At 40.5% G+C, this 102896-nt stretch overlaps 1 protein-coding gene across 1 annotated transcript; it reads right to left on the bottom strand.

Annotated features, from left to right (window-relative positions):
* Positions 1-13718: 13718 nt before the first annotated feature.
* On the bottom strand, positions 13719-69927 carry CNKSR3 (CNKSR family member 3). Its single transcript, XM_058801624.1, has 13 exons — positions 69799-69927; positions 41213-41376; positions 34489-34691; positions 33160-33247; positions 30602-30643; positions 28632-28751; positions 26958-27017; positions 24183-24251; positions 23333-23479; positions 21660-21784; positions 19100-19308; positions 18550-18639; positions 13719-17069 (listed from the first exon to the last, which is right to left on the bottom strand). Exons 1-13 carry the CDS (start codon positions 69848-69850, stop codon positions 16771-16773), a joined length of 1668 nt encoding a protein of 555 aa, XP_058657607.1. The 5' UTR covers positions 69851-69927; the 3' UTR covers positions 13719-16770.
* Positions 69928-102896: the final 32969 nt, after the last annotated feature.

The raw sequence follows: 102896 nt of genomic DNA, 5'->3' as shown, positions 1-102896 counted from the left end.
AGAGAACCTGGGCAGAGCTCCAAGAAGAGTGCAGTAGGAAGAGCAGTGATTCTTGCTACCTTCTCACCAGTTGTGCTACAGACCTCCCAGATCTGAGCGGGAGATGAGGTGGGCACCAGACTTTCTCTACCATGTGGGCATGCTCCACATCAGTCAATTACACTTCTGCTCAGTGACTCTCTTCAGAGAGACAGAAAGAAAAGACAACTCCAAACAAACACAAATGCTGACTTTGCTTTCTTTCTTCAGATCTACTGGCACCCCCTTTTCTCACTCTTCAGTTCCCAGAATTGTGTTTTACCTGCTGAGCTTCCTTCAGTTCCAGGAACATCTGGTGCTGAGAAGTGACCAATCATGCAGAGCAGATACTTTTCCCAAGCTACTTTTCCATCAGCCCAGCTGCAGCAGAATCAAAGTTGCAAGTGTGACAACCGAGTGGGGAGAGAAGCTCTGGGAGTTTGTTCTGGCACAGGCTGGGAGGACTGGAAGAGCACTGACGTAACGAGACCTGTATAAGGCTTTGTGACAACTAGCAGTTGTCTCAGTGGTTTGACAAGTATCAGTTGTGTTTACTCTAGCTGAGGTGTTGCTGTCTGCAATAGAAATTCAGCTTTCCTATGGCTGCTTCTCAATTCAGCGTTCAGGAAACAGCCAACACCCTTGGTCAGGATCAAGACCTCATCATGGTAGATACTAGGTAGATAAAGAAGATGACATCATCCCATCCCACAGACTAAAGAGGGAGATAAAGAGGGAGTGAGATGATGACAAAGAACCTGGAAAGTGAAAAAACAAATCCAACCATGCCCCCTCTTGGCCTCTATCAAAGTAACGATTATGTGTAAAGCCCTGACTGTATGCATATACATAAATAAAAATCAAACTCATACTCAGCACCAGGAAGTTGTTTAGCTCAAGTCTGCAAGCTCCTGCCTGTAATAATCTTCCAACTTTCTGACTGGAGCCAAGAAAAGGGTTTAGCATTTTTCCTCTTCTCTAACCTAATACTATTGGTAAATGTGTTTTTCCTCTCTCCTATCTTTCCAGTTGGTTTTATTTATGTAGACGTGCCAGTGTGGTAAATTTCAGGCCTATAATTTGTGGCTTCCTGACTTAGGGATGGTTCTGAAATAATTCTTATGTGGCTATTCCTCCAGCTGGATGTTTACACACATATACACTGTGCATAGCTTCTACTTATGTTCATGAGCAAGGGTTCTGCATGCTTCACATAACTTTTCAGAGTCTACATGTGTTTCTGATCATGACAACACATAGAAAATATGTGCCTACAAAACACATTTTAAATGTATTTATACAACACAGTATGTGCTTACCCTTGAGGTGTTTTCTATATATAGAAAAGCTGAAGATTAGGCTTCTTGTTCTCATTCTTTCCCTGTAAATTCTTCTCTTGCTATTCATTGTATCCAGGTTTCCATTACCACTCAGCTATGCACTATTTTTCACTGGCATGAAATCAATCAAACCTGAATTCTGATAACACACATGCACATGATAAAGCATGAGACTATCCTCTAAGGAGATATTCACATTTCAGTCAATTCAACAACAGTGATGGTGTGGGAATGACCATCAGCTCAATGTCAGCTAAAATACCAGGCTTCATAAGCCTTCAAGGTATCAAAAAATATAGTTATAAATATCAGTGCTGATTGTCACCATATTGAACATATATGCACTTTAAATTTCTTAAAATAAAAAAAAAGTAAATCTAATAAATTCTGTCTTGTTTTTAATGGCCTTAAACAGTGATTTATCTCCAAAGTCCTTTTTTAAATTTGGTTGTTTTCGCTGGCAGATGAGGCCTAAAAAGCCATTCTGTTTCCTTCCAGATGTCAAACCTGAAAGTGTTAATAAGAATTTTCACACCTGAATCTTGCAATAAGTCAGTCACCCTATTGGCCCCAAACAGGAAACACAAAGAGCCATGGCTAGTTCTTGACTGGCCCACACTTCTGAAAATATTCCCTCTTCTAGAACTTTACACTATGAGAGTTAAACATTGCTTTCTCCACCATGACCTTCCTTTTCCTAAGGCTGAGAGGCAGGAAGGGAAGTCAGGCAGCCCTGGGACCTGCACTCACAACTTGTCAGCTCCCACTTAACAGCTACAGACACCTCTGTGTTTCCTTCCCCCAGTGAGGAAACACAAAACAGGAATGACTGCAGCCTGAAGACGGTAACACTTTAATCTGGATGAGTTTAACAAAATGACTATGTGTGTTCTGCAGCCTTTGGACTAATCTTATAAATTTGAGCAGTTCTAAAAGTCAACAGTGCTACATAAATGTATTCACATGCTGATAGCTGTCTGCAGGACCAAGACCTAAGTTAAATACATTCTACAAACCTCATTATAGTCTGTATTTACAGAATATGATCTATCTGACATATGTATGTTCCCTTTTTGTCATCATTATCCTGAATAGATTTTTATTTATGTGCATGACTAGACAGGCTGTATTTTTATGAATACCACCATTCATCCACAGAGAACAACAAAATGTCTTTCTCCCACTGCAAAAGTTTGTCTGGGAGCAGAGACCTACACAGTTCAGCCAAGCAGTCAAATGCCACAAAAAATCCACGTAGGAAATCATGTAAGCAAACAATTTCCAAAGGACTAGTACAGCAGGCTCTAATACACAATCTGCTTGCTGTTACAGACAAGTACATTTTTACCATTCAGAATATTTTCACAATCTATTTGAAATAAGAAGAGAGGGCTGAGAGAACTAGAAAATCCAACCAGGGTTAGCCACCACTGAGAAACCCTCAGCAGCCCAACCAGCTGAGTAATTCCTGCAGTGCTCTCCTACAGCAGTCACACAGATAAAAGCCCAATGGCACCACCAGTCAGACAGCAAGTGCCATCTGCTCACACAACAATATTTGAAAAAAAGGTTAAATAACACAGCAGCAAAACATAGTCCAGAAATCCCAGATGAGGGCTAGCTTTCTGCTGGATCCATGGTACAGCCTTACCCTGGCAAGGAGGAGGCATCATTCTTCATCCTCCTCCTCCACCCCTGTTAGCGGGACCTGGAGCTGCTGCCACCCTTTCCTGCAGTGGGAGGAGTCCAGTGAGGAAGACAGACAATGGGAAGATAAACACCTCACTCTGGATGTCTCTTAGAGCCAGTTGGTCCCCAAACACACTCTGGACTACATTAAGTCTCACCCATTAACTTTCTCTTCCTAAAGAGAATGCTGGAGCTGCTGATAGGATCATTGGGAAGAGTAAAGTACTGACAAGGAGCAGCTTTGGATAGTGAGGAAGCCGAAGGGCATATGATGGTATGTTTGAAAGAGAAAGGCTCAAGCATGCCCTGAAAGCACAAGTGTTCCCAACAAGTGTCCCTGTACTGGTTCTGTGTATCAGAAGCTAGTTCTGGAGCCAGTCAGGTATGCAAAAGGCAGAGACTGATGGTAAAAATAAATAATTAATGAACAATTTCAAGGCAAAAGCCATTGGGAATAATGGTTTTGTTCCCCAAAACATTTACTGTGCTTGAGCCTTCTTTAAAGCTTGGAATGGAACTTCAGACCAATGTTTTCCCCAAATTTTATCTAAATCCATAATTTTGGGGGATAAAAATGCAACAGCAATTTTAAGTCAAATTATCTTCTAATCAAATTGAGGACCACTTTATCTAGTTTCTTCCATTCTGCTAAACCCAGTCTCTTACATTACAAATTAAATTCAGAATAATCCACTTTTTCTGTTCATTCTGATGATGGTTTTTCAGGAGAATAATAGTTATTTATCAGAAAAGAAATAGAAATAAAACATTTTTAGAAGGTTAAGTGGCGCCTAATAGTCTACAATCTAACAAGTTAAGCAAACAAAGAGAAGGGCAAACCCTACCTTGTAAATAAGGCAATTACAAACCTAGTTTCTACACTCTGGAATGAAGCCAAGATCTAAGTGTGAAGGACTCTGAGGAAAATCTGTTGTAAATTCCTTCAAGTGAAAGTCCCTATTTAAAAGCCAGAGAACACATTTTAGAAAGGTCACAAAGTCACAGCAGTTGTTTGGGTTTTTTTCAAAGCACAACTCTAAATGAAATTTGACTTCTTTTTATAAAGGCAGAGATACACACAGCTGCACTTGAAGTGTAACCCTGACATTAGAAGGAGAATAGCAATGATTAAAAATGGTTTTGCACTGAACCTTTGTAAGTACTTCAAATACCTACTGAGTAGGAACTGCGATGATTGTGAAAATTTATTCTTATATATTCTCTGTTTAAAGAAAAGAAAGAAAAAAAAGAGAGAAATATACCTCATATAGGCATAAAGTGAGAAGTTACACAAAAGCTGTTTCAGTAAACTTTCACTTGAGCCTGGTTTTATCATCTTTCTTGGTAAGGGGGCTGTGTGAACAGGGAAACATGGCAACAGAGGACCCATTTTCCTTGACTACAGATTGTAAGTCCAAGTTCTTTGGAAGGTTTTTAGCAAAGGTAAAAGACTGAATCTGAAAGACAAAGCTGACAAGTCATGCCATTCCATCTCAAATATTATGGTTGAGTAGTTTAAACAGAATTCAGTGCATGGGTATATACATTCACCCACAGGCATACACACATGTAAATACTTTTATACTTATATAAAGCTCAGGCAAATTCCACTGAAACTAGGAAACCAGACTGGAAAATCCACTTACATTACACCTTTGCATTTTAGTCATAAATTAAAAAGACTGTGGGTGTTGTGACTAACTGATAGAGAGTAAATTGAGCCACTACGTGGTGTTTACCATGGGGTAAACTGTTGCCTCTCCTGATTTTTAATTGGAGGTTAACTTTGGCACACTCCACTATAAACAAGTCCTGGCACTAAAAACAAAGAGGCAAGGAATCATTTCATGGATGCATTCCTGTAGTTCATCAAGTATTCATCACTTACATTGCCCAGATATATTGTCAAAGGTGATAAACACACACATATCAGTAACAACAGTCTGATATTCTGCTCCGTGCCTCATCACAGAGGTACCCAATCCTGATTCCAAGGGAAGCAACAGAGCAGTATGCAACCATATCCAAGAACGTGAAAGGTCTGGCTCTGACTCTCAGAAGCCCTCCTGAGCAAGTTTAGCAAAACAGCACCTTGATCCTGGCCTCCATTTCTGCTCTCCTTCCATATAATTGCACACACATACAAAAGTGACTCGGAACTAGATATGGAATGACCCAGCAGCACTTCACCACACCTTCTACATGACACCAGAAGGCCTCGTGGCAAACACCCCACTCACTTGCTGTCTCTCTCCCAGTCAGGATGCTGACAGATCACACACACACAAAAAGCTACTGTAAGAAAGGGTCCTGGCAGAAAAGTGATGGCAAATCCCAGAACAGAGCTACTATAGCACCACAGGATATATAAGTAGTCTCAGACTGACCAGCTGGCAAGACTGCCACATTTCAGGCAGTACATACATGAGCATGCCCAGCTCACTTGGAGTTGTACTGGGGCTCAAACAGACATGAAGAGACATAAATATCTCAGTTATAATCTTATAAATATTTTGAAAAACAGAGGCTGTTATTGTTTTTTAGCTTATCAGGCTGTTACTCTCTTGCATTGTTACTTTGCAATGTATGTTATTCTCCCCCAAAAATTAAAACAAGACACTCTTAATCACAGGTTGCTCCCACTAATAAATTACCTATTTAATATGTTTACATGGGCTCTTTTCCACAGTACGAGTCATGTTGAAATTGCCCTAATTAAAATATATCTATTTATTTGCATGACTAATCAGTACTTATCTGTAACATGGCACTTTATATCTTCAAAGCACTTCAACTGCATATAAATGGATTATCTGAAAACTTGGCCAAAAATGCATCTTGAAATCTGATGCAGAGACTCAGCTGTTGCTTCCTAAAATAACTACTGGCTTTACGTGCACTGTGAATCATAGGGCAGTACTGGCAGGTCTGCAGAAGCACACGTGTTACTTATGGAAAGAGTAAATATTCCACAGAAGAGATCAAGCCAGCAGACCAGACAGTGTTCCTTGATGACATGGAAAAGCAGATGGCTCAGTCCTCTGAGTGGTAGTAAAGAAAAAGCCTGTCCCACTTCCCACCATGCTTTTTGCTTAAAAGAGCTATCACACTCATGTGCAAATGAAGTCCCACATCCCTAAAATTTCTTGCAAGAGACTTGCCACCATTCTTTCACTTCCTCCTTTTTGGAGCTTTCTGAAGATTTGAATGTCAAAATATTCAGGACATCTGGTACTGCTTTCTGGAGACTCTGGTCACTGATGATTTTCACTGCATGAGAAATTAATTTCTGGGTACCATGACGCACATGTGTCTCCCCATAAAGTTCATACCCCTGGGCCACCCACTGGTTGAAAGAAAACGAAGGTGAGTACTTTTTTGCTTCACAGCTTGTTCTAACAGGGAACTTATATACAGAAACAAGCTACTTCCATAAGCACAGAGCTGCTCTACCTGTCTGCAAGTTATTTTCCTTTTTAAAAATTAAAAATTACATTCGAAATGGCAAGGATGTGGGGATGCGTCTCTCAATTCTATCAGGAAGCAGTATAAAAGAGCAGGTTTTGTAGGTCTATTGTCTTGATTTCAAAAGGCCAAACTATATTTTAGAGCTATTAATATGCTTTCCCTTGTCAGAAGTGTAGCACCATTACTAATACCTTCCTTCTATTAAGAGGAAAACCCCCACAGTCCTTCAAAACAAAAAGTGGTGGTTTTGAAATGTTCTGCAAGTACCTCAACAACTGAAGGAATAATAATGGTAATTTTTGATTATTCTTTTACTCTAGATAAGTACAAAATTACTGAATTGGAATGTTAGTGCTCCCCATCCCTCTTTTCTGTGTGGTAGCCTTGCACTGCATCTCCTCATGCATTCATTTGATTGCTTCAGGGTCCTTTAAACCTCCAAATTTCACCAGGGTTATGGTGAAGTGTGCATGATGGCTTTTATCCAGAAGGGCCTGAAAGCACTTGATGAACTCTAGCAGGATGCAATCACACACAGCCTACTCACAGCTCTGCAAATCCAAAATGTTGTAGAGACATCAAGAGATCATTAAGTCCATCCCTCCCAGCAGGATCAATTATACTTGGGCTGTTTCTGACAGAGGCCACCTAACCCGTTCTGTAAGACTTCAAATAATGGAAGTTCCACAGCTCCCTTCAGCATCTTGAACAAGTGCTTAACTCTCCTTGAAATCAGGTTTTTCAACCAAATTCAAGCTCTCTGCTGTAATTCAACCTTATTGTCTCTTGTCCTATAAATTTCTTACATAAATCTTTAATGTTTGTTCTTATGACACCAATGCAGTCATCTTTTCTTAAAACTATGTAACATAGTTTGATTTGGTATTTTCTCCAAAGCCAGTGTTTTCTAAGCAAGAGGGGCTGTTGCCCCCTCTCTGAAACTACCTGCTGTGGTAAGTATTTCAGGTTTTTGCAGGCACTGCCAGCCCTAAAATGACAGTCACCAAAAGGAATGGAAGTGCCCCCCTTGCACAGTTAATGAGAGGTTCTCTTGAAGAATCTGCCAAGAATCAGAGCCCCAGCTCTTTTTTCCTGCTCTGTGTTGGTAAGAAATACAAGTAATTTGCCATCAATTCCCAGGCAGTTCATTACTCACACTGACAGAGTCACACAGAGTTTGGTTCAGACTCAAAAGAAGATTTGAATGCCTGCTGGTTGTGTCCCTCTTCAGCTTTTGGAAAAAAGAAAAACCCAAAGATAAGTCAGACAATCAAGATCTGAGCAAAGCCTTTCTGCACTGCTTTTTCCATTCTGCTGTTCTTTAGACCTTTTCACCTATACTAATAAATACAATACAGAACAATTAAATCCCCAGCCCATTACACTCAGGAAGTTAAAACTAGAAGACAAGGCCTGATAAAAAAAAAATCTTACCATCTAACTAGGTAAGACAGACTGTAATAAAGAGGTAGATCATTAAAAAAGAGGGAAAAAGCTTCCTCACCAATGTCAATATAAACAAAATATCCACAAAAAAATAGACACGTCCTAAATTAGAAAACTAAGGATGTAGCTGCAGGGAGTATGTGTGGGGTTTTCTGCAAAACTACTGTTCCCCCCAACCCTGTCACACCTGTCCCACTGCTGACCTGGGAGATTTTTCAGCACTAAACAGCCCTTCATTACCACTGAGCTTCAGCAGGCAAATGTAAATTGGGTAACATGACCAGCACAAGAGAAATTGAGTTACCATTTTTTGGCTGGTGACTGAGGCAACAAGTCTCACAGTTCACCTCTTTATTTCAAGAGGGGAGCAGGAGACACAGAAGCTACCAAGTCTGAAGGACCCCCACCCTAGCACATATCTCATGTCTTCTCCCATGAACTGCTTGAAATATAACTTATAATAAACAAATAATGCCTAAAATGTTCATAAAGCATTATTACTTTAAAATAAAAACACTTTATAACCTAATTGCAATATATATTGCCTCTTCAATCCTCTTAATATAGTTTTAACTTACCACAAATTTAGAGAGCTCCCAGGAAAACCATAAAGTTTGCACACATGAAGCAATAGCTTCTCCCCCCACCCTGGAGACTCCTTTCTTCCTTTTTTCCTCCCCCACCCAAGCCCTGAATACAGGAAGAGAGATCACCAGCTGCCTGATGAAGAAAACAACTACCAAAGAGTGTGCATCATTCAGATGGCTTGGATGATTCAGCTTTTCCATGTGAACTTTAAGTGGCACAAATAGTGCTTTGTGCATTTCTGAATCAAGAGTGTACTTAATAGTCCAAGAACATAACACAATTTCTACTTGAAGAAAAACTTTTCATCTTAAATACAGCAGCATATCTGTTACCTTACAATGGCTCCAGTTCTCAAACCAATCAAAAATTACTTCTGCCTGTGCTTATGGTACTGCATCTTCAGCCTTTAAAAATACATTTGCTATTGTTCTCAAAAGTTGAACTGAGTAGGACAGTGAAAAGAGGATCTAGTGATGAGCTTATAATTTTGAAAGCCACTTGATGTGATGTGCATTGGTTTTAGAGTGGGAGGGCTGGAAAGGAACAGAAAACCCAGGTGTAGCAAGCAATCTGCTCTCCCAAAATACATCAGCACAATAATACAGCAGCAGCTTGATCATAAGCATCCCACAGTTACCGTTCATTGTCAAGAAACTTGTAGGAGAATAATATTAAAAGTTTCCAGACAGTAGGCTGAGATATGAAACCCCACAAAAACACAAAACACACACACATTTACTTTGTGTATTTTTTGTTTAGCACTGCTCATATAAAGAATTAGTGCCTGGTTTTGCTTCTCTAGTTTCTTTGGCCTTTATTAATATGTTCAAATGTTCATTTGAATCTTCCTCATCAACAAGATCCTATTTTCATTTCACCCTTTCAATCATAAATCAGAAACAGCTCTAATCAACTAATCAGGTTTGACACAAAGAGTAGAAGGAACCTAGTACTCAGACCTAGTGCTGAGGACAAACCATTTTGCCTGACAAACCCTGTTTATTTAGTGGGAGAATTTCTTATTTATGCTCAAGTACAAAAGCAGCACAAGCATGTTGAACACAACACTGCCTTCTGCAGGCACCCAAGTGTGACAATGCCAAAACTGTCAGCAAGGGCACCTTGAACAAAGGGAGGAGGTAGCAACAGACTGAGCAGACTAGTCATCACTGGAAATACCTGAAGACCTAGAGAAAAACAACAGAAATGTTGCTTGGCCTGTGCTTTCAACAATGGAAACGAGCCTTTGGGGTCATGTAGCGTGCCTCCTTCCACTAGGGAAGCACCTGGAATTTTGTCTTGGGGGTGCAAATGAGGCAAGAATACTGGAGAGCAACCAGAGCACAATGTTTTGGCAGCATCTCTTCTCCCACTAATGGCTTTTGTATGTTTTTTTTTATTTTATAACTGACTTTCACTTCATTTTAAAATGTAGGCATATTATGCACATCCAACCCAAAAAGCTTGTATCAAACTAGGCAGGGTGATGCAATTCTCACAGCTCCTGCCCTGAGACAACGCTGCCAGAGCCAGCCTCACTAGCCAAGATGTCTCTCTTCACAGCCAGCTACATGAACAACAAATACTGTGTGAGACCAGACGGTGTCCAAAATCTTCTGCGTTTTGAAAACACACCAAATGCTTCATTGCAAACTAGATGAAAAATCCATATTTGCAAGAATGACCTGTGGGAGAAGTCATATGCTTTGGTAACCGTGCTGTGATTCAGGTTTTTTGAACTTCAGACTTCTGGTGATGTTTGTTTTCACTTCTTGACATTTCTTGATAGGGAGAAAGATAGCAGGAGTACTTCTCATCACAGCTTCCCATCACACCTCCCCCTCGCTTTGGTCAACCACTGGGAAAATGAGTCACGATGCTGAAACCTGAGCCTCTTCCACATCCCTCTCAAGGCCCTGTTTCCCACACAGACCACATCCATTCCAGGCACAGCAGCCAGCCACGGTCGTACAGGTCAAATGCATTTCTTGTGACCAGACTGACCCATGTGTGAGCACCCTGGGGGATCTGACTGCCTCTCCCAGACAGCCCCAGCTCTCTTGTCCCCTTGCTTTAGCAAAGGCTCTCTGTGCAGCCCTAGGTGGAACATGCCTGTGCCATGCAGGGAGCTCATATGCTGCCAAACCTTTTGGGTTCTTAGATAATGGCTCCCCTCATTTTACCTCTGTGAGACACATCATGTCACTCCTCAATGTTCCCACACTTCCACAGGAAAACCAGCTTTGCAAATCATGTACCTTAGCCTTTTATTTGGAGGCCTGTCACTCCTATCCTGAGCATGAGAGAGGGAAGAGAGGGGCTGCTGCTTTAGATGATGAGTTTCCCCTTGCCTTCTTGTCCCTCCACCCCACACAGCCACTGCACAGACAGCAGGACAGGGCAGGCAGGGAAGGGCAGGATGTCTACCCCCATCTCTCCAATGCAAACTATGAATCCAGTGTTACAAAACTCAGAAAGAGGAGAAAAAAACCAGACCTTTCTTCCTATCCAGTGATAAGAAGCTGATGTGTCTGGACCTAAAGGACGAAGGACTGCTTGGGGTGGTCTAAGTAACTTCAAAGCAGAGTCTAAGCCAACAGCTTATTAAGCAGAGAGGAATTCTTACACGAATCAAGGACTTGGAAATGTTGTCTTGTGGGCAGCACTATTTTTGCTGGAAGGCTCTGATCAAAACTATCTCGGACATGAAAACAAACTGATTATGCTATAAATATTAAAGACTTTATAGCTGTTTTTTTGTGAAATAAATTCTTGGAAAGTCCCTTAGCCTTAATGTAAGGAGGAAAAGGTCAGAGAGGAAAGACATAGGAAAAGGGAAATAATTAATTTAGGACATAATTTATTTTGCTCTCATCCTACTCACTTATAGGAACTTATACCAACTTCCCCCCAGAAACCAGTGGCACATCAAGAAATATGCCAGACAATATTAAGACTTCTGCATGTTCAATGGGACATTCAGTAAAGTGGGAGAGTTTCAGTTAAAACTGTGTTACACCCAAGAAAGCCTTTGGTCACATTCTGTGGAGACACATTTAAACACCACAGTTGTGCTGCAAGAATCTACAATACCTGAACTACAGCCCTCACTCTCTACTATCACGTAATAAAATCAAACAAATCACCCAAGATGCAGCCACTTAAGTTTGGCTGATCTTTTACCTGGATGAAAATCCTTAGTTTTATTATTATTCTTGAAGTTGTTATTCCCAAGGCAGAAAATGTGGGTTTTTTCCTTGTGTTTTACTAATGGAGTTTTGTTTGGTTGGGGCTCTTTTACAGTTTACAGATTAAGATTTTATGGCTCATTTGTGACTACTTGGCATTATGAACATTTTCACTGGAAATATGTGAGGATTTTATTAGAAACATTGGTACTGAAAACAGCTAATGGGGGATGAAAGAGGAAAACACATTAGTAAGTAGCACTGAGAAGCATGCAGTTACTTGGGAAAAAAAACCCAAAGCATTAAATACACTGTCAAAACAATGAATCTCAGTTTAGACTGTGGCATCTTGTATGCCTCTCAGTAAATATTGCCCAAACAAAAAAAGCTCTAAGTCAAGGTCAGAAGGGTCTGAGGCTCCTCACCTGCAAAGGCACTCCCAGAGCACATCTGAACGTGTGGTGGCTGAGCACCATCAGTCAGCACAGCCCAGTGATCCATCAGAATCTAGTCAGGTTTGCTCCACAGGTACATTTCAACACTTCCTACTCCTGCTACACTTACCAAGGAGGGTGTGGGGTGTCAGAAACAACCAAAAAAGCCAGAGCAAGTACCCCTCTCAGCTGAAGATGGCACAGTAAACTGAACTTCTTGTGCTCTGATTCCCTGGCTGCTGTCTGGGATGGAGACCATTCACCCTCACCAGAGAACAAACAGCAACTGCAATCATAAACTGACCCCAAGGATTTCCCCTATAACTCAGCACTCTCTGGCACTTACTTTATGCCTAATTACTCCATCTCCATACTCTCTTAATCAATCACATAATTGTCTAAGATATCTTTACTGTCTCCAAAAAAAATATATTGGATAACTCCATAACCACTTAAGGGAGAAAGTCAGTGGCTTACATCATCCTGAATAACTGAGGTGACCACACAGGGAGGTTTAAAAAGAAATGTTTACATCTATTCTATGTCATGCTAAAACAAACACATTTCTCCCACTGGCAGGAACTGGAGGACACCCAAAGGTCTGGGGTTTTTTCCTCCACTGAGTTTGTAATCCTTATTTTTTCTTCTACTGGCAAAGAATGCAACAGACAACTCCTGCCTGTTTAATATCTAATATGTATTTAAAAAAAAATCCCAACTCTTAAGTGATGTTGGAGCAGTAATAGTTTTTAAATTTGACTTTCCACTTTTGGACAAAGTCCGGAATAACCCAAACTAACTAAGCTTTTGGACCACTGCACGAGGCCCCTTGGGAATGACACAACCTTACCAGCAGTTGCTATCATAAAGGAAGACAAAACTGATGGTTAGGGACTTGCATTGTGCAGGCAACAGGATAAAGAGAGGTTACCATTTTAAACCGATGCAGCAGAATTTGGTGAAATTACACACTGACAGCAGCTCTTGACTGCTTTTGTCAATATATCTTACAGCTCAAGTGTGGTGTGTGGAACTATATATAACTGCTTTGAAAGACTGCCCTTGTTTCATATTCCAGCATCATACAAATGTAGTGATAGAAACAAGTGTGCATGCTGCAGTTGTGTGGGGTGCTCTCTTTGCAGAGTTGCTGCCACTCAGCTGCAGCAGCATTCAACACAACACAGACCCATACATTTAGCTTAGCCTGACCCCTCTTTTTTTCATTCTCCAAACTGAGGTTTTTTGGAGTGCTCTTTCTACATTTTAAGTGAATCACAGAATATGCTGAATTAAGTCAGTGGCTTCCTCAAAAGCTCTTGTCCATTACAAAATCCTTACAGCCTGCAAGGAGACAAAAGCATTCCTATGTGATAGCCACAAAGAGCACGTGCTGCATAACCACAGCATGTGCAAAGTAAGGCTCAGGCTGCAGCAAAGAAGCCACAGTTGTACAGCAGGACAAAGGACACAACACTTCTTTCCAATTACCCACGAGCATTTCTATCTCACACTTTTCAGATGGTGCACTAGGATATATGGTGGAAATTGGAGGATGAATATTTTAGTGCAGAAAACTCAAGCAGAAGCCAACATTCACACTCCTCTGAGCTACCAATCCTGCTGGCAAAGGCATTTCTGAGAATGCATGAGCACAAAAGCCTTTCTGCTCGGATCATGTGTAAGATATTCCAAAAATTGAATGATGAATGCAGGAAAGCTCCTAGGGAAGTAAAACCTGCAAAAAAATGGTTTGAGCTGAATTCATCAAGATCTAAGTTAAAGCCTGATGAGGGGTTTAACTTGGTCTATTCAGGATGTGATTGCAGATATAGAGCAATTTGTGGAGACTGCCTGGAGGCAGTGTAATAAAACAGGATGCAAGATTTGGACTAAAGAAACATTTATGCAAGAAGAAAATTCTTTAGCTCTCAAACTCTAAAGCTAGTCTTTACCATCTGTTTCCTGGTTTGGTTAAGTTTTGGATTTTTACTCTCTCTCCTTTCTGTTCATCTAGCACCAAGACTATGGAGCACGTTGCTTGTAAAACAAGCCCTGCTTATGAGGAAGGAAAAGCTATTGGCTCATTGATTAGCACAAAATTAGTATAATACTCTCAGTACTGTGTTCACCTCTGTTGGTCATCCAGAATTCAAACACTGATTAATTTAATTGTCCATGAATACTAGAGGAAACATATAGCTTGGAGAATTTCCCTGCACTCTGTCTCTACAAGCCATTAGTGCTCATTTTCATGTCCTGTTTCCTCTCATGCATTACCATCCAAAAAAGGACTTTTTTTTGCAATGGTTATGTAAGAGAAACCAAAGGTATTGGCTTTCATGTATTCTACAGACTTCAACAGAAGCCTGCTCAACATTCCAAAAGTGCACGATCCCCACTATACATATATGCAACAGTACTAGATATTATTTTCCGTTTTTGTGGGGTTTATGATCTTTTCCAATTAACTGCATTGTTTTTCCACCATGACAGTGTTTTCAGAGTATTGTGGAGTACTGTACCATGGCAGGACATCTGGAAGTGTACATTAGGGAAGTCAGCCTAGGTACAGTTTTTGACTGGATAGATACACGTACCTTCAACATCAAGAGATGAGCCAAGTTTCTGTATAATAGCAGAATTTTTTGCAGGTTGGGCCAGAAGGATATCAGCTGTGATTTATTCCTAGATCTGTGGGAGTTTTTTTTACCCCTAAACTGTAGAGCATCCTCTATATTCTCTACACACAATAAGAGGTTAAGCATAATGGCCCCCATTCATTTCTTAAGTACAGAAAACACAACACTGAAGATGAGCAGAACTTCCATTTTAAAAGTCTTGTTTGGACAACACCTTTAGAACAGTTCAGCCTTTTTGAGGCTGGACTACACTACACCACAGAGGCCACCACATGGCAGCTTCAGCCCTTTTCTTGGAGGCAGGAGCAACCTGTGTCAGGGTTCAGCTGCACAGCAGCAGTTCATGTCTAGTACAGACTGCCATCTCGGGGAGTGGAGGAGAGTGGCACAAGACAGACATGTCTGCTTTCATCAGAAAGGGCCAAACCAGCCTCTCCAGTTATTAGTGAGTCACAATCAAGCACAATTAATTGAGAAGTGAATGAAACACCCTGTCTCTCTTTGTGGGGCTGTAGCACAACTTCATCAGCTCGTTGCAGCAGAATGGTGACATCTTCACAGACAGAATTACAGTGTGTTTTTCACATCCTGTCATCACATGTGATTCCTGCCCCAGTCCTGAGTGCAAACTAGCATTTAACTCCCCTCCTTCCCCACCAATCATTAAATACAAATCCTTCTTTTCAGCAAGACCAAAGGAGTAGAGGCTGTCAGCAATGTATCATCTACAAAAATAGTTAGTCTTATAATTAGAAGGTAATACAAAATCTTATTTTCTTTTCATTTGACTAAGCTGTGCCCAATACTTCAATACAGGAAGGTACAAACTCTATCTGTTTAAATGTAAAAATATATACAACTATATTTGACATTTAAATAACTTTAAACACAACTGTTTGCATACTAACAATCTTATGTACATTCCTTCTTAAACAATACCTCTTTAATATCCTCCTCTTTTGTTAAACAAATTTTATTTTCCTCCCAAAATACCCAAGGCTACTTTAAAATTCTGGAGGGGTAAAAATTAGAGCTATATAGAAAATAGCAAGATGTCTTACAACTGTAGTGTATGATAGCACATATTTTTCATAAAAACAACACATCATTCAAAAACTGAACCACTGTAAAAGTTCTCATAAGTCCAACAGGACTGTCTTTCAAGGTTACTTTGGTTAACAGCAAGTCATTCTTAAACAACTAAGGAAAAAATATATATTCTTTCACCACCTCTACAGATGCATTTCCTTGGCTTGTTGTAGCAATCCATATACCTTTACAGATGAGCACTGCAGTTGTTCAGTGCTCCTTATTTGTACTGTGATTTCAAATAAAATAGATTATATATATAAGGTTGGATTGATTTATAATTAAATTAGTCCAACTTCCTAAAATCTCTGAATAAGAGAACTCTCTTCCTAAGACTTCATAGGATATCAGAGAAAGAGTGGTAACACCACTAATGCTTCCTTACAAGGTTGATCTCATGCAGTACTTGAAACAGCATCACCAAGTTGCATGAAACTGCTGTTTCCCTGCTTATTTTCCCAGTCAGGAGAGTGACAACTTCTGTGAGCTCTTCATACTCTGACACCCTGCCAGTTGCACCAGCCTCTGAGCTTTCAGACAACTAAAGTGCCACTGGACTTCACAGTAATGCAATGCCTTCCTCTGAGTCGTTAGGGTTAGGTCACTTGTGGCCTCTACCTCACTGAAATTTTACTCATTTCCATGGGAATAAACGCCTTCAGTTTTTGGCCAGGAAGAGGAACTTGATCTGTCCTCCCTCCTTGCACTATGAAACCCTCTGATCCATCAAAAATGACAAAAAAAAAGGCTAAAGTGTGAGATTCTCCAGGAACAGAATACTGCATTAGTCAGTGTGTGTCAGTTAAGCTGCAGAGTAGAGAAGTGTGACCGACGAGCAAAGGCACTTGGTGACAGCGCTGGGGACAAGTCAGTGCGTCAACAGCTTCAGTCTCGTGAACCAATTGACCAGCAGCGAGGGCTCTGCCGAGGAGGATTTCGCGGATGATGTGACCGATGATTTTTTAGCACCTTCCTCCTGGAAAGGAATTGTTGCACTGTTGTGGAGGTCTGTGTTCATAAAGCACCTGCTGCCTCGAATATAATCCGTTCCCCTCACTAACTGCTTGTCAGACACCGGCCTGGAGAGAGGGTGCTGCATGCAGGGGCTCTCCTCAATGATGGGGGGTATCCTTTCATTGCTGAAGTACCTGCAGAGGACATCTTCACCTGTACAAACAGGAGGAGAAAAAACAATTATTGCTGACTTCAAAACCCTCCATTAACATTTTCTATTTTTATAAAAGTATTCTGGTTCCACTTCAAATACCTAGATCTGGGGTTTTGTTCATAAAACACCTGGACATAAGCAGCTATCAATAGATTCACAGCTTTTTGCATCTTTAATGTTTTTTAAGTGACACAATGATGAAATAAATCCACACACAGAGGAGATAGATACCATTTGACTGTTATATTCCAGATTCACACACACCAAAAATGATGATACAGACTACTTTCATGCAAATCATTATCATAGGTGATATTTAACAAATCTTCTCCTAATGTGTTATTCAAAATGCTGAAGAGACCAGAGTTGAATCCATAAACTTCTCAGTGTAACTCATGGGTAACTTAAAAGCTACTAACATTACTTTGGACAAGAGAAATTAATTTTGCAGGTGAAGATATAAGCACTTCCCTCCCTGATTTTGACCAGTGATTCATGATGCTTTCTCTGTTTTAACTCTTCCCCAGACACCTGACTAAGGCAGCTGCTGCTAAGGAAATCCTGCTGGACTAGGCAGGCCTTTGGTTCTGATCCAACACAGCTTAAGTCCAAGCCTGCAGCACTTAAGTACATTTCAAGCATTAAAAAAAGGCAACACAAAACCAAAGGCAAAACCAACCAAAAAACCACACACACAAAAACCAGCCCTGCCACCTGGTGATCGCTCTGTTAGTATCCCCCCAGGTTGATGCTTCTTGTTATCAACTTCTACTTTTACATAAAAATAATAGAATCCAGCTTTGATTTTACCTACAATTAGACATTAGCTTTCATAACTGATTCCAAGAATAAACTAGTCATCCTTATTTCCCACTTTAACAGGACTCAAATAGTCTTTCAGATGCAGAAGAAGGTGGGAAGAGGACAGTGTGGGAAGTAAAAAAGCCATCCAACTGAACACAAAACGTTATGAGCTTCTGTCTCTCTCCCATTCAGTGATGCCTGCAGAATATGTTCTTTTCTAACAGCAGTAGCAGTAAAAAGCAGCTCCTAAAAGGCCCTACATTTTACAATTTGTGAACAAGCTTGCTTCTTCAACAGCCTCCACAGTGAGCTAAACAAAGACTTTGCACAAAAGTAGTTTCATGATCAATATTAAATGCAGTAAAAAGGGAAGGGGCTGTGTGCAAGAGCAAAATGTGCGATAAAATCACAAGTACAGATCTGCCCTAGTCATTCTAGCTAACTTTTAATGCTCACTACAACTCTGAGGCAGAAGATTTGAGTCCCGTCACTGAATAGCCTCAGAAATTTCACTTACCATCTGGCATTTCTGCCAAACCCAACAATGGTCACCTTGCATCACTTCAGCGATATGCAAACCACAATCCTCCATTCCTAATTTAAACACTTTCATGTGGTTCACCCCAAGGAAATTTTGGAGAGGAAGAGAATGAGGGATAAAACCTAAAACCTTGCCTTTTCTGCCTGATCCTCGTGGCCTAGAGAAGGGTTCTGCAGCTCCTATCCAGCTTCCATCAGCAGGCATTGACAAAGGACGAGGTTTTCCTAGAGACAACATAGAAGGTTACGAGGAGTTACATAAAGTTGAGGAGACCAATTTTTAAAGCTTTACTTTTCCCAGTTAAGCAAAGGAGAGATAAGCAATAAGGAGCTCAAATTGCAGAAAAAAAAGAATATCTGAAGATAATTCCACCGGTGACATATAAGAAATCAAGTGCTGAGATTAAACAGCCTTGCTCATTTAGAGCAGGAGTGGACATAATGTTATAAGCAAAATACATGTGGAAATGGTGTTCTGTAGCAGCAGACCCCAGCTGAATGACATTCATTAGAGGAATAACAGAGTTTTAAGAGACATTATTTCAGAAATAGAATTTCAGATTCACAATTCGTACAAATGGCCTTAATATCAATCAAGTCCAACAAGCCGTTTTCTAAGACAAATAATTTCAGACTGATCAAAGTCCTTATCACAACAGTGATAACAAGAGAGGAATGAACTCACCGTAGGACTGGGTTTTTTCTCTCATTTTGGCTGGTAGGACATTTACTTCCATGGGATACCCAGGCAGCTGATCAGAATCAGCAATAGTGAACCTCCGCCTCCGGCTCTCCTGATCCAGGAAAGAATTGGGAGACTCGGCGCCCTTGGACCCAGGCAGGGGCTGACTGTGTTTGCTGCCTCCTCCATACACAAAGCTCCCCTTTTCATCTCTGAAAGGACAGGTCACGGCAGTTAGTGCCCTGAAAGAGTTTAAAGCTACAGAGATGAATAGGTCTGAAAGATGCTTCTAGCAGCAAGTCATGCTCGTGACAACTGGCATTGTGCTGCAAACAAGCTGGAAGAAACCGAAGGCTACCCTCCTCATGCTAAATCACTCTTAACGAGCCAGTAATTTAACACACTGAGAAATTTAGATGTTCCATTCCTCCAAAATCCAAAAGACTTTGATAAATGAGACCTTACTGTCCTGAGGGCAAAGCCCCTGATTTGCTGCCTGCTCAAATACATAGCTTTGACTTAGGAGTGTTACATAAATTTATCCATCTCTGTATATGTAATGGTAACAGCTATTACCTCCATCTGAGAATCTTATTATAGGAGTCCAATACCTGTCACTAAATATTTACCACCTTCCCTGTCCCTCCTCGAGGGTTTCAGTAACAGATTCACAGTGTGCATATATGTGTGCATATATATACACGTATATGATTTTGATGAAATTCTGCAAGTACTTTTGGAAGAGAGGCTACCCTTCAAGTTAAGATTTGCCTGGAGGTTTTTACCCTTTCTACATGCTATAATCTTATTGCGTGAACAACCATTAGCCAAGTCAGGCATGAAAACACATAGCTGACTGCCTAAGCACACATCAACCCCATGTTCATAGCAGTTCCTGGACAGTACATTCCACTTGTCCAGCTCTCCAGCAAGAACAATGCTACAAGCTCAGTGAACAGGAAGGAGCAATTTATGGAGATGCAAAGACCAAAAATTGCACTCAAGTTGCACCAGAAATGTGTGTATGTGGAGAGCTCTCCTACACCACCACCATGTGGAGATTGTGCCATGGGCAGGGAAACCAAACACTGCTGTCTGACTCCCAGTGTGGTACAGAGGAGATCTGTGCCAGGAAGGGAAAAGAGCAGGATGTAGAGGGGGGAGAAAAAGCAACCATCACACAAATGCACCACAATTTCAAGAGAAAAGCAAAACATGCAGAGGTCAAAATAAATTACAAAACAGAAGGCAGAAACCTTTCTCCTCTTCCTGCCTGCTATAGCTTCTCACATTTACTGTCTTGAAAAGTTAAAGTCAAGATGCCTTTCCTTTTCCACCCATCATCCAGGATGAATTTTAAATCTCATATTGCGATTTCTGTCCTTTTCAACAGGGATTCAGGTCTAAAGGCATTCAAAGCTTGATATAATTTTGTGTCTTTTTAGGAAAGATAAACAAATTGAGCACATGGACATAATTCAACAATGTGGTTGAGATATTTAATGATTTGAAAAACAACTAAGGCATTCATCTGCTAAATCTATATGCTTATTATTGTGCCAAAAGATTTAAAGATTTGAGGGCTTTTTAATAAGAACTGAGCATGTGTAACCATAAAAGCAAGGCAAGAGCAGGTCAAGGTGGGTCCAACTTCAGTAAAGAGAGCCTACCTAAGCAAGCCCCCTCTCCCCCACCAGTCCTGCCCCAAAAACTGCAGTAATACCACCTCTGTCTCTCTATCAGCCCTTACATGGCAGGAGGCAAGTGTCCTCCCACAAGGCCTGCAGCAAAAGGTCACAGTTTCTGTGCTGGGCTACCTACATGTAACCTAAAATGTCATGGAAGGCCAGGTAGCATGCCAGCCTTTCATATCTTGCCTGGAAACACATTTTTCCCATCACATTCCCAGATCAGCTGGCAGCGTTCTGGCATGAGTCAACATGGACTTGAGAAGAAACAACAGTCAGCCTTACCATATACACCACTCTCCCTCCCACTGTGTATACAGGTCTGCATTTTTATAGCTTACACCACAGGATAAAAAAATAAGAGTTGATGTATTGCCTCTCCCTTCTCTTCAGTGGGAATATATTTGTTTTAAACAACATGCAAGTTTAAAAATTTAACGTGATAGGCGACATTTAATGTGACATTCTTTTCTATCCTAACTCCCACAACAGTTACTCAACTTGCTAAAAAAGAAAAAATCCAACAGTGAAAAATGTTAGGGGCCAAAAATTACTTCTTGCTGTGTGCAGTTGGATTTAAACAGAGTCAGAAACACAACTACACAACAAAACCAGAGAAGACATTGGCGTCATGTTCTGGGAACAACTCTGCTCTCTGTGGCACACAATCTTCCAGTAATAAAACCTATTACAATCCTGGTAGCATACACATTTAAGCATAAGTTCAAGCAATCCAACGCATTTAGGCAGCTAGAAGAAAGTTTGAGATTTACAGCTTCCTCAAGCTAATCTGCACAGAGCTCTAACAGCAAGCCAGCTCAGAAACAAGTGCAGTGAAGGAGGTTTGTGTGAGTGGTGCAGGTTTGTTTCCATACCGAGGAGAATACGGAACAGCTGGTGGAGGGGGTATGTACAGATCCAAAATGGCTGGCTTCTCCTTCTTCAGTGAGGTATCCACGGTGCTTTCTGGTGACTGAGTTGAAGCTGGTGAGGGACTGGTCTGAAATGTTAAACAGCTGTCAAACACCTGAACATTCATTTATCATTCACAAAAAGATAACTTAATAATCAATAGCACCATTTTCATCCCCTAGTGAACTACTATCTCTGTGATATATGGACACTTCAAAAACTCTTAGAGTTCACATTGTCCTCCACCCCCAGTCTTGGCTAGCTTTACAGGCCCTCCCACAGAAGTCCTATCATGGGTAATGCATTGCTCAAGCATATTTTGCTCTTTCCAGTTCTATTTTTCATGTAAATTCCACAGACAAAAAAAGCAACTGAGACAAATCCCCCTCTTCTATATTTAGATGTGTTAAAAGAAAGCAATTTGTTTAATAGAGATATGATTAGCAAGCCTTGTGAAGCTGGCATATGCTACCTTTATTCCATACACTCCAATGCCTGGAGCACAGACAGGAATATAGTAAAGTTCACCATAGATTGAATCAATGGATATAAGGACCAGGGAAGCAAATTAAAAATACATTTGGTATTGCTCATCTTTGCACCTCACTTCTATAAATTCTCAGCACTTTTCTAGGTTCCTGTCTGCCTATAGGAGAGAAAAGGTTTCAAAGACCTTTCTTCTCCAATCATTCCCCCCCTAAGGAAACACTGCTTGGGCACAGCCTATAAGCCAGCCTACCTCAGCTCTTCACACTGAAGCACATGTCAGGCACGATAGGACACGTGTTGTTGATAAGAAGGGTGAACAAGTAGTCAAGCATACATTTACCCATTTTGAGAGAAATCTGCCTTCATGGAGATTTGTGATAGCCACCAGCATTTTACAGGTTTAAATTACCCCCATGGCTGTAGGAAGACCTGTATCACAACAGGAGGAGGAAGGGGAACTCTCCCTGGTTTTATTAATTTCAGATAATTAGTACAAATTCAGTTAGGTTGCTCACTCCTGCAAGCATTAAGCCCTAAGTTTCCTAATACAACACGCCATTCCTCAACATGGTTATTTAAGAATTATTAGCATCATTTTCACTATCTGCTCAGTACCCAATCTGTGAATTGCCCAACAACCAAATCTTATTTAAACAAGCATTTTAAATAATTTTTTGAAAAAAAACCACTTTCTCCCCCTTCACTAGCCTAAAAAGAGGACAAATATATGGAATAGTCTTAAGCTATTTCAGCAAAAACATATTACTGTGATAAACAGAGAAAGCATTTATTTATTGCTCCACGCTGATGAATTTCATACATATCAGCAGTTTCACCTCAGATAAGTTCTCCCAGTGGCACACAGACTGATTCAAATATTCAGCACACCTAGTCCCTTTGTGTACCAAGAGGGCATTATGTGGTAGCAAGGAAACAGGAAAAAAAAAAAAAAAAAAAAAAAAAAACCACACTAAAAAAAACAAACCACATTTTCTTTTTTATTCCATAGGAGGACAGCCATTTCACCTAACCTGCCTTGACATATACTCAAGCACTTTGGGGCATTTCTAAGATTTTTCTTTTTTTTTTCCAGCTGCAACCAAGGCATTGCCATCCTGAGATGAGAGTGGAGCTGGCAGGCTCTCACCTGCACCAAGGGTGGTTTCCAGCGCAGGTTCTTCAGAGGAGCAGGAGTGAAATGAAAAGAGCCAGTAGGACGTTTCTTAAGCAGCAGCCTAACTCCAGCAGGATTCTCTCGCAACTTTGCCACCAGATTTTTTAGTTGCCATCCAACCTGGAAGAGAATAAAGACACCTTTTATTCAGCATTTATTTTCTGAAAGCAAACAAACAAGAAAAACCTAAATCTCCCAACTTAGACAGCTTTTTTTGGCATGAACCTAGAAGGAATAAGGGATTCTAAAAAAGCCATCTTAATTAAAAAAAAAAAAAATGGAAAGCTCTTTTTTTGCAAGGTTCTTCATTTTCTTTACAAGTTCTATATTTAAGCTGTAAACTAAATACTAAGATATCAAGCAGTGCTCTTTATACCTCAGTTCCAATCCTAGAAGGACACATGGATATGCTCAGATTGACTAACACAGGGATTCACAGTGAACTACTTTTTCATGTTTCTTCTCACATTGAAAGGCATTGCCTAATGTGCTAAGCAAAACTGCAATCATTATATCCAGGTTCCCAGATGCAAATGATTGGACAATCATTTGCAAATTATTGGGGGGCATTTTAAAGCTCTTTATCTGCATTTCAGTGGATTGTAACGAGACATTTTAAACAGGTCTTAAATGAAGCATGAATTATTTTAATATTATGCATAAAGCATTTTAACATGAAGTACTGTATTTTTATCAAAATATTGCAAATAATAAAATTTATCTTGAAAACAAAATGTTAAAAAGCTTCAAACATCAGAACTGCCTCCTGACCCCATCCATTCAGCCCCTGTGGTGCAGAGCAAGCATAAGGGGAGTTACTCACCACAGTTTGCCTATTAACCTGGATCACTTCATCACCAGCGTGAATCTTCTGGGAGCGATCAGCAGGGGACTGCAAAGAGGAAACCAAGAGTCATGTGCTGCATCAGGTCTCCCTCTGCCCCAAAACAACCCCCCACCAATCTAAGTCAAAGGCTGCATCAGCAATGATTTTTCGCTATATGTAATTTTCACCTCTGCTGATGACTTGAGAAATGTAAATTAATGAATTGAATTATTTATTTTTATGCTGGGGGAACTAAACGGAAAGAGAGAAGGCATAGCCCCCATCTGTTAAAGACCAAATTGCATTTAAGTCATGGGACAGTCTCCACTCTCCTTTTCCCTCCAGTTTGTACTATAGTTTTAGACAGTAAAGGAAGGGGCAGGAGGAGGATTTCTGCCCTAACAACAACCATCTTAAAGAAATTTTAAACAAATGTGTATTTATGTTCAAAAATACTTCAAGACTTTGAATGTACAGAACAAAGGATCAAAACCTTTCCAATCCACAAGACAGATCCTTTGCACTTACTCTTTTTGTTTTCCAATGTAACTAGAAACTTCTGACTTTAATGTGAAACTGCCTGCCTGAATCACCAACGTCAGCAGATAAAAATACTTGCACAGACAGGTATTTTTCAAATACCTACCTAATAATAATACACTTTAAAATACAATTTTCTTGGAACAAAACCTAAGCTCTGGGGAGCCGTTAGCAAGAAACAGATAAGTATGTCAATATTTAGATTTATCAACAGCTGGTGCAATGCACCAGCCTTTGCTGCACTGCAGTTATTAAAAACACTCTCACTGCTGTAACACACCAACTCCTACCAGCCTTGACAACACCCAAAGCACACACACATGCTACCTTGGTACATGCTGCACCCTGGTCACAGGAGAGAACTCTCCCATTCCCTCTACCCCATGAGTAACCACCAGGCAGCAGGCCAGCTCTTCCTAGTGACTCCAGAACTAAGCACTGGAATTAAGGACTCCCTTCTCCACCTCATCACACCTTTAGACCTCATGCAACCTTGTTATGAGAAAGAACTGTGAGAATAAACAGTGCAACAAAGGAAGAAAACATGGGAAATTTGTGGGAGGCTTCAGCTATCATGAGTAACCCCATTTCTTCATTGTCTTCTTGCTTCCTCTGAGAGGAAATGCCTCTGTGGAAAGCTGCATATATAGGAGTCAACCAAGATCATGAAAAAAATGCTGGGCCAGAGTCAAGTTTGTGAAAAACAAAGCTCCTTTCAAGTTGTCTTTTGGGTGACCAACAGCTCATCTGAGGGAGGGTGGGGGATCCTTGCACAGAGAACTCCTGCAGCAAGTGACAGGTGACAGCACTGGCATCACATCGTGAGAGCAGAGGAAAGAGCAGAGTTTAGCTCTAGAACTCAACATGCAAAGTCTCACGTAGGATGACATAACTCAGGGATCCTCTTGGCTGACTCACACCAAATGGACTTCCCCAGTTCTTCCATTGTTCAATTCAGGGATGCAATTCCATTGCAATCCCATACACCAGCTCCTGGGGATAGCTACTAAAATACCATTCCAAATCTAGCAAGAAAACTGAGCTAAGATCCAGCCTGGGTCATCTAAATGATATCACACCACCATAAAGCCATCAGTTGATCGTAGATCTCTCAGTCACTTGTCCAGTTCTGATGCTCCAAAGGAAGGAGCTTCCCCCAAGGAAGGATATTCCCCAAAGGAAGAGCCAATGTTGATAACAAAAAGCAGACACTTAGGTCAACACTGAAAGCTACAGAAGGAATACAGACCCAAGACCTACATGCAGAGGCAGCTTGTCAGCAGTCAACATTACGTTCTTTTGCATTTATCAGATGTTAAAATTGCTGCAGAAGTGGACACAGTCTCTGTGGCAGAACCTATAAAGAGTTATGCCAGGACAACAGCATCAAAGCTATAGAAGCTTACACTCTGCAAGCACAGATTTCCACACTCTCCTGCCTGGTCCCTGGACCTGGCAGGGAAACAATTAGAACCACTGGTTCTTTCCTATTCACAAAAAAAAAAAACAAACCATTGCAGCAAAAGCCAACTTTCTCTGCTCTTTTTTTCTTTCAGTCACTGCTCCTGGACAGTAGTAGCCTGTTTGAAAACACCACAGCATCACCTGCCAGCCTCAGCTGCTGGCTAGAGGTCTACTCCTTCAAGGGCTGCCCAGAAGCCTTCAATAAACTCTCAGTGCAAAGGACTCAGTGTACAAATAAAACAAGGAACCACCTGCAGTAAAAAACTAGTTGCCCCTCTTGCCAACTACTTCCTTCCAGCTGACCACTCTTAAAGTCTTACTTGTTCATAGTTGTTTTAGTCTGCAAGGTAATTTTGTCACGGGACAGCTCATTGATTTAATTACTCATTACCGAATTTAGCACACCACCACCTAAATGCTCCCACTAGGGGAGATTGCCTTTGCCAGCAGAGAGCAAATACACCCAAGACTTTGTAAAGCAAGATACCATAAGAGCTCAGAACTGCAGATACAGTAACTTATTAAAGCAATTACTTTAATGCCAAGCATTTGAACTAATTTGTGTACTTGCAGAAACTGGTTTAATCAGACTAACAGTGAAACATGCAGGCACAAAATATTTACAAACTGTGGAAAAACAAACGATGGATCACGCAGTACTTAAAGCAGTAATGCCATGCAAGTCATGTCTAAAACAACAAAAAGGAGTAAGTCAAACTAACTCAATCAAAGCTGCTGTCTGAGATAATCTACATTTGCTTCACTTACATTTTCTGTAGTTCCAGTAATTACATGCAATCCATCATAAGTTGATTTGATGTACATTCCCTAAAGAAAAAATGAAAAACAAGTTTAAAGGCAAAACAAACCACATAACTTATCTGATTAAAACACTGTTGGCAACAGACTTAAAGCATTATTAAAACCAGTTAACAATTTGTATATTCTTCCTTAAAAAGTGTGTAGTCTAATATTACAACACTCTAAACTTCTTCACAGATCACTTTTAGTGTAATTTATTACAATATTTATAATTATTTAAAACACCTAGTGTATGGAATAACACTCAGAAACACTCTCTGGTTGGTCATAACAAACACTGCTGATTTTTCTGCCTTATCAGACTTTGGCCTTGAACAGAATTTTATTTCCTTACTACCCAGCCTGCTTTAGAGGATGACAGGTTTTACTAGGAGGCCATCAGTTCTCTCCAAACAGAGCGGACCCACACAGGTGGGCTACAAGTACTGCTGACATGTTCTTTTACAGCTTCCCTTGGTAAGTCAGTACACAGACAGCATCATAACCACAATGCTTACATAAGCACTAAAGTTCCAGCAGAGTATTTGTGGCTCTGTATGTTAATGCTGAGTGTGAACACAAGGACAAACTGGATGAAGTGGGTGTTGACTATAAGAACATCAAATTAAAAATCATGAACAGGCTATTAACTAATAATTACACAGATTTCCCACAAGAGGTGACCAGCACATTGATTTCATCATTTATGAACAAATACATAACTACTTTTCCTTTCTACATCTGTTGTTAGAAACACTCGCACTGAGAAGTACAGAACTGGATGTTACTCAGAAGCTGAAAGCAGCTCAGCTTTTAAAGTTACCACACTTACTTTAAAAATAGGTAGAAAATTAGATTATCTTTTTGACCTTTCCTCTCCAGCCAATTCTATGCCTGTTTTCCTGTCAGTATCCAAATGGGGGTACCAACCTCCTTATTTCTTATTTAGGCCAAGCTAGACTGGCTCTGCTTTGATGTAGCTTGTGTATTAACAAAGAGGTTCCCATAATTTCAAAAATGCATGACTGATTCAGTCTAATCCACTGGTCTAGGTAAGACTGTGCAGCTTTCTCTAAAAATGCTCATCTCTCCTGCCTTCAGGGCTAGGAGTGAATACAAATGCATGTAACAATTTAAATTCCCTCCAACTCATTCTAACACATCTGTTCCCTAGACAGAAAATCCACCGAGATTTCAAATTAAGTTTCTCATAACCAGCACTCAGCTAAGCAGAATCCATTGAACAAATAAGAGTCAGTAATAAGACATGGCCACCAAAGAGTTTAAAAATTCTCATTTTCCTGCTAACAGCAAACCTCCAAAATTCTCCCATTCATCTCTATCTTGCTATAAAAAACATACAAAAAGCATCTTTCAAAATACAAACATAATTTCTCATTGCCTTCTCCCTCAGAAATTATATTTGGGATCAAGCCTATTAATGTGCATATCTGTGCCTGGCAGCCACTCCAGCACACCACCTGACAACTGACCTTTAGGGTTCCTTCTTGTGCCTCTTTGTTTTCCCCACAGATTACTATTGGATTTGAAATACCTTATTATAAAAACACACTTGCATAGGCTCACAGGGCTACCAAATAAATACTGGGAACATCAGGACACTCCAGCATTGCTTCTTACCAGGCCTTCCCCAGGTTTAATGTTGGTTAAATGGACCTCCTCCAGACAGGCACACTGGCTCATCAGTGGGTCTGTGGTTGATCGGATGGCTTTGTCACAAATGCCATTTAAAGTCTTGGCCTGCAATGAGAACACACAAAAAGCAGTTAGGAAAATTTTCTCCTGGCTTCTTCCTCTTTTAGTTTTCAAATACATAAAGGAAATTGAGTTCTAAAATCACTGAAATAGAAGATTCATTTGTACAGATCTATACTACAGCATGTTTACATCCTTACTGTAATACAGAAACAACCTGTTTCCATTAGCGCCACCTTACCATCACTAACAGATGCTGACACAGCCTCTGTCTGAAAAAACAAACACACAAAATATAACAAAAAATTGGGTTTGGGGTTTGTCTGCTCTAACCAAAACAGAAGTCACTAAAATATTGAAGCATTTTGGTGATTCCTTGTGGGAACAATTGGCATTTTTCATGTTGTTCTGTATTTTTTCTATAAGAATACAACTAGACGTGTCACAAAAAGTGATGTGCTGGCCATTGACTTATCTGCACAAAACCTTGCAGTATAAGGTAGGACCATCCAGCACTCAAGTGCTTCTGTAGTGCTTCTCTCCATTGTGCCTCTGAACTGACCTCTTCTGGAATGCTTACACAGGCAAGGTTCATATTTCCTTTTGACCAAAATATAACTGATCCTAAGCCAACATTATAAATACAGGCCAATTCTGACCTTGGGGTGTGTGTCAGTAAAGTTGGAGGCAGAATGGCTTTGACTTGCAGAACACGTAACTATCAGAATGTCTAATCAAACATGAAAAAAGAAGAAAAAACAGTCAAAAAAATCTATGCCCTCTCTACACTCACAAATTTCATTATGTCCTACTGTGTTTTCTGCTTTGATATCAACTGAAGCAAAGCTGACACTCCAAGTAGGTTACAAAATCTTAAAGGAGAGGGGAGAGAAGTTTACTACACAGTACAGGAGTTAGCTATAAACAGTTTGGGAACCTGCAAGGTAAATCACCTTTCACAAGGGGCTTGGATCCTTCAGTCAAAGTAAACACATGTAACTACAGAACAGGGGGGAGCTGTGTCATAGGAAGACATAGCTTTGGATTACAATGGTCCCTGGAAACAATAGCTCCAACGTTTTCTGTTTCGTTTTACGTCAGATTTATAGAACAGCAATAAAATAAATCAAAACAATGTTTAAGTGTGAATGCGAGGAACTGCTCAAACAAGGGAATTCCAAACAACAATACCTACTTCCAGTGTGGGTGTGCACAAATGGAAAAAGAAAGATACAGAGAACTGCCTTCTACATGGTCTTGTTATTTATGAACAAAATTATTTTTAGTTATTGTGCTATTAAATTCCTAAGCATCTATGAGCTACCGGAAGGCCTTATCAAAGAGCACAGCCTGGTTCATGTCAAAAGCAGGAAGCGATGATTAAGTGTTACAAAATATAAAAAGCATTCCATTACACTCTGCATTTGGTCACAAGGCTCCTTCAAACAGCCCTAAAAACTTCAAGCTCAAGTACAGAGCCAGAGCTTCATTTCTGTGGCAGGGCAGTTCTTTTACATGAAGAAGCATAATAAGGCAGAGCCTCTGCTTATTAAGGTGCTAAATGAACGTCACAGGCATAATTGGTTTATTTAGCCTGTGATCATTTTACAGGACTAGTCCTCCCTTGAAAATCTGAGGTTAAATCCTCTTGGAAATATAGCTGTGTAATGAAACTTTAAGCAATACTTGACTATGCTCTCACTGCACACTATCCATCTGCTGAAATTTCAGTGTTTTCCTCTCCAGGAAAGTACATTCACAAAACAAGTCATAGTAATGTTTACTTGCATGATATGCTTGTGCATTTGGGACTGAAAAGCTGTTGTCAATAGTGAGCATAGAAGCAACCAAATGTGAATGCAGACAGCTGAGTTTCAACAGAAACATAAACTTACCACAGTCTGGACTTTATCTTCCATGTCAGCCACAGTGCAATCCTAAAAATAAAACAAGAACAAAACCCCTACATTAACCAATAAACATGGAAACAAATCATCTCTGAAAACTCCACAAAACTTCCATTTTAACCTCAAATAGAAATAGAGTTATTCATGCTGCAGGGATTAGTCAGATTAGTTTCACCCAGTAGGGCTCAAAAGGACTATTAAGCAACTATTTTCTGGCCCTGGCAGAAAGCAATAATAAACCTTGAAAACTAAGAGAATGTGGGATTCAATTACAGCAGCTGACTTTTCCAGAAAAGCAGAACCTTGCACAATTAAATCAGATTCTCAGAAGGCCAGGCAGAGGTGCTTGCCTTACACTGATAAACCCCAACTCAGGTACTCCTCTGTCCCAGGCACCAAAATGGATCTAAAGCATTCTGTTCAAAATAGAAGGGAAAGTGATTTTCTAAAAAATATGCTATCGGTGACATTCCTGAAGGGCAGAGGACTGCACACAAGGCATTATTTACACAGTCCAGGTATAAAAGTCTTTGTCCTGAAACAAGTTCATGTAAAAATCTACAGAAGTCATCACTGTTTTCTGCAAGAAGTGTTGAAGAGTGGAGAATGATATTATGCTCAGATTAAAAACTTAAAACAGCAAGTAAATAATAGACCAAGATTTACAATATCTACAAGGAGAAAACCCCCAAGCATTTTAATAGCCTGAAGGAGGAGTCGTGTTGGAGAAGTTTGTGGAGGACTTTCCCCTGCTTTTCTCTGCTAAATATATCTGCACAAATCAATAGCAAATGTCATCATTTAGCCAAAATGCTCAATATTTCAAAGTCCTTCTGCTCACACTGATTTCTGTTTATCCTGTTTATCATTTCAGCCCTAAAGTTTGACATGGAACTTTAAGTGGAGTAAAATTCTCTCCTTGAATCTATATAGCTATCATCAAAGGTAACTAGAATCTTCTCACATTCTTGCCATGCTTTATTATGATATGCTTTTATGCATCATTTATGATTATGCAGAGCAGCATTGGTTCCACGAGAGCCACTTTGGCCTCTTCACCACTAGAACTGACCACCTCTAGTCTATGCCTTAATAAGGAATACTTTTGAAGTCTAAAAGCCCTCCTAAAGACTTTTCCACTGTATCTTTTTTCCATACCTGCAGACTCCTTAAGACTATTCTAGCACATGTGCCCTGTCCCAGGACAAAATCATCTTGGTTGGTTCTTCCCCCATTAATGCTTTTCGCATATGCACCAAGCCCATCTTTTATGATGGCTCATATCAAATTGGCAGAGAAGTAGTCTGACATTTTTTAAAAGTTGCTGTTCACAACTTTGATTCCCCTGCTATCAAGGGTTGACCTAAGAGAAAGATCAGACACACTTTTTAGCAGCTCAATTCATACATTCAGCAATCTCCTATCTCAGTTCCTATAGCACCCTTGGGTGAACACCATCTGCTGCTAGAAACATGAACTGTTCCACTGCACAATCTGCACATCTGTAGCTGTAAATCACTGAGTTTGTGCAATTGCACACAGAGTGCCCCAGCAAGAAGGGCACTGAGCAGCAGGCATGCACACCTTGGGGTAGCCAGACACCATCCTTTCACAATGACAACTGACATCACTGGGTGGCATCACAGCTTGACAACTCAGGATGTTTCTGTCCTTTGACATCATCCCTTCAGCATGGAGAGGAAATCACCCATGTCACAGGGCATGGTCCTCCAGAGTTCAAACATCACACGGGCACAGAATAATGGTTATGAGCGAGTTTGGCAGTCACTGAAGTGTGCACACAGTGTTTCACAGCCACAGCAGTGCCATGCTCTCAGAACAGGCTGAAAAGCAGGCAGCGTTATTCAGAGACCAAAATTTTATGTCAGCTACGAAGATTACGACGGCTGCTGCATGTCCTTTTAGCTATTATTTATAGAAGCAGTCATCATACAGCTGGTAAATTAAAGTTTTGAAAAATATTCTGGTCTTGCAATAGTGGCAGAAGCAGTCTGGCTAGTGGGATCTGTATCATAAAGGTGGCAGCTCCTTCCATTACATGCAGCATTTCCCATTTGATAGCTAAAACATCCTGCATAAGACAAGATCCATGGAGTCTGCAAACATAGGTACAAAAAACAATGGAGCCATATTTTTGTTTAGAGTTAGCACTGATAACTGTTTTTCAACATGCTGCTTGGAATGTGAAAATCTTCAAATGCAGATCAACTATTTCAAAGATTTTTTCTCTTTCCAGTAAAGCTCAAGAAAATAAGAGTAGCCTTTAAGCTGCAGTCAGCTTAAGACAGAGCCAGCAATACCAAAATTGATAATTAAATTGAAAGGCAGGGGGAACAACAAAAAAACCCCACAACTCAGAAACACAGACAACTGAAACTGACTTTCATGGATGTTCAAAATTAAAAGTAAGCTCTCATTCCCAGAACTGCCTTTCATTAGCACTCAGCACAAAGCAATCACATTACTTCCCCAACATCTCATTTCCTTCCCTTTTGGAAAGCAGAGAGGAAAAGAAATCAGCTGACCTTTTGAACAGTAGTAGTGAGGTCCAAGCAGAGCTGAATGATTCTGTTCTTCATTGATGAAAAGTCAGCAATACCTGTAAATGGGGTCCTACAACAAGAGAAAATTCCCCTTAGATTGGAGGGACCAGCCTTCTCCCTTCCTACTTTACCAGTGAGGAAGAGCATATGAGAGCAAATGCTGCAACTCTGACACTGACACAGGTGTGAGGATAGGTTTACAATGTAAATATTCCTGACTGCATAGTCATGGCTCCACTTTTGCACCAAAACTGGGAATTTTCTAGCCCTGTCCTTGGGTTTACCAGTGAGAGAACCTTCAACTTCCTGACCGGACAAGGGAAAAACAGTTCTCTAAAAGAAGAAAAATAGATTTTCACATTTTACACACAGAGGTCCAATGAGACTTAGAGAAGAATCATTACAGGTAGGGCAGCTTTAGGACCTGAAGAGTCCTACCTCTGACCTTTCAATTTCAAAGTTTAGAAGAAGGGTTGAGAAATAACCATAGCAGGTCTGGACAAGCCAGCAGTTTTGATAACTGTGAGTTACAGAAAAAAATCTAGGGTTGAGCTGCCAGCAACAGAGTGAGAGGAGAGGACCAGGTGAGAGGCACAAAGGGTTAACATCACTGCCTGGACACAGATCAAGTCCTCACTTGAGAGCAGGAAAAAGGATAAAAGTGCACCTTGACTTGAGAGCAGGAAAAAGGATAAAAGTGCACCTTGCTGCCAGTCCCTGTGCAGTCATTCTCCTAACTCTCCTTCTCAGGCAAGCTAGCAAGGGCTTTGAGAATTTGTGTTCATCTCTTATCATGGACTGCACCCCTGCCAGCACCTGACCTGCTGCAGTTGTAACAAAATAACTTCGGCTCTTTCCAGGCCAAAACAAAAATTTAATAAGACCAAACAAAAGAGAAAATGAAACAGCAGAAGGATAATCTCTTCCACTGCTCAGTTTTCAAATAACATAGCTAAGGCCATGATTTCAGCAGAACATTTAAAAAATGTTCCAGGAAGGGATCTGCCAATGACAAGTAATCTAGAAGCTGGGAAAACCATGTGTATGAGAAACTAACCTAAAAGGGAACACCCATACTTTTACAAATACCATTTTGAGTGCAACCTTAACAGTTTCATTGCTTTTAGCAAGAGTGGAAGTGGCAAGAATAGATACTATAGGTTAAATTTATCCACTAGGGGTCTTCTAGCAACACCAAAAAAAAGGGGTTAGCAACAACAAGATCTTTACACCCAAGCATCTAGGAAAGGCCCTACAAAGAGAAGCAATTCTTTAGAGCAGCAAATTAAAATACAACCATTTCATTCTTACCTGTCCAACCACGCAAGCAAGGCTTTAGCAGCACCAATAAGCTCCACAACAGAAGTAAGGAATTCATTGGGGGGCTTGCGAGAGGTATTTCCATCATAACTGGAACTTTTCCTACGGCTGCTGATGTAGTTCTGCAGATTGTTGGATGACCCTCGCAGCTTGAGAACCAGGTTCTTCATGTTGTCTGTTTCAAGGCCATAGTTCTGCAAGGAACATTATGAGGCTTGATAAATATCCTTGTTGAGTTCTCCTATTTATTATAAAACAAGTTAAAAGCTCACATGGGATGAGAAGTCTTGATGATTTGCACAACTTTCTCATGGCTTTTTGGCAAAAATGCCTTGAAAGATGAGTTCTATGCTGTAGCCAGTAAAGAATACTTTTCTAAGTGCCAAACTTCAGTTTCTGTCATTAATGAGATTTAAGGACACTTTTTCATCAGAATCAAGTCCCAATGTCCTAATAGATATCATTTACTTGTTAAATGTGTTGTTTTTCTTTGTGTTAAAGAAGAGCAAGCATTTTGTTTTTCTTAAAACATTTTCTATCATGTGGTAAATAAACACTGAAGTAACATTTCATTCACAACTAAAGATAAGTTAAATCTGGTAAGAGATTAAAACATCAACAGGAAGCAAATGCAGTTTTGCAATCAAAAGCTTAAATATTTGAATCACCAGTTTTCAGTAACTGTGCTCCTTGACTACAACAGGGCAATTATTTCCAAGTTTGAGAAGAGTGTTAACATCGTACATGGTAATTAAACCCATTTTTAGGCATCAAATTTTTCATTCATTTACAAAACAAAGATCTGAGAGCCTTGCCTACAACTTCAACTTTATAGACTCAAATTCCTACTTTCCTTGAGAAAAAAACCCAAAAACAAAAGAGTGCCAAACAACAAAAGAACCACTCCCACCAGAACAAAACAAACACACAAAAATACAAGAGAGTCTTGCTCTTCACTTTTCTTTTGCTGCTGCAGATTCTTGCAACGTAACTCCAACTTCCATAGTTCAGTCAGATATATTCTATATTCCTACTTTCCTACTCAAAAACTTAAACCAACTAAGGCAAATTTTAATTCCATTTAATTCCTAGTTGCTGGCTTGTAGCTCCATTGCGTCCAGAGTGAAGCATCTGTAAAGCAGGCTGGAACATTTCAGATTAAGTGAATTTACAAAATGTAAGAATCTTTGACCCAAAGAAATACATGTCTCCAGTGTATGGAGAGGTGTCAGCTACACAGCTACCTTTAAAATCCTACTGCCTCCTATGGATAAGATCCCAGTGGGTTTAAGTTACACAAGTGCCTCCCTCCTCCACCTCAGGGCTCTTGGCAAGGAAATACCCTTAATGTGCAGCCAGGAGTAAGGGTTGAAAGGATATGTCCAATTTTAAAAAATGCCACTGTTGCAACAGCAAAGGATATCCTTAAATTTTCCAGGATTACAGAAAGGGAAAGATCTGGATTACTAAACAACTTTAAAGTACTTGCACACTGTGATGTGTGAACTTATCACCTTTTAATTTTAACAAAAAAGAAAAAAAAGAAAAAACAACACCAAAAAACACACACAAAAATCCCAGCACCCCAAGAGCATTATTTTGATGCATTTCTTGCAGTTAGTTTTATCCTTCTCTTAGAAGATTGAATATTAGTCTATTGTTGAGGGAATACTTTTTCACAAACAGGTCTGGATGTGGGGCAAGTTCCTATAACGACAAGAAAGTAGCCACATATCAGAAACCCTGCCCTTACAGAGGGGAACTAGAGGATGCTGATCCTCTGCTTTCATAAAGGGACAGAAAACAGAAAATACTTTTTCTGTGCAGAGGTACAACCCAATCACCCTGAACAGAACTTGAGAGTTTTCATGTAATTAAGTATCTCCAGATCTTTCTTTCTGTCATTCAGATGCAGAAACTCAGCCAAGCACCTGTGGGTACTTGAGATTAGAGGTGGCACCAGCATTTAAGAGGATATGTGTTGTTAATGTACCAGGTAAGATTTTGGGCTTGGCCTTAAAACATTCACATACCCCTTATTACACCTTTCACCTTATTTATACCACAGGCGAGTCTGGCGTGACTCTTCCAGTTCAGGTAGATTTTCAATAATTCTGTCAAGTTGTTGTCAGTTTTGAGGGTGACTTCAGCAACACATGTGCAGCCTCTAGGGATGCAGGGGCTCCAGCTCACAACTGCAACTGGTGTCTCCAAAAGATTCTCAAGAGCCCATGACAGCCAAGCTCCAAGTCACTGCTCTAAGAAGTTCCCTCCTACAGCTTCCCCCAAGGGCTCTACAGAGTGCACCTCCACTGCTAAACCAGCAGTTTGTGCTTCAGGAAAGGTCCTGACCGAGCACCACACCCACCCAGCATAACACAGGGCATGCAGCTCTTGAGTACCAATCCCAAACTGGACAACTGTGGATCAGCCCTAGTGGATGAACTACCTCAGAAACAGGAGTCATCCCAACCCGAGCCACCTTTGCTCCACCAGTCCCCTCACTTTCTGCTTTAATATACAAAAAGCATTTTGCCCCTTCACCGGGTACAGCAATGCCTTTATCCAAGCTGAAACTCTCTTGACCAGCTCTCACATCACCAACTATTCTTTCTCCCTCACTTGCAATGTCCAGTCTGTTGGGAGGGTTGGCTTGGGGATCTAAACAATACAAAGAAATCTAATCCCTTGGTTTAGCTCCCTGAAGTAGCTCACTTCAGGGTCAGGTGAGTGCAAGCACAAAGGATCACTAATCAGAGGACAGGAGGGGGTGGAGACAGCAGCTGACTTGGATTAATTGAACTTGTCACAGAACTGTAGCCCCAGTCCACGACAGATAGGAATGCTGATATTGTGGCAGCACACCAAACAACCTTCACAGTGACACACAGTCGAAGTGCAAAGCTTAGCAAGCTTTTCTTGAAATATTTCCACAGGATTAAGGCTACAAGAGTTAACAAATCATTACTTAAGCAACCAAAAGGTTTTGGTTGCTTACGTAATTGTTAGATGTTGCTCATGAACCAAAAAAAAGGTTGCACTTTACTAGTGCTCCTGATTTTAAACATCAAAGTTGTTTTGACCTAAACACAGGCTGAAGCCAGCGGTCAAGAGCACCTGATGTCAAACATTCCCAGGCTATTACTCATTAACCTGGGGAGCCACATGCAGGGCTGGAGGAGAGGCAGCACCCACACGTGCAGGAGAGAGTTCACTCCTTTCTAAACTCCATCTCATTTAATGAGAAAAAGTAATCTGACCAAATAATGGCTCAAGGTCAAGCAGCCAACAAACAAAAAGATAAAAAACAAAACAAAAAACCAAACGTGGCTAACTGAAGTCAAAAGAGCAGAGCAGTCGTGTCAGAGCTGAATTGGGCTGATGAAGAGCTCTGCTACTGCCCAGGGACAGCATCCTCTTCCCTTTCACAGCCAGGGTCACACGCTGCAATGTGATGAGTTAGACAGACCGGCTGATTGAACTGAAAATCTGCTCTGGGAAAAAAAATGAATAAAACCAATCCAAATGCTTGCTCAGATGCTGACCCAACTCACTGCAGGCTATATAAAGAATTAACACAAGGTACTGTCACAGTCACCCATTCTTGCTCTTTTCTTTCTACCAAAAATGCATTCTAAAGAATCCTCTGGAGTAGTAAACTTCCTAATAAACAACAAAAAATTTGAAGCATCTAAAAAACCTAAAATCTTATGTGGCAGTGCATAGATATGATTAGGATGATTTTTACATGATTAGGACCCAAAGGGTAAGTATTCACAAATGCTTTTTTTTTTTCATGTTATGATGTTATATTTTGTTACGCTGCAAACATGCTGGCAGAACATTACCACCAGTAAAATTATGAAAGGCACAACTATGTCCTTTTTTGGTTAATGGGTTTTTCAGAGTTTGGGGTGTTTTTTTTTAATTGTATATAACTAGTATCTTTTTATTCTAACCTCAAGAAAAATCCAGTGCATTTTTGTTTCCAAACTCTCCCATCATACAGTGTAGGCAAAGATTCAGAAATCAAATCCAAAGAACACATTACAAGTGAAAATATTTGCATAGTTTCTTGCTTACATTGTTTTATATTCATTAAGCCCTCAAAAGCTTGTTTTCTGTCCCTGCTTTTGTGGTTTGAAAAGCAAAGTTATGTATGTTTGTTCCCCTTTCCCCAAATACTTCAATCAACAAAGAAACATGATCTTTCTTCCATCCCTTTCCCTCCCCCCACCAAGCAGTACTGTCAACAAAAAGTTGAAATACTCAAGTTGATGATTTTTTTCCCCTCTTCAGGGGAATTCAGGTCCTTTGATATATCCTCTAAATTCCTCAAATAAGTCTCCAACACCTGTTCAGAAAACTCTATTAGACCAATTCAAGAGCAACAGAAATGTTGTATTCCAGTCTGCACTCTCCTGCTGGCTCTTCAAGATGCTGCATGAGCAGCCACTGCCATGAGGACATGAGGGAACACTGCCTCACCACCAAAGCAGCAGAGCAAGATCCAGTTATTTCCTTTTCACACCAGAAACTTCCAGACACATTTTTAGCTCAGTGCTGCCAAATAGTACTCAGTCCCTAGAAAAACTGAATTAAAAAATCAGGTGCATTTGGTGTCCTCTCTGAAGGCAAGGACTATGTTCACACTCTATTTAGCGACTGATCTACAGAGGCTGGAACAAAGGTCTCTATGGTGAATGCTTGAAAAAAGATATTGCAGGAGAAAGAGGTTCCAAAGAGAGCTTCCTCACTGCCTGCAGAGCCACAAGTGTTCTTGTGGTGTGAGGGAACCAAAGCATTGATCTGAAGGAAACTTAGCTGGGGAACTGCCAAGGCAAAACTAGGTAAAAGGGAATATTCTTGGGAACTCCAGGACTGGGAAAGCACCAAAATCCCCTCTCAGCCTTTCTCCACCAAGAATGACAACCTCGCAAAGAGTGACAGCAGGCTGGCCCAGCCAATGCTACATCACCACAGTGTAAGCTGACAGCTTAGTGGGGTCAAAAAGGGGGCAACAAAAAAGAAAAAAGTATTAAAAAAAGAAAAAAAATAGTTCCTTTGCTTACAAGGCCCCAAAGTTGAGGAAATGTCAGCATATGTCCAAAACATCCACTAAACAATAAACATTCCCACTTTCAAAGAGCTAATGCAGGTGGAATCAGGAAACCTCTCACTTGCACAAAAGGAAGAAACAATAAAAAAATTTAGTTGCCACTAGCATTCCAAGTACCCCTTGGAAACAAAATCAGTGGTGATTCTATGCAGCTCCAAAAACCCAAGGGAACGGGCATCAGAAGGTGGGAAAGGGCATACTGAAAACACAGGAATTCTTCCTTCACCTCTTAAAAAGGGAACAAGTACACTTCAGCTGTTATATGCAATATCTGTCTAATGCATTAACTTGAGCTGCATTTCACAAAGGATTTCCAGAAATGGGTCTGAGGTCAAAACTTTTGTCTACAAAGGAAATTAGAAGGAAATTGTAAGAGATAAAACACAGCTTTAGGTTCTGGCAGCTCTCCAGCTTTGTTCACTTTATTCTAACATTTTTAAGAGAATAAAAAAGTGCCTTTGGGGACTACCACATAGATTACTTCAGTCAGGACCATATACAGCCCACACTACATTTACTAACTCACCAGACTCCCACACTTGCCCAACAAGTTCCTTCCCACACCACAAGCTGCTTTTCAGTCCAGCTACATTCTTCAATTAGGTTTTCAGGGTAATGTTAAAATTTTTTGGTAGATCAAATACCTAAAGGAAATAAAATGTCTTTCAAGTATAAGAGTAACTTTTTTGAGAAACATTTTAGATCGTTTGAAGAGATTGCATTAAATATGCTTCTTTCAGTACAGTTTGCTCCAGGTAGTGGAGTAGGAATACTCCCTGTAGCACCTCTCTGCAGCAAATAAAGCACATATCACAGAGACAATAAACACTCTCCATTTTAAGAAGCATATGCAGGCTGCTCCAAACCTTGCCTAATGTAGGGATGACAGGCCATTGCTGGCCAAGGAATCATCAGGCAGGCTTTCCCACCCTCTTCCCTGATGTAATTATATATACACCTCTGGTGCTCATTACACTGCACTACACCAAACAGGCCTTCAAGGCTGTGACCAGAATATGGCTTTTGAATAAAGCCTGCACAAGTAAAACAATCCAAAATATATTTATGCTTTTCAGAGCATGTTTGTTTTCAAAGTATCTGCAGTTATATATCAGGAGTAGGACAAAAGAACAGCTTAAGTTCTGAATCCAGTGAAGAGTTCAGCTAAACTGTAACTGAGCTGGCAAAACATCCCTCATCTCAAGAATTAATTTTTCTTCACTTCCTAGGTTTGCTACAGAATTACTCTAAACCCATTTCAACTGATGTGAGGAACTTCTAGCATCTGTCATTTCAACAGTGTTTTCTGTCTTCTAAGACAAACTGTCCAGGAGCCACAAGATCTAACATCCTCACTCAGACAACTTCTTTTGAAAGTGCAAGCAAATTAACTGAAGTTGTCTCTTATCAGGAAAAAGTTAGAGAGCTATTAATACAAAGCTTGCAAGAATTAAATGAATTCTTACTTTTTTTTTTTATTGTGACGTGTAACAGAAAGCAAGAGACAAATGTATTTTGGTTTTACCCATCTTGCTTTGGTTATTCACCAAAAAAAGCCCTTTAATTCTTTGCATATCTGTTCACAATGTAACTAACCAGTGCACACAGGAGATCCACAGCCTCTAGAACCAGCTCCTGGTGTCCAATGCGTGAGATCCCCAAGTCTTCAAGGTCCTGGTGAGAAATCTGTAACAGCTGCTCACCATTTATCTTCTCCCGTTCAAATTTATGGACATACTGCTGCAGGCAATCATCCAGGCCTGCCAAAACACAAAAGAGAGACAAGGGGACATTAGAAACAAACAAACAAACCCCTCCCAAAAAAAAAAATCCAGAAAAAGGCAGAAATTTAAAGTTCATACAATATACAATGCAAAATTATGAATGAAACTTGCAGTGACTGAGGTTATGCCACAGGAGCACAGAAATAGAGCACATAAGTTATGGGGATCTTTGGGTCACCTAAGTCAAGGCACAGCCTGCCTGCTCCTTGTGGATCAAGCTCAGCCAGTAAAAATGTGCTTTGTTGTCTGCACAGGCAAAGTGACCAAGGGACATACACATCAGGGCAACCCAAACCCTGAGGGGCATCCATAGCAACAACAAAAAAATAACCGTCCAAAAAAAAAAAACATCCAGGGCAAGGCAAGAAGAAGGATCTTGCCCAATGCCTGTTAAACAAGTAAAGAAACAAAAGCATAAACTGATGAGAAGGAAAATTACCAAAAAAAAAAAAAAATAAAACACAGAGGCAAAGCAATCAAAAGGATGTTTGGCTCAAGTCTCATTATTACCTTGATTTATAAGAGCCTGCAGCTTCCCCTTTCTAAGAATCAACAACACACACCAATAAGAAATCTAAATAATTTTTCTATCTAGAAGTATTTTTAAAACAGTTTAGACTATTTTGTCCCAGCAATATCCCCAAAATCCTCACTTTAAACAATGATTCTATGATCCTGTTCTCTACAGTAGGTTTTTCCAAGTGATTACAGAAAGTGTTTCTGGTTTTTATCTCATTTTACTCTAAGCTTCACGTGTTAATCCTGTTTCCTTGTATATTTTCCTTATTTCCTCTGTTTTTTAAGAGCCTGTGAACAGCAACAATCTGGGGGAGAATTTGGATGGCTGTGTTATTTTTTAAATGTTTCAGTGCTCTTGTAACTCTGTTCCCCTTCACTATTTTGGCTGGAGCAAAAGGAACAGACCCAATTAGGTCTGTTTCACAGGAATAAACCACATTCACTGAAAACAGTTGACATGAGCAAAAATTCAAATAACACATTTGACGTCTTCTTTGTATTGTCCAATACAGCTACATTGTTTTACCATTCCTTTTTAAAAAAAGGTTGAACCTTTACTTGAATAAAGGATGTTTATGCACAACTCCGGTTCAAAAGGAAACCATTGAGAGGGACAGGATATCAAACGCAGCAGATGAGAAACACGAACAGCATCCTGAACTACAGAGAAACAAGAGCCAAAACACCAGCACTCAGCTCCACTCGTGGAGCTGCAGCAGCAGCCTGGAAAACAAGCACTCCCAGCACACTCTACCACCAAGAAAACACTTGACTCAAATCACAAAGGGGGTTTGAGGAGTCACGCGAAACAAATTCACACCCAAACAGCGGCAGGAGCAGGCACTGCTTCCCCACAGTGCCTGTGCACAGCAGATATTCAGAGGATGGGCTCCAAAGGCACAGCAGAGGATGGGCTCCCAAAGGCACAGCAGATATTCAGAGGATGGGCTCCAAAGGCACAGCAGATATTCAGAGGATGGGCTCCAAAGGCACAGCAGATATTCAGAGGATGGGCTCCCAAAGGCACAGCAGAGGATGGGCTCCCAAAGGCACAGCAGAGGATGGGCTCCCAAAGGCACAGCAGAGGATGGGCTCCCAAAGGCACAGCAGAGGATGGGCTCCCAAAGGCACAGCAGAGGATGGGCTCCCAAAGGCACAGCAGAGGATGGGCTCCCAAAGGCACAGCAGATATTCAGAGGATGGGCTCCCAAAGGCACAGCAGAGGATGGGCTCCCAAAGGCACAGCAGAGGATGGGCTCCCAAAGGCACAGCAGAGGATGGGCTCCCAAAGGCACAGCAGAGGATGGGCTCCCAAAGGCACAGCAGAGGATGGGCTCCCAAAGGCACAGCAGAGGATGGGCTCCCAAAGGCACAGCAGAGGATGGGCTCCCAAAGGCACAGCAGAGGATGGGCTCCCAAAGGCACAGCAGATGTGCAGAGGATGGGCTCCCAAAGCACAGCAGATGTGCAGAGGATGGGCTCCCAAAGCACAGCAGATGTGCAGAGGATGGGCTCCAAAGGCACAGCCCGACTGAACACACACCCCTCACCCTTCCAAGCGCATGAGGACAGACACCCCTTCACATGACTCAGGCAAGATTAATTATGAGAGTAAATCAACATCTGGCTGAACAAGTTCCACTCCTCCCTGTGCAGAGCTACCAGTGCACACAGCTTGATTTTTAAGTGTAATTATGAATGGAAAAACCTGCATGCAAGTCTAGCAGTCTCCCAGGGCTACAGTTGTTCAGGGTGCACTCTTGTTTCTTCCCATATGTCTTGGCAAAGCTGCACAAATTTTGAAAATTGAGCCCACTGTTCTCTTTCCCACAGGCACCAAATTCCTCCTTAGGCTATACAAACTCTTTTCCCAGGAAAAATAATAAAATAAAATAACTGGCCTTCATTGTTTAACAATTTATTTTTTCAAACAAATTCACAACCATGAATGATATACAGTGCACATATTTGGCATTCCCAATTTTTATTGCTGCCTCACAGACCACTGTTTCCCATCATTTGCTCTTGTAAGCCCATAGTTTCCATTACAAACTACACAAACACCTAAAATAAAACACTTCATTCAGCATGCAGTCAAAGCTTTATTTTTAAAGCTCTTCATGCAGTTTGGATTTTGCCTATTATCCTTTCTAGAACTTCATTTTATGCTAAATCATGGAGATTCAAATGTATATACCCTCTCCAAAAAATACAACTATGAGTCTTCATTTGCCTGTGCTTTTTTAAACTCATGCTTGCCCATTCTTGAAGGTCTACTAAAAAAATGAAGGGCTACTTTAAAAATTTATTTGTAATCAAGAGCCCTTAAAAACAGTACTTTTATAACCACACTGTAGGACTATATAAAATAAGATATTACAAAATTGCACAAACGTTGACTCAAAATAGCCAACACAGTGGCACAAATGCTCAGCTAGACTGGTATTTAAGATTAAATGACCAAAACTATGCAAAGCAGGAAGTGAAGACAGACCCACTAACTCATGTACTGGTAGATAGTTTAAGATGAACTTACTAGCATTAGGAAAATTGCTTTTGTTTTTACATAGAAACCTAGGGGGAAATATTAAACATTTTAATTGAGATTGCAACCACATTTTATAGCCTACAGTTTAATTTTCCATGGTATGAATGAAATGTCTAATCACATGGGAATCAAACACATCATGTGCAAACCACACTTCCAAGAGGGAAGGGAGAAGGGAGGAAGGACTCATAACCCAATTCAATAAATTTTAATAATATTTAAGCAAAGTTTTAAAATCAGCATTCACATGTCACCAGTAGTCTAAATGAACTGATTATTTTTCCCTTCTTCCACACATTTATATTCTTTCCATGTGTTTTTTTCCATGAACTTCAGAATCTTATGGAGACTTGCTATTGTCAATTGCAATGTCTGGATATTGCTGAAGAACTTAGATGAATTAAAAACAATAAAAAGCAAGTAGAGATTACTTGGAAAAATTCTTACACTACTTAGAAAGACACTTTCTTACATGCCCAGTCATTTTCAACAGTGCAATATTAGCAGGTTCAAGCAAGAAAGTAGTTTTCTATATTTCTGAAAAAAACACAATTAAGACTGACATTGAAAAAAGGTATCTATATTTATCTCATTTATCCACTGAAGAGCCTTTCTCAAAACTAACCTATGAATTTTCAACTCAAAATGTGTTTAAAAAGCATTTGTCTCAATCACGTGTGAAATCTTTATTGCACATACAACAAAACCATGCACAAAAGAATGTCCTTTTTATTTATGTAATTGTTAGAGAATGAGGAAAGGTATAAATAAAAATAGCAATTGCAGAATATTATTCAAGTTTTAGAACACCAGTAGCAGACATTATTTGGGGGTGGGAGAGTGGAAGAAACAGACTAATTCAGTTAGGTTTTCACAACTCACATAGCACTTTCTGATGAACAGCAGTGTAATTTGAACAAAACTCCCTCCAAAATTTTGGCAGGTGTAGAGATGTGCAATAGATCCTAAGAACTGTCTAGACTTTTCTGTCTAAAATAACCACCAAGAAAAGCACCCCTGAAGACATTCAATACCTTGCATTCATGCAAAAACATTAGGACAGAGCTTACACTTAAGGATTTGCACTGATACCAATCTCAGTCTGTTTCCACAATTAAGAAAGTTATTTTGTATAAGAATTGAGGGGAGGAAAGAGACAACTTGGAGGGAGTTAAGGGTGAGGCTTGGGTCCCAGCCATAACTATCGGTTTTCTATTCAGACAGAATTAACATTTCTATAGTTGAGAGATATCAGCCATGGAGCAGCGGCATACGTGACTCCCCAAAAACTAGAGGTGTGTTTTGTGAGCAAAGTCCTTAAAAAAGCGTGAGCTGGACACTACCAAACAATTTACTTACCATAAAGCCACAATTAGCTAATCCATCACAGGCACAGCTGACTTACCACCTCTTTTTTCCTCCCTCACTCTCTTTTCTTGTGATACTACAGTCAACAGACAGAGGTATCTGTGATCTCTTTTCTTGTGATAGCACAGCCAACTGTCCCACACAGCAGGGCAGAGGGGGCAGAGAGCAAGGAAGAGGAGATGGACAGGGCAAGGGACTGAGGAGGGGAGGGGAAGCCGGAATGTGACAGGGATTAATTTCCTCACATTTAAGAACAGATTCTCAGGACAGCTCATAAAATGCCAAAAGTTGACAGCAGGAAGCGGGAGGAACTCAAGCCGCTTGAAAAGAGGAAGAATTCACAAGTACAAAAGTTTTTCCTTCACCAAGCAGGAATATGGGGATCATTGCTCACTGCCTCAAGGAAATAAAGCATTGTTATGATCATGTTCTCTCCTCTGTTGGGCCACTCTAACAAGCAGGCAGCACCTGACATCTCAGCACAGAACCAAGGTTCAACTACAGCCCTCATCCCATTAAGGGGCTCCCTGGGACCTTGGATGGCCTGTAAGGATAGGACTGCCAAAGTCATCTTGGCCTCTTCAGCTTTAAACTGACCCTCCCACCTGAAAAAGTCACTCTTATTCTGGTCTCATCTTCAGGGTCTATATCATTGACACTTTTAGTACCTAAAGATTCCCTGCACACATCAACTTCATCCCTCCCAAGCCTTGAAAGATAATCAGTTGCATGAGAAACTTTGGCATATCCCATGGTACATGCCATTATACTGTCATTTACATTCCACATCATTGTATAACAGCTACCGTGATAGCTTCCTCTATCAGAAATCATTTCCTCTATTTCCAGGACTGGAAGAAATTAATCAAAGATAAAGCAGGAGGGAATCAAGACAGCAAATGCACACTAGAAAGAGAAAATAACTACTTCATAAGCAGATGAACCAGCACCTGAGATGGCAAATGAAAATAAGGAAAAAGGGTCTGCAAGGCAGCTGAAAGCTGAAGCAGCTCAGTAGGACAGATACAGGGTGAAAAGAAATAAGAAAAGTTCAAGGAGAAGAAAATAAATACATGGTTTTCTTTAATATAGAACACAGTGGGAAGGTTTTACAAAATAACATCACGGATGCCATTCTCCTCCTGCAGTATCACAAACAGAACCAGGGATAACTTTAACAGAGGAATTCAAGGTTCTTTTAAAGGAGGATAAAAACATTAAATCTAGAGCAGTCAGTAGAAACTTGTTTCACTAACAATTTGATCCTAGGTAGGAACTGACTTCCTAGGATGCACTGCCTGATTGTTAGCTATCATCAATATTTTCATGTAAATATTTCCAAAAGTTTCTGAAAAGTTTAGTTATCAACTAGTGTGAGCCACTTTTAGGGGCCAGAAAAGACCTCAAAGGTCTTAGCTTTCCAAGAAAAGGCCTTCAAGAGATCTTTGTATTATTGTCTAGTACAAGTGTGAAAAAATTTCCTCATTCCACTTTTTACTCTCATGTAATTTTAAAATCAGTCATAACACTGACACCATCTGAGGTATCAATCACTTAAAAAACAAAACAATACAAAATCAGAGAGCAAGAGCTTCTTACTAGCACCATGGAAAAATGTCTCCAGCCTAACCAGATTGTTTATTAAGTAAGCTCTCCTCATGTAGTCAATTGTAAGCAAATCTTATACGGTTTTGTCGGAGCACCTGCATCCTGATGAAGCAAGCACAACATGCTGCCTCGCCAGCAGGCACAGGTACAGCTTTGCTGAGCACAGGCACTGCCCAGAGCAGCCAGAACTGTGCACAAGTTTCCTGTCCGTCTCCCCCATCCACAGGGATGGTCCCAGACAAATTGCTGGGCCCTGCCTGCCAGTCGGGATGCAAAGGGCAGCTCTCTCACTAAGGTCACAGCAGGACAGAGGGAAACGGTGAAGCCTCCAGCCTCGATAATGAGTGCTTTACTGTCCCCTCTGTTATCCCCCCTGACTGACAGCTGCACAGAAAGGCTTTTGCAACATGTTTCTATTTTCAGTATTTTCAACTAATATATTTAGCCTGGAAAAACAGGCTCCATACTCATGCATTCATGTTACCTCAAAATAAATCCATTCATTCCATTCAAATCCATCCATAAATCCCTTAGCTTTTTATTTATTTTTTTTAGCACAAAACTGAAAGCTTTGCCTTGTAATAAAAGAACTCGTGGGTAAATTTGGGTTGTAAGCTATCCTGACCAGAAGGGAAACAGAGACTATGTTTAACCTTTAGTTGCTCAGTATAGATACAATCTCAGACTGACAGCCCTTGTGTTATTCTACACTTTTTATCAGTGCTCCCTACAAAGCCACTGACTGCAACCATTCTGGCAGTGCCTATTGCCTTGGTCCAGACAGTAAATCTGAGGACAATTCTAAGCTTTAACACTTGACAATCATAAAGTATGTTCAGAAAGAGTCAAATTAGCTCGAACCCTTCCAATACTCCAGAAGTTTTAGAAGGCAAGACTTCTCTCTACAAAAGCCAGAAAAATTAACTCAAATTTTCCTCAAAAAATATTTTCAGGAAACTAAGCAGACAAGTTTTACAGAAGAAAATACTTTGGGGAGAAGGACATGATAAAGGCCTGGAAAGCCAGAAGTGGCCAGAAAGAACAGAGATTGCTCATCATCTCTTCCAACACAGGAATCAGAGCAAAGCAAGCATGTAACAGGTCCAAACAAGTCATAAAGGAGTGACTCTTCCTTCACACAGCAGTATGCAATGAATGCTCATCATCCATACACAGATTCAGGGAAAGGTGAAGAGGTTCATGAAAGAAAGTGCCACAGAAGCCAAGTCTGATCCTGACAGACGCAAACAGAGATGGTTTAAGGCTTGAGGAACGGGAAATGCACGAGGAAACACAGTGTGTCATCTTTCCTCTTATATTGCTTAATTTGCTTCTTTTTTTGGCAAACATTCCGGACAGGACACTTAGCTAGGCAGCACAGAACACAGGACTATCACAGCTGTGCTATACACAGCACCAAAACATAGATGGCAGCTTCCCTTTTAATTACTTTTAGAACCATAGAACTGTTTGGGTTGGAAGGGACCTTAAAGATCATCAATTTGCACATCATTCTCTCCACAGCCCCCCAGTACGGGCAGGGACATCTTCCACTGGTCATGGATGGCTCAAAGTCCCATCCAAACTGGCACTGCACATTTCCAGGGATGGGGCACCCATCTTCTCTGGGCATCCTGTTCCAGTGCCTCACCATTCTCACAGCAAGGGTGAGCTCCTATTCTAAGACTTGAGAAAACTGTCTCTCTTCACTTGTGAAAGCTACTCTTGGTTTTAACATTTTCTGTAAGAGTGACACAAGATTTTCCCAAAAAGGCAAAACTCTGTATAGAGTAATTGGAGTTGGGGAGGTAGAGAGGAAGAAGAAAAAGCTACATAATAATACTGAACTGTGATGTCAATTTAAGCCAAAGATAGATCCAAACCTTTTTCAGACTGGTTTAAAAAAATACAGCCAAAAATTTACCCTAGTAATACTAGGAAATACATCACAGTGAATCACACAGCTGCTCTCATGGGTTTAGTAATCTAGATTGAGATATTAACAGCAAATGGAAAATTGCTAGAGTGAATTAATTTATAAATTGCAGCTTTGATTGACAATGAATGAATTTGCATCAGAACTCCAAAGAGATTTGACATGGAGAAATGGTAGTACAATAAGCAGTGATAAAGGCAGCTCTGTAATAGTTGAGAAGTTAATGGTATTTAATTTCAAAATTTCAACTAAAATTCAAAGTAGAGTTGACTTTTCTGTCTTTTTAATAGCTCTTTTTCAGATAATTCATGAAAAAAATTGGGGTGGAGAAAGAGAAACTTATTTCTAACATTTTCCATAGGGGGGTTCATATTATGACATAGCTTTGAGACTTCAAATTAAAGGCAAAATTGAAATGCAACGTTACAGAAAAGTGAGTAGTGATAGCATGTCACGTATCTAAAAAAAAAAGGAAGAGGGAAAATACAACTGGAATACAGTATAACATCATAAAGGTTTAACCAGAAAAGGCAGGCATCAGAATATATATGCAGTCATGCTTTTCACTAGCAGAACTGGCCTGGATATCTGTGCAAAGCTGTGGGGCCCTAGGCCACAACCCTGTGGGGCTTTGGTGCCATCACACTCACTGGTGTCACCCACCTCCCCAAGAGACTGTCTCATCTGTGAGAATTCAGCCATTAAATATCATTTGGCTTCCAGGGGTGAAATTTTCACTCACCTGGGAGACAGAGGGAAGAGATGAGACACTCCCTTGTTGAGGAGTTACCACTCAGCCCCAGGCAGTCAGACTCCATGGTGCTACCCCAAATACCTATCCTGGGGAAAAATGGGTTTCCAAGAAAGAACAGAAACCACAAACAGGAGTTCATACTCAAAAAACCAGCAGCATATCTTGCTGCCAGCATTTCAGCTGTAACTCTTTGCTAATCCCACACACAACCAGAAAAAGGACTCCTGACCAGAGAAAGATGAAGGGTGAAAAAATAAGAGAACCAATGCAAAATGTTTTTTCCTGCTGACTTTGGTGTATGCTCTGCATGCATCAGGGATTAAGGTCCATATGATGCAGTAGCTTCACACAGAGCAACACTCACTCTTTGGTTTTCCCTTTTTAAGAATCAACTGCATCACTCACTGACCAGCTATGTGTTGCAAAATCAATCTTTCCAGGCTTTAACAGGTTTTGTTTGGCACATTACATGAATGAGGTGGAAGCAGAGCACATCCACATGTTCTGTGCACACAGACCTGGCACTCTTAGTTTCAACAGAACATGCAATAAAAGCCAACACTCAGCAAATGCATGCAAACACATCATTAAAACAGAGAACACACCTGCTTTAGGCAGACAAGCCCAAAGAGATTCCTAGCTAATAATGCCACAGGATGTCATCAGGGACACTTGTGACAACATCCTCCCCCACCTCACAGTAAAAACAATATCCTACTTGTGGCAAGGTGCAACTTGTATTCGTCTGCTGGGTGCAGCACAAGCAAGGCAACATGAACCAAATACAATGGCAGTATGCTGTAGCTGTAATGAGGCCATTCATTTGTTGCTCCAGTATCACTTAAGAATGACTATAAACTCCAAACTGAAACAAGAAATCATCTTTTTTCCCCAATATACATGGAGAAGTGTGCCTATTTATCTGTTGGTTGCATTTGAAACAGTGGTACTTACATGAGTTTAGAATGGCCCCCAGCTGACACACAAGCACTTCAGCCAGCATGACCCAGATCTTGTTATTCTTTCTCATCCTAATTCTTTACCATTACATCTAGCAATCAACTTACACCCCTCCAAAAAAATTATTTTAAACCCACAGAGCATATTGTAGCAGACTACTGCAATGGCAGAAAAAAAAATTGCACATTTTAATAAAAAATAAGGGGGTTTTAAACAAAAAAGATGGTTCTTGAACTAATTCATGCAAACTTTTGATAGCTATCATGCCCAGTGAAACAAACCTTATGTTTGTCACAACCTAATAAAATGGTTTTGCGGTGAAGACATGACTGACAATGTCAGCAAATACAGAGCTTTCAGCACAGTAGAAGCATAATCACTCGGTGTGACTTTACAATTGCATACATTATGTGAGGCAAGAAAGACAACCAAATAATTGTACTGAGAGAGATGCAACAGGACTTAAAATACTGCCAGCTTCTTCCTACACCCTAAAGAATTCTCTTCTTAAATGGTTTGTAACTGATATGGTGACTAAACAAAAGATATTGCTTAAACAGGGCACCACCAGAAGTGAGTTACTTTATTACACCAGCATACATCAATTTCACTCACACACTGAGTGTTGAACTGCTCCACATACATCAGAATATATTAATATGTCCTATGGACTGCTGGTGACACAACATATCATCCTCATGTACTGTGCCAAAACTCTGACAATGAAACTTTCACTGCAGTTTCAATGTGGGGAATCTGTTCCATTCTGAGTTTGAAAACCACACTCCTCTTGGATACCCCCAAGTTGTTTCCCAACAACTCAAAGAAACACTAAGTCTTTCTCCAGCACAAAAAAAAGCAAGCAGTAAAATCAAAATCAAAAAGTGGAGAAAACAAGATGATTCTGGTATTCATTTTTCTCAGCCCACTAAGGCTTTTTTTCCACACTAAGTACACTTTAAGACATGCTGGTCAAGGCATTTTAAATTGCACTCAGACAGGAGTTTGCAACTTCTCTAGTCCCAGTAGATCTGTTCACCAAAAAGCTGTTTTGCTTCATTGATGCAGATAAAGCTTTGCCTAGGCACAGTAGAGTTTTGGCAAGAATGAAAGCACACTGTTATCTGGCCATTGAAAGCTGAAGTTGAGAAAAAATCTACAAACAAGGTCTTTCTCCCTCCCTCCACAGAGAGCTTGACTTTATAGGGAATCACTCCCCTTCACCATGTGTTCCCTCCTGTACAGGGCACACAGGATGACTGCTGCAGAAACAAAGCACCCATGGGCACACCACAGCCCCATTTGTGCCCTTCTGCAGCTCGGTGGCAACAGGAACAGGGGTGGGAGAACAACTGCCATGGCAGCTTCAGGCTGGTCAGCACCCTGACTCACCCTCTTAGTGAGGGGGCCTCATGCAGGAGGCCAAACACGACCTCAAAAGATTCACTGGATCCCAGACAGCACAAAGAGATGTACAGGTGGCTACTGCTGACTCACGTTTACCAAAACCTGGGGTGAAGCTCCCCCACATCACCAGAGAGACTTGGCCCAGCCATGTAACATCAACATATCACAAGCAGAAGGCAATCCATGAGGATGCCTGTGCCTCAACTATGCAATAGGACTCTAAAAGCTCAGCAGCAGCAGCTTCAGCCAGTATAATGGGCTGCAAATTGGAAAAACACACAGGAGGACACAACCCAGTCTGCCATCTCTGCTGTGGAGTTACTGCACAACACAAGGGCAAAAGATGCAGGGGGTGGGGGACAGAGAGCAGAAAATGGCACAACAGTGACCAGGAGAGCTCCTCTACCTGAAACCTGGCTCGTGCTTTGTGAGACACCCCACATATCCTCACCAGACTGGCTGCAGACCCCACTCAGAGACGTGCATTTCCTCACAACCATTAACAGCTCCAAAGAGAAGCCCAAAAGAAATCTCACTGCTGCCACTAACAGATACAGCTGTTTTCACTAAATCAATGCAACCACAGAGGAAATACATTTCCCAGAATTTTCCAGCTCACACGACTATGCTGAATTTGTTGTGTGGTTTCTTTTTAATACCACTATTCTAACACACACATCTTACAGGAGAATTTTTACTCAAAACAAGTCCTTAAAACACCACCATTTTGCTGACAGAAATATAATAGCACTGGACATAAAATAGTTCCAATGTTAGATATGGAGTCATTCACAAGATTACAAGAACCAGATTCTTTTTTTGTTTAAGGGAAACAATTTAATTTTGTTTTATTGTTCAAGTGGAATACATATTGTGGCTTAATCCATAGCAGGAATAGGAAATTGTTTCAATCTCCAGAGGCAAAAACTCTAGAAGCTGTGGAAATTATGAAATTTGGACTCAGCCTGTAGTTCATGATGTATGGCTAAAGACCACCTCTTTAGTCTTCCCATTGTCCAGTCTCACTCCTCTCTCCAACACCCTTGGTCCCCTACTTTCTCACCTCTGAATGACAGAGCACCATGGTGGGGTCTCCTGATCCAACATCCCAGCACCGCACTACCTGCACCTTGCCAGAAACCCACCAGGTCCATAGCAAAAGGGAGGAGAACTAGAGGTGATGAGGGGGTCTCACCATGTTCTCCGGCTGTACCTGAGCATATTGTGGGAGGAATGCCGGGGCACCAGAGAAACAATGCAAATAGCAGGCTGGACCAACACTCGCCATCCCTGGCACACTAGTGTACCACCTGGCAGCAAATTACACCATGCAAGGCACAGGTTTAGGCATAGCTTTGGGGAATTATGGGTGCCATACAGGGGGGAACCAGAGCAGGACTGCGCTGGGCACCATGGATTTAAGGAATATAAGGCTCTTTAATGATTGATAGGACATTGGACAAAAGACAGTGTGAAGAGGGTCCCGTGGAGAGTCAGCTGAGTAACAACAACCACACCAATATGGCTACATGTCCTTCCGCTTCATTTGGCAATCTTGTCATATTTATGCTTCCATACACTGCTTGACGTGACTGCTGCCTAATGCTCATTGGTTAAGAGGCTGCAATCGCACCTACACGTTACTTGCTGATGGGTTGTCACACTGTAAGCGCTTTGGCTAGGGTGTGCTAATTTTTCATATCTTGCTTGGCATCCGGCTCTGTCCTTGCACAATGCTCATTCTTCCTTGTTCTGTGTGTTTGAGGATGATACATGGTCTTCAAAGTAACTCGGTAATCTGCAGGCCAGGGTGGTGCAGTCCCTGCAGGAGTGCACCATGCCCTTGTTCTGCCAAGAATTCCTCTACAACAGTCAATGCTACAAAAGAGAGGACAGCGAGGAACCCAATGTGGTATGGGATGTAGGGTTGCACTGCTTGCAAAAAAAACCCAAACCATTTAACTCCTTACTAAAGGGTACGTTTGGCAGGTTTCACTCCAACTCTTACATATCCTTAATCACATTTTCCAAGCAGCAGACATTGAAGTTAAACTTACAAAAGGTATCTTCCTACCATTGTACTTTTCCAGTTTACCTAACTTCGTTAGTTCTATAAAGTAATTCACAATCAAATTCAAACAATTTTCACAACAGCAGACATAGGAATACTCATGGACAACTTAATGAGCCTTTTCCCTTATAGACTCTTGGAATTTCAATTGTAATTTAATGCATTCACAGTAACATGAAGCTTATACCAGCGCCATCACAAGATGAAACTGCAAGGTGTCAAAAATTCAAAGGTGTCTGAAAGAGGAAGTGTTTCTTCTTCACAGAGAGGTAACTCCAGTAGAACAGTCATCTGTATTTCCACCTATATTATCTTTCACCTACTGACACTTCAAAGCAGTGCTTCTTCGGTTCATTATTTTAATGCATTTAACTATTCTCTTTGTCTACAAGGCATCACTGAATTCTTATGAATAATCAAGTTTTCCTCATACTGAGATTTTTCTGTGCCACTATACAGTTGGGCGGAGTTTTTTGTTTGATCTGTATGATTTTGTGTGAGTTTTCTGTTTGGTTTTTCTTATTATAAAACAATGCTACACTTAAAACTTTTTTTTAGCAAAATATCATTTTCTCTGTATGGTAATTTTTTTTATTAGGGATGGCTTTCATACCAAACTAATTATTCAAGTTTAAAAAAATAAACATAATTCCCATGACTCTGTCAGTCTACACAAAGTCAATAGCTGAAAGAACGTGAACTGGTAGATAATAGAAACCCTTACAAGAGGCACAAACTGGTAGATACCTCCTAAAATCCTCAAGCCATTCACAGAGAAAATGTGCTCCTCTAGTGGTTGATCCACCTTGTAAGCACCATACTTCTCCTGCATGCTAAAAACAACTATTCTCTATTTCAGTTATGCCAAACTTCACATCAGCCACTCTACTTCTGTATAGTAACCAAGGGGACGGATTTTCTAAATTGGGTTTTAAATAAGACTGAATGGATTGGATAGCATTTGTGAAAGTGGTACATAACCACTAAACAGCCTCTCTTCCAAGAGATTATTAAATGGACACTCTCCCCTTAAAGCTTTGAGTTCTGTATTTGCAAAACAGATGCAAGAAGGGATGAAAATCCCATAAAAGGTTTGCATTTGCAATGCCTGACACAATTTGGGAGCACCCTACATATGTGTGTGCATGAATGTGGAAGATGGCATGCAAACTTTCACAATAAGGCCCTGATGCTGGAACCTGTAACATTACTTGAAACACCAAAAATAAGCTATTGTCCCCCTGCTGCAATAAATGAGTGGAAAACAGGCTAGAAACATACAGATGCAAATGCTGTCCTAAAAACAATGGTTGTGATAATTTTCACACCAGTTTTTCCAATGCAATGTACTTTCCCTAATTTCTATTACTAGGTTCACCTAGACATTTTCTTATTTTTCTTCTACTTTCTGCTCCACTTGCATTTCAAATAGCATTAAGTTTAAAGGAGCACATACAAGCATCCTCTTAGTGCTCATATTTCTTTGTAAATCAGTACCAAGAACATAAGCAGTGAGAAGCAGTAAACACAAGGTTTCATGTGAAACTGAGTGTTTTGTACAGCTCCGTGATTAACATTACATTTAAAGAATGGGATAGAAAGAAGAATTAGGCTATATTTCACGAGCATTGTAAAATATTCAATGCTTTTCTGGTCCCTGAAATATTGATTTAGAAGAAGCCAGGACATTTATTCCTAACATTTATGTTTTTTTTAAAAATGTCATCTACTGGATATAAGGGCTGTTTAAAACTGGAAGGTGCAAAAACTTAGAAGCAGATGTTTGCCCAGTAATAAAAAGATATTACATCCTATCTAGAAATATCAGAAGTTTTATTTAAATGTACTTATTTGTTTTGACCAACTCCAAGTTGTCTTAGCAGCCTCTCTCCTGGATGCATACTGTATCTCTCGTATCACAAAGCCTTATTTTCAAGCTACTTTAGGAGATCAAATAACCTCTTCAAGTCCTCAGATTGGACTTCTGCAGTCAATCTGCCACGTGGTCATGCTGAGTAGCAATCTCCAGTCAGTGACTGACTTTTTTCAAACTTCCAAATCATAAGAAATTGTTCACTAGGCCCAAAGTACTTGCAAACATAAATTCAGAAGCAATACTTTGGTGCAGTACTTTGCAAGGGAAGACAGAACCTGCAACCAGGTTGTACCACTTTAACCCCTGAGAGTGCCCCTATTTGTCAACTTTATGGAAATGGACTTTTAAGACTGTGATTTATGGAAGCTTGTTTGATCACTTTTTATTCTTCTCTTACAGGCACTGCAGTGACCTTACTTACACCCGAGTTAATCATTAGGTGCTTACACGAGCTGGGGAGTGGTGGGGGAAGGGAAGAGAAGGGGGGGCAGAGGCAGAAAGAGGAGGGTTTATTTTCTGAATTAAAGGCATTAGCAATATTTAGAAGTTATTAAAGAGCAAAGAAAGTGTCTCACACATTAATCTCTGTTCATGCAGACTTGGCTTCGCATCCCCAAATTGAGACTGCTGAGAGTGACACCTTCTCCACATCCCCTCAACTAAAACTACCAGGAAACCCACCAGCTCCAGCAGTGCCCTCTGCAGCAGTAATAGAGACCCATAAGCAGAAAATTGTGAACAACTTATTTGCAAGCTATCCTCACAGAAGCCACCAAGCACTCCCCTCTTCTTCTTACCATTAGCTGGAAAAGAATAAGGGCTCTCCATACAAGGGCTAAAATAATTAATTTTTTTTTAAATGCTTTCTTTTGTCACATCTATAAGCATCTTCTTTACAATGGGGGGGAAAAAAAAGTCCAAATACCTCTGAAAATTATTGTAAAACAGACAGGAGACAAGTAAGTTATGTCAAGTAAGTGACAAGTTACCCAAGTAAGACCAACACAACAGAATATCATCTAGAAAAGATCACATTAACAGAAAAATACAAGGAAAAAAGGAAAGTACAGTCAAAAGAGTAATGTTGATCAGAAATAACTACTGAAAGTTTTCATTGTAGATATTCACCCCAAAGCGGCCATTTAACAAACCTTTAGACAGTCATGCTGCTCCAACTGCAGCAAGCACAAAAAATTTCTTTGCATTATTTCCCTCTTAATGTTGATTTCAAATCAACAGAAGTAGCAGTATCTCAAAAGCAAGCAATCCACAGGAGAACATTACAGCATATAACAAACAGGGCAACATAGAAGTCTTCTTATCCCAAAGTTACTCTCTCCAGATATCCCATCCCACTCATGTGAAATATGAAAGACATTTCTTTTAGCCCAATGTTTTCAACCCTAAGAGATATAAAACTGTCATCAACCTCTTGGTCTGCAGACACTAAACTTCAGCTGCTACCCATCTCATGCACACACACTAATCCTGCTGAAAAGATGCTGGCATGGGAGCCACAGAAACCAAAAGCATGTATATACTTGTAAGCCAGAGCTAAGAGCAGCTCCTCAATCCCTGACAATCTTAGACAGTAAACTGCTCAGGCCTGGAGAGCCTATGGATAGAGGAGACAGGCCAGACCCCCACCCACCTCCGTGCCAAAACCCCCAGCAAGGGAAGCCTTTAGAGATAACTGCACAGCAAAACTTCCTGGCAAAGCAAAAGTCAACTTGTAAAACAGAAAACCCAACCCACCTGGAGGAGGAAAAAAAAAATCAACCTTCAGTCTATTCTATTTAGAGCTGGGTTTCCATCAGCCCATACATACATCTCATCACCAAGCCTCTGCCCATCTGGTTTATTGTTGTAAAGAACTTCACAATAGCATAGAGAATTACACTTCCAAAGGAATAAAATGAAAGTAAGTAAGAGTACAGAATTCAATCACATGTAATATTAATATTAATATTAATCACAGTATTTACATGTTAATTGCAGGTAACACAAAAGCACTGTCCCCTTCAAAGCATGTCTGCTAAGGTGGCTGTTTCCATGCCTTGTCAGCTGTATTAGGTTATGACCCTTCCATGAGGAAAATAAGTCAACATCTTAGCAGCAAGAATAAACTTTATACTCATTATTGGTCTTTGCTGGCCCTAAAAATAAATACTATACTTCAACAGGTCAAGCACAAAGTTATTTCATTTTCCAAAAGCAGCAACAGTACACTCTACATTACTTGTGTGTGTAGCACATGAACCTTGTGTTCCTGATAACTTTATGTGCTTAATGCGAAGCAACAACCCCTCCCGCCCTACAGCCACCACACAATTAAGAGCTTGCCTTTTCAAAGTTACAAGGTTTTTGCGGCTGAAGAAGCAGTTCATTAGTCACAAGAGCTCCTTTTCTTGAACTCTGGCAATTAACACTCTGTTGCCTGTTCCCACAGTGGAAACAAAAAGAAACATTGCAAAACTGCCTGCCTCTTATCTCCCAAGAAGAAATGGGGTGATCCCTTTAATCTGGTTTGGCTGCCTTCTCGCAGCACCATGTGGAGCTGTTTTGGCTGATTGCAGCAAGGTCCATTACTCACATGCGCCTCTCCTTTGTGTGTGCACCCTTGCAAACACTGTGATTACTGTTCCACCCAAGAGCGAGTCAGGGAGCAGCCTGCTGCAAGGCAACAGCTGATGCACTTTCCAGATAGCCAAGCTTTGGGATGACAAGCTCCTGCTCGGATAGGAAACACGGATGCCCAGCACCTTACAGTCTGACAGTCACCAGGGAGGAATAAGCACAGGCACATGAGAATCACCAGCCATCAGCACCTGCTGATGAATGACAAGCTGAATGACACGACGTTAACAGAAAGAAGCTGATGGTGCATACAGTTTTCCATCATGGACAGATCCCCAGGAGTCCCTACTGGATTCTCCTAGGAGATGCTGTCATTACTTGGATGTATAAATGACTTCACTTTAAAAAGCTCTGCAACATTTCCATTAGGAATTCTATCTTCTTAAAAGTTACTCCTTGCATTATTTTACCCAGCCCTCAGGGTGCCTTCCATGAACGAGGCCATACTGTCTTGAGGCACCAAATAAAACAGGCATTTTAAAAAGCATGTCACAACTGTGTCAAAAAAACAAGGTGTATCAACTGAGCAGTCAAACACCAAATCTTTGAGCTTCTCCATAATTCTATAATCACTTTAAACATTTAAAGGAATTGCTTGAAACAATTAGCTGCCTGACCCATTTTCATAATTTTATATCTTTCAGCTCTAGCTGTGATGCTACTCCCTAAAACAGCAGACCTCAGAGTTCAAGTGCAACACCCCAGCCATAACAAAGCCAAAGCTGTCTTAAGATCATCAGTGGCAAAGCTGAGGACTCTGTCTGAATCATAGGCAAGTCTAAAATAGCATTAAACTGATCAAGAGACCTACCACCTTCCCAGACAAAAAGTAAAACAGGAGAGGGCAGGGAAGAGTCCTACAAATACCTCAGCCAGTCCATCTGACATCCTCATTTTTTGGGATGATGAAGAGGCAAGAATGTGAGCAGATATTCTACCCTCCTAGGGGGGTGGTGTCAAGATATTTCTGACCCTCTGCTGAAGCTCCAGACAAGAGTCACTGATACTTTTAAGCCACAGGTATTTGCATTGGTATTAAGCACCATCAGGTATTTGTTGGGAAGTCAGGCAATTTGATTGATGGCTATTTGCCTCTTTCTTACAGCTAAATTGGGTTTGGGCTCTTTTATTTTCAAATCTCTTACAGAGTACAATTTTTTTGGTGCAACTTCCAGACAGCGCATAATTCCTAGGTGTAAGAAGCATCTCAAGGGAAGACTCATGCATGTCTAACTAACAAACCTGCTAGGGGGATAAGGGGCAGAATGAAAATAGTTTAAATCTTACCTGAAAATTAGTTTTCACAAGTTGACACATTTTTGAGAACACCCAACAACAGGGTAGAATAATAATGAGCAAAATATAATTCAGTAAAGCCGCAAAAGATAATTAAGTTTCCAACTATCATTTCAAGGCTCTCTTAATCCTTGGAAAATTGACGATGATATTGGACAGTAAAATTTACATGCATTATGCTCAATTATACATGTGTTAGAAACCACACAGTCCATTCAGTATCCTGCAGCAACCAAGCCATGTTAATTTGAACAAACCTGCAAGCGTGCATACAACCTGACCATCCTGGAAGTTATCATTTCCATGAAAGGCAGATCAGCAAAAGTCTCCAGATATGCCTAGCACATGACTGACTCTACTGAGAGCTAGAATTCCTCTCCAAATACACCACCTTGAGAAGGCAGCAATAATCTTACTACAATAAAAAATGGCACATATTGCTGTTACTGGTGCCATGGCAACATCCAATGGGATTATTAATTAATTAATAATTATTATTAATTGTCTTGTCTGAAGAGATGATTTTATAGACCAAAGATGCTAACTAGCTTGGAACTTACACACCATGCTGTGGTCTAAAAAGATGTGTCATGAGGAGATAAAAGCAAAACCAGCAAGATATAAAAATGTTATTGGCAGCTTTGATTTCTAAGCCCTTGTTTCAACCACATATAGATTTATTTGTCCAATGTTCTTGTATGAAATAGAACAGAATAAAAAAAGGGTTAACACCAGGGACACCATGATAACAATGTGTTAATTTTAAATTAAGACAATAATTGCATAAGGCAACAAAAGAACACTTCATCAGCTCCCAGAGGTTTTGTTTCTCAAGGCTCTAGTTCAGTCATCTTCTCCTAAATTTTAAAATCTGAATAAAAGTACAATTGGCCAGAATCCTAGCAGTCAGCATCACTCTGGTACAACCAGTCCCAAAGCCTAGGTGTACCCTAGTCCCAAATATTAAATTACCATGAAACTGTCATAAGAGCAACCATAAAAATAGATCCCCCACCCCTCAGAGCACCCACTGGCAGAGAGTACCTGCTATGGAAGGACAGCACCCACCTCAGTCCATTTGAATGTTCCAGCCTCGGCACTGCTGCATCAAACCCACCCTTACCCCCACAAATAAGCAATGAAACTCATCCTCAGCCAAACTCCAATATTACATGTTCCTCCAAGATTATCTTTAAATTATAATCATAACTGAGGGCAAAATATGTTCTTTCCTTTTTTTTTAGTGCAGTGATGCCTAATATGTTATGAGAAGACAAAACAAAAACCAGCAAGATATAGAAATGTTATTGGCAGGTTTGATTTCCAAGTTCTTGTTTTAATCACAATCACATATAGATTTATTTATCCAATGTTATTGTCTGAAATAGTATGAAGTAGGTATAGCCAAGAGAAAAGATGAACTATTTTGAAATACAAGGAAACAACTACAATGCTTTTATGTTGACACAGGGATTACATTTCACAAGAGGTATAACATTACACCCTCTAGTAAAAACAAAGTCCAAATACCACAAGACATACTACAAATTTGGATGAAAAAGACTACAAACACACAGAACTTATAGCATTTGTATCTTTTGTCTCCTCTTTCTTCCAAAGTTTCCATTACAGCTCGCCTTAGGAATGTCAATATTAAGTGTAACTTTCACCATAATACTTTATAATTCTGTTTGGTGAAATTGACAGAATACAAACAGAATCCAACACCTTGCACAAGATGCAGTGAAGCAGTGACTAGAACAAGTCAGGGAGGGAGGAAAAAAAAGGTTTCACATCAGAGTAGGTATCTGCATTTCACTAGGTTCCCACTTTTCCTCTGCAGTACTCTCTGGGCATATCTCCATCCTCTACACGTTTTTCAGGCCACATTCCTCAGGCATGCCTGAACTTGTTTTTAGAGCCCTCTACACAGGACAAGTCTTACTGGGGAGGGTGAGGAGGGGGAAGAGGAGAGGAGATAAGTCTTCATCCCTTTTTGATCCCTTCTCCCTCCCCACCTGGCCAAGCACACACAGCCAGCAGTGCAGTGCTAAGAGACCTGCTCAGGTACAGCCTTCTGCCTCCTGCAAAGCTTTGAGTCCTTCTCTTCTGGCTTGAAAAGCACATGTACCAGAGATGGCCTCCTTTATTTAATGATAAAATGGGCTTATTGCAGAGCTTTTAATAAAGCATTCACCCAGCCAACTTCATTTCACTAAAACAAGACTATGAGATAAATAAGCACAATGATAAAAGGATGGCAACCTAAGCAACATTCATTTTGCACACCCGAGAGAGACATCAGGATGATTAGCCCAGAAGCATGTACCAACACTTGCTTAGCAGAAGCCTTAGCCCTTGATGAGCACCAATTAAGTTCTTTCCTTTGATCAAGGAGTAAGATAAGATCACATTTATGCCACAAAGCTTTGATTGCAACAACACACCATAAACTTTGCTTACCTACACCTAACTACTAGTCTAAGAAACAGTTCAAAAAATACATTTTGTCATTACAGTGACAAAGAACATTCTTCATTCAAAACGTTGTATAGAGAAGAGCATATTAGAAACTACTTTAAGACAGCACTGATACAGTATTATAACAGAATTCAGCCTGGTGCTGAACACAAGATTGTAGACCAGAGTTACAGAGGTCAGTGATCTGATCTCACCAAATCAAACAGAGATGCTTGGTTTTGTCCAGCATGATGAAAATTAGCTACATTTCATAATACCATAAATATCTATTTTAATAGGTAATGAATGTTTAAAGCCAGCAAAACAGATCAGGCTGATTCAGTGCACCTCCTGCAGATCCTACAAGCTGTGAAATGTCATTGCTTGTACTCTGAAAAGATGGAAGCAGGCATATGGAAACCCACAGGCAATTTCCTCATGCAAAGGAAGCATGGCCCAGGGACCTGAATGATAGACTCAGACTCCAAAGTTATCCCATCCTGGTAATGAGAGCCCAAATGACACAAGGACTCTATACCAGGTCTAACATCAGCCAGAGACGCACAGTCAAACAGCATTTTTATTTGACTCTCCTTTATTTCGCAACAGCCCTGTGTACAAATACACTAAAATCTTGAGCTACCCCAACACCACAGGCAGCTGGGGCCTGAAGAACTCCCATAAATGTGTGAGAGGTTGCTACAGAGATCCCAGTTCAATTAACTCCTGTCTAGCCTTACATTCCTCTCCTCAAATGTGCCCTGTCATTGGTCAGTACCTCACTACCCCCTCCTTTTGACAGGATTTATTTGGAATGTGTGGAGGACAGAGCAAGGAGAAACACTGCAGATACACCATTCCTCTAGGAAGGCATGGCTAGACTGTGTGATACCATTAGGCAAAGACAAGGTGCAAATTCAGAACAATATCATCACTTCTATGGAAAATATCCAACAGAAATCAATGTCTTTCACTTAATTCACAGATGCACTGTTTAGACTTACTAACATGCCTTCTGTGTGAAGCATCAGTGAAAATCCTGCCCTAAGACGATGGAGTAAACCAAACACAGAGCAGTCTTGCCACCTCTTCTGCAATTCCCTAATCCTGACCAGTCATCATCTGTTAGACATGCCTGGAAGGAGGTCCAAGTCTTAAACCAGGCAATTCAGAAATTTTGATTTAAGAGACAAAAAAGAACAAACAAATGCCACCCAAAAACCCCCACATACTCTTGAGTACTTAATAATAGGCTGTATTCACACATCACTCATAACTGCAATTCATCCTGTAGCACATGTTGAGTAACAGCTTTTTGTTGGGGTCTTTCACTACAGAAAATAAATCATCATGGCAAATTTCAACATACATTTTTATCCAGTGCCCCAGTAGTTTGTCTTCCTGTAGCTCTTGCAATGTGCTAATGAGTGTAAAAAGAAGGAGAGGCATGATTCTCATTTAAGAAGTTCTGCATGCTGAAAACACAGGGTACCAGGCAAGAAGTGCAAGGAAGGAACACATAAGAGCTCTGAAAACCTGGAGCCCAAGCAATATTTCATCAAAAATGAGCCTTTTCCTATAGAAGTGTCCAACAACAGATACAAATTACTTCCTGACCCTTAAGTTTTAAAGAAAGGAGAAAAGCAGCCTGCACAGTGGCCAATCCCTGCACCTTAAACTAGACAGTTTCACTACATTCTGTGAAGTTACAATCAACTTTCCACTAATGACTATTGTGATTTTTAGCTTTTCAAATATTGCTTTTCCAGACATGATGCTGAGAGCATTCAACTTCCAGAGTTCCCGATGTTTTATTATAGTAGTTTGAACAGCAATTTAATGGCAAAGAAACAGAGCTGACTGTGAATACAAAAAGATCAAGGGGAAAAAAATCACCCACAAGCAGCTCAAGAAAGTGCAACACAGAAAAACCCATGAAAACGTGATCTAAACACAAATCAAAGTTGGCCTCTGTGTTCTTGTGTTTTCATACATATTCACTCAGCAACAATGCATGAATAACTTTAAGACTGCAGTAGTACAAACTCGTTGTGCTAGTTTTTACTTTGTTTCAGCCCACAAATAAATATAAATAGATGCATTTAGTATATTTCACCTTTTCCTAGTAAAACATTATGGGCAAGCTTGGATGTGCAAAGAGTGGTTATGCAATACCATTCACTGATCTAATTAACAAATACTCATAAAGAGTATTTTTTAGGTAACCAAGAAAAGATTAGAAAAGAGGAAAGAGCTTGTTCTGTATCCCAGGCATGGGAAGCTCTCCCTGCTATTCCTCACTGAAAGCAAAATACCAGTGGTTTCTTAGTGTTAGATCTTCCCAAATAACTTGAACACAACGACATTCACTTGAGAATGCCTAAAAAGAAAAGCTAAAAAATAACTCCAGGCATCACCCATAACTTGTTCTAAAATCCAGCTGTCTTTTCCAGCTCCCAGCACACACAGTTAACAGGACTGACCTTGTTGAAATCTCCCTGGGTAAGGAAGATAGCACTAAAAAAAGAACACCAGGCCCTCACGATTAATTGCTATCTATTAATAAATTAGCATATTTCTCCCTCTTCTCCCAGACATACCTATAAATGTAGCTGCCCAACAGTTTTACCAGGAATGGAAATCTGAGTATTTCATGACATATGCAGGAATAAGTAATGTCCATGAACTCCTGAGAAAGGGAATAACTGAACCTGGAGTGCAATAATGAGCCCCAAGCAGATGCGATCCCCAGCCAGCCGAGTCTACAGCTCCAGTGACAAAGGCCAGGCTGCAATGGAGCCCCACAACAACAGAGGCTTCTAACCACAAGCATGTCAAACTTGTCTTTACCATGTAAAATTCTGCTTGAAGTCACAACTCACACAAGCATGTGAAGCCTGGGGAAAGGGGGAAGACACAGATCAGGCTACAGCAAACAAAGAGGAGACACAGCCATGACATTTCTCCCACAGGAGCTCTGTGACAAATGCTGCTTTCCTCCTCCTCTTCCTCACATCTTTTGAGGAATGACCTCAACTGAGGGGTTTCCAGTAGCCAGGGACTTCTGAGACCAGGAAAAGTTTCACCATACCATCAATTGTCATTATGCCAGTAAAATTAAGTCACTTTTATACAGTGTATTGCAAATGTGCTGCAACTTCTGTGGCCACTCACCTGCCCAGCAAGAAGCTGAACAACTCTAGGAATACCTCTTGAGGAACTCCCAAGAAATTCAGGCACACGAGAGAGTGCTGTGATATACAGGTGAGGACTTTGAGCCCCCAAGCATCTTACACTGCACAAAAGTAAGATCACAGGTCAACTACAACACTACCCAGATGTTAGTCTGTACCACAACAAAAATCAACTCAAAACAACCCAGAGAAACAAACCCCTAACACATCTTCTCAGCAGAGTTAGGAAACAGTGCAGACAATATTGTTCAAAGAGCACAAACTCCACGCCAGCCCAGGCACAAGAAAATCAAAACAGCATCCTAGGAAAATGCATACCTTTGCATGGCTGAATATGGCCCCTAAATACTATCTGAATTCATTGTGCTCTAAGAGAAACCTTTAACTACACCATCACTTCTTTCAGACAGAAATTGAGGTGGTGCTTATAGAAAAAATCAGATTGTTTTCAAACATTGATGCTGTAGTTAAAAAGTTATCACATCCTTGCTTGAAAAATGCTTCATGTACACAGAAAATTGTTGGCAATAAAAGCAGAAGTCTTCCTCTGCAGTTTCAGTTTAACTAGACCAGCTCTTATTAGCTGCATAGCCTGCTATTGCCAGTATAGCACCCTGTGCCAGAAAAAACACCCTTGTTCACAAAAAATAGCAGCATTCTAGTCTGAATTAGCAAGAGAAGACAAGCAACTGTGTTTTGTATCAGCTGTTCTTGGTAACAATGAACAGAGCCCTTTTTATTTAAAACCTGACTACAAATATCTAAAAATATTTATGTTTAGCTTACTACTTCTTGATAGGTTCCATTTTAAATGCTAGATAAATGCTTCTTACAGTATTTTCCAAGGACTGAACATCTCAAAATCTCAGAGCAAAACTCTTCAGAACAAGAGTTACCTTGTAAAAAAAGTTATTTAAGAGCAACAAAAAAGTAAGCTGACCAGGAACAAATAAGCTGTCCAGCATCCAGCAGTGGTCATACAGCCTACTTCGGGATTTTGCTTTTTAGGAGTTTGCTTCATGGAAAAGGGTAAGTTTCCATGATTCCTTTTCGTCTGGAAAAGTTATAAAAAATATTAAATTTATCAAAGTTTGATTGATGGGGGGGGGGGGGGAAGGAGAAGGGGCTCAGTTTCACATTGAACATTAATATGGACTGAGTCAGACCACTTATTTCCACCATTCTCTACATTTTTGCCGAGATATTTTTTTATCATTGTGTGATTAAGTAAGAATCATTATCTGCAAAACCAATCTCCCCAGTGAGAGCTGGCATCTCCCAGCAGTTTTTTACATCATGCTCCTAAAATACATCTCCACAGCACTGACTACTGGCAGCAGATATCACCAGCCAAATAATTTTGCCCAGAGTTCAACCAGATCACGGCATCACTTCTCACAGAAGGCACGTGCAAGACAACAAAGAGTTTAAGCTCCCCTCCAAACACTTGTTCATAAAACTAACCTTGAGAATCAAATGAAATATTCATAAGGTAAAATTAAATTGGTCTTGGTCAAACATGAAACCCAGTGGTTGTGAACTACACAGTAAATAACTACTTCGGGTTGAAAATAAACTATGAGACATAGCGCTAACAAGGCTGTTAGCTAGCCATTAAAGCCTCTATTTTTATGTTCAGAGATGAAAGTATAACCATAAAGAAGAATTTTCCACATGTCATTTCTTTATTACAGTCTTGTCATGCAGGAAGTGACATAAAATGACTCTGTGTACTAAACAAGTCCAACGCTTACCTAGAAACTGAAAAACAACAGCACAAACAAAAGTCACCAGGAGTCTTTAATTTATTCCTTTACATTTCAAAGTACACGTGTTTGCATTAGTCAGAAGATCCACCCCCCAACTACAGCCAGCCCTCAAATTATTCTGCATAACACTAATTGAGGGTCCAGCTGAAGAGTTACCTGTTCAAGGAACCTGCAAATAGAATAAATTATGCAAGAAAGGAAGCCAAGCATACTTAAGAATAATAAAGGCTTTTAAAATGATTAGCAGGTTTACTCTTTAATCTGGCAAGGAAACAAACTTTCAGCACCCAAGAGAAAAAACACAATGAGGGAAAAGTTTTATATAAATATCCCACATGCCAAAGCAAAAGGCTTATTTCATTGGAACAATGCACTCCTTTTAAACCAATTCCAAGCATAAAAAAAAAAGAGAGATCTTTCTGGGGAAGTTATTTATATGTTAACGCATAACTTCACAGCACGTTTGTGTGGAATCCTCTCCTCACAAAGGCTGCTTGGACAGTCGCTCACTGGCACCGGCCCCTTCAGGCACATGTTCACGCTCAGGAGGGCTGGGAGGATCCATCTCTGGCTGTCTGAAAACACGGGTCTGCTTTCCAGACTTGCCGGAGTGAGTGTGGGGCCGCGCTGCCGCCAAGCGCTGACCGCAGGCCGCTGGTGCCGAGCGAGGCACGGCGGGCAGAAATGGCTGCTGAGAGCCAGAGAGGGAGAGAGCGCCGCTCCGAGCGCGGGCAAACCTGCACCCCTCACAACATTCCCAACTTCTCAGCAAATTAAACTCCAGCTAAGCCTGCGAAAATACTTTATGTAACCAAAGAGGATCACACTAAAACCTAATGCCGCAAGAAAAGAAAAAAAAAAAAAAAGACACGCGCGCTCCAGAAGCCATAAATCCCTCACCTAGCCCATAGCTCCACTTCCCTTTTGATTCATTCCCTGTAGAGCGGGAACTGCGACACCCCGGTCGGCGTTCGGAAAGCGCTCGCAGGGTCCAAGCGCAGTATGACAGCACGGGGTTGAACCTGCCCTCCGAGGAAGCCCCGGTAACACCAAGCGCTGCCGAAATGCCCGGGCAGGAGCGGGGCGCCCGCAGCCATCCCGACCCCCGGAGCCCCCCGGGGCTGGGCGGGCTGTACATTGCAGCCCCGCCGAGGCTTTCGCTGCTCTGTCAGCACTGCCAACAAACCTCGAAGGAGAGGAGGGCGTTTTTGCTAGCGGGAGAGGGAGAGACACAAGCACGCACCCGAGAGATGAGGGGTGGGAGGGATGGACGGACAGACCGGCGGACGAAGGGGCCGCTATTCACCTCTCCGACATGGGACTCTCTTCAGTCCCATCACCGCTGAACAGGATAAAGAGTTCTTGCTTAGTTGAGCTAGTTTAAAAACTTCTTGCTTAACTTACAAACCTGAAGTTTTTCGAACTGTCAACGGCGTTCGCTTGAAAAGCTGAAAGTTAACTTTCACAGGACTTTTCCAACCTGAACTGCTCTGATTCCACGATCCTCCTACCTGCCTGAAGGAGCGCGGCAAATCCCCGCTCCATGCAAGAGGGCTGGCCAGGACGAACACAGGGAGAAGGGGACCGAGCCATGGGTAGAGACCCCACGGCAGATACATACATATCCAGATATATAAATATATATATATACACACACACGGACCTGGAGTTCGCCAGTCTCGCTGCAAAACCTTCTCTTCCCCAGTGTCAGAAAAAGAAAAAAACAATAGAACACCGAAAATCCCGCAAGGCGAAGCAGGCTCCAGCAGGCGCGGAGGAGCGCCGGCAGGAGGGCGCGGGAAGCCGCCAGCTCCCGAGCACCACGCCGGGCAGTCCCGGGGCTCGGCCGGGGCCGGCGCTGGCAGAGGCCGCGCTCCCCCGCCGCCCACGCCGCCGCCCCGCCGGGCAGAGGAGCCGCGGCGGCAGCGGAGCACCCCCGGCGCGCCGCCCGAAAGTTCCCCCGGCGCCCAGACGGCAGGGCCGGCTCCCTCTTACCCTTAGTCCAGTCCACCACTTGCTTCGGACTCCACTTGGTCACCGGCTCCATGGCGGGTCCGAGCCCGCCGGCACCAGCCCCCGCTCAGACCGCAGCTCCTCCGGCCGCGGACTCGCCCCCTCTTACGCTCCCATCCCGGCAGCGCCTCTCCGGGCCGCCCCCTCCCCGGCCCGGCTCCTCCCGCCGGCCGCGGCCGGGCCCGCCCCGCTGCCGCTCCGCCCCCAGGTGCCGCGTCCCGCCCGGGCCTCGTGCTTGGGAAAGTGCCGAGAAAAAACTTCCAGGGGTTCCCGCTCCGACAGGTCCGGAGAGAGGGCGATTCGGGAGTCTCCCGGCATGGTTCCCCGGGACCGGCGGGCGGGCCATGGGGTGGAGCGGCGGCCAGGCGCTGCGCCCTGCTTCGGTGGTGGCTCAGAGTGAGTCACGGCCTTGGGGCAGTTTTAGCAGCAGAGTGCCTTGGACCACGCTTGTCCCCGAATTGGCATTTGGGGTTTTTGTTTCTGAATTCCCCGCCTAAAAGCGTCCTTGGGTGTGGAGGCTGTTTCGCCTTAAGAGTTTACTTCTATTTTGCTCTCTTCTCTTGGGGGCTGCATTAAGCCATCAGCTGCAGCTCAGACTCGCATTCCTCGTGAGAAATTTGTCGCTTGTGTCCTGGCCACCTCCCGAAGCCCATGGAAGTCCTTACTGAATGTCAGTCTCTTCTCAGAGGTGAAAGGGCTGACCTCCAGAACTGTGTGCCCAGCATACCGGCTTCTGCCATTCCCTAGCACTGAGCACATAAATCGGCCTTGCAAACACCTTTCCGTGCCGCAAAGGAACATGAAGAAAACAAGAGTTTTTATTGTGTCTATCACAATACTATCTGGTTCAGCGGCAAATTGCAGCCTGAAGCCCTTTTGTAGCGTGCACAAGTGTCCCACTGCTCCTCTTCCTCAATGAGGAAGAAACAGCGTAAACACTGCTGTGACAATAAGACCGTGAAATTTTAACTTGGCAATATTACAGAGTGGGCAAGCAGCTGGGATTTGAGGCTGTCCAGTATCCCACTGTTCTCATCATCTCCCATCTCGACCCATCTGTTATCCTCAGTCATGGAGCTGAAATGTGAGCTCTTTGGGACGGAGGCCGTCAGTCCCGTGCAGGGCTGTGCAGTGCCCAGCTGTGCAGTGCCCAGCTTTCCCACCGCACCACAAACAGCTGCCTTCTGGCACACACTGCTGCAGAATCCTATTGGAATCAGGAGGAGTTTTAGATCTAGTTCTAGTTCGGGGAACCAGTAGTTTAAAAGAAAGGGGTTGTGCATGTATACCTAAAAAGTATAATATGTTCTCTTTTTTTGTTACATGGTTGTTGAAGGTATATTTTTAGTTCTTTATTATAAGGTTAACTCGTTTTAGCTGATTTCTGTATTTGCTTTCTAGTTTGTGAAATAGAACAGCTGTCAGTTAACCTCTCTGCCTATCTGAAAGATTAAAGTGCAGTTCCTCACAGCTTTAATATTGGTGCAACAACCAAAAGTTTCCTGATTCCCTATTGAAACACGTTGCCATTCATGCTTTAAAAAGGTAAAACAGCAGCTCTCCCCCCTTGCAGAGGCCTGAGTAAACAGATGGACCCTGCTAATGGTTTCACATGGGTTAATGTAACAGCACTTGTTTTAACTACACAGATGCTTCCCTAGGTTGCAGGCAGGATAGCAAATGTCTCTGGCCCTTGGTGTTTGGAACACTCATCTGCTGTCATCCTTCTCTGTCACAGGTCTTGGGCCAGTTCCTCTGCCTGATTTGGTCAGATGAGCACCATATTTTGTGAAGAAGGCATGCAGAGAGGGTTGCTAGCAGATTGCCAATCCAACAAATCGATTATTAATACTTAGTATTTTTGGTCATTTTCAAAGTGACAAATCTATTAATTTTTTTTTTTTTTAAGCAGGACAACATTGCAGCGACTTTCTGTTCTTTTACTACATGATGTCCCCCAACACCAGCTGCTTTACAGCCTCCTCTGGATGAAGGAAATGGGGCTGACAGGGGAAGGCAGCATGTCTCCTATTTCTCAAAAGTATCCTAGCCACATTGCTTACCTGTGCTACTCTTTGCAAACCCACATTGCAGCTGCCTTTGAGTTGATCTTTCTCATGATTACATCACCATAATCTGATCTTTATTTGAGTTGAGATTACCTAGTAGTCCACTGGCATGACGCAATTAGAAGTTCTGTGCATAGAATAAGGTGATTTTTGTTTAAAAAGAATACTCATTGCCAAAAGAAATAATAATTTTTTAAAAACCAAGCAACTCTGTCAGTTTCCTAGCAATGCCATATTAAAAAAATGACGCTACTCCTTTGAATGCCTTCAGATGCTCTGTAAGTTAGTTTATGAGTTTTTAGCCAGTACCAATTATTAGCAAAGATGTCCATTCCTTTTCTCTGCTTGCAGCCTTGCATGGCATTCATTGCTCTGCCAAGGACCTGGCTGCCAGCTCTCCAGAAGTGCATGGGTTCTCTTTTATTACCATTTTCCAGTGGTAAAAGAAAATTGATTTGAGGAGACGATTCAGATCAATTGTTTGCTGATTCCCTGTTTTGATTTCTTCCTTTGTATATCCTCTTGCACTCCAGGTTCTCAAAGGGCTCTCAGGCCAGTTTGCCTGACAACACAGCGCTTAGTATGGACCATGATCTAGGTATCACAGTCCTAGGCACAGCAGTATGCACCCTCCCACCACCCCAGAGGAAAGACAAAAGAGTCTTTTGTCTAAACCCACAGCCACATCCTGTCAAAATGGCAGAAGAAGCTACACAGTGTTTGCCATCTTCTGCTTTCTCTCGTGGCAGCTGATCAGCAAGAGGACGGCAGATGACTCTCTATAACAGAAGTCTATGGGAATAAATTATCCTTTCAAGAAAGAAAAAGAGTATTTGGATAATTGAAAAAGCTTAGCATCATTTCATTAGCTATATTGGCAGTAGTCTAGCTTAACAGTGCATTTCAATTCTTTTCTAATCACAGTCTAGTTAACCCTGCCTCTTAGGCCTTAATTTTTCATTCCAAACCTGTGACCTACCAGGTTACCTGCCTGGACCTGTTTTTTTTGACATATAGATGGTCTTATGCCTGAGAAAGTAACCAAAGTGGACAACAAGGATGACATTCAAGTTTTTAACTAGCATGAGGGTGAGAGGCAATAGATGATCTAGCACAAATACCTGCTGATACAGAGAGAACACACCAAAATTCCTTGAACAGTTGAGAGTTGAGTTTGGACCAGGTTATCTCTTCACACCACATTGTTTTTGTCCCCTGGCTGCTGCATCACAGTGTGTCTGTTACCAGACTCACTGCCAGCCACCAGAGCTGTGCCTCACGTCCCTTGGTGTTGTGCTGGTTTGCAGGAACAGCAGCTCCCTTCTCTAAGAGAGGTAACTGCTGCTACTCATCTTGAGGGGGATGAATAAACAACTGCTTAGCCAAAAGTCACATACCAAGTTCAAAAATTGTGGGTTTTGTTTAGGGCCACAAAAAGGTCATTTTCTTACTGGATCAATTTTTTTAGGGTCAGCACATTGCAGTTTGTGGTTTTGAGTGGAAGGAATGTTTATGTTCCACAAAGCACTAAGCAAGTTTTACATTACATTACATTTTAATTACATTATTCATTAAAGGCTCAAGGTTTATTTGTTTCATATGCATAGCTGAAAGCTGTGAAAATTGACAAATTTAAAGTGTGCAGAACAAAAACCAGTAAATGGGTAAAAAATCCACTATTTGCCTTGATTGACAATCCATAGATGAGCAGTTAGGTGCTCATCCCTCATCTTTTATTAGTCATAATGCCTCAAATACTGTCACTACAAAAAAATTTAAAAATAAAAATTAGGGTTTATCTTTTCAAGCATTACCTTAATCACACACAGAGGCCACAGAAGTCAGAAGGACTTTTTGCACAAGAAAATTTTACCCTACATAACTGGAACTGAGAACTTCCCGGTAAGGTCAGTGAGTATTCAAATTCTTTGGAAATTGCAACAGGTAACTTAACTGAGTCAGAGTGAGTCAAGTTCAGAACTGGGTTTGGTTCAATCATCATGTAATTAAAAAAACTCATGCTAGTGGGAAACTGTTGTTGCATAAGAATCAACATCCTATTTCTCACTTTGATACCAGTACTGTTTAATGATGTATCTCTTCTACACATGAGAGTGTGGGAGATCTTGGTGTAGCCTGATGGGAGAAATAGGTCTGCCCAGTGCTGTTTCGAATACAAGGTTATGCCTGTTTATCAGTAACCAAAGTTAGGTTAGGAAGACCCACATATATGACTGTATTTATAATGGATCTATCAGATTTATTATTTTTCTCCCATAATAAAATTCCTGTGCTACTTATTTCCTAAGGATAGGAGTTTTGTATTTGGATTGTCCTTGTTATTCAGCTTTAAACTACCCACACAAAGTTCCTAGTTGGGTGAAAGTTGCCACTGGTTGTCTGCTGGTATAGGTGTATATACATATGTCTGCATATGAATAGATGTGTGTGTATCTGTACACTGATGACTCTGCACAAAACTGATGTAGGCTGTAAGGAGAAAGGTGTTCTCCTGAAGTTTTTCCTCAGAGCAAAATCCTATAAATTTTAACAAGTATATATTTTTTCCTTCAATAATGCAGATACACTGCCCCTTTTGCCTTACACTGGCCTTTTCAATTCCCTAGGTGGTTTTATTAATCAGATCTCAAATCCCTGCATAGAAATCATTTCCTCCACTGCATCTTGTGCTAAAGTAGCATGTTTAAGAAGAGGATCACAAACCTGTCGTGCAAAATAGAAATGTATTAAAAATGTATTTCATAATTATTAGAAATTAGGTTATACATTTATTTTGATCTAGCTTAGGTCCATTTACCTGGCTATGAAACTATCTGACTCTCAGGTAAACAAAGCCCAAAAGTGATTTGTGGAAAATTACAAAACTCACTAATATCAACATATATAGTGAAACTTAAAGTCAAATGAGAACATTTTTGTATAGAGAAGGAGAGAAAATATTTTATCTGGTCTTCATTTCCCTGCCCAAAAGGCACACAAGAGGAAAGATTTGTCTTGAACATACTTCATCAGTGAGTTTGATCGGCTGCGGAAGATTTACATTCCAAAATGGAAAACAACTTCTGGGAGCTTAGCACTAGCAAGGAGACATTTTTGCGGCTAGAGCAGGGAAACCACTTTGCAAAATTACCAGGAGCAGTATCTGCCCTACCAGCTGTGGATGTTTGTCCAGCAGTCATTTATCACAGGCACACAGAAGCAGAGTGGGACCCAGTCCTGCCTGGTGCTTGGAGGGTGGAAAGAGCGAGTTGTGGTGCAGTGCAGGTGAAGCAGATGTGCACAGCTGAGTTCCTGGCTCAGGACCAGAGGAGGGGGCTGAGGTGCCATTCAGCTCCCTTCAAGCACCACCTCAGCTGCTTTGGGCTGAGGAAGTGTGAGGAATGAGGATGCAACAGGCAGCTGGTGCAGCAGCAAAAGGGGTACTGGGGCAGATGGGATGTCCCCAACACTCCTGAAGCCACAGACAGATGGTGGAAACCTCCTCCTGCTAAAGGGATACCTGTGGGCCAAGGCAGAGAAGACCACTTCTCATATATCAGTGGTACTGTCCACACAGCCTGGGCCATATTTGTCTGGAAACTTGCTCAAAATAAGGTCTAAGAGAGACAAATTTATGGAAGGAAAACCAGAGTTATTCCTACATGGAGCATGTAGGAATATTGTGTATTTGTATTTCAAGACCTTGATTCAAGAAGCTTCTGCCTAAATCACACTAACTCTTCTTCCCCTTTTTACCTAAGTCTTCAGACATCAGAAAACAACAGCCAAAGAGATTTAAGACCAGGCTGGTTAAATGTGCACATGCAACAGTAGAACCATGAGCTAGACGCATTTCTTTTAAAAAGGTATGTGGCCTTGACAAGAAAAAAATTTTGCTCACTTTTGCAGTCTTCTTACTCCTCCTTTTCAAAGGAAGTTAGGTATACAAGTATTTTAATTCACCCATTTTTCTTAATAGCCTAAATTTATCTGCAAACTCTGAAATGTAAGAAAGGTGCATTAACTCTACCTGCTTGAGCTTTTATTGCAAATAGAAGGGTTTTTTTGGAAGGCAAAAAAAGTAATAGGAGTTCAAACAATTCATTTGAATATCTGTTTAGCTTTAAAAATAATACCTTAAATCAGAAAAGAAGGTTTGATTTTTAATTTTTTTTTACTAATTGTCATCTATTTAAAACATTTAAGTTGAATTGGCAGCAGTATCACAACAGGTTATTGTAGAAATCCACCTAATCGGGAATAAAAATCCCCAGTAACTTAAGCACCAGTTTCTCTAGAGAGCTAGAAAGCCAGCTATTACTGTAGTATCTTCTATAGAATTCTCAAATCTTCAGATCTTCAAACATGCTGCACACATTAATGAGCAGTCTCCCAAAATACCTGTGGTCTTGTGGTTAAGGCAGCCCAACACAGTTTCAAAAGAACGACGTTCAAAGCCTTGCTCCGTCACAGCCCAGCTCACACAAGACTAAGACTGATCCTCAAATTCTTTATGATTAGGGATGAGAGTAATTCTGTTAAATTCTGTGAGAAAAATGTGCCTAAATGTTTTTATATTAAGGGAATTTAAGGATATCTTTGGGTTCAAAGTCCAAACAATCCTGCAGCTGCTAATAGCCTCACCTCTGACTGTCCATTGGGGCACCTGAGGAGAATCCAAAAATAATTCCATGTACTCCCTTGCAAAGGGAAGATCTCTGGCTGAGGGTCTTCTGAGGTCTAAGAAACAGAGCAGGGGTAGTTACCTCCTCCTCCAGGGGTAGGAGGAAAAGCAATAATATCATAAAACACAATTTTTGAGCTACTGCCCCAGCTGTCTTGTCACACATCTGCCCAGACCCTTAGTCCAGGCTCTTGGACCAAGAGCAATGACTATTTTTGGACCAAGGGCTCTTCTGGATTTGGGTTCTGACTTTGTTCACTCCTCTGTGGCACGTGGGGATCCTGAAATAACAGGCGTATTCAGAGCAGGTCTGATCAAACCCGTTGGGTGAAAACATTGGGGCTTCATCCAGCACCTGGGTGAGCCGCAGGCTGTGGGGCATCTCAGTTCAGCTCCCCTCTGTGCCCCACAGGATTTCAATTTGCTTCCTGGGGCTGTGTACAGGTGTAGGTTTCACTCCCTAGTCCAGCCCTAGCAATATTTCTTAACAGACAGGCTGAGCTAGTTCTTCCAAAGCTTTTTAGATTTTGTGGTTTATACGCTTTATGTGGCCAGCTTTCCTCACGTGTTCTCTGAGGAGAAAGCTCACACCTCTGTGGCCCTTGCCCTGACAGCAAGGGCTGCTGGTACTGCCAAAGTGCCGCTACTATAAAACACAGCTTGAAAATGAAATGATAAATCACACTCAACTATTTGCTTGGGAAATTACAGCTTTTTTTATCATCATTGTGGAGAACTATATACGTGTCATTCCATTCTTTGATGAGCAGCATTGAAATATTTCCTGCACATTCATCAGAAGCTTTTTCCTTTAATAAATGACTACATTATGCATAATACTTCCTTAGATTGTATGTTACTCTTGCTTCTGTAAAGAGTTGACTCATTGGTTGTGTTGAGTCTGGGATGCAAAGTGAAGCCCCAGGGAAGAGAAGTTCTGAGGAATGGAGAGGAAAAAGTGGCCATTTAATCCCCTGAAAATATGGCTTTGCAGAGACCAGAGACTAGGTCTGTCCTTTGAGTGAATGACTGCTCTGAGACCAATAAAAGTCACAAACAAATGTTGGTACCACAAGTGTTGGAAGACCTTTTAAATCATATGAAAAAGGTTAAAACAATTATCTGAAGTACAATAGTCCTTTTTGAAACATACTGATCTTCAAAACAGGTTTACAGCCTCCCTTCTGGACAATAATTTTCATAGCAGAAGTCTGGAAAAAAGCTTTAGAAACTGTATTCTTTGTCTCCACTGCATGGATAATTATGTTTCCTTTCCCCCCACTTTCAGGACTTTTTCTTCAACGTTGGATAACTTAATTAGAAAGTATAGCAACAGGCAAGAAGTTTATTAAACTGGGATAGCAGGATAGCAAGTTTCTACAAGAATCATGCTTTTAGTAAAAGAGCACTTTGGTCACCTCTACCTCAGTAACAGTATCCTAAACATGAAGAAGGAAAATTTGAGAAAGGTAAAAAAAAATATCCCAGGGCATATAAAGACTTGAACGTAAAAAAAAAAAACAAACCAAAACATAACAAAAAAAAAAGGAAAAAAAAGTAATGTAAACAGCTCCAAAACAGCATATTCAGTGGACAGAAATTAGGCCAATACGTCAAATATACACTGTTTGTTGTTGATGCCTGAGGCCACAAAATTATTTGGAGTCTTTGGCTTTCTGTGTGTACAAGATGACGGCAGAAACCAGACAATGGGCTGATGTTTGTTCTTCAGACCTAACCACCAGATGAGTGAAGTTCTTGCTTTTAAATATTTAGTGTTTTGTTGGAAGGCTGGCACCTCTCACATGTTCCTTGAAAGAGAAACAGCAGTACAAAGATCTGGTGGGAGCTCAAAATCCTCATTTGGCTCTCAATTAAACATCCCTACCATAATGTATTTGCAGCATGCTTGTTTGGGGCCTACTGGTTTTTAATTTTGATTTTGGTTTTGTTAATGAAACTATCTATTTTTTGTAGTCATGGGAAGATGTAGAGACCAAAAACTCTAACTGAGCAAAGCACAGGAAGGTGTGATGTGCTGGGCATGTTAGCAGCAGTGGCCTCTGGTGCAGGCTTATGTGAAAGCTGTTTTCACTGCACAGCCTGGCCAAAGCACAGCAGTTCTGCTGTGTGCAGGCAATTATTGTAAGGACCTCTGCCTTTGTCTTCCCCAAATGATGTACCTTTACAAGAAAGCAGAAGGGAATTGGCCCAGTCACTGGGAGATGCTTGTTTTAATACCAAATCCCATGTGAGCATCTGAACATCAGTATTCAAAAGAAGTACAAGAGGAAGACAGAACTCACTTATGATCAGCCTTTCTTCATGACTTCCCTCCCTTTCTGAAGTCAAGAGGAGAGATCACCAGAATGCAAATGTGCTCTGTTGGGAAAGGAGTGGAATGAAATCCTCCTCCACTGGGAAGTTATTGTCTACCAGTAGTAGGATTTATTCACTTAAGATCTTCCAGTGTTCTTGAAATACTTGTCTTTTAATTTACAATTTGATTTGGGACATTTTCTGATGGTTTCAAGGGAGGACTAAAGAGAATTTGATAAAAATTTGTGCAAGAAGAAAGAGAAAACAGTGTTCCCATAAGCTCTTGAATTGTTTGTTTTGCCCTCCATGGCTGAAAACAGAAAAAGTGGGCAGAAATCTCAAAGGTGAAGACCTTCCAGTTCCATGGGGCGAAATCAGATGCAATTTTAACCATGACCTAAAAAGATACTACAAAAATTAAACACCAGAAGTGGAAAGGGCACATTTCCATGCAGGATTCCCATCAGTTTTCTGGGGTAGATTCCAGCTGTGAAAGCCACAGAAGCAGCTCTCCACTCACTGACCCCTTTTGTGGTCAGGATTCGCCCTATAAAGGCCTAATTGACACTAACATGAATGGATTCTGAACTCACTGCCTAGAGCAGGTTTATATGAAGCCTGCCTCCTTTGGATCCCTGGCAATTTCCTCTGCACTGTTTGCATCAAAACATGAACCTCTGCTCAAAAAGGCAAATATGTATACTGCACATGAAAGCAGTCAACAGAAATCTTTCTCCCTGGAAAAGTAGGGAAGAGCTGGGCAGCCCTGTGTGTCCTTTGTCTGTGTTCTGAAAGGAGCCAATTTCAATGGAAAAATAAAATACATGTCCCAAAGGCTTCGTGACTCCCTTTTCATTCAGTGTTACTGTACTGAAAAATTCCTTTATATAGCAATATTTTACCACCTTTTGACAAAATTCCAGCTTTATCGTGACCAATTGCTCTGGTTTTATTGCACTATTATATGTTTGGTGTCTCAGTCTGTAGTTGAGGCTGCTGAATATTTTTGAACAAAATAGATTTAGAAATGGGCTACTTGCCTGGTGGGGCTTGAGTCTTTTTCTTCCTCTGTGTGTAATCATCTACTGAAAGACAGAGTTTCACATTACTGTATATTTGACTCTTTATGACTATTATGACTATGCTTTCTGTTTACTGTCAGTTAAATCATGGGTTTTTCCCACTGGTTTTCTTGTTTTGAAGACCTATGCTATTAAAAAAAAAAAAAGGAAAACAAGAAAACTGATTGTGATCCAGACACAAATCTGCCAATTTTACTGAAGCTGCTGATTCAACAAGGTCTTTCAGAATTTGCAAATTAGGGGGCATGACATATGGAGCTATTTCTGAAACACTACCACTAGTCATATGTTTAAAACTGCACTGGTGTTTAAGTGCTTTGTGGAATCAAACCTTAATTCTGTGGGTTAAACTGAGATGACTCATTTGAGGGAAAATATCATATTATGTGAAAAAAATATTGCCACTTCCTGGTAAGTCATCAAACAGCTGCTTTTGTTAAAATTCCAAAGATGAGTTTCTCTTAGTTGACTCTACCATTGTAAGTCAAGAAGCTCAAACCTCAGTAATATCATTAATATGAGATGTAAGGAGATGCAATCCCACCAGCAGAAATAAAAATGTCTAATGTAAATAAGACATACCTTATTAACTTCTCACACAAAATCTGTCTAATGTGAAACATGGTTGATTAATGAATTTAGCTAACTTCAAGTGAACAAACCATTCTGAAAATGTAGGTCCATGGCTTTTAGTGAAAAGAAGGCCCAGCAGAAAGTACTGATGACTGATGATTTACCCCTAAGTCCATTATGTCTGTATGCAGAGTGTAGTGTTGGGTGCTAAGCGCTAAGCATCCTGAAACCTTCATCAGCAATTTCTCCATCAGCAGGCAAATTTTCCAGTCTTTCTCTAAATGATGTATTATGCTGCTCCTAACTGTAAGTTCCTCCTCCATGTGTTGTCTTCACTGCTGCTTCAGTGTGAAGGTAACTATTTAACCATTAAGCAGCTGGCACAACTTGTGTGAACAATTCTTAACGCTGCATTTGAGAATATTTACAAAATTTATAATTCTCCAACGGGCATTTTACTCTCAGTATTTAGTTTTCTAAACAAAATATTTCAGAAACATAAACAGGTAAGGCATTCTCAGCTCTTTGTCAGTCCGTATGCTTTTTCCATGAATGCCGTTTACAACAACAGCTGTAGTTGCAGGAACAAAAAGAGCAGGTGAAAAACATTAACAAACAAACAAACAAACAAACAAACAGACAAAAAACCCAAACCAAACAAAAAATCTCCCTGCTTAACTAATACTGTCTTCCTCTGCTGAGTAAACAAAAGTCTCTAATGACTGTAGTTTGGGGCTATTTTTCACAAATCTCTCTTTTAAAAAACCCAAAAGTACAGGAATGTGTTCTTGGAGTTAATGGGATTTTACATTTGATTTATCCTTTCTTTTTACAGCAGCAGAGTGATAGCATTTTCTTTCTTCTTTTTTTTTTTTTCTACCGTCTTTCTTTACTCTTTTATTAACTTTTAAAATTGTGTTTCAGAAGATTTGCTTACAAGTGAAGTTATGAAGTCTTGAAGATATTTGAATGTCTTCTTCTTGAGGTCTTTAACTGTTCAATCCAAGAGAAATAAAGTGAAATCTGCTGAAACTCAGATGAATTTCACCCTGGATATATACCACTAGATTTTCTCATAGTCCATTAAAACATCCAGTGTTCTTGTGCTTATACAGGCAGCTTTGAGATATCACATATGTGGTTTATGGCAACTTTTGTGCAAACTCTCTGGGGTACACAGCCCTAAGCAACCATTGTTTCTAAAGATCGATGGTCTTATTTGAATATTCTTTAACAATCTAAGCCATGTTTGGTGCTAATCTCAGACTTCCTGTGTTGGTCTTGTTATTTGGCAAAATCTGATGCAACTCAGTTGAAATTTTAAGTAGTAATTGCGACATTTGGTGTCACAATTTGTGGCAATGTATGCATCATTTTTTCATATGTTTAAGTCAGGATATTTCATAGTGACCTCTGTTGAAACAAAAGAATGTTTCACATGGAAAAATAGTGACTGATCTCTCACTGATTTCAATATAAATAAAATTAGATTCAGCACTTTGGACTTCAATAGGTAGTTATGACCAAGTTATAAATTTAACTAAATGGAGCCTCTAAAGATTCCCTCTTGGGAATCTTTAGCTACCGTTGGTTCCCCATTTAACTCAGTTTACTGAAAAATGGCCAATAGCTGATATCAAGAGCTTCCAAATCTATTGAGATTTTGGCTTCACTTTTCATGTGATGTATTGCTTTTATAGTTTTAACTGTGCTACAGAATTTGCTTAAAACAAGAGGTTGCAGTAATTACCTCAGTCTTCTTGGTGGCTTCAGCAATGACGTGGCAGATTTTTTTAAGACTTTTACAAGTGACAGCATCTCTATCCAGACAGTTCTTGTGCAGTCCTGGTATGTTCAACTTATTCAAAGGACTATAAGGGATTGATCTGTTTTTATTTGTCTGATTATTTGCACACTTCTGAGGAGGAAAAAGAAAGAACTTGAGGCAGCAAATTGTTTCAATGAATCAATCAGAGTAGGCAATATACATTCAATCCACACTCAGCTCTGAGAAGCTGAATGAATTTATATTAATTTTTAAAATATTTTCTCCATACATGTTAACAGTCTGTTAAACTTGACTTATTCCTTTTCCTTCAATATGACTCTCAATTCCTTAAACACTTTTGAAAGCCACAGCTTGAAAAATTTTGACACCACAACAGTTCCTGATTTTTGTGGGCTGGATTTGTGTTTATTCCATGGAGCTGTGTGCCAGTGGTGCATTTGGGCTATACAGGTGATATAGCCTAAGGTTCACCTGTGCCTCCAGGATTTTGTCTTCTAACCAGACCAAGAATAGCCCAAAGCTGCAAAACCTGCCTGGCATTGCAGTAGAGAGGTCAGGTTTTCCTGAGAGCGGAGGTGTGCAAAGAAGGCAGGATTGTTCAGTTTAGGTTAGTAGTACACTGGAGCTGATACTGACCTTGCAACATTCAAGTGTTTTGGAGAAGGAAGTGGAGGCTCAAGGCATCCCAAGGAAAGAGATACTGTACAAGTCCCTAGAAAGACCCTGCTCATGTATAACAATCATGCATGTGAGGAGTGAGCAATAGAGCCATTGGATTACATCCCATAATTCTGAGAATTATGTGTGAAAAAATATTTCCACAGAGAATAGAGGAGATCAGAGAAATCAAAAGGAGAATTTGCTTTTTGATGAGGCAGATTATAGAAATTAAGTGTTTTTCATGACCTTTGGCCATTTGTCTATATTTGTTTTTTCTCAAAGGTAATTTTCTCATCCAGGGCTCAACAATCCTGTGAAATATAATTATCTTTGCCAGTTGATATAAGATATAATGTAGTACAAGTTTAAAAAGAAATATAATGGCTTTTATCCTTTTTTTTCCCTCCAAATGTTTCAGAAGTGTTGGCATAGATCAAAAATCTATGCTGCCAAATAAACACAAGGAATTCCTTGTGCTAGTGGAAAGTATGGGAAAATCCTTATACAAGAAGTTGAGATGGACATATATCACATGTATATTAGCAGAGAAGAAAGAAGATTCATTGGTATTCAATGTCACAAGTATTTTAATAAAGTGAAAAGAGAACTCATTCATTTGATTTATCCTGATATTACAAATATGAGGATCATCTGCTGAAACCAATCCTTTTAGCAGAGCATCAACTTTACTTTTATCACTAGAAGATATTTCAAAAACATTACTGCAAAAGGCCTTTTTGGGTCTCACTGGCATTAGCAAAGGTCTGGTTTCTAAAGGAAAGGAAAAACACAATGATGACATTATGAGACAAAGATAAGCAGAAGGAATATGTTCCTTTCACTGAATTACGTCATGATAATACATTCTGATTTGTCCTTGCATAAACTTTCATCCAAGGAGTTCAAGGAAGTTCACAAATATCTGCATGGTAGAAGGAGTATGTTCTTTTCACTGCATTATGTCATGATACTGCATTTTGATTTGTTTGTCCTTGCATAGACTTTTGTCCAAGGAGTTCAAGGAAGTTCCCAAATGACTAAGTGAGTCTCAGAGTAGACAGAAAGTGATAAACAATGACTGATTTATGCATAATAATTCAAAAATCAATAGCAGAGAAAGGCCCAGAGCTCATATTTTCTGACTGCAGCAACAGTCATGCTACTGATTAATGAGCACAATGAGATTATGCCTGGCTTGAGCATCACGGTTCATTTTGAGCATCTGAGCAGTACTCAGGTGCTCAGAGTAGAGAAGATACCTAAGCTCATTTCTGAATCATGATCTAACTTTGTTTGTTAGGAAACTTGGTGAACCTTGCACCGCAGTGGACTTCTGCACCCATTCAGTCAGCAAAAAAAAGCTCAGTCTCTGGCTTCATCCAAACACAACCATGACTACAAGAGACCAATTAAGACAAATCATCTTTATTTCATGAGAGTGGCCACCATCTGCTGATGACTATAGGTGAAATGGTTTAAATAAGGATGCTGAAATTCCCCTCAGCCCTAGCTGAAGCCTTGTTGAGCTGTGCACACTGGGACAGCCCAGGCTCAAGTACTCAGGATGCACAACAACACCTTAGATGAGCTCCAGCAGAAGGTTGCAGTGAGCAGATGGTAGGGGGACACAGAAGGGGAAACAGATTAATTCAGCGCAAGGCATTGGGGAGAGCCTCAAGTAAAGACTGGACACTGGAAACTAGTCATAATTTGAGTCCCAGAAGTGCCTGACAGGATGTTCTATAGGTTTCATTCTGTTAAAAAGAATCAATAAAAGATGGGCTAAACAGTGTTCTAGATATCTATCATCCTATACAACTGTCTTGTTTTAAACTTCAGTGTAAGCTGTTCAGTTCTGTTCTGTTTTTACCAAAATAATATTTGAACAGTGATGTGTGCCACACGGTTCATGTCAATCAGAGAGACTAGCTGGTAGTGGGAGCTGTGAGGGTCAGTTTCTTATGTCTCTGTACTGACATGTGGTTTATTTCCTCTGTAACCAGGTGGAGTGTCTGATCAGAATGTTTCTGAATTTCCATCATCTGTCTCCCATGTGGCATTTTCTAGTGGCTGGTATTACAGTTGAGCTCATTTATAGAAACTTCCCTCAACAGGGGCACAAATTTTCCTATATTGTACCAAATAACTTTACACCTTGATAAGAATTTTATAACACAGCATTACATTTTTGAAAATACTTAGTTCTCTTAGTCTGTATTTTATTTTCAACTATCTGCCAAAAAATAATCAGTAGGTTTTTGGTAGTTTTTTCTTGGGTTTTTTTTCCAGCATGTGGAGTAAACTGAGAGAACTCTTTAATACTATGGCCTTACAACACTACACTATAATGCGAATAAAATACACTTTAAAAAAATCTTCATGTTCTCTTAGGCACAGCCTGTTTACAAGAACAAGCTAATTCTGTGAAGACAAAGCAGAGCTTTGCATTTTATCGAAGACTTACTTTAAAATTTACTCAGTTACATGGATCATTTTGCATCTGTTTCCATCAACAAATAATTGAAAAATATCACCACACAATTTGCTCCAGATTTGTGAGCCCTGGGGAACTAGATTTCAAGGGAAAAAAGAGATAGTGAAAGTAATATTACAGATTACACTGAGCCAAGTCTGTTTCCATTCTGTTGCCAGATTGGCAAGTTGAGGAGAAAGTAAAGGGTCTCTTATTTAATAATTATTTAAATCCTAATTACTTTCAGAAACCTAGGGAAGCCAGTAAACTAAAATCCTAGATAGAGATGAATTTATGTAGACATTTTTCTACAGTTACTAGCGAACCAGAATATGTATTGCAGGAAAAGATTAACTTGTGTGATGTAGGTAGATCTACTCCCAAATCCCTTTCAATGCATTCCAAAAAGTACCCTCTCATATCTGCAACTATCACAGCTACAGAAATATATTGCTGCTACTATTCCTGTGCTTACAGGCACTGTTGACAATGCATTATATTATGCTTTGAGAAGGCAGTTATTGTGCTGTCAAAGACCCACCTGCATCCTATAAAAGAAAGTCAGATCCTACCCCAACAAACTATATAGAATCAAGACAAAGGAGCAGAAGGCATCAAAGTCCCATTTTGAACTAATCTGAAGGTAGCAATAAGAAAATATGTACTTATCTGATTTAGAGTCTGCTATGTTCATTCAAAAGGCACATTGACCAGGCTGGCATAAGAAACTAGATGAGTAGTTCTGTCTTCCCAACAGCTGGGAATGAAAGTCAAGCTGACATGGTGGCTTAATAAATTGAAATTTTAGCTCATTAGGCCCTGGTGGTACAGCTAGGTCAACACTGTTTTTACTGTCAAGCCAAATCATGCCCACATATCTTCTCTTTCTGGGAAGGAAGAAATATTTGCATTCATTTATCTTTTCACTGTGAGGCAAAAGTTCCCATGAAAACCATGAATGACTTGCTGACTGAGTTTAGCAGCAAGAATGCCTGACAGTGAAGGCAAATGTGTTGCACAAATTTGTTTATTCCTCCAGGTCCATCCTGGTTCCATTTTGCACTATTCCCTGAGGTGGACAAAGCTCTAAAGTTTGAAAGTAAAATGAGGGTCAGAGCAGTATGCCATCATTTCCATACGGATCCAAGTTTCACAGTGTGGAAATCCCAACTGGCTGGAAAACAAGCTAGAAATACCATGAGAACAGATTATTTTTCTGACTGTTGGGTGTGTTTGTTTTATCTCCCTGGGGAGAATGTGGGTTCCCTGAGCCACATTCTGCATTTAGATTCTTTACCAGGAAACCCTAGAGAGGAAATTCTAAATTATAGCTTTCTACTAACTGTATTTGGCAGCCGAGTCTTGGAAACCTTCAGTGTCTGGTGCTCGCCCAGCTGAAGCCAACAGGATTTCTACAAAGCTCTGAAGGGGTTTCCCACTAGAGGTCCATGAGGATGCTACTTGTATGAGCTTTGATGGAGAATTCCCATCCTAAGCATTCCCTTGTCCTTCTCTTTTACAAACAGGAAGAACCCCACCTAGCTCATTCCAGGAAGAACAAGCACAATATCATCAATACAGGCTCATGTATACCTGACCAGGCCAGGTCTAGATATGAAAGAATACATTTTCCCTCACTGATTTTTTATCCTTTCTTCATCTTCCTCACTAAATACAATAAAATTCGGCAATATTTTAGCTTTCCCTTCAGAAGAGAGAAATTAACATTATTTCATTTCTGTTTTTAAAGGGGCTTTGGGTAAATCAAACGCAAAACTCCAATTAATTCAGAAATGTTTTGACACATCTGACTTTCAGCTTGTTGAAAGAGAAGACTCGATTTCACTGGCTAGCTCAACAAACTACAGTAGTCTATTTTGTTCTTTGATTTGATATCTGATAATCCACATTTTAGGTGGTATATTTACCCTCTCGTCTTCGTAAAATATGGAAAGTAAAAGTCCCTGCCTATTCTCTAGGATTGTGTCATTTTTAGAACTACTTATAAGAAAACAGGAACATGATCTGCTTCATCTTTTGGTGAATACTGAGAGGTAATTACATGCATTAATATAATCATCAAGTAACATCACCTATTCTAAAGATAAGCCAAGCTTAGTCACAGCTGGAGATGAGAGATGAAAGGTAGAAGTTGAAGGTAAGAAAGATTCCAGGACATAAATTGTTTTCACCTGAGCTCATTTCTCTCCCTTGTGGAAGCTGAAGGTTGCCATTGGGAGTAGGGCTGTCACTCTGGACATCTTAGATGTTCTTCTAAAACATCTGGACCCCTGCAGCATGACCTGCTGCAGCTGAACACCCTGCAGAGCCACAGGAGCTTTCCTGCAGTTCACCACGGAGTTCATGCATCCCCAGAGAGATGCAGGCAGGGGTTTTACCCACGAGCTTATGCCATGTAATCATCTGCATTTCTTCTTGTGGGAAAGAAAGGTCTGCGGGTCCTATTTGCGGCAGAACTCTCATTTATTCGAGCACAGATAAAAAGCTGCATGAAGCTAAATGGTGTTTAGGAACATTATTATAATATGGAAATCAATCACTGAAAACATATAGGAGTCAACTTTTACTTAAACTAGTTTGAAGTTAGTGAACAGATCAAAGTAGTTAAAACAAGAATAATGACTTGCAAATTCTAATGATAGAGAATAAGAACCTGTAGAAAAACAAATAAAACACCTGCCTGAACTTGAGGGTGGCAAGGGAATTACCCACAATGAAACGTATTTCCTGAAATATGTTTACATGAAATGTGCTTGGGGGCTGGGAGCACAAAGTAATTAGCTGAAAAATGACTAGATGGGCGAGGTCAGATGATCTGTTTGTCTAGTCAGCAGTTTGGGGCCATTGCATTGGAAGTAGAGAAAGGGCACTGCAGGATAAAAAAAAAAAGGGAGCAAAGGACATTTTCTTATTTGCCAGAGTCAATAATAACACCCCATAAAGCTACAGTGCTTAAATTATTGGAACTGACCAAGGATCTCTCACTGCAATGCCTTTCCAACAGAAAATGCAGTCCCATAAAGACATTTTTTTCCAGAGAAGCATTATATTTAAATGTAATTTTCTGAGAAAAATAGTGTTTTGTGTAGCTGACTTGAAATATTTCATTTTAAGTAAGTCAGCTGAAGTGGTTTTCTTTCCTACAGCAGATAGCCTCCTACGAGCTCCAGACTGAGCACCTCACTGTCTTAAAGCTGCACTGGACATCGTGGCTTTACAACATCTCCAGTGATGCAAAGCAGCCACCACCTGACTGTGTGATATGGGGCATCACAGGATTCACTCAAACAGAGTCTGTACTAAGAGATATGACTTAGCTAGACCAGGCTTGTCTCTTCAAAAAAGAATGAATGAATCCAACTACCATAAGGCAAACACAAGATTCAGCTGCACCAGACAGTGTTGGCTACATACCGTTCTGAGTATTTATGAGCTGGAGTATTACGGGAATTATGATCACAGCTCCTGCAACACTCAGAAAAAAACCCATGCAAATAAATAAACAAATAAACAAATTATTCTTATATTCTTTGCTATATTGTACCTATGTTTTTATGTTGAAGTAAGTACATGTTTGGCAAAACATCACGAGATGACAGCAGATCTTCTTTATCCTTTGGTGGCCACACTGTCAGCATTTATCACAGCAACTGTCCTGGAAACAGGACCTTTTCCCCATATGTTTGTCCACTTCCAAATGTTTTCTTGGAAACCCAGTGACTGTGGGTGCATGTTTCAGGGAAAGCAGGTTGCCTGTCCTTTCTGAAGACTGGACAGCAATGCTGTGGTTTAGCAACCAGAATAAATTTAGGAATAAATTTAGCAAAGTCTTGCTCCAGGAAAGAAGCATATACTTACCTATACTGTCTTAAATGTAAAGCCTTCATGCTACTTTCAAAGAGAAACCTTTCCTGAGCAGGCTTTTGATATTTTACCCAACTTGCAGTGATCTCTGGGGTAATAGGCTGCATGGAGTCCCTGCAGGTGACCATAGGCTGTTACTTTAACACCCTTTCACCATAATGAAGCTCTTCTTAGAAGCTGATCCCCTTCACCACTATTCATGGCTATTTGTCCCTATTATCATAATGGCAAGTGTAGGCAAGGTGCACAGGTAAAGAAAAGAGCTAAAAGCTCTAAACTGTGCCACCATCTGCCCACCCCACCTACTGATACAATAAATTCCTGGAATTTTTCCAGGAATGCTGACATAAGGAATGCTAAATCAAGAAATATTTCTGGCTGTGCATACTAGAAGTTAGAAAATTTGGATCCCAACAGTAAAATAAGGAAATGAGTTAGCATCCCAGGGACTTTCCACTAAGAACATTCTGTTGCAGCACCTGGAAGTGAAATCTGGGGAGTAAGCCTAAAACCATCCTGGGAAATATCATGGGTCAGCCCATGTCATATCCTCTCAACAGAGAAGAGCACTGTGGCCCTAAGACTCACTCCAAAAATATTGGAATACTTTTCTGGAGGAAATCAGTTAGATGCAGGGACATTTAGTAGTTTATGTCAGCAAGAGCTCATGGGAATTAGGGCTGTGGGAATTTGTGATGGACAAGGTCATCCACTTCTCCTTTACACCTCTGGTGTGGAGTAAGTCCACAGACAGAGCAGACATCAAGTCCATCTCAACCCACAAGGACAAGAGCTGTGCCAAAGGGGAGACAGGACCTGTAACTCCAGCGTGACAATGGGAGCAGCCCCCTACTGTAAGTAGCTTTACACACACCAGTGTAATGTCCTGCAGAGCCAGCTCTGGCTTCTTCAAGAAGGGAAAGATGTGAATGACCTTGTGCATTGCTCTTCATTCCAAGACTTTCCAAAGGCAGGGAAAGGGATCACTCAGAGCCCACAAAAGCACAAGCAATCCCTATTTCTGCATTACTTGCTTCTTTTGACAGCCAAGAACCAAACATCAATATTTTTTCTATCCATCTTTCACTCTGCTGGTTTACACCATTGTAAGTAAAAGGACAATCTGACCTCCCATTTCTATTCCACATATCACAATCAGCATTTAATGTATTTGATATGCAATACAGAAAATGTATATGATACATAAAGTGTTCAGCTATCAGCTTTGATTTTGTAGTAAGAGCTGCTTTTAATTGTTACCAGGAATGTATGTCAAAGGGGAAGGAACCAAAAATAGAACTGGATGCAAAAAAAAAAAATAGAAAAGCAGCTCCATAGCTGCTATTCTAGCAACACATGTATCTCCGTTAATCTTGAGGATTTGCCAAATGTAAGGGCACATGTTTTAACTTGCTATAAAATGAATGTGCCTATGGGCCAGATTTTTATCTTAGTTATAACTATGTAAAATAGAAATAAACTTCTTTGAAGCTGTTAGACTTATTTTGGATTTATAGTACTCTGAGATCAAAATCGGAACTGCATTTTAAATTGAGATGAGCAGAACAATGAAAGAGGCATAGGATTCAGATGGCAGTGAATACAACAAGATGTCTAGCATAAAGCTCAATTTTTCTGTGCACAGTGTAATGAAGCAGCAGAGCATTGCTGGCTAGATGGTCCATGTTACTACGTAATGTAGTTAGTATATACATTATTGCATGCAGATGCACACTCTCACACGCTATTTCTTTGGCATGGATTTTCATGAGTCTCTTTGTTCTGGAAAGTAAGTAATAAAACAGAATATAAAAGTCAATAATATGCATCCAAATGCATACATATTAAATATACTTGGAAGCATAATGATTATTTTTTAATCTATTTTCCTTATGATGTGCCTCCTAGAATACAGAAGACAAACAAATACATGTCTTTCCCTTCTTATGAAAAAAATACATTCCAAAGCCTCTCTATTCTAAGCAAAACCAAAGAAATATGTAAACTTCTGGTATACGTGAGAGAATGCCTTCAGCCAGCATCTTAGAACATCATAGCACCAACATGGTATATGTCTTCTCCTGTTTACCATAAGAAAAGATAATTAATTAATAATAGGAAAATGCTGGTGGTCAGTGAAGTGTCCCATGTAGTACACCGACTTTGTTAATCTTGTGAGATAAATACAGGCACTAAGACAAACACATGGCCAAGAAACATAACTAATGGTGGGTGAAATGAATTTTAAAATTCTTTTATGTAGTAATAATAATAATAATAATAATAATAATAATAATAATAATAATAATAATAATATATTTGCGTTCCTACTGGCACACAAACAAAAACTGACTCTTAAAAATATACCTCTTTGACAGAAATTGCCACTTCTGGTTGTTTTGCTTTTACAGAGAGAATAAGCTGAGATGATGAATATTTCTAGTTCATTTAATGAGATCAGAATACACACAGTCCTCCATAGTCAGGCTTACCCTGCTAAGGAAGCATGGACTCAGAAAAGCACCTTTACCCCTGATAAATGCACCTGACTCACAGATGGGTAACTTTTCACTCAGCTTTCCATACAAGAAGCCTGCATACAGAAATAATGACTGGTATCCCATACATAGTGCATATGAAGGATCCTTTTCTGCATAGTGCTTGTGAATTTGCAGTGTGTATTTATGTAATTAAAAAAAAATCTATTGAGGACATATAAAACCACCCAAGCAACAGGGTGGCTTGTTTTCTTGCTCAAACAGCTGCTGTACCCTCATGTTCTGCCAGGAAACTGCTTTTGGTGGGGACACGAACTGGTATGGAGAAACCTGACCACAAAATGTGTATTGTTTTGAAAAGTTTGTATTTCTGCTGTTCACATGCAAGCAGCCGTGGCACACACTGTTCACTAGGAAACATCTGTCTATGGGTTTTCACAGTTGCAAGCATTTTAAAGCATAATAATGATTCTGAGAGTAGATAACGTTGACACAGTTATATGCAGGCACGTTTTAGTGACTAAACAGAAGTCACGCGGAAAATTCATGTCACCGATGAAATGTCAACATGCTGATGCACAGGAAGACAGGGAAGAACATCCAGCCCCATAACTGTTTGTGTTTGAAGGCCAGAAAGGTAATTCTGTGCAGCAGAGATGTTCCATCCATATTTGGAAGAAATATCTGTAGTGATTCACAGAACAAGACTAAGTTGCACCATCCCTATTTTGCCTTTATAAGTCTTAGGGATTTTCAGTGATTTCAGTCTCCATAAGAAATATAAAAGCATAGATATTTTAGCAAATTTGATGATGAAGTAATTATAAATTAGATAATTAGATGATGCAGGATTATTTCTGCAAAGAAGACTGGTTGATCTGTGTACAGTAGGAGTGATAGAGCGGCATAAGAGCAATTGCAGAGGACAGGCATAAACACAGGTGGAGGAAGGACTGTGTGCCTCTGGAGCCATCTGATAGAGGAATGTCTGACTGTGTAGAGTGAGAATGTAAAATTTCCTGCCATGGCCTATTTCAGAGTACTTACAACTCAACTGTGTCTGTGGTAATAACAACCATAGTATGAGTGGCAAAACAGTGATGGACAATTGGGACAGTCAAAAAACCCAAGACATTAAGGTGCCATGAAAGCATCTCTCTCACAGTCTAAGCATAATCTTGATCATCTGGAAAAGCTCTTAATCTCAGAAGCAAACTGTCAAAGTGCAAGAACCTTGTTAAAGCATATCAGTGTTGATATTCAAAGGGTGTGAGCAACAATTCCTCAACAGCTGGAACAACCCCTCTGGCAAATCAATCATTGCCAAGTTATTTACCTTCTGCCACCTCTTTCCCAAGTAAATCATAGCAGGACAACTGCAAGAGCCCCAGGAAGGTGACAGGGCAGGCTGTGAGATACGTATGGTTTGCAAATGTAATGTCCTCCCTGCCAACAGGTGATACTTCCAGTAGCTGCTGAATATTGAATATCTATTTCTGTGCTTTGAGGATGCTGCCACATCACACCAGGCAGGGGCACACAGAAGCTGTGGAGTTACATTAAAATCTTAAGAAATTGAATAAGCTGGTGCAGCAACATACCTGAAATCTCATCAGCTGGAGATACTGGAATTCTTTCACTATCACATCAGAGTGCTTGCAGGCAAATGAGACACTGTGGGTAAGTGTTGTGTATCTAGAACATTACGATTTCTAAGCCTTACAACATTGCCACTGAATAGGAGTTCTGTTACAGGCACACTCTCTATGCATGGCCAGAAGTGTCCACAATTAGGTTTCATTGTCCTTTCTCTTCTGCCTGTTGAGTAATTTCTTAATATACCAGATTTTCTTGAACTTGATAACAATAAATCAAGTATAAATACTTGATAACAATAAAATATATATCAGATAGCTGCAATATTTAGAAAGTTCCACCTATAATATAATTCTTAATAAACTCAAAACAAAATATAAAGTGTTTTTGAAATAAAAATAAAAGTATAACTTAGCTATTACTCTTTACTGTAAATATATAGCAATGCAATAACCTGTTGAACAAAAAAAAGTAAAAATAAATAAGAAATAAATTGAATTATGCTCTTATGATTTTCCTAGCCTTGTTCACTATAATCTTACTTGATGTCTCTACTATCAGCTGTGATATTAATCCAAGCCAAAACAAACTCCTCCTGTCCTTTTGTTGGGATTTAGTGTTTAGAAATAAATGTTCCTAATCTTTAAGGATTTGTAGAACAAGCTGTCATTTTAATCCATCTTAATGCAACTTGCCTAGTATCTGAAGAAACTCCATTTCCTTTTAGGCAAAGCAAAACATGAAGACTGTTACATAGTGAAACTGCTCACTTCTGCTGTAAGAAAATTCAAGTGTGGATGAACCAACCATGTCTCGCTATCGTTTCCTATATGCAGGAAAAAGGACAGTGCCAGTCCAAACAAGTTTGTCAGTAGCCTGGAAACAGACTTGTTTTTAATACTTCAGCAATTTCAAGAAACAGCTAGGCTAGTCTACCCTTGCACAGCTAAGCACTGGCTTTCACCAGATCAACACAGCACACAGAAATAGAAGCCCAGTGTCTCAGTGTCCCCTCTCACACAAGGGCACCGCACAAGACACATCACCCATTGTATCAGCTGTGCCTTCTCTGAAGTATCTTTCATACAATTCCTGCCAAAAATAATGTCACCACACCGATTAAAACTGATTTTTATACTCCTCATCTTTACATTAATATGCTTTGTTCATGAAATTAGTTGGATTGGGGATCTGCCATGTTTTATGTATTTGTGGCACTGGGAGCTGGTTGCTGTTCTCATCCCTGTCACTTTGAGCAACTCACATAGTCTTTGTCCCAGTTCATGCAAGACATCAAATGATGATAATAACCATTACCTGTCTGACAAGACAGTTGCAAAACACTTTTCATTATTGTTTGCAACCAGGTTTTAGAATTTCATACAGAAGATTTTCAGACAGGCCTTTTCCAGGTCAATATTTTATAGCACCAAAGTTCTTCTCCTTTGCAGAACCTGCATCATTAGAGAGGAAGAAAATGGCACTCAGATGTTTGCAGTCACATTGGAGAGGTAAGAGAGGATGATCCAAGCAGTAAGGTTTATGCCTTTACCCTCATTCACTGAGGGGAGAGCCTGCCTTTAGAAGCAGATAAGAAGAGGCAATTAATTCCTCCCTTGGTTCTATGTGTGGGGAAGAGTTGAGTGTCCTTTCTTTATGTGGTGATAACTGCTTAACCCACAGACTTAGGAAGAGCCCTGGAAAATTTGGGCTTACAAAGTAACAACTGACCGTGAGAAGCACTGGCTGAACTATATATTCCTTTGCAGAAGAATGAGAGAGGCACTGGTTATTCCCAGTGCAAATTTCTGTGTTGCTACTTGAGTTCTTTTCACAACAAAGGTTTTCTGTGTTGAGAAGGTCACACGTTCTTCACGCGCTTGATCTGCAGCCAAGCCAAGTCTCTGGGTTCAGTGACTGCAGGGGACTATAACCCTTTCAGGGCAACGAGACAAGTCCAGATAAAAGCAGCAGGCAGCGTAACTTGGGAGTGCCATGCTTGAGTCCAAGGTCTGCACATCTGCAGTTTGCTATCCCGCTCCCTGTGCTCTCCTGCAGGAAACAGGCAAGAAAACAAAGATGGATTCACAGCCTGGTAGTTGAGGTCTGTTTCCTGAGCCCTACCCAAAATCATCATCTGAATGCAAATACTATGATGTGTCTGTTTATGCAGTAATTTCTTTTTCTTGTCTTTTAACCCTACAAGTGTAAGAGGACAATTAGAAGGACAAGCCTGGAAAATGCTACTATGGGCTCAGTTTGAAATGCATTTTGTTTCTCTCTCTCTCTCTATTTTTAAAGGGGATTTGTAAACCATAGTGTCTGTCAATGATATTGAGCCAGTGAAAAAGCCAGGAGCTGAGATTTGGATGATCACGGTTTCCCTCATCAGGACTGCCAACTGTGGGATGTACGTGACTCAGCAGTGCCCTTCAGCTCCTTGAGTTTCTGTCTGATTTGGCATGGTTGTTAGAGATATTGGAAATATTAACACTGTTGAACACAATAGGGTCTTCATCAGCATCTTCAGCAAATACTGTATTGTGAGTAGTAACTCTTTTGACAGTCATTCTGAAATACCACCTAAAGAAACAGACAGATGACTCTCTATTGGACATGAGGATGTGTCACTTCAGTTAGGATGATCTGAGTGAATATGCTTTCCCTTTGTGGATGTCCAGCAAGGGAAAAAAAAAAAGAGAATTATTAGATGGCTGGAGTTTGAGAATAAATTAAAATCTATTTGTTCCTTGATATATCCCGTCAAGCATAGCACCTCTGAATCCTGTCTTCCAACCTCTGCCACTCAAAGCTGTATCTAGAGCCCCACAGGGCACTGCCATCAGATGGGAAGTAAATTTGAGTTTCCCACATCTGATCACCTTTTATAAAAATATGAAGAGGCCAAATAAGCTCATTCATGTTCTGACCCTCTAAGCTGCATTAATTAAGAAAATCACAATGAATAAAATTGACTAGATTCTCAAAGGTGAAAAAACAATAAACTGGCAATTTCATTGCACACAGTTCCTTTCTCATCTGTCAGTGAAAGGATGGGGTTTTACTGGTGCCTATAACCAACATGACTAGTTGTGCAAGTGCAGGCTTTAGAAACTGCAAATAGAAACAAAGAACCTGCAACAGCTGAGATAAAAACGAGTCACAGGATGAATCAGATCAGTGGCTGTGGGAATGAATTTCAGGACTTTTATGAAGCTATGTGACCTGGCAGGAGCCCAGGGAAGAATAAGATAAAGAAGATTTGATTGAGGAAGTCACCAATGACACGTCTGGTATTATATAAGAAAGTGGGAGAGGTTGGAAATAGATTTTTAGAGTCATCATCACAAAGGTAGCAGTTAAATCTATGGGAATAATCCAAGTTACATATTCATTTACCTACCCACACACGTACACACCCTTGCTGGCTTCTTAATTGATATTGTGGCCAGCGAAGGAACACTGAATTCAAATAGAGGCTGTTTGTATTTTATTTCTGATCCAGCTGTACCCAAGAGGTGCCAGGAATCTTGTGAGAAAGGCTCCTTTCAGACAGAAATTGAGCTGTATTTCAGGCCATGTGAATTATGGTCCTCTGAATCCTCCAGTCATTTGAAAAACACTTTTTTTACTCACTAAGATATCATGGTAACTTAGCATGATAATGTGCTACACTATCACATAGAGAACTTTTTATTAATCCTGTATTGTGTTAATTTTAAATACCATCAAGTAATGATTCCATGGAGAGAAAATTGCCGAATCATTTTTTTCCTTTTAAATTGTCATTTTTCCAGGACAACTTTTTAAGGCTCACCCTTTCCATTAAAATTTAACTCCCCCACACCTCAGAAAGCCCTCAGCTTCCACACTGTGTTTTGTCACTAGTAACTGTGGAGGGGCAGGAGGTACCATGTCTGGCTGTGCACTGTCTCTGTGCTGGCCAGCCAGCTGCTGTCCCCATCACCACTGGCCAATGGACACCCTTATAGTGCAGGCTTTTCCTCAACAGGGAAACCCCTCTCAGGCTTATTCCACTCTCCAAGTGTGTGGAAGTTTCATGTCTCTAAGGTCTTTATGCATTTTTCAAAGTGGCTGAAATGGTTTGAAAGTTTTAGGCGGCCACTGAGGAATACAGAAAAAAAAAAAAAAAAAAAGGTAATAGTTGTATTGAATTTGGAAGGCTTCAGTTTAAATGTTCCACCCAGTTAATGCCTTTGGCTTAAAAATGATATTAACATCTATTTTTTAAGAAAAACAAAATTCTGTTACATCACTTTTTTTTTACTGAGGTATAGTTCATGCTTATCAGGTTTCCCAGGGAGCTACCATTAAGCACTGCCTATGCCATGCCTCAGGACACATAACTGAGCAAGAGCTGCTGTTTGATTCCAGTGTTGGTTTAGCTGATATAGTCTGTTCTTTCCCCGTGAGGTAGGTATGCATATTAGATTAAAAAATTTGGCCCTGCTGTAGTGGGTGCAGTCACTGGTCCTTCTTGCCCAATATTTACACTTGTCAATCTCTTGTCAGATCTGTGTGATCTGTTTGAGATGAAGTCAAGCCCTCTTGTGCCCTGCCAATGCCAGCTGTGTAGTGCTGTGTGTAAGCAAGGGAGTACTCATTCCCTGTTCATCACTGACAACTGATTTGGGATGCAGAAGGGTCAGCACAAGCATTTCATTACCTCAAGAATTGATGCAAGTAACTGAATAAAATTCCAGTTTCATAAGCACTCTTTCTCAAGCACTCTACTTAAAATATTTCCCCACTTAGGACTAGAGGATGATTGGGAGTATCACTATTGCCACTGAGTAGGGAATGGCTCTTGGGCTACAAATAATGGAGATGGCTGCCTAGGTGCATGAGGCTGCACGTGCACCCAGTTTTCATCTCTTTTGGACATTTCTCATAGCTTGTGCTGGGTTGCCTTGTTTGCTCTTTTGCTGCTTAATGAATGTGACACTAGTCTGACACCAGTGTGTTTCACAAGAGGGGTGTCCAGGACTATGGCAGCTCCCCATGGGGGCAGCCAGGCAGGACCCAGCAGCCAGGACCCATCCCATTGACCCAGCCAGGATCCATCCCATTGACCCAGCCAGGATCCATCCCATTGACCCAGCCAGGAGCAAGCATCCAGGGGCCCCAGAGCAGCTCCAGCCACAGCCCCAGGCACTGGACCCCTCACTGGGGACAAGGATGGGCTGAGACTGGTTGGGACAGCAGGTTCTGGAAGCCACTTGGTAGAATTCAACTGCAATATGGGTAACTGTCTCAAATAGCTTCATGTATTAACTCTTTTCCATATTATTATTCTGGATATTACACCTTGCAAATAGTGGATGAGGATGTAGAAATTAATTTCTCTGCTTTTACAAGTTCACCATATTTGTCCATTTACAAATGCAATCTCCTGTAGCATTCACTGCATAAAACTCCAGCTTCTCAACACTTAACCTAAGAGGTTTCCCCTCAAGAAGTTCCTTATGTTTGATTAGTTGGACCCCTTACTGAAATCACAGTACCCAGTTTGTTGCTATTGTTCTCTGGAGAAGATTCATCTGTATTTACTCATTTTGGTGAAATTAGGGGCCTAATTAGAAACAAGCTTTCCAGATTATTCAGCTGGACATTTTGACCCACAGTAGCAACTACTTATTTGCATATATTGTAAGGGATCAGAATGTAGAGGGAGTCACACATAGGAAAAAAGCCTAAAATATTTCTGCCTTAATAAACCCTGCTGTTGAATGCAGGAACAGAAAAAGAACATTACTTCATTAACAGGGTTAATGTAGCCTGTGTCAATATATTCTGATCCAAAGATACCATCCTTATTATTAAATGTCCTGCAGCTGCTTTCATTAAAAATCTCAATATTTATGCTCTGGGAGGTGCCGAAGTGAAGTCTTGCTTAAGAGCAACAATATAAACAACATTATACCTCCCTTCAGCAGGAACTACTCACACACCTGTCCTTTTTGGAAGAGTTTCAGTTTAATATTTTTATTTTCCTATGCTTCTGAACTCAGTAGGTTAAGGGTTGGGTTTTTTTGTGTTTTGCTTGGGGTTTTTATCATTTTTGATGCATGTGCCAGCTACACCTTCCCTGTAATCCTTACTTGATCTGAGGGTGGGTATATCTAGTCCCAGGAGTGTTCAGTGACCTCAGGGCATAGTGAATATTCTGCATGCGCTACCTACTTCCACTGCATTTGCTGCTGTTATCTTAGGCATAACTATTACCTCAGACTTGCCAAGTGCCAGGTATGTGACATGGCACATATTTTCCCACAATGTCCTGCTCTTCCTTGCAGAACTCAGTGCCTCACTCAACCATGGGAAACACCTCCTTGTGCACCGACGCACTGACAACAGGAGTGAGTATCATAAAACTGGCAATACCCAATGCCTGGAGTCCCCACATTTCACTGTAGCACAAGAAAGTCTGACTCACTGCATTTTTCATTGTCCCTCTAGGATTTACAGGTGTCCATATGTGCTCCTCGACACTTCTTTGCAAATGAAGGTATAGGACAAATTGTGGAGTGGGGCTGGTGTTCCATTCCAACATCCCTCAGTTGACACTTTTCTCCATGGTAAACCAAGGAATCACAGATTACAGCAGATTTTATTTTAAAAAAGGCTTCCAGCAATCAAGTTTCTCCTGAGAGCATAGTCCTACCATCAGCACAAAGCCAGGCTCCTTCCTTTTTGGGGACAGCTTGGAGCCACTCACCGGCTGGGAGCACTCTGAGTCCTCTCAGGCCTCTGGCACTTGTCACCATCCCTTGACATAGTTCAAGTACAGGCAGGGACAGGGACAGTGCTAGTGCAATAATAATAATACATTTAAGTATTTCATAAAGGTTGTGACATGTCTTTTGCAATATATTTTCAAGCTTCCATAAAGACAGCAAAGCATAAATATGCTTTGTCAATAATGTTGAACCCTAGAAACAAAACGTTTATAGAACAAACAGCGCTGTAGCACATGGCTAAGTCCCACGAATGTCACATCTGTTAACAGAAATAATGGAGCATATGAGAGTTCCCTGGAAATGGAAACATTTCCTCTGTGTTGTGAGGAATGCCTGAGGACTAGGGGAAACCCATGTGCCTTAGAGCTGGAGTTGTAGGAAGGCGATTTCTTCAGAGCCTCCCAGAGACTCCCGGCAAATGCTTCCCTACATTTTGGTTAGTTACCTGATCTTATGGTAAGGGATTTCTGCAGTTAATACACAGCCTTATCTGATTAATGTAAATTTAAGAACATTACAGGATCAGCAATAAGTTTCATATATTGCAAAGTTTGTAATATGTCTCAAATTCTTCCCTTACTAGTCGGGATCCTCACAAAAGTGAATGACATAAGCATGCTTTGGAGATTACAGATGCATAGGCCAGGCACTCAGTGAAGATGCCAAATCTCACTCTTTTCTAACCAGGTTGGATCATTAGCTAAAATGCTCTAAATTCTGTCACTGAAAATTGTTGTAGTGAAGCATAACCAGACTTAGACCATTACAACATGGACATACTTCCAACATACAATTCTGTTACTTAACAGGCATAAAAGAAGAATTGTTTGCCAGTAGTGAGCAAATGTCTACACAACATATTGGCAATGTTTTGAGTCAAGCACTAGAAACCATCTGAACTTGGTCTATGTTACTCCTTCCAGTGCTAGCAGTACTGGTATGGTGGAGGAATTTTCTTTGGGGGCAGAGGGGGCAGAGGGGGAAGCTATTGCTGGCATAATCCTTACACTAGCATTGAATACAATGTGCTAGAAAAATATTTCTCATAACCCTTTTGAGACTATGAAGAGCAGCTCTTATATGCCAGTTCTGACGTACCTTTGCCGAAAGCTAAAACTGACCAGTTTTATGCAGCTGTCTCACATAAAATAAATAATTTCTAAAACTAAATTTTCTGATTAGAGAAAAAATTATTATCATTATTAAAAATAATAATAAAAAAATTAAAATTGGTTTACCTTTGAAGTGATAAGGAAAAAAAATACTTCCTTTAAATTATATTCCTGCAAAACAGATTTCACTGTATTTTTTCAGTAAAGAGAAAGGAAGTAAATAAATAAGCAAACAAACAAATAAAAACCTGAAATGTCATTGAGATGTTGTCCCAATGGTATCTGATAGAAAGAAAGTTTGAAGTGGGCAAACAGAAAAATCTCATAAGAAACATCTTCTAAGTTTAACTGAGAGGTCCACTATTGCAAAGATGATGTTTTACTTTTACTTGTTATTTAAAGCAATTAACAGAGAAGTTTCCTGCCACAAGAAGGGAAGGAAACCTTTTTAGAGCTGTCACTGTCTTCCATATAAATTAATATTAAGTGATTAAGTATAGCATTTAGCTATCAGCCACAACCATAAGAAATTTAATGCATTGCAGACTGCAAAGGACATTTGTAAGGATCAGGAGAATGGCATCATCCTCCAATTATCAATAATGGTTTTATACCATCAATAAATTCTGAAAGAAAAATTCTATACTGTGCTGGTTTGGTACTGCACATCACAGCAAAGTGAAAAATATTTAATATAGAAATAATATCTAGTGTATACATATATACAGACATATGGACATACAAGCATGGACACAAACTGAGCAACGTTCATCACTAAAAACTATGAAGAATATTTGAGAAGAGCTTGATTCACTTCTGTATGTCTCCCATCTTGTTCCCCATGACTCCCATGTTAGAGAGGAATTGTACAGAAGCCTAAACATCTCTATAGATGTCCAAAGTGCTTAAACCCCAACAGCTTTGCTACAGGTTTGGAGATCATATTTGGACAATCAGGAAGCCTAAATGATTCAGAAATAGGGAAGCAGAAAATGCAGAAATGTATTCCTTATTTCACTTTTAGGTGTTTTTGAAATATAGCAAGTCTAGTAACTTACCTAAATCTGATCTACATGCTGAGAACAATTTGTGCTGTTTGCTGACCTGCAGAGGGGAGCTGTCCTGACATGAAACATTGTGCATCACAAGATACCAAGGAAGGGTGTCTTCTCTCTCTGTCAAAAAGATAAACTAAATTTTGATAATTTGAACATAAAATGTTAGTTAAGGAATTAAAAACACCCTTATTACATTTTGCTTCTTTTTTTTCTTTTTGAGGGTAGGGTCTTAGAAGAATCAATCTTTGCTGATCACCATATAAAGTAACTTTCAATTCTGTGTTTAATTCCTAGAAAAGATGTTTCTTATAAACTATAGCATAAATAATAGTTTTATTTGTTATTCCTGTCATTATTTTGTTCTTTTAAAAAAAGTCAACATGAAAATAAAATCCATACATGAAAATCATAGTGCTCCAAGCCAAGCACTTTCCATGTCACAGTTCAGGTAAGAATTATTTTCTTCTCAGACAAATTACTTCATAAAGGCCAGCAGATTCCTGAACAACAGCAAAGGCAGT

Source organism: Ammospiza caudacuta, chromosome 3 (genome assembly GCF_027887145.1).
Source record: "Ammospiza caudacuta isolate bAmmCau1 chromosome 3, bAmmCau1.pri, whole genome shotgun sequence".
Classification (NCBI taxonomy): Eukaryota; Metazoa; Chordata; class Aves; order Passeriformes; family Passerellidae; genus Ammospiza; species Ammospiza caudacuta.
This window is presented reverse-complemented; position numbering and strand designations above follow the sequence as displayed.

Coding starts and splice junctions, on each gene's coding strand:
- CNKSR3 (XM_058801624.1), bottom strand. CDS start 69,850: ATGGAGCCGGTGACCAAGTGGAGTCCGAAGCAAGTGGTGGACTGGACT. Junction 30,644..33,159: donor TCACTACTACTGTTCAAAAG/GTCAGCTGATTT, acceptor TTTTATTTTTAG/GATTGCACTGTGGCTGACAT. Junction 21,785..23,332: donor GGAAACCACCCTTGGTGCAG/GTGAGAGCCTGC, acceptor TTAACATTTCAG/ACCAGTCCCTCACCAGCTTC.